Genomic DNA, 144,179 nt, shown 5'->3' with positions numbered 1-144,179 from the left:
CCAATTATTTTACAGAATTCACTCAATTTGGTTTTGTCTGGTGTTCCTCAGGGGCAGAAATACCCTCAAAATGATGTTATGTTCTTATCATTACATCCTATCAGATGGTACACAATTTCATCTTCTCCCTTTATTAATGATGTTCATTTTGATCAGCTAATTAAGATGCTATCTGTCAAAATTCTTGACTATAAAGTTACTCTTTTCCCTTTTGTAATCAAAAAGTATTTTGTGGGAAGGGTTTTTAAAACTATGTATATATATGTCTCACTCCTCATTGAACTTTCAATTCATTATTTTTTAATAAAGTAGGGGCACTAGTGGCACAGTGATTAAGCATTCGGCTGCTAACCAAAAGGTGGGCAGTTTGAGTCCACCAGCTGCTCCATGGAAACCCTGTGGGGCAGTTCAACTCTGTCCTTTATAAGATCAGTATGAGTTGAAGTCAACTCAAAGGCAATGGTTTTGGTTTTGAGTTCATGGGATCATTATTTTCTATTTTGTTGAATGGGATATAACCTGGTACTATCATTATTTATTTTGATGCTCTAATTGTTTCATATTTTGGCCAATGGGAACATGAAAAAATATGCATTGTTATTCCTCATTTGACCGAAGTCACACATCTAGTAAAAATAGATTTTTTAATTTTAACCTAGGCTTGCTAATTACAAAACCCAACTTTATATTATAAAAGACTAATTATCAAGGATATTGGATAATTGTCTTTTAGGATGTTACCAAAAAAGGTGTTTTTTGCAAAATTGTCTTTAAAATCTCTTTCAAAGGGAAGAGGTTCCGGATAAGTAAAGTATTACTGACGAAGAAGAATAAAGTGGAGGCCTCACATTAACTGAGTTTAGAATCTTCTATACTGCCACAGTAGTCAGAACAGGCTGGTACTGGTACAACAACAGACACATGCATCAATGGAACCGAATTGAGAACTCAGACGTAAATTCATCCACCTACAAGCAGCTGATATTTGACAAAGGCCCAAAGTCCATTAAATGGTGTAAAGACAGTCTCTTTAATAAATGGTGCTAACATAACTGGATATCCACCTGCAGAAAAATAGAACAAGATCCATATCTCACACCATGTACAAAAACTAACTCAAAATGGATCAGAGACCTAAATATGAAATCCAAAATCATAGATATCATGCAGAAAATATAGCAACAATGCTAGGAGCCCTATATATGGCATGAACAGAATATAAGCCATAACTAACAATGCACAAACACCAGAAGAAAAACTAGATAAATGGGAGCTCCTAAAAATCACACACTTATGCTCAGCAAAAGACTTCACCAAAAGAGTAAAATGAGAACCTGCAGACTAGGAAAAATTTTGGGCTATGACATATCCTCTAAGGGTCTAATATCCAAAATCTACAAGATACTGCAACACCTAAACAACAAAAAGACAAACAACCCAATTAAAAAGTGGACAAAGGATATGAACAGACACTGCACCAAAGAAGACATTCAGCGGGCTAACAGATACTTGAGGAAATGCCCACAATCATTAGCCATTAGAGAAATGCAAATCAAAACTACAGTGAGATACCATCTCACCCCAATAAGACTGGCACTAATCAAAAAAAAACACAAAATAATAAATGTTGGAGAGGTTATGGAGACACTTGAACACTTATGTACTACTGGTTGGAATGTAAAATGGTACAACAACTTGAGAAATCGATTCGGCACTTCCTTAAAAAGCTAGAAATAGAAATTTCTTACAATCCAGCAATCCTACTCCTTGGAATACATAGTAGAGAAATAAGAGCAGTCACACAAATAGATACATCCATACCCATGTCCATTGCAGCACCATTCACAATAGCAAAAAGATGGAAACAACCTAGGTGCCCATCAACACCTAAGTTGTTTAAACCTAGGTTTAAACAGAAAAAAACAGCTTTTGATGGCAATGATGGTGGGGGAGGGATGGAGATGGGAATTTACTAACTAGATAGTAAGCAAGAATCATCTTAGGTGAAGGGAAGGACAACGTATAATACAGGGGAAAGTCAGCAAAACTGGACTAAACCAAAAGCTAAGAAGTTTCCTAAACACAACCAAATATTTTGAGCGGCTGAGTAGCTGGGGCTGGGGTCTGGGGACCATGGTCTCGAGGGACATCTAGGTCATTTGGCATAACTAAGTTTATTAAGAAAATGTACTGCATCCCACTTTTGTGAGTGGTATCTGCAGTCTTAAAAGCTTCCGAGTGGCCATCTAAGATGCGTCAATTGATCCCATCCCACTTGCAGCAACAGAGAACGAAGAACACCAAAACCAAAAATCCATCGCCATCGAGTCGATTCCGACTCACAGCGACCCTATAGGACAGAGTAGAACTGCCCCATAGAGTTTCCAAGGAGCACCTCATGGATTTGAACTGCCGACTTTTTGGTTAGCAGCCGTAGCTTTTAACCACTATGCCACTAGGGTTTCCAAGAACACTGAAGACATATGGAAAAATATTAGCCCAAGAGACAAAAGGGCCACATAAACCAGAGACTCCATCAGCCTGAGACCAGAAGAACTAGACTGTGCCCGGCTACCATCAGTGAGTGCTCTGACAGGGAACACAATGGAGACTGTGGTGCAGAACCCAAATTCACATAAAAAAGATCAGACTTAATGGTCTGACTGAGACTGGAGGAACCCCCAAAGCCATGGTCCCCAGATGCTCTGTTAACCCAGAACTAAAACCATTCCCGAAGCCCACTCTTCAGACGAAGATTAGACTGGACTATAAAACATAAAATAATACTTGTGAAGAATGTGCTTCTTAATTCAAGCAGATACATGACACCAAATGGGTGGCTTCTGTCTGTAGGTAGGATGAGAAAGCAGGAACGGACAGGAACTGATTGAATGGACACAAGAAACCTGGGGTGGAAAAGCGGAGTGAACTGTCACATTATAAGGATTGCAAATAACGTCACATAACAATGTGTGTATAAATTTTTGTATGAGAAATTAATTTGAGCTGTAAAATTTCACCTAAAGCACAATTTAAAAAAGAAATAAAAAAGAGACCCTTTTCAAATTCAAGACTGTGGTTTCTTAGAACTATAATAAGAGTATTTAAAATTTTTACCAAAAAAGGGAATGGAATTCATGTAGCGGCTGGTGACAGTTGGAAAGGAATGAGGGTCCCCAGCCCCACTACTGCTGATTATTCTTCTTACACAAGCCCCATGCAACTAAACGTAGGTTGTGGCAACCTATCATTGGTTGAGAGACACTCCTCCTGCCAAGGAGATGTTACAGAATCCGCCCCTGACAGTCTCCCTACTGAATAACTCCAGCCTGACCTTCAAGCCCCATATGTTAAGCGCATCTTTGCCAAACAGCAAGCTAAGTAGGCTGTAGCTTACATTTTGGGAACTGGACTAACAACTGAATACTTCGTTGCCACTAAACGTAAAGACAAAATGTTTTGAGAACAACCTTTTGAAAGCATTTTTTAAAAAATGTGTTAACCTTTTCACTAGACACACAGGGCCGTCCAAACAATACCTCTATATATATATATATTATATTTTCCCTAGAAGATGCTAAAAACCCACTGCCGTCCAGTTGATTCTAACCCATAGCAACCCTATAGGACAGAGTAGAATTTCCCCAGAGGGTTTCGAAGGAGAGGCTGGTGGGTTGGACCGGCCGACATTTTGGTTACCAGCCTGAACCCTTAACCACACCATCACCAGGGCTCCTAGAAGATACTGGTTAGATAAAAATCTGATTAATTTCCACCATAATATGTGTAAGATCCTGAACATGGGCTAACCAAAAATCAAACCCTTTGCCGTGGAGTCAATTATGACTTATAACGACCCCACGGGACAGAGTAGAACTGCCCCATAGAGCTTCCAAGGAGCATCTGGTGGATTTCAACTGCCAACAATTTGGTTAGCAGCTGTAGCACTTAACCACTACACCACCAGGGTTTCCAAGCATAAATTAGCATAATTTATTTCTCCTCGCTATTTTTTATGCCACCCTTAAATTATAACTGGTAACTCTTCAAAAATTACTCATGTGCTCTGGTTGAGGAGTTGGTAAACATGAGTAGCATGACAAGGCTTATAGGTCAGTACAGATGACTAAGAAAAAATGAAGGAACCCTATACTTAATCTAACTACATAGCTTTTAATAAAATGCAGCACTGAAATGAGTAACAATAACAGGGTTTCCATCAATAACAGTATTAATTAATTTCATCGCCTTAAGTCATCCTTAGTTTGGAACAAATACATTTCAAAAAATTAGTCAGGTTCTTGTCACATTATTATGTCAAAAGCAATAGTTGAGACTTTGGAGTAGGCAAAAGTTTCTTAGATATGACACCAGAAACATAATCCAGAAAAGAAAAAAATGGATAAATTGAATTTCATTAAAATTCAAAATTTTGCTCTTCAAAAACATCCTTTTAAAAGTGAAAAACACACCACACACTTTGAAAAAATATTTGCAAATCATTTATATGGTAAATGATTTGAATCCTCAATACATAAAGAACGCTTACAACTCAGAAATTAAAAAAAAAGAAAAACCCAATTTAAGAATGGGCAAAATATTTGAGTGGACACTTTACCATAACCATAGAAGATATACAAATGACTAATAAGCCCATAAAAATATGTTCAGTTTGATTACTCATTGGGAAATGCAAATTAAAACCACAATGAGAAAAATTTTTCTGCATCAAAGGACTATCAACAAAGTGAAGAGACAACCTACAGACTAAGAAAAAAATATTTGGGAACCATATATCCGATAAGGATTTAATATCCAGAATACGTAAATAACTCAGCAACAAAAAGACAAACAACCCTCTCCCTCACTCTTGGGGAGGATAAATGGGACTCATGTTACAGTTCTTTCCAGAGAATCCTTCATAAAAATGCTCCCCGATCTCCACCAGCCCAATTCTCTTATCCACTTCAAATGGGTGAGAAGTTTAAGAGTCACGTAGAGATTTTCAGAAGTTTGTTTACACCCTACCAGATGTCTTGTGCCACATCTCATTTTGACATCTACTGTCTACCAACTTAGGGTCTTGGCCAAAACTTTCATTTTAATAACTTTTTTCCACACAGCTAAGGACAAGTGATAATAATTAAACCAAACCTCTAAGCCTCAATTTTGTACTCCTTCTACTTCAAAGCATCTTGTTTCATGAAGGACAGTCAACACTAGGGGCAATATCTGCAATTTATGTGACAGGCAAAGAGTTCCTTTCCTTAATATCTAAGATCACAAAATCATAGGAATAAGACCAATGAACCAATAGAAAAAAAAGCAAAATAAATGAACAAAGCAATTCACAAAAAAAAATAAAACGGCCACTGTATATTTGAAAATTTGGTCACCATCCTCCATGATTAAAATGATTGTACTTTTTTTCTCTTTTTTTAATTGTGTTTTAAGTGAAAGTTTACATTTCAAGGCAGTTTTTCATACAAAAACTTATACACACATTGTTATGCAACCCTAGTTGCTCTCCCTATTATGTGACAGCACACTGCTCCTCTCAATCCTGAATTTCCCATGTCCATTCAACCAACTCCTGTCCCCCTCTGCCTTCTCATCTCACCTCCGGACAGGAATTGCCTACACATGCTCATGGGTCGACTTGAGCTAAGAAGCACTCTCCTTACCAGTATCATTTCGTGTCTTATACTCCAGTCTAATCTTTATCTGAAAGTTGGCTTCAGAAATGATTTTAGTTTTGAGCTAACCGAAAGTTGGGGGGCCATGTCCTCTGTAGTCCCTCCAGTCTCAGTCAGACCATTATCTGGACTTTTTACTAGAATTTAAGATCTGTATCCCACATTTCTCCTGCTGCATCAGGAGCCCTCTGTTGTGTTCCGTTTCAGGGCAGTCAATAGTGGTAGGTAGCTGGGCACCATCTAATTCTTCCGGTCTCAGGCAGATGGAGTCTCTGGTTTATGAGGCTCTTTCTGTATCCTGGTCTCCTATTTTCCTTTTGTCTTTGGTGTTCTTTGTTCTCCTTTGCTCCAGGTGGGTTGAGACCAATTGATGAATCTTAGATGGCTGCTTGCTAGGTTTTAAGACCCCAGATGCCACTCACCAAAGTGGGATGCAGAATGTTTTCTTAATACACTTTGTTACACCAGTTAATCTAGATGTCCCCTGAAACCATGGTCCCCACACCCCTGCCACTGCTACTCTGTCCCTCAAAGTGTTTGGTTGTATTCAGGAAACTTCTTACCTTTTGGTTTAGCCCAGTTGTTCTGACTTCCCCTTAAATGATTATATTTTACATAACAGATTAGCAAAAAATTTAAATACCCATAAACCAGAAATCATAACGTATAATTTTTAAGAGCTATTTGGAAAACCCAATTACACTGCTAAATGCACATCCTGTGTAGCCCAGCATTCTGAGAAACTGCTGGATAAATACATTCTCACAAGCATGCATAGATAATGTACACATATATTTACAGCAATATTGTTTTGTAAACATAAAAACTGATTAAAACCTATTTGCCAAATAATAATAATAAAGGAATAAATAAATTATGCTATATCCACTACAATGCACTTGTTAAAAAAGAAAAAGGTGGCATCCTATGCAGCCGAAAATCGAGTGAGCCCACTACAGTCTATGTCTCCAGTTGATTAAAACTGAAAACCCTGGATAAAGTACAAAAAGCAATTATTTGAGGACTCTGAAAAGAAAGTAAAAGCAGGTAATTATGAAGGGGATTCAAACTTGGAGACATGCCCGGTAAGAGGATGATTCCCATTTTCTTGTCCTCTTTCCCCTCACAGCTGTGACTTGAGGGCAGGCCTCACTTGCAGAAATGCACAGCAGCAGCGCAGGAGAAACCCCATCACTGCGGCCAGAGGAAACAGGAAAAAGGGACCTTCTGGGCCAGAGACTGTGTGGAGAAGTCTGGGAGAAGAAAGAGCTTGAAGAAGGGAATTCTGTAATTCTCTGTAGAAAAAGTTAAAAGTCCCAGGTTCACCTCTAAGCTGCATATGTGTTAAGACAGGCTCAAAGCCGCACAGCAAAGCCTTTGAGAAGTGAACTAAGATTTAAACCACTGCCTAAGTCTCACATAAACACACATGTGTGGGACAGACTCAGAGCAGTAAAAAGGTTTGAAAACTGAGCTAACATTGGAGTCATCACCAAAGAAGTTAAGACAGAACTGAATTGATTGACTGCTAAAACAAAAAATTAATATTCTTTAAAGGATTTCAGTAGAACCCAAAACCTATACAGTATAATATTCAAGTATCTAGGATACAATCCAGAATTATTCAACATACAAAGAACCAGGAAAATGTGACCAAGCCTCAAGGATAAAGACAATCAACAACCTAAGATGATCCAGATGTTGACACTACCAGACTTTAAAGCATCTATTCTAACTATAGGAATCCCCGGGTGGTGTAAATGGTTAACAAACTTAACTGCTAACCAAAAGATTGAAGATTCTAGTCCACCCAGAGGAAGAAAGACCTAGAAATGTACTTCCGAAAAATCACCCATTGAAAACTCCATGGAGCACAATTCTATTCTCACACACATTGGGTCGCCATGAGTAAGAGTTGACTCAACAACAGCTGGTGGTGGTGGCAGTATTGGTGAAGAATCACTTTTCTAGCTTAACTCCCTCAATTATGGATTGACACCTGCCTCTGATACTGTAGTGTAAGCCTTTATTACTCCTCATTTCCTCCACTCTTATAAACTTCTAGGTAGTCGGCTTGCCTGATAGCTTTTTCCTTCCAATTCAGTTTACATGCTGCCACCAGAACAATCTTCCTTAAGCTCTGCTCATGCACCTAACACTCCTCATTGCCTTTAATGGTTCTCTTCAGCTTACAGAATAAAGTTCAAAGTACCATTGCATCTTCAACTCTCAGCCTTCCCTTTCACTCAAAATACACTCCAGAAAAGCAGAGTACTGGTCAAACACTGTAATCACCATGAACATTGAGTGCTTGCTAAAATTTCCTCTGCCTAGAATACCTTCCCTCCCATAATTGCCTGTTGAAATTCTTCCTATTGTATATGACTAGCTAAACTAATACTTGACAAGACATTTACTATCCTCCCAGTCTGAAAGATGATCTCCCTTATTTTCTTTCGATTGCTACTGAAATTCTCTCTCTTACTGTTTGTAAGCTCTTTGAAGAGAAGAACCATGTCTTCATTTTTTGTCCACTCACAGTACTTCACAAACACCTTTCTAGGTAGCGGATGTTCATTAAACACTTGTTGAATTCACAGCGCTTTCAGCAAAGAAAAACTAGAAATCAGCAAGTTGAGTGTTTTCCTTCTTTTACTCATTCTCATTTGGATTTTTCCTAGCTAAATGACTTCGGTCTTCACAATATGCTTTGTCATAGTTGCAGAAAACCTCATTCCTTGCTAAGAATCAGTCACAATATGAGAGGGCCAAGTAAGACGGGATGAAGATAAACTCTACTCTGGTACATAGACCCCATGACCTGAGAAAAGGAACACTAGGGATTGTGTAGCACAGATGCTGATAAATTTGGTAGCTTACTAACTGGCTAAAATTACATTGCACCTTGCTCATGTTTTTTTTAATCACTCTTTTCCTACCTTTAAAAAAAAAGACTATGATTTCCACTAACCTCTACATGGAGACAATACATATAGTTTGTGACTGTAGAACTCATTCTCAAGAGCTGCTCCTCAGACACATTTTCTTGTGAAAGAAAGGAATTATACTTACTTGTAGATCCTTGGTGGCATAGTGGTTAAGTGCTATGGCTGCTAACCAAAGGATTGGCAGTTCAAATCCACCAGGAGCTCCTTGGAAACTCTATGGGGCAGTTCTACCCTGTCCTATAGGGTCGCTATGAGTCGGAATTGACTCGGTGGCACTGGGTTTGGTTTTTTTTTTTTTTTTTGGTAGCTCCTTAAGGGGAATAAATAGGCTTCTAATGGCTTTCACAGCAATATTGTGGTCTGGCATTTTCTTCAAAATTTTGCCAGAGTTCTTCTTTCCAACTCCTTCTGAAAGATGTCAAGATATGGGGGTGGGTTTTTTTTTTTTAAAAAAAAGAGCTCTGGGATACTTGAGTTGCCTACATCTGAGCTATGGGTAAAATTGTCCAATGCGATCTCACATTCGGCCATATAAATCGAAGCATAGGGTCAACCCCTTGACTAAAAAACATAATGCATTAATACTCACCATAAGGTTGTTTCGGGTTTTTTTTTTTTTTTTCCATCATATGCTCCTGCCATTGCACTTATAATAGGAAAGAGAGAAGCATTTTGTGTGGATGCTGCATCTGGCTGCATACTAGCATAGGACCCCTAGAGGGCGTACTCCTATGAGCAACTCCAGCCGAATGGTAGGACATACTGCTCAGTCTTCTGGTGGCAGAAGCACTTAAAAAGTAACACATAATACATAAGTGAAATTTCATCTATGGAGTCTAAAAGTATACCCAGCCCAAAGTTTGTTGGGGATGCAGAAATAAAGCAGCTTCAGAAGGTAGAAAATAAGTTACAGAATATTTTTTTCAGACTTGAGTAGCTAAACGAATATTTGCAGAATAAACTTATTAATTATAATGACCCCGTCTTAGTCATCTAGTGCTACTATAACTGAAATACCACAAGTGGATGGCTGTAAAAAAGAGAAATTTATTCTCTCACAGTCTAGTAGGCTAGAAGGCCGAATTCAGGGTGCCAGCTCCCGGCAAAGGCTTTCTCTCTCTGTGGGATCTGGAGAAAGGTCCTTCTCATCATCAATCTTGCTCTGCACTAGGAGCTTCTCCTCGCAGAAACAGCAGGTCCAAAGGACAAACTCTACTCCCTGCACTGCTTTCTTGGTGATACGAGGTCCCCATGTCTCTCTGCTTGTTTCTCTCTTATATATCAAAAGAGATTGACTTAGAAAAAAATCTAATCTTGTCGATCTCATCAAAATAACTGCTGGTAATCCATCTGTTAACATCGTGGTGATAGGATTTACAATACATAGGAATATCACATCAGATGACAAAATGGTGGAAATCACACAATACTGGGAATCATGTCCTAGCCAAATTGATGAACATATTTTTGGGGACACGATTCATTCCATGACAATGCCCAACCCCACCCATAATAGATGATTAATGGGCAGTAAAGAGTAGTGCTCAGGAGCATGGAATTTGAAGGAGATAAACTATTGTTGCTATTGTTGGGTGCTGTGGAGTTGATTTCTGACTCATAGCAGCCCCATGAGAAATAATAGAACTGCCCCATCCGGTCCTCTTGGCTGCGCATTTTTTTTTTCATTGTGCTTTAAGTGAAAGTTTACAAATCAAGTCAGTCTCATATACAAAGATTTGTATCTACCTTGCTATATACTCCTAGTTGCTCTCCCCCTAAAGAGACAACACACTCCGTCTCTCCACCCTCTATATCTGTGCTCATTCAGCCAGCTTCTGTTCCCCTCTGTCTTCTCATCTCCCCTCCAGGAGCTGCCCACATAGTCTCATGCGTCTACTTGAGCCAAGAAGCCCACGCCTCACCAGTATCATTTTCTATGTTATATTCCAGTCCAACCCCTGTCTGAAGAGTTGGTTTGAGGAATGGTTCCTATCTTGGGCTAACAGAAGATCCAGGGACCATGACCTCTGGGGTCCTTCCAGTCTCAGTCAGACCGTTAAGGCTGGTCTTTTTAAGAGAAATTTGAGGTCTGCATCCCACTGTTCTCCTGCTCCTTCAGGGATTCTCTGTTGTGTTCCCTGTCAGGGCACTCATCGGTTGTAGCCAGGCACCATCTAGTTCTTCTGGCCTCAGGCTGGTGTAGTCTCTGACTTACGAGGTCCTTTCTGTCTCTTGGGCTCATAATTACCTTGTATCTTTGGTGTTTTTGATTCTCCTTTGCTCCAGGTGGGTTGAGATCAACTGATGCATCCTAGATGGCTCCTTGCGAACGTTTAAGACCCCAGATGCCACTCTCCAAAGTGGGATGCCGAATGTTTTCTGAATACAGTTTATTATGCCAGTTGACCTAGATAGCCCCTGAAACCATGGTCCCCAAATCCCCTTGGCTGTAATCTTTAAGAAACCAGATTGCAAGGTCTTTCTTCTGTGGAGCCACTGGGTGGGTTGCAATGGCCAACTTTTCTGTTACCAGCCAAGTACTTAACTGTTGCACCATCAGAACTCCTGGAGAAAGATTGCCTTGATAAAAAAAAAAAACCTCTCTCTGTCGTTTTTTGGCTTTGTGGCCTTGGACAAGTTGTTTAACCACAGGGTAGGGTCAGGCCCTCACTCTACCTACTGCATTTGTGAGCAAAGGAAGTTTGACGGGTTTGAGTGTTTGCAATGCTTTAACCTGAATCCTTCCCATACCTTTTATCAGTTCTTGAGGTCACATTTTATCACAATCAGGCCTCTAGTTGTTACTTAAAAGATCTAGCAAAGCTTGAATTCAACTGACTTTGTAATTTTCTAACCTATAGAGTCACATTTTGATTTTGGTTTTGGATTCAGCTTGCAGCTACAAGCAATGAAAGATTCTTCTCACATAGTCATAGAAAATCTGATTGTCAGGTTTTACCTGGAGCCAAGAATTCAGGACTTTGAGCTTGGCATTCTCTTTCTTAGGCTGTCCAGTGTCATAAGAAGCACCGTTCTACTCAACAGTCCTTGAATTGTCCTTTCCCTCACAGCCACTTCATCTCCTGTAGTCTTGTTGATAGGACCACTTACAATAATGTCCATGATATATTACTAAGTGAAGAAATTAAATTCGAGAACTATATATATATTTTCATCAATTTGTGTAGAAATAAAAGTTATATTCATATACCTTTGCATATGTATAAAAATTGTAGGGAAAGGTAGACATCAAATTTTAAAAAATAGCTTTATTTGGATATGTAGAAATAAGGATGGAGTAAACAGGGCAATTTATTTTTACTTTAAAGCTATTATACTGTTTGATATTTTGTGGGCATTTTTTTTAATAATAAAAAACATAAGAAGTCATTGCTTTTTTCTCATGAAAAGTTAATAAATCAATGTTCTTCTATCTGAAACCAATCAGTTATGTAACTTGAAAATTTCTATTTCAATAAAATCTTACTTGTTCATAGATCAAAACAGGTTGATTTTGCCAGTATAACCTAATCTCAAAATGTTTTCAAAACAGTTTCCTAGCAATGAAAAAACACAAATTCATAGAATGTTCGAGTGGAGGTACATGGATGGATACCAGTGCTTTTGTGTTTCTGGCTACAGCTCCAGCTGATTCAAAAAGAACAATATGAATAGTGTCATTAATAAAAAAATATATATTATTATTTTTTTTTTAATTCAGCGATAGAAAAAGAAGAAAGGGAATACTTAAATTTCAAAGTGAAGGCATATTTACATAACATTAATGGGCAAGTACAAGTTGTCCATAAGTCAGAGGTTCATAACCTGGGGACTGCCTGTATATAAAAAAATCCTAAAGAGTCCGCGAGAAAGTCACTAGGGCTAATAAATAAATTCAGCAAAGCTGCAGGGTATAAGCTCAACTCACAAAAATCAACAGGGTTTTTATACACCAGTAGTAAACAATCTAAAAAGGAAATTAAGAGAATCATTCATTTAGAATAGCACCTAAAATAGTAGAATATTTACAAGTAAATTTAACTAGGGAGGTGAAAGTCTTGTACACTGAAAACTATAAAACACTGCTGAAGGAAACTAAGATTTAAAGAAATGGAAAGACATTCTATGTTCATTGATTGGAAGGCTTAATAGGTCCTAAGATGTCAATGCTATCCAAAAAAAAAAAAAAAAATTTTTTTTTTAAGATTCTATAAATTCAGCAGCTTTCTTTGCATAAGTGGAAAACTCAATCCTCAGTTTCATATAAAATTGCAAGGGACCTGAATAGTCAAAGAAATATTGAAAAAGAAGAAAAAGTATGAGGATTCATGCTTCCCAATTTCAAAAACATAGTATAAAGATGCAGTAATCAAAACAGTCTGATACTTGTATATTAATAGGTACATAGAGCAATAGACTGCTTTTCTATTCAGAAATATAAACAGCGACTATACACATGGACCTCACCAGATGGAACACACAGGAATCAAATTGACTACATGTGTGGAAAGAGACAATGGAAAAGCTCAATATTGACAGTCAGAACAAGGCCAGGCACTGACTGTTGAATGAACCGTCAATTGTTCATATGCAAGTTCAAGCTGAAACTGAAGAAGATCAGAGCAAGTCCACGAGAGCCAAAATATGACCTTGAGTATATCCCACCTTAATTTAGAGACCATTTCAAGAATAGATCTGACACATTGAACACTAGTGACTGAAGACCAGACGAGTTGTGGAATGATATCAAGGACATCATATCTGAAGAAAGCAAGAGGTCATTGAAAAGACAGGAAAGAAAGAAAAGACCAAGGTGGATGTCAGAGGAGACGCTGAAGCTTGCTCACGACTGTCAAGCAGCTAAAGCAAAAGGAAGAAATGAAAAACTAAAAGAACTGAACAGAAGATTTCAAAGGGTGGCTCAAGAAGACAAAGTAAAGTATTATAACGACATGTGCAAAGAGATGGCGATAACAAACCAAAAGGAAAGAACACACTTCGCGTTTCTCAAGCTGAAAGAACTGAAGAAAAAATTTAAGCCTCGAGTTGCAATAGCAAAGGATTCTACAGGGAAAATATTAAATGACGCAGGAAGCTTCAAAAGAAGATGGAGGGGGCGGAGCCAAGACGGCGGACTAGGCAGACGCTACCTCGGATCCCTCTTACAACAAAGACATGGAAAAACAAGTGAATCGATCACATACACAACAATCTACGAACCCTGAACAACAAACACAGATTTAGAGACGGAGAACGAACTAATACAGGGAAGCAGCGATTGTTTCCAGAGCCTGGAGCCAGCGTACCAGTCAGGTACGGCACAAGCACAGAGAGCTGCTCCACCCCCCTGAACTAACCCCAGGAGGGGGACCAGCCGGTTCCACGGGCGGTGTGGGACGCAGCCGGTAGGAGAAGTCCCGGGAGGCAGTGACTGGTCTTGGAGCAGAAAGAGCAGCGTCCGAGCCGGGGAACCATCCCGCAGGGATTTGGACTGAACGCAGGTACGGCATAAACACAGAGAGTTGCTCCACCCCCCTGAACTAACCCCGGGAAGGGGCCCAGCCGGGTGGCGTGGGACGCAGCCGGTAGGAGAAGTCCCCGGGAGGCAGCGACTGGTATTGGAGCGGGGAGAACAGCGTCCCAGCCGGGACACTCGGTCACGACACAAGCACGGGGACCTGCTCCACCCATCTGAACTAACCCCGGGAGGAGGCCCAACTAGTTCTCGGGGGCGGCAGGGCCACATGGCTAGAGGGACGAGAAGTCCCCGGGAGGCAGCGACTGATTTTGGAGTCGAGAGTGCACCGTCCCAGTAGGGGAGCCTTGACGCTGGGCGTGGGGCTGGAAGCGGAGGATCTGACCGTGACTGCAGCAGGCCAGACCCCCCGGGGGCAATCTCCACACAGCCAGCACACATAGGCGACGAGCCCGCAGGAATCTCAGATATAATAGTCATTACAAGCAAGACAAGCAACTCTGGCTATATTCTGAGGTGCTACTCTCCTATCTCTCTGTTCCCTCCCCCACCCTCCCCAGGCGGCTTCATTAACATCTGAATAGCCTGAGCCAGAGGGAGAACTCTGATAGGGATCTGACTGCATTTTTTTTTAGCGGATTTTCTGGAAAAACTAGTTTCCCAGTGATGGCTCGGAGACAACAATCCATATCAAACCACTTAAAGAAACAGACCATGACAGCTTCTCCAACCCCCCAAACAAAAGAATCAAAATCTTTCCCAAATGAAGATACAATCTTGGAATTATCAGATACAGATTATAAAAAACTAATTTACAGAATGCTTAATGGTATCACAAATGAAATTAGGATAACTGCAGAAAAAGCCAAGGAAAACACTGATAAAACAGTTGAAGATCCCAAAAAGATTATTCAAGAACATACTGGAAAAATTAATAAGTTGCAAGAATCCATAGAGAGACAACATGTAGAAATCCAAAAGATTAACAATAAAATTACAGAATTAGACAATGCAATAGAAAGTCAGAGGAGCAGACTCGAGCAATTAGAATGCCGACTGGGACATCTGGAGGACCAGGGAATCAACATCAACATAGCTGAAAAAAAATCAGATAAAAGAATTAAAAAAATGAAGAAACCCTAAGAATTATGTGGGACTCTATCAAGAAGGATAACCTGCGGGTGATTGGAGTCCCAGAACAGGGAGGGGAGACAGAAAACACAGAGAAAATAGTTGAAGAACTCCTGACAGAAAACTTCCCTGACATCATGAAAGACGAAAGGATATCTATCCAAGATGCTCATCGAACCCCATTTAAGATTGATCCAAAAAGAAAAACACCAAGACATATTATCATCAAACTCACCAAAACCAAAGATAAACAGAAAATTTTAAAAGCAGCCAGGGAGAAAAGAAAGGTTTCCTTCAAGGGAGAATCAATAAGAATATGTTCTGACTACTCAGCAGAAACCATGCAGGCAAGAAGGGAATGGGACGACATATACAGAACACTGAAGGAGAAAAACTGCCAGCCAAGGATCATATATCCAGCAAAACTCTCTCTGAAATATGAAGGCGAAATTAAGATATTTACAGACAAACACAAGTTTAGAGAATTTGCAAAAACCAAACCAAAGCTACAAGAAATACTAAAGGATATTGTTTGGTCAGAGAACCAATAATATCAGATATCAGCACAACACAAGGTCACAAAACAGAACGTCCTGATATCAACTCAAATAGGGAAATCACAAAAACAAACAAATTAAGATTAATTTAAAAAAATAAATAAATACACATAACACAGAATCATGGAAGTCAATAGGTAAAAGATCACAATAATCAAAAAGAGGGACTAAATACAGGAGGCATTGAACTGCCATATGGAGAGTGATACAAGGCGATATAGAACAATACAAGTTAGGTTTTTACTTAGAAAACTAGGGGTAAATAATAAGGTAACCACAAAAAGGTATAACAACTCTATAACTCAAGATAAAAACCAAGAAAAACGTAACGACTCAACTAACATAAAGTCAAGCACTATGAAAATGAGGATCTCACAATTTACTAAGAAAAACGTCACAGCACAAAACAGTATGTGGAAAAATGAAATTGTCAACAACACACATAAAAAGGCATCAAAATGACAGCACTAAAAACTTATTTATCTATAATTACCCTGAATGTAAATGGACTAAATGCACCAATAAAGAGACAGAGAGTCACAGACTGGATAAAGAAACACGATCCATCTATATGCTGCTTACAAGAGACACACCTTAGACTTAGAGACACAAACAAACTAAAACTCAAAGGATGGAAAAAAGTATATCAAGCAAACAATAACCAAAAAAGAAGAGGAGTAGCAATATTAATTTCTGACAAAATAGACTTTAGACTTAAATCCACCACAAAGGATAAAGAAGGACACTATATAATGATAAAAGGGACAATTGATCAGGAAGACATAACCATATTAAATATTTATGCACCCAATAACAGGGCTGCAAGATACATAAATCAAATTTTAACAGAATTGAAAAGCGAGATAGATACCTCCACAATTATAGTGGGAGACTTCAACACACCACTTTCGGAGAAGGACAGGACATCCAGTAAAAAGCTCAACAGAGACACAGAAGATCTAATTACAACAATCAACCAACTTGACCTCATTGACTTAAACAGAACTCTCCACCCAACTGCTGCAAAATATACTTTTTTTTCTAGCGCACATGGAACATTCTCTAGAATAGACCACATATTAGGTCATAAAACAAACCTTTGCAGAGTCCAAAACATCGAAATATTTCAAAGCATCTTCTCAGACCACAAGGCAATAAAACTAGAGATCAATAACAGAAAAACTAGGGAAAAGAAATCAAATACTTGGAAAATGAACAATACCCTCCTGAAAAAAGACTGGGTTATAGAAGACATCAAGGAGGGAATAAGGAAATTCATAGAAAGCAACGAGAATGAAAATACTTCCTATCAAAACCTCTGGGACACAGCAAAAGCAGTGCTCAGAGGCCAATTTATATCAATAAATGCACACATACAAAAAGAAGAAAGAGCCAAAATCAGAGAACTGTCCCGACAACTTGAACAAATAGAAAGTGAGCAACAAAAGAATCCATCAGGCACCAGAAGAAAACAAATAATAAAAACTAGAGCTGAACTAAATGAATTAGAGAACAGAAAAACAATTGAAAGAATTAACAAAGCCAAAAGCTGGTTCTTTGAAAAAATTAACAAAATTGATAAACCATTGGCTAGACTGACTAAAGAAATACAGGAAAGGAAACAAATAACCCGAATAAGAAACGAGAAGGACCACATCACAACAGAACCAAATGAAATTAAAAGAATCATATCAGATTATTATGAAAAATTGTACTCTAACAAATTTGAAAACCTAGAAGAAATGGATGAATTCCTGGAAAAACACTACCTACCTAAACTAACACATTCAGAAGTAGAACAACTAAATAGACCCAGAACAAAAAAAGAGATTGAAACGGTAATCAAAAAACTCCCAACAAAAAAAAGCCCTGGCCCGGACGGCTTCACTGCAGAGTTCTACCAAACTTTCAGAGAAGAGTTAACACCACTACTACTAAAGGTATTCCAAAGCATAGAAAATGACGGAATACTACCCAACTCATTCTATGAAGCCACCATCTCCCTGATACCAAAACCAGGTAAAGACATTACAAAAAAAGAAAATTATAGACCTATCTCCCTCATGAACATTGATGCAAAAATCCTCAACAAAATTCTAGCCAATAGAATCCAACAACACATCAAAAAAATAATTCACCCTGATCAAGTGGGATTTATACCAGGTATGCAAGGCTGGTTTAATATCAGAAAAACCATTAATGTAATCCATCACATAAATAAAACAAAAGACAAAAACCACATGATCTTATCAATTGATGCAGAAAAGGCATTTGACAAAGTCCAACACCCATTTATGATAAAAACTCTTACCAAAATAGGAATTGAAGCAAAATTTCTCAACATAATAAAGGGCATCTATGCAAAGCCAACAGTCAATATCACTCTAAATGGAGAGAACCTGAAAGCATTTCCCTTGAGAACGGGAACCAGACAAGGATGCCCTTTATCACCGCTCTTATTCAACATTGTGCTAGAAGTCCTAGCCAGGGCAATTAGGCTAGACAAAGAAATAAAAGGTATCCGGATTGGCAAGGAAGAAGTAAAGTTATCACTATTTGCAGTTGACATGATTATATACACAGAAAACCCTAAGGAATCCTCCAGAAAACTACTGAAACTAATAGAAGAGTTTGGCAGAGTCTCAGGTTATAAAATAAACATACAAAAATCACTTGGATTCCTCTACATCAACAAAAAGAACACCGAAGAGGAAATAACCAAATCAATACCATTCACAGTAGCCCCCAAGAAGATAAGATACTTAGGAATAAATCTTACCAAGGATGTAAAAGACCTATACAAAGAAAACTACAAAGTACTACTACAAGAAATTCAAAAGGACATGCTTAAGTGGAAAAACATACCTTGCTCATGGATAGGAAGACTTAACATAGTAAAAATGTCTATTCTACCAAAAGCCATCTATACATTTAATGCACTTCCGATCCAAATTCCAACGTCATATTTTAAGGGGATAGAGAAACAAATCACCAATTTCATATGGAAGGGAAAGAAGCCCCGGATAAGCAAAGCACTACTGAAAAAGAAGAAGAAAGTGGGAGGCCTCACCTTACCTGACTTCAGAACCTATTATACAGCCACAGTAGTCAAAACAGCCTGGCATTGGTACAACAACAGACACATAGACCAATGGAACAGAATTGAGAACCCAGACATAGATCCATCCACATATGAGCAGCTGATATTTGACAAAGGACCAGTGTCAATTAACTGGGAAAAGATAGCCTTTTTAACAAATGGTGCTGGCATAACTGGATATCCATTTGCAAAAAAATGAAACAGGACCCATACCTCACACCATGCACAAAAACTAACTCCAAGTGGATCAAAGACCTAAACATAAAGACTAAAACGATAAAGATCATGGAAGAAAAAATTGGGACAACCCTAAGAGCCCTAATACAAGGTATAAACAGAATACAAAACATTACCAAAAATGATGAAGAGAAACCCGATAACTGGGAGCTCCTAAAAATCAAACACCTATGCTCATCTAAAGACTTCTCCAAAAGAGTAAAAAGACCACCTACAGACTGGGAAAGAATTTTCAGCTATGACATCTCCGACCAGCGCCTGATCTCTAAAATCTACATGATTCTGTCAAAACTCAACCACAAAAAGACAAACAACCCAATCAAGAAGTGGGCAAAGGATATGAACACACATTTCACTAAAGAAGATATTCAGGCAGCCAACAGATACATGAGAAAATGCTCTCGATCATTAGCCATTAGAGAAATGCAAATTAAAACTACGATGAGATTCCATCTCACACCAACAAGGCTGGCATTAATCCAAAAAACACAAAATAATAAATGTTGGAGAGGCTGCGGAGAGATTGGAACTCTCATTCACTGCTGGTGGGAATGTAAAATGGTACAACCACTTTGGAAATCCATCTGGCGTTATCTTAAACAGTTAGAAATAGAACTACCATACAACCCGGAAATCCCACTCCTGGGAATATACCCTAGAGATACAAGAGCCTTCATACAAACAGATATATGCACACCCATGTTTATTGCAGCTCTGTTTACAATAGCAAAAAGTTGGAAGCAACCAAGGTGTCCATCAACGGATGAATGGGTAAATAAATTGTGGTATATTCACACAATGGAATACTACGCATCAATAAAGAACAGTGACGAATCTCTGAAACATTTCATAACATGGAGAAACCTGGAAGGCATTATGCTGAGCGAAATGAGTCAGAGGCAAAAGGACAAATATTGTATAAGACCACTATTATAAGATCTTGAGAAATAGTAAACCTGAGAAGAACACATACTTTTGTGGTTACGAGGGGGGGAGGGAGGGAGGGTGGGAGAGGGTTTTTTATTGATTAATCAGTAGATAAGAACTGCTTTAGGTGAAGGGAAAGACAACACTCAATACATGGAAGGTCAGCTCAATTGGACTGGACCAAAAGCAAAGAAGTTTCTGGGATAAAATGAATGCTTCAAAGGTCAGCGGAGCAAGCGCGGGGGTCTGGGGAACATGGTTTGCGGGGACTTCTAAGTCAATTGGCAAAATAATTCTATTATGAAATCATTCTGCATCCCACTTTGAAATGTGGCGTCTGGGGTCTTAAATGCTAACAAGCGGCCATCTAAGATGCAGCAATTGGTCTCAACCCACCTGGAGCAAAGGAAAATGAAGAACACCAAGGCCACACGACAACTAAGAGCCCAAGAGACAGAAAGGGCCACATGAACCAGAGACCTACATCATCCTGAGACCAGAAGAACTAGTTGGTGCCCAGCCACAATCGATGACTGCCCTGACAGGGAGCACAGCAGAGGACCCCTGAGGGAGCAGGAGATCAGTGGGATACAGACCCCAAATTCTCATAAAAAGACCAAACTTAATGGTCTGACTGAGACTGGAGGAATCCCGGCGGCCATGCTCCCCAGACCTTCAGTTGACACAGGACAGGAACCATCCGCGAAGACAACTCATCAGAAATGAAAGGGACTGGTTAGCGGGTGGGAGAGAGACGCTGATGAAGAGTGAGCTAATGATATCAGGTGGACACTTGAGATTGTGTTGGCAACTCTTGTCTGGAGGGGGGATGGGAGGATAGAGAGAGAGGGGAGCCGGCAAAATTGTCAAGAAAGGAGAGACTGAAAGGGCTGACTCAAGAGGGGGAGAGCAAGTGGGAGTAGGGAGTGAGATGTATGTAAACTTATATGTGACAGACTGATTGGATTGTAAATGTTCACTTGAAGCTTAATAAAAGTTATTAAAAAAAAAAAGAAGATGGAAGTAATACACACAGTCATTATACCAAAAAGAATTAGTTGATGTTCAACCATTTCAAGTGGTAGCATATGATCAGGAACCGATGGTACTAAAGGAAGAAGTCCAAGCTGCTCTGAAGGCATTGGCACAAAACAAGGCTCCAGGAATTGGTGGAATATCAATTGAGATGTTTCAACAAATGGATGCAACGCTGGAGATGCTTATTCATCTATGCCAAGAAATATGGAAGACAGCCTTCTGGCCAACTGACTGGAAGAGATCCATATTCATGTCTATTCCCAAGAAAGGTGATCCAACCAAATATGCAAATTATAGAACAACATCATTAATATTACGTGTAAACAAAATTTTGCTGAAGATCGTTCAAAAGCAGCCGCAGCAGTATACTGACAGGAAACTGCCAGAAAGTCAGGCTGGATTCAGAAGAGGACGTGGAACCAGGGATGTCATTGCTGATGTCAGATGGATCCTGGCTTAAAGCAGAGAATGTTTACCTGTGTTTTATCGACTATGCAAAGGCATTCGACTGTGTGGATCATAACAAATTATGGATAACACTGTGAAGAATGGGAATTCCGGAACACTTAATTGTGCTCATGAGGAACCTTTACATAGATCAAGAGGCAGTTTTTCAGGCAGAACAAGGGGATACTGATTGGTTGAAAGTCAGGAAAGATGTGCATGAGAATCGTATCCTTTCGCCACACCTATTCAATCTGTATGCAGAGCAAATAATCAGAGAAGCTGGACTATACAAAGAAGAACAGAGCATCAGGATTGGAGGAAGACTCATTAACAACCTGCAATATCCAGATGACACAACCTCGCTGGCTAAAAGTGAAGAGGACTTGAAGCACTTACTAATGAAGATCGAAGGCCACAGCCTTCAGTATGGATTGCACCTCAACATAAAGAAAACAAAAACCCTCACAACTGGACCAATGAGCAATATCTCAATAAATGGAGAAAAGATTGAAGTTGTCAAGGATTTCATTTTACTTGGATCCACAATCAACAGCCACGGAAGCAGCAGTCAAGAAATCAAACAATGCATCACCTTGGGTAAATCTACTTCAAAGGACCTCTTTAAAGTGTTGAAGAGCAAGAGCAAAGATGTCACCTTGAAGACTAAGGTGCGCCTGACCCAAGCCATGATATTTTCAATTGCACCATATACATGAGAAAGCTGGACAATGAATAAGGAAGACCTTTGAATTGTGGTGTTGGCGAAGAATATTGAATATACCATGGACTGACAAAAGAACAAACAAGTCTGTCTGAGAAGAAGTACAGCCAGAATGCTCCGTAGAAGCAAGGATGGCGAGACTGTGTCTAACATACTTTGGGCATGTTGTCAGAAGGAATCAGTCCCTGGAGAAGGAATCATGCTTGGCAAAGTACAGGGTCAGTGGAAAAGAGGAAGACCCTCAACGAGGTGGATTGACACAGTGGCTGCAACAATGAGCTCAAGCATAACAACGATTGTAAGGATGGCTCAGGACTGGGCAGTGTTTCATTCTGTTGTACACAGTGTCACTGTGAGTTGAAACCGACTCGATGGCACCTAACAACAACAACAGAGCAATATACTAGAATTGAAAGCCCAGAAATAAACACATATATCTATGGCCAAATTGTATCAACAAGGGTGCTAAGTCCATCTGTTGGGGAAAGTGGCATCTTTTCAACAAATGGTGCTGGCACAACTGGATCTCCACATGCAAAAGAATGAAGCTGGAACCATACTTCACACCATATATGAAAATTAACTCAAAATGGATCAAAAGCCTAAGTGGAAGGTTTAAAACCATGAAACTCTTAGAATAAATGTTGGAGTGGTGCATCCAGTTTTCAACAGTGAATTTATAGATATGACACCAAAAACATAAGGAACAGAAGACAAAATAGATAAATGGGACTTCATCAAAATTTAAAACTTCTGTTCATCCAAGGTCTTTATCAACAACATAAAAAGACAACCTACAGGCTGAGAGAAAATAAATGAGAACCATAGATCTGATAAGGGTTTAATGTTCAAAATATGTCAAAGACCTTTACAACTCAACAACATAAGACCAACAACCCAATTAAAAAATAAGCAAAAGACTTGAGTAGACATTTTACCAAGATATATACAAATGGCCAATAAGCATATAAAAAGATGCTCAAGGTCATTAGTCCTTGTTGTTGTATCTGCAGTCAAATTGATGCTGACTCATGACCACCTGATGTACAGCAGAATGAAATACTGTTTGGTTCTGCATCATCCTCACAACCACCAGTATGTTCTTTCCATTGTTGCAGCTATTATGTAAATCCATCTCACAAAGGGTCTCCCATGCCCTCATTGGCCCTTTACTCCACCAAACATGATATCCTTCTCTAGTGATTGATCCCTCCTGATGATGGGTCCAAAGCAAAAGAATTGGGCAATGTAAGGTTTTCACTGGCAAATTCTTGGAGGTAGATTACCAGGCCTTTCTTCCTACTCTATCTTAGTCTGGATGCTCTGTAGAAACCTGTCCACCCTGGGTGAACCTACTAGTATTTGAAATACTGGCAGCATAGCTTTCAGCATCAAAGCAACACACAAGCCACCATAGTATGACAAACTGACAGACAGATGGTAGTATTAGTCATTAAACCCAAAACCAAACCCATTGCCGTCAAATTGATTCCGGCTCATAGCAACCCTATAGGACAGAGTAGAGCTACCCCATACAGTTTCCAAGGAGTTCCTGGTGGATTTGAACTGCTGACCTCTTGGTTAGCAGCTGTAGCTTTTAACCACTACGCCACCAGGGTTTCCAGTTAGGGAAATGCAAATCAAAATGACAAAAATGAGATACCACTTAGCACCCACTATAATGGCTATTATCATAAAAACAGAAAATAACTAGTTTTAGCAAGGATGTGGAGAAATTGGAACCCACACCCACTGTTGGCGGGTTTGTAAAATGGTGCAACCACAATGGAAAACCGATTGACAATACCTCTAAAAATTTAAACATAAAACTGCCTTAAGACCAAGGAATACCACTACAACACCAGTGTTTCCACTAGGTATATACCCCCCCAAATTAAAAGAGCAAACAGATACTTGAGCACCAATGTTCACTGCAACATTATTCACAATAGCCAAAAGGTGAAAAAGATGAACGGATAAATAAAATGTGGTGACACACTGGTATAGAACTAAGGTTGCTAATCAAAAGATCGGCAGTTCAAATCTACCAGCCACTCCTTGGAAACCCTATGGGGCAGTTCTACTCTGTCTTATACAACTGCTATGAGTCAGAATTGACTTGATGGCAACTGGTTTGTTTTTTTGGGTGTATCATACAATGGAATATTATTCAGCCAAAAAATAGAAACAACCCAAGTGTCCATCAACAGAAGAATGGATTAATAAAACATAGTATATAAATATGATGACATTTACACAAAAAGAAAAACAAACTTCTGATACATGCTTTGGTATGGATGAACTTTGAAAACATTATGCTGAGAGAACTAAGTCAGACACAAAAGGACAACTATGGTATGATCCCACTTACATGAGATACCCAGAATAGTCAGTGCACAGATACCGAAGTTTATTAGTGGTTACTCGGGCATGTGGGAGGGGGGAAAGGGAGAGCATTCCTTAAGGGGCACAGAGCTTTCATTAAGGGTGGTGAAAAAATTTGGAAATGGGTACTGGTGATTATTGCACAGCATGGTGAATGTAGTTGATATCACTGAATAGTACACATAAAAATGCTGGAAATATTTGTTGAAATGCTTCACCACAATAACAAAAAATTTTAAAGAGGTCACTTATCTCCTAAATTGTTCTGTACATTGAATTCAACCCCAATCAAAATCCCAGAACTTTTTGTAAAATTGATGACTTGATCCTTAAATGTATATGGAACATTAAACAACTGAAAATAGCAAAACAATCATGAAAAAGACAGAACAAAGTTTGAGAACCTTCACCACCTGATTACAAAGTTTACTGTATACAAAACTACAATAATCCAGAAAATGATCTATAAGAATATACGAATAGATCAATGGAACAAAGTCATGAGTCCAGAAACAGACTCATACTGACAAGCTCAACTGCTATTTTATAGAGGTATGAAGGTAATTCAGTGGGGAGTTCATAGTCGTTTCAAAAACTAGGTCCTGTTGTAACTGGATATTCATGTGGGAAATATAAACCTCAACTGCTGTCTCACACTATGTACAAAATTTAATTATTAAACACATTGTAGACCTTAACACAAAAGGCAAAAATATAAAACTTCTAGAAGAAAATGTAAAAGAAAATCTTAATGGGCTTGGTGTAGGTGAAATTTTCTTAGACAGGCCATAAAAGAAAAAGTGATAAGCTATGCCTTACCAAAAATTGAAAACCTTTGCTCTTCAAAACATACCACACAAAAGCAGCTTGAACACAACCTCGCCTAAAACCCACATATCTAATTCTCATGGATTTTGCATGATGTTGTTGCTGTTAAGTCCAGATAAATCATTTTTGACAGTGACCCCGTGCAACAGAATAGAACTGCCCCATAGGATTTCCGTGGCTGTAATCTTTGCAGTAGCAAGTTGCCGGGTCTTTTTCCTGAGGAGCTAGAGCCACTGGGCAGGTTCAAACTGTCAACCTTTTGGTTAACAGCCAAGTGCTTAACCATTTGCAAATTGGAAAGAACCAATAGGAGAGTAGATAAACAAATTAGAATATATTCATTCAACAGAACACAGCTCAAAATAAAATTAAAAGTATTCCTGAAATAATGGAAAAACAAAGATGAATCTCACAACCGTGTTTGAGTGAAAGAAGATAGAAACAAAAAATCATGCTTTATGACTCCATTTGCGTTAAATTTTGCCGTTGTTAGGTGCCATTGAGTTGGTTCTGACTCATAGCAACCCTATGTACAACAGAACAAAATGCTACCTGGACCTTAACAATGCTCACAATCATTGTTATGCTTCAGCTCATTGTTGCAGCCACTGTGTCAATCCATCTCACCGAGAGTCTTCCTATTTTTCGATGACCCTTTACCTTACCAAGCATGATATCCTTCTCCAGGGACTGATCGCACCTGATTACATGTCCAAAGCACATGAGATGAAATCTTCTCATTCTTGCTTCTAAAGAGTATTCTGGTTGTACTTCTGCCAAGACAGATTTGTTCATTCTTTTGGCAGCCCATGGTATATTCAATACTCTTCACCAACGCCACAATTCAAAGGCGTCAATTCTTCTTCGACCTTCTTTATTCATCATCCAGCTTTCACATGCGTATCATGGATTGGGTCAGGCACATCTTAGCCTTCAAGGTGACATCTTTGCTTTTCAACACTTTAAAGAGATCTTTTGCAGCAGATTTGCCCAATGCCATACGTCTTTTGATTTCTTGGCTTTTATTTCCATGGGTGTTGATTGTGGATCCAAGTAACATGAAATCCTTGACAACTTCAATCTTTTCTCCGTTTATCATGATGTTGCTCATTGGTCCAGTTGTGAGCATTTTTGTTTTCTTGATGTTGAGGTGCAGCCCATACTGAAGGCTGTGATCTTTGATCTTATCAGTAAGTATTTCAAGTCCTCCTCACTTTCAGCATGGAAGGTTGTGTCCTCTGTATAACTCAGGTTGTTAATGCCTTCTCTAATCTTGATGCCGTTTTTCTTCATATAATCCATCTTCTTGGCTTATTTACTCAGCATACAGATTGGATAGGTATGGTGAAAGCATACAACCCTGACACACACCTTTCCTGACTTTAAACCACGCAGTATCACCTTTTCTGTTCAAATGGCTGCCTCTTGATATACTTAGAGGTGCCACATGAGCACAATTAAGTGTTCTGGAATTCTCATTATTCACAAAGTTATCCATAATTTGTTATGATCCACACAGCCAAATGCATAGTCAAGCAAACACAGGTAAACATCTTTCTGGTATTCTTTGCTTTCAGCCAGATCCATCTGACATCAGCAATGATATCTCTGGTTTCAAGTCCTCTTCTGAATCTGCCTTGAATTTCTGGCAGTTCCCTGTCAACATACTGCTGCAGCTGCTTTCGAATGATCTTCATCAAAATTTTATTTGCTTGTGATATTAATGATATTATTGGATAATTTCCACATTCAGTTGGATCAACTTTCTTGGGAATAGTCATAAATATGGATCTCTTTCAGTCGCTTGGCCAGGTAGCTGTCTTCCAAATTTCTTGGCATAGACAAGTAAGCACTTCCAGAGCTGCATCCATTTGTTGAAACATCTCAATTGATATTCCTTCAATTCCTGGAGCCTTCTTTTTTCACCAATGACTTTAGTGCAGCTTGACCTTCTTCCTTCAGAACCATCAGTTCCTGTTCATATGCTACCTCCGAAAATGGTTGTACTTTGACCAATTCTTTTTGGTATAGTGGCTCTGTGTATTCCTTCCAACTTCTTTTGATGCCTCCTATGTCATTTAATACTTTTCCTGTAGAAGCCTTAACTATTGCAACTTGAGGCTTGAATTTTTTCTTCAGTTCTTTCAGCTTGAGAAATGCCAAGAGTGTTCTTCCCTTTTCATTTTCTATCACCAGCTCTTTGCACATGTCATTATAATACTGCTTCTCCTCAAGCTGCTCTTTGAAATGGTCTGTTCAACTCTTTTACTTTACCATTTTTCCTTTTGCTTTAGCTACTTCACATTCAATAGCAAGTTTCAGAGTCTCTTCTGACATCCATTTTGGCCTTTTCTTTCCGGTCTTTTTAATGACCTCTTGCTTTCTTAATGTATTATATGCTTGATGTCATTACACAACTCTTCTCGTCTTCGGTCATTAGTGTTCAAAGGGTCAAATCTATTCTTGAGGTGGTCTCTAAATTCAGGTGGGATACACTCAACCTCATACTTCAGCTCTGCTGGACTTGTTCTGATTTTCTTCAATTTCAACTTGAATTTGCATATGAGCAATTGATGTTCTCCTCCTCAATTGGCCCCCGGCTTTGTTCTGACTGATATTATTGAGGTTCTCTATTTTGTCTTTCTACAGATGTAGTCGATTTGATTCCTGCGTATTCCATCTGGTGACACCCGAGTGTAAAGTCACCGTTTATGTTGGTGAAAAATAGTATTTGCAATGAAGAACTGTTGGTCTTGCAAAGTTCTATCATGAGATGTCCGGCATCCTTTCTATCACCAAGGCGATATTTCCCAACTACTGATCCTTCTTTGTTTCCAACTTCCACATTCCAATCTCCAGTAATTATCAATGCATCCTGGTTGCATGTTTGATCAATTTCAAGCTGCAGAAGTCGGTAAAAATCTTCAATTTCTTCATCTTTGGCCTTACTAGTTGGCGTGTAAATTTGAATAATAGTTGTATTAACTGGTCTTCCTTGTAGGCATGTGGATATTATCCTATCACTGGCAGCTTTGTACTCCAGGACAGATTTTGAAACATTCTTTTCGATAATGAATGTGATGCCATTCCTCATCAAGTTGTCATTCCCAACATAGTAGACCATATGATTATCCGATTCAAAATGGTCATTATCAATCAATTTCAGGTTACTAAAAAAAAAAAAATTTTTTTTTAATGCCTAGGATATCAGCCCTGTGTTCCTTTTAATTTTGATGACTTCCAATTTTCCTAGATTCATGCGTCATACACTCCACATCCCAATTATTAATGTATGTTTGCAGCAGTTTCTTCTTATTTTGAGCCTTGCCACATCAGCAAATGAAGGTCTCAAAAACTTGACTCCATCCTTGTTATTAAGGTCGACTCTACTTTGAGGAGGCAGCTCTTCCCAAGTCATCTCTTGAGAGCCTTCCAACCTGAGGGGATCATCTTCCCACACTATATCAAATAATCTTCCTCTGCTATTCATAAGGTTTTCACTGCCTAAATCTCTTCAGAAGTAGACTGCCAGATCCTTCTTCCTCATCCGTCTTAGTCTGAAAGCTCAGCTGAAACCTGCCCATCATGGGTGATCCTTCTAGTGTTTGAATACTGGTAGCATAGCTTCCAGCATCACAGCAACATGCAAGTCCCCACTGTACGACAAACTGACGGACATATGAGGGAGAAAATGTATTATGTCTTACAATTAAAAATTCAGAATAGAGTGCGCTTCAGAGATAGTTGAACTAGTGGCTCAACAATACCCTTAAATACCAGGTTCTTTCCAGGGCTCTACTCTTGCTATCCATGGTGTTCATTTTATCCTAAATTTGGTTCTCCTCATGATCTTAGAAAGACCATCAATAACAAGAAGGACTACATGTTTCTTTGTTCCTGTTCATTGGTATTCACTCACAGATCCTGCTGAGAATAAGAAGGGAGAAGAAAATCATTGGATGACTTGCAGTTAATGCCTATTCCTAAACCATCTCCTGGGGAGGTGATTGTTTCAATTGCTTTGACCAAGTCAGGATCATTGTGTTGCTCAAATGGTTAAGTATTTGACTACAGGGAAAGGTTGGTAGTTCAAGCCCACCCACAAGCACCTTGGAAGACAGGTCTAGTGATCTGCTTCTGAAAAGGCAGAGCCTTGAAAACCCTATGGTGAAAGAAGTTCTACTCTGCACACATGAGATCGCCATGAGTCCGAATTTACTTGACTTGACCACAACTAACAATAGTAACCCACAGAGCTTAATGTGAGTTCAGCATCTCAAGTCACCTGGGCTGATAAAAGAAAGGTGACAAAAAACATTGGAGTTTTGTTCCTAAGGAAGAAGGGTTGAATAGACCAACAATATACACCAGTGTCCCAAACAATGGCTCTTCATTATAAAATTACATTTACAAAAATTTTAACATTTTGCAGAGCCTTTCATCATGCGGACATACTATGACTGATTTAATCGAACCCCTATACTAAACATTTGGTTGAATACAATTCTGTCACATTATTTCATCTGTCCATGAGTCACTGAGTTCATCTTTTTATTCTTCTAAATTTTATTTCTTGTTGTTGAGAATATACACAGCAAAGCATTCACCAATTCAACAGCTTCTGCATGTACTATTTAGTGACACTGATTACATTCTTTGAGTTCTGCAACCCTTCATACCTTCCTTTCTGAGTTGTTCCTCTGAGCCCATCTTTCACAAGGTGTGCACCATTGTTAAATGAGCCATGCTGGTGCAGTGGTTAAGTGCAGGGCTGCTATCCAAAAGGTCATCACTTCCAACCTACTAGCCACTCAGTGGGAGAAAGATGTGGCAGTCTGCTTCCCTAAAGATTTATAGAAGGACAGCCAACATGACACTATACACAGAAGCATCATGCAGCAAAGACCTGAAAAACTAAGTTGAACAGATACAAACATCAATCTTGGAATCCTAAGCATCACATGAAGGATTAAAGAACTCAGTCAAGCACAAAATGGAATAAGAAACTGACAGAGAACAGAGAACAAGGAGACCTACAGAGTGGAGGTCCCCTACAAGCTAATGTGGCACAGATTCACCATCTTGGACTACTGCCACCAGCACATGGCCTCAACAAGTCTGCCACACCACCACTCACCAAATTTTATTTATTTATTTACTTTTTTTTTTAATTCATCTTTGCTATTTTTATTGTTTCTCTGTCTTCTTTCTCTTCTTTCACTCACCCACATAGCTCCACATATAACATCCTGTCCTTTCCCTCCTGCCTATCTGCACTATGCACTGAGTGCCATGCCTTCAGGTGCAAGATGTGGTCCCCAGTTCCAAGATTTTCAACCTCAGTTTGTGTTGAAAACTGAGGTTGAACTGCCCCTTTGCTCCATGCCATAAGCCCCAGTTTGTGCTGCAAACCCCGCCTCCCTGCACCTCCACCCCTGCTGGACCTGCCCTGTGGCACCTTAGCAGACTAACTGCCCTGTCGAAGTGGACAAGGTGGTGAGAAGTATCATGCCCACAGGTGAGCAAGCAACAAAACAGATCCAGCCTGCCTGCCCACACATAACCAAATAAAACAAAAAAGCAGGATGAAACAATCAAATCTATAATCAGTAAACAAAGAAAATAATTCCTGAATGTCCTGGAGACAGTAGACAATAGGAAAACAGGAAAGGATGGCTCCAGAAAGCAACCAAAATAAAACATAGAACTTCTAGTATAAGAAAAGTCACTTGAACTACCTGGTAGGCAATTTGAAACACTAATATTCTGGGTTCTCCAACAGATGAAGGATAATGCAGACAAATATAAGGCAAACATAGACAAAATCAGGGAAAACACAAAGTAATGGAAGGATAAGGAAAATAATACAGGAACAAAATGTCAGAATAAATAACTAGAAATCATACAAAAACAGCAAATAGAAAATGAAAATAAAAAACAAAGTTTCAAAAGTGAACAGTGCAATAGAAGGTTTTAGGAGCAAGTTTGAAACAAGGGAAATAGAATCAGTGAAATTGAAGACAAATCCTTGGATACCACTTTCTTTGAGGAAAAGTCAGAGAAAAGAATGAAGAAAAATAAAGAAACTCTGAGAACGATGTGGCATACAATCAAAAGCAAAAAAAGTGCTTGTGATCAGAATTCCAGAACAGGAGAAAGCAGAAAACACAGGCAGGATCATTGAAGATTTGCTGAGAGAAAACTTCCATACCATGAAAGACAAAAAGCCAGTCATTCAAGAAGCTCAACGAAACCCGTACTGGATAGACCCCAAAAGAAAATCACCAAGGCTTATCATAACCACACTTGCTAAAACCAAAGACAAAGAATGAATCCTGAGAGCAGCTCAAGAAAAACAAAAAGTCACATAAAGCGGAAACATTAAGACTAAGCTCTGATTACTCAGCAGAAACCATGTAGGCAAAAAAGGCAATGGGAATACATATATAAAATCTTGAAAGAAGATGCCAACCAAGAATAATACATCCTGCAAAACTCTCACTCAAATATGATAGCAAAATGAGGATATTTCCAGATAAACAAAAATTAAGGGAATATGTAAAAAACAACCCAAACTTACAAGAATTATTAAAAGGAGTCCTTTGGTTAAAAAAATTGGTTAGAGAACAAAAAACACCAGACTACAATCTGAATCTGGACATAAGACAGCATCAGCCAGATACCAACTTAGATAATGAACTCTCAAGGATAAAACAAGTTAAAAATTTTACAACAAGAAACCAGAGAAGTCAATCTGTAAATGAAAACAATGTCAGAACAATAAAAGAGGAAATAAATGGTATGAGTACAGAAATTTCAAATAGAGAGGAAATCAAGGCAACATCACGTAATAAAAGACTGGTTTAAAATAAGGAAGATACTGGTAAATTTCAAGGAAAACACAAAGAAAATTACCAAACCTGTTCATCAAAACAAAGAAGAAAAGCGTAGAGTCTCAGTAAACACAAAATCTACGAAAATAAAAGAAACAATTTTTAAAAATCCACAAATAAATGAATTTGGCACAGAAGAGTAAGAGGAACAATGAAAATGTCAGCACCACAAAAAAGCAGTATAAAATAACAGCAATAAACTCACACTTATCAATAATCACACAGAATGTAAATTGCTTAAATGCACCCATAGACAGAGAGTGACAGAATGGATAAAAAACAAGACCCATCAATATGCTGTCTACAAGGGACACACTTTAGGAACAAACACATAAATATATTAAAAATCAAAGATGAAAAAAAGGTATCAAGCAAACAGCAACCAAAAAAGAGCAGGAGTGGCAATACTAATGTCAGATAAAATAGGTTGAAGAAAACATCCACCATAGAAACAAAGTTGGACACTTTATAATGATTACATTGACAATCCATCATGAAGATATAACTATAAAAATATCTACACACCCAATGATAGGGCTCTAAAATACATAAACTCTAACAGCACTGAAAAGAAAAATCAACAGTTCCACAATAATAGCAGGAGACTTCAACACACCACTCTCAGTAAAGGACAGAACATCTAGAAAGAAACTCAGCAAAGACACAGAAGATTTCAAGGCCACAGTCAACCAACTTGACCTCATAAACCTACATAGAACACTCTACCCGTCAGTGGCAAAGTACACAATCTTTCCCAATGTACCTGGAATGTTCTCCAAAATAGACTACATCTTAGGCCACAAAGCAACCCTCAACAAAATCCAAAATATTGAGATAATACAAAGCACATTCTCTGATCACAGCACCATAAAAGTAGAAATTAATAACAGGAATAGCAAGGAAAAAAGTCAAATACATGGAAACTGAATAACACCTTGCTTAAAAACCACTGGGTAATAAAAGAAATCAAAGGTAGAATCAGAAAATTCCTAGAATCAGACAAGAATAAAAACACATCATAATAAAACCTCTGGGACACAGCAAAGGCAGTGCTCAGAGGTCAATTTACAGCAATAGATACCCACATCAAAAAATTAGAAAGGACAACATCAAAACATTAGCTATAAAAATTGAACAAATAGAAATGGAAAAGCAAAAGAAGCCCACAGCCACCAGAAGAAAGGAAATAATATAGATCAGAGCAGAATAAATGAAATAGAGACTAGAAAAACAATAGAAAGAATCAACAAAACCAAAAGTTGGTTCTTTGAAGGGCTGACAAACCACTGGCCAAACTGACAAAAGAAAAACAAGAGTGGAAGCAAATAACACAAGAAATGGGGGACATTACAACAGACCCACATGAAATAAAAATTGTCATAACAGAGTACTATGAAAAACAATACTCTGACAAGTCAAAAAACCTAAAGAAAATGGACATTATTTCTAGAAACACACAACCTTACTAAATCAACACAAACTGAGGTTGAAAATCTGAACAGACCCATAACAAGATAAGAGATTGAAAAGGCAATTAAAAAAAAACTCCCAATGCAAAAAAAGTCCTGGACCAGATGGTTTTATGGAGAATTCTACCAAACATTCAGAAAACAGTTGGCACCAATACTACTCAAAATACTTCAGAACATAGAAAAGGAAGGGACACTTACAAATCCATTTTACGAAGCCAGCATAACCCTGATACCAAAACCAGGGAAAGACACCAGAAACAAATAAAATTTACAGACCAATATCTCTCATGAATATAGATGTAAAAATTTTTAACAATATTCTAGCCAATAGAATTCAGCATCATATCAAAAAAATAATACACCACAACCAAGTGGGACTCATAATAGTTATGCAAAGATGGTTCAACATTAGAAAATCAATTAATGTAATCCACCACACAAAACAAAAGAATCATATGATCATCTCAACTGATGCAGAAAAAGCACTTGATGAATTCCAGCACAAATTCCTGACAAGAACTCTCAATAAAATAGGTATAGAAGGGAAATTCCTCAACATAATAAAAGGCACCTATATAATTTTTTTTTTTTTTTTATATGATACCAACAGCCAACATCCTTCTTAGTGGAAAGAGGCTGAAAACAATCCCCCTGAGAACAGGAACAAGACAAGGATGCCCTTTATCACCATTCCTATTTAACATTGTACTAGAAGTCCTAGCTAAAGCAATAAGGCAAGAAAAAGAAATAAAAGGCATACAAATTTGAAAGGAATAAGGAAAACCATCCTTATTTACAGATGATATGATAGTGCATAGAGAACCCAAAGGACTCTACAAGAAAACTACTGTAACTAACAGATTCAGCAGATTAGCAGGATTCAAGCTAAGCATACAAAAATCTGTCGGATTCCTATACACCAATAAAGAGAACTATGAAAAGCAAATCAGGAAAGCAGTGACATTTATAATAGCCCCTAAAAAAAATAAAATACTTAGGAATAAATCTAACCAGGGATGTAAAAGACCTATCAAAGAAAACTAAAAAACAGTACTGCAAGAAAACAAGACACCTACGTAAATGGAAAAACATACCATGATCCTAGATAGGTAGACCCAACATTGTGAAAATATCAATTCTACCCTAAGCAATCTAAAAATACAACTCAATCCCAATCCCAACACCAACAGCATTCTTTAACAAGATGGAAAAATTAATCATTAACTTTACATGGAAAGAAAGAGGACCTGAGCAAGCAAAGCACTAGTGAAGAAAAGGAATGAAGGGGGATTCACACTACCTGACCTCAGAACCTGTTATACAGTTATGGTAGTCAAAACAGCCTGGTATTGGAATGACAGACACATTGACCAAAGGAACAGAATCGAGAAACCAGACGTAAATCCATCCACCTACAGTCATCTGATCTTTGACAAAAGACCAAAGTCCATCAAATGGGAAAAAGACAGTATTTTTAACAAATGGTACTGGCAAAACTGAATGTCCATCTGCAAAAAAAAAAAATTAAACAGGGCATATACCCACACTATACAAAAAAACTCATTCAAAATGGATGAAAGACTTAGGTATGAAACCAAAAACTACAAAGATCATAGAAGAAAACTAGGGTCGACACTAGGGGCCATAACACAGGACATGAATAGCATATAAACCATAACCAAACACACAAACACCAGAAGATAAGCGAGATAACTGGAATCTTCTAAACATTAAACATTTATACTTATCAAAAGACTTCACCAAAAGAGTAAAAACAGAACCTACAGACTGGGGGAAAAAAAATTGATCATGACAAATCCAACAAAGGTCTAATCTCTAAAGTCATAGGAAAATCCAACACCTCTACAACAAAAAGACAAATAATCCAATTAAAAAATGGGCAAAGGATATGAACAGACACTTCACCAAAGAAAACATTCAGGCAGCTAACAGACATATGAGGAAATGCTTGAGATGACTATCTATTAGAGAAATGCAAATCAAAACTACAATGAAATACCATCTCATCCAGACATTACTGGCATAAATTTAAAAAAAAGAAAAAAATAATAAATGTTGGAAAGGCCATGGGGAGACTGAAATTCTTATGCATTGCTGGTGGAAATGTAAAATGGTGCAACCATTTTGGAAAACAACATAGTGCTTCCTTAAAAAAAAAAAAAAGTTTTTTTTTTTTTAAAAAAAAGCTAGAAATAGAAATACCATATGATCCAGCAATCCCACTTCTAGGAATATATCCTAGAGAAATAAGAGCCATCACATGAATAGACAGATGCAAACCCGTGTTCACTGCAGTACTATTCACAATAGCAAAAAACTGGAAACAATCTAAATGCCCATCAACAGATAAGTAGATAAACTATGGTCCATACATGCAATGGAATACTATGCAACAATAAAGAACAATGAGGAATCTGTGAAACATGTCACAACATCTGGAGGGCATTATGCTGAGTGTAATATGTAAATCACAAAAGGACAATTACTGTATGACACCACTATTATAAAAACTCATGAAAAGTTTTACCCACAAAAGAAATAATCTTTCATGATTACAAGGGAGGGGAGGAGTGGGCAGGGAAAACCATTAACTAGACAACAGATAAGTAGTAACTTTGATGAAGGGTAAGACAGTACACAATACTGGAGAATTCAGCACAACTTGACCAAGACAAGGTCATGGAAGCTTCATGGACCCATCCAAACGCACTGAGGGACCGATTTACTGGGCTGAAGGCTGGGGACCATGATCTCGGGGGACAACTATCTCAACTACCATAACATAGCTATAAAGAAACTGTTCTACATCCTACTTTGTTAAGTAGTATCTGGGGTCTTAAAAGCTTGTCAGTAGCCATCTAAGATACTGGTTCCACCTTGTCTGCAGCAAGGGAGAATGAAGAAAACCAAAGACAAAATGGAAACATTAGTCCAAAAGTCTAATTGGACCACAACTACCACAGCCTCCACCAGACTGAGTCCAGCACAACTAGATGGTTCCCGGCTACCACCACTGACTGCTCTCACAGAAACCACAATAGAAGGTCCTGGACAGAGCTGGAGAAAAATATACAACAAAATTCTAACTCACAAAAAAAGACTTTTACTGGCTGGACAGAGACTGATGATACCCTGTGAGTATGGCTCCCGGACACCCTTTAGCTCAGTAATGAAGTCACTCCCGAGGTTCACCCTTCAGCCAAAGATTAGACAGGCCCATAAAACAAAATGAGACAAAATGGGCATACCGGCCCAGGGGCAAGGACTAGAATGCAGGAGCTGAACAGGAAAGCTGGTAATGAGGAACCCAAGGTCAAGAAGTGAGAATGTTAGTGTGTTGTGGGGTTGGTAATCAACATCACAAAACAATATGTGTACTAATTGTTTAATGAGAAGCTAGTTTCTTCTGTAACCTTCATCTAAAGTACAAAAAAAAAAAAAAAATTAATTAATTTTAAAAAAGAGCCCTGAAATGTTTTCAGGTACCAGCAGATCCCCACCTTCAGAGAAATCATCAAGATTGGTCAGTTTTATCCCAACGAGCAAAAGTATTTCCCCTAGTACTAGACATTCCACGGAATTGTCTGCCTCCTTCTCCATTTACTAAGCAGCAGCTAGGCCAGAAGTGTCTGAAGAAGTGTTGGTATGTTTATTTGTTTCTATGTTCATTTGTGGGATTTATTATTCTATTGTGATAAAATACATTTTTAATTGCCATTTAGCCATTTTTAAGTATAAAGTTCAGTGACATTAATTGTATTAGTTTCCATGCTGTGCAACCACCGTCACTATCCATTTCCAAATGTTTTACATCACCCTGAGTAGCTATAGCTCTTAACCACTACGTCACTAGGGTTTCCAACAGAAACTCAGTACCACTTAATAACACCCATTTTCCCCTCCCCTCATTCCCTGGCAAACAGTAATAAACATTGGTCTCTACGCATTTGCCTTTTCTAGACATTTCACATAAATGGGACCATATAATATTTGTCCTTTTGTGTCTCACATATTTTACTCACCTTAATGTTTCAAGGTTCATCCATATTGTAGCAGGTATGAGAACTTCATTTCTCTTTAAGGCCGAATGATATTCCATTGTATGGATATACCACATTTTGTTTATCCATGTATCTGTTGATGGATAGATATTTCCACCTTTTGGATATTATGAATAATGATGCAATGAACATTGGTATACAAATATCTTAAGTCCCTTCTTTCAATTCTTTTGGGAATATACCTAGGAGTGGAATTCCTGGGTTATATGGTAATTCTACGTGTTGCTTTTTGAGGAACCATCAAACTGTTTTTACAAAGATTGCATTATTTTACTTTCCTACCAGGAATGGAAGAAGATTCTAATTTTCCATATCCTTTCCAAGACTTGGTATTTTCCATTTTTCTGATAACAGCTATCCTAATGGATGTTATTTGCTTTTAATAGACACTACACAGGTGAATATAGAGCCTAAAATTCTAAGATACTCTCATAATAGTGTTTCCTTATTTTGCAGAATATTGGTTCCAAAGATATCCGTTATATATTGTTGCTTAATAAACCACACTGTTACGGAATGAATTGTGTGCCTCCAAAAGATATGTTTAACCCTAATTCCCAGGTCTTAAATGGAAATAAAGTCCTTGTAGATGTAATTAGTTAAGATGAGTTCATACCAAATTAGGGTGAGCCCTAAATCCAATGAGAAGAGGAGAGAAGACACAGAAGACAGATACACAGGGAAGAGGCCACGTGAAGACAGAGACAGAGATTGCAGTGATGCAGCTGCAAGCCAAGGAACATGAGCAATTTCCAGCAATCCCCATAAGCTAGGAAGAGGCAATGAAGCATTCATTCTTGCCTAAGACCTTCAGCCAGAGCATGGCCCTGCCAGCATCTTGATTTTGGGCTCTAGCCACCATAACTGTGAGAAAATAAATCTCTATTGTTTTAAACCACCCAGCTTTTGGTACTTTGTTACAGCAGACCTAGAAATCAATGTTGTTGTTGTTGTTGTTAGGTGTTGTTGAGTACATTCTAACTCATGGTGGCCCTATGTAGCAGAGAAGAACTGCCCACCAGGGTTTCCTAGGCTGTACTCTTTACAGAAAAACACTGCCACACCTTTCTCCCCCGGAGCGACTGATGGGTTTAAACCACGGACCTCTTAACCACTGCACCAGCAGGGCTCCTTTAGAAAGCAATCCATACATATCTGAAAATTTAGTGACTTAAAAAAAAAATTATTTTATTGTTTCTCACAATTCTGTTCATTGATTACGGCTCAGTTTAATGATTCATCACTTTCATTTCACTCTATAAACACAAATCTTACATAACACCTGTTACACACAACTTTGACATAATGGTTCTGGAAGAGAAATTAAAGAGGCTTTGAAATGCATTTGTAAAATGTGAGATAGAGGGAAGCAAAGCACTGATTGATATCACCATTCTCCATGACACTCAAGTTCAAGTATACCTTCTGTTCTGTCAGTCAAAGGTATGTAGAAAAAAAAGTGCTTTTTGCCCATCTCCAACATCCACCCCCATATTATTGAAATAATAGTGAGAAAATTTCATTAAAAGTAAAATGAGGGGGGCCAAGATGGCGGACTAGGTGGACGCTCCCGCGGATCCCTCTTGCAACAAAGACTCGGAAAAACAAGGGAATCGATCACATACATAACAATCTATGAACTCTGAACAACAAGCACAGACTTAGAGACGGAGGACGAACAAATACGGGCAGACAGCGACTGTTTTCAGAACTAGGAGCCAGCGCACCAGGCAGGTGACCTTCGGAGCTCGATCTGGGGCAGAGCCCAGGGGGGCAGACGGCACAGAAAGGGGGCCCACCCCTTCCCCCCCAAACCCATCCCGGGAGGAAGCCTAGCAGGTTGGCGCGGGCGGCGTAGGGGCGCAGCCGGAGGGAGAAACACCCGGGAGGCAGTGACTGATCTGAGAGGGGGGAGAACAGCGTCCCAGCTGGGGTGCCCTGCTGTCCGCCGGGAGTTAGGCGAGAAGCCGACGGGGCGCGCGCGGGGGGGGGGGGTCAGCTGTGTTTCCCTGGAGTGACCCCAGGGCGGGGCCCACGCGTTCGTGCGGGAGGACGCGCACCCAGTCCGCGCGTGTGGCACGGCACACCAGAGGGAGAAATCCCCGGAGGTGTCTGGTCTCAAAACAGGGAAAGCAGCATCCCAGACGGGGAGCCATTCCGCTGCGATCTGGGCACGCGCGCGCGCGCGCGGGCGGGGCATGAGCGCGGGGTCCATTTTTATTACCCTGAATTGACCCAGAGGGCGGGAACACCTGGTCGTGCGAGTGATGCCCTCCCAGTTTGCGCGAGAGGTGCGGCACACTGGAAGGAGAAGTCCCCGGGAGGAACTGATTGGTCCCAAAGCGCAGAAAGTAGCATCCCAGACAAAGTGCCGCCCTGCTGGGGCTTGGGCGCGCGCACGAGCGGGCCGTGAGCGCGGAGTCCATTTTTATTGCCCTGAATTGACCCAGGGGGCGGGCCCACCTGGCCGTGCGGAGGAACTGATTGGTCCCGAAGCGCAGAAACTAGCGTCCCAGACGGGGTTCCGTCCTGCTGGGGCTTGGGCGCGCGCACGAGCGGGGCGTGAGCACGGAGTCCATTTTTATTGCCCTGAATTGACCCAGGGGGCGGGCCCACCTGGCCGTGCAGGTGACGCAACCCAGTTCGCGCGAGAGGTGTGGCGCTCCGGAAGGAGAAGTCCCGGGGAGGAAGTGACTGGTTCCCGAACAGGGAAAGCAGCGTCTCAACCCGGAAGTCATCCCGCTGGGATTTGGGCGCGCGCACAGGCGGGGCGTGACCGCGGGATCTAATTATAATCGCCTGAATAGACCCTGGGGGCGGGCCCACCCGTTCGTGCGGGAAACGCCCACCCAGTGCCCACGAGCGGTGCCGCGCACCGGAGGAAGTCCCCAGGAGGAAGGGACTGGTTTTCGAGCAAGGAAAGCAGTGTCCTAGCCAGGGACCCGTCCAGCCCGGATTTTGGCAAACGGGGGCGGAGCGTGAACGTGGTGTTCAGCTCTATATTCTGTGGTGCTACACTCCTAGCTCTCAGATCCCTCCCCCACCCTCCCCAGGCGACCCCATTAACATCCGAATACCCGGAGCCAGAGAGAGAATTCAGATAGGGATCTGACTGCATTTTTTTTTAGCTGACTACTGGGAAAATCTAGTTTCCCAGTGATGGCTCGGAGACAGCAGTCCATATCAAACCACATAAAGAAACAGACCGTGACAGCTTCTCCAACCCCCCAAACAAAAGAATCAAAATCTTTCCCAAATGAAGATACAATCCTGGAATTATCAGATACAGAATATAAAAAACTAATTTACAAAATGCTTAAAGATATCACGAATGAAATTAGGATAACTGCAGAAAAAGCCAAGGAACACACTGATAAAACTGTTGAAGAACTCAAAAAGATTATTCAAGAACATAGTGGAAAAATTAACAAGTTGCAAGAATCCATAGAGAGACAGCATGTAGAAATCCAAAAGATTAACAATAAAATTACAGAATTTGACAACGCAATAGAAAGTCAGAGGAGCAGACTCGAGCAATTAGAATGTAGACTGGGACTTCTGGAGGACCAGGGAAACAACACCAACATAGCTGGAAAAAAATCAGATAAAAGAATTAAAAAAAATGAAGAAACCCTAAGAATCATGTGGGACTCTATCAAGAAGGATAACTTGCGAGTGATTGGAGTCCCAGAACAGGGAGGGGGGACAGAAAACACAGAGAAAATAGTTGAAGAACTCCTGACACAAAACTTCCCTGACATCATGAAAGAAGAAAGGATATCTATCCAAGATGCTCATCGAACCCCATTTAAGATTGATCCAAAAAGAAAAACACCAAGACATATCATCATCAAACTTGCCAAAACCAAAGACAAACAGAAAATTTTAAAAGCAGCCAGGGAGAAAAGAAAGGTTTCCTTCAAGGGAGAATCAATAAGAATAAGTTCAGACTACTCAGCAGAAACCATGCAGGCAAGAAGGGAATGGGACGACATATACAGAGCACTAAACGAGAAAAACTGCCAACCAAGGATCATATATCCAGCAAAACTCTCTCTGAAATATGAAGGAGAAATTAAGATATTTACAGATAAACACAAGTTTAGAGAATTTGCAAAAACTAAACCAAGACTGCAAGAAATGCTAAAGGAGATTGTTTGGCCTGATGACCAATAATATCAGGTACCAGCACAATACAAGGACACAAAACAGAACGTCCTGATATCAACGCAACTCAAACAGGGAAAGCACAAAAACAAACAAATTAAGACTAATTCTAAAAAATAAATAAATAAACAAAATAATACATACAACAGGAAATCATGGAAATCAATAGCTAAACGATCAAAATAATCAAAAAGAGGGACTAAATATAGGAGGCATTGAACTGCCAGATGGAGAGTGATACAAGGCGAAATAGAAGGATACAAGTTAGGGTTTTACTTAGAAAAATAGGGGTAAATAAAAAGGTAACCACAAAAAGGAATATCAATTCCATAACTCAAGAAAAAAGCCAAGAAAAACGTAACGACTCAATAAACACAAAGTTAAACATTATGAAAATGAGGATCTCACAAGCTACTAAGAAAAACGTCTCAGCACAAAAAAGCATGTGGAAAAATGAAATGGCCAACAACACACATAAAAAGGCATCAAAATGACAGCACTAAAAACTTACTTATCTATAATTACGCTGAATGTAAATGGACTAAATGCACCAATAAAGAGACAGAGAGTCACGGACTGGATAAAAAAACACGATCCATCTATATGCTGCCTACAAGAGACACACCTTAGACTTAGAGACACAAACAAACTAAAACTCAAAGGATGGAAAAAAGTATATCAAGCAAACAATAAGCAAAAAAGAAGAGGAGTAGCAATATTAATTTCTGACAAAATAGACTTTAGACTTAAATCCGCCACAAAGGATAAAGAAGGACACTATATAATGATAAAAGGGACAATTGATCAGGAAGACATAACCATACTAAATATTTACGCACCTAATGACAGGGCTGCAAGATACATAAATCAAATTTTAACAGAATTGAAAAGTGAGATAGACACCTACACATATATAGTAGGAGACTTCAACACACCACTTTCGGAGAAGGACAGGACATCCAGTAAGAAGCTCAATAGAGACACGGAAGACCTACTTACAACAATCAACCAACTTGACCTCATTGACTTATACAGAACTCTCCACCCAACTGCTGCAAAATATACTTTTTTTTCTAGCGCACATGGAACATTCTCTAGAATAGACCACATATTAGGGCATAAAACAAATCTTTGCAGAATCCAAAACATCGAAATATTACAAAGCATCTTCTCAGACCACAAGGCAATGAAGCTAGAAATCAATAACAGAAAAACTAGGGAAAAGAAATCAAATACTTGGAAAATGAACAATACCCTCCTGAAAAAAGACTGGGTTATAGAAGACATCAAGGAGGGAATAAGGAAATTCTTAGAAAGCAACGAGAATGAAAATACTTCCTATCAAAACCTCTGGGACACAGCAAAAGCAGTGCTCAGAGGCCAATTTATATCGATAAATGCACACATACAAAAAGAAGAAAGAGCCAAAATCAGAGAACTGTCCCGACAACTTGAGCAAATAGAAAGTGAGCAACAAAAGAATCCATCAGGCACCCGAAGAAAACAAATAATAAAAATTAGAGCTGAACTAAATGAATTAGAGAACAGAAAAACAATTGAAAGAATTAACAAAGCCAAAAGCTGGTTCTTTGAAAAAATTAACAAAATTGATAAACCATTGGCTAGACTGACTAAAGAAAAACAGGAAAGGAAACAAATAACCCGAATAAGAAACGAGAAGGACCACATCACAACAGAACCAAATGAAATCAAAAGAATCATATCAGATTACTACATAAAATTGTACTCTAACAAATTTGAAAACCTAGAAGAAATGGATAAATTCTTGGAACAACACTACTTACCTAAACTAACACATACAGAAGTAGAACAACTAAATAGACCCATTACAAAAAAAGAGATTGAAATGGTAATCAAAAAACTCCCAACAAAAAAAAGTCCTGGCCCAGATGGCTTCACTGCAGAGTTCTACCAAACCTTCAGAGAAGACTTAACACCATTACTATTGAAGGTATTTCAAAGTATAGAAAAAGACGGAATACTACCCAACTCATTCTATGAAGCCACCATCTCCCTGATACCAAAACCAGGTAAAGACATTACAAAAAAAGAAAATTTTAGACCTATATCCCTCATGAACATAGATGCAAAAATCCTTAATAAAATTCTAGCCAATAGAATCCAACAACACATGAAAAAAATAATTCACCCTGATCAAGTGGGATTTATACCAGGTATGCAAGGCTGGTTTAATATCAGAAAAACCATTAATGTAATCCATCACATAAATAAAACAAAAGACAAAAACCACATGATCTTATCAATTGATGCAGAAAAGGCATTTGACAAAGTCCAACACCCATTTATGATAAAAACTCTCACCAAAATAGGAATTGAAGGAAAATTCCTCAACATAATAAAGTGCATATATGCAAAGCCAACGGCCAATATCACTCTAAATGGAGAGAACCTGAAAGCATTTCCCTTGAGAACGGGAACCAGACAAGGATGCCCTTTATCACCGCTCTTATTCAACATCGTACTTGAAGTCCTAGCCAGGGCAATTAGGCTAGACAAAGAAATAAAGGGTATTCAGATTGGTAAGGAGGAAGTAAAGCTATCACTATTTGCAGATGACATGATCGTATACATGGAAAACCCTAAGAAATCCTCCAGAAAACTACTGAAACTAATAGAAGAGTTTGGCAGAGTCTCAGGATATAAAATAAACATACAAAAATCACTTGGATTCCTCTACATCAACAAAAAGAACACCGAAGAGGAAATAACCAAATCAATACCATTCACAGTAGCCCCCAAGAAGATAAAATACTTAGGAATAAATCTTACCAAGGAAGTAAAAGACCTATACAAAGAAAACTATAAAACTCTGCTACAAGAAATTCAAAAGGACACGCTTAAATGGAAAAACATACCCTGCTCATGGATAGGAAGACTCAACATAGTAAAAATGTCTGTTCTACCAAAAGCCATTTATACATACAACGCACTTCCAATCCAAATACCAATGTCATACTTTAAGGGAATAGAGAAACAAATCACTAATTTCATATGGAAAGGAAAGAATCCCTGGATAAGCAAAACATTACTGAAAAAGAAGAAGAAAGTGGGAGGCCTCACCCTACCTGATTTCAGAACCTATTATATAGCTACAGTAGTCAAAACAGCCTGGTACTGGTACAACAACAGGCACATAGACCAATGGAACAGAATTGAGAATCCAGATATAAATCCATCCACGTATGAGCAGCTGATATTTGACAAAGGACCAGTGTCAGTCAATTGGGGAAATAATAGTCTTTTTAACAAATGGTGCTGGCATACCTGGATATCCATTTGCAAAAGAATGAAACAGGACCCATACCTCACACCATGCACAAAAACTAACTCCAAGTGGATCAAAGACCTAAACATAAAGACTAAAACGATAAAAATCTTGGAAGAAAAAATAGGATCTACCCTAGGAGCCCTAATACAGGGCATAAACAGAATACAAAACATTACCAAAAATGATGAAGAGAAACCCGATAACTGGGAGCTCCTAAAAATCAAACACCTATGCTCATCTAAAGACTTCACCAAAAGAGTAAAAAGACCACCTACAGACTGGGAAAGAATATTCAGCTATGACATCTCAGACCAGCGCCTGATCTCTAAAATCTACATGATTCTGTCAAAACTCAACCACAAAAAGACAAACAACCCAATCAAGAAGTGGGCAAAGGATATGAACACACATTTCACTAAAGAAGATATTCAGGCAGCCAACAGATACATGAGAAAATGCTCTCGATCATTAGTCATTAGAGAAATGCAAATTAAAACTATGATGAGATTCCATCTGACACCAACTAGACTGGCATTAATTCAAAAATCACAAAATAATAAATGTTGGAGAGGCTGCGGAGAGACTGGAACTCTCATACACTGCTGGTGGGATTGTAAAATGGTACAACCACTGTGGAAATCCATCTGGCGTTATCTTAAACAGTTAGAAATAGAACTACCATACAAACCAGAAATCCCACTCCTCGGAATATACCCTAAAAATACAAGACCCTTCACACAAACAGATATATGCACACCCATGTTTATTGCAGCTCTGTTTACAATAGCAAAAAGCTGGAAGCAACCAAGATGTCCATCAACGGACGAATGGGTAAATAAATTGTGGTATATTCACACAATGGAATACTACGCATCGATAAAGAACAGTGACGAATCTCTGAAACATTTCATAACATGGAGGAATCTGGAAGGCATTATGCTGAGCGAAATGAGTCAGTTGCAAAAGGACAAATATTGTATAAGACCACTATTATAAGATCTTGAGGAATAGAAAAAATGGAAAAGAACACATACTTTTGTGGTTACAAAGGGGGGAGGGAGGGAGGGAGGGAGGGAGAGGGCTTTTTATTGATCAATCTGTAGATGGGAACTGCTTTGGGTGAAGGGAAAGACAACACTCAAAACAAGGAAGGTCAGCCTAATTGGACAGGATTAAAAGTAAAGAGGTTTCCGAGATAAAATGAAAGCTTCAAAGGATAGCGAAGCAGGGGCTGGGGTCTGGGGAACTTGGTTTGAGAGGACTTCTAAATCAATGGGCAAAATAATTCTATTATGAAAACACTCTGCATCCCACTTTGAATTGTGGCACCTGGGGTCCTAAATGCCAACAAGCAGCCATCTAAAATACATTAATTGGTCTCAACCCACCGGGAGCAAAGGCAAAGGAAGAACACCAAGGTCACACGACAACTAAGAACCCAAGAGACAGAAAGGGCCACTTGAACCAGAGACCTACAATATCCTGAGACCAGAAGAACAAGTTGGTGCCCGGCCACAATCGATGTCTGCCCTGTCAGGGAGCACAAGAGACAACTCCTGAGGGAGCAGGAGACCAATGGGATACAGACCCCAAATTCTCATTAAAAGACCACACCTAATGGTATGATTGCGACTAGAGGAATCCCAGAGACAATGCTCCCCAGAACTTCTGATGGCACAGGACAGGAACCAACCCCGAAGACAAATCATCAGGCATGAAAAGGACTGGTCAGTGGGGGGGAGAGAGATACTGATGAAGAGCGAGCTAATTAAATCAGGTGGACACGGGAGAGTGTGTTGGCAACTCTTGACTGGAGGGGGGATGGGAAGATAGAGAGAGATGGAAGAAGGTAAAATTGGCACGAAACGAGAGACTGTAAGGGCTGACTCAATAGGGGGAGAGCAAGTGGGAGAAGGGAGTAAGATGTATGTAAACCTACATGTGACAGACTGATTGGAAATGTAAATGTTCACTTGAAGCTTAATAAAAATTTAAAAAAAAAAAAAAAAAAGTAAAATGAAATTCCCCCAGAAATCTGTAAGTTGCTCTCCAAGAGTTAAACTGATAAATTCTACATATAATGAGTAAGATCAGACCTCTATAAAAATAACTATCATCCAGTACACTTAGGGGGAAAGTGGCAAATGAAAGACTCAGTTGCATCAACATGACCAGGGCATAATCTCAGGAGGTCACTTTAGGAACTGTATATGGGTATACAAGTACAGCCATGGTTGGGACCAACTTTGTCATAATCAATTATAATCGCTGGACAAAGACAATAAATTACAGGCTATGTTGTACATAAATTTTATATTTTAGGAGTAAGAAAATGATAGGTAAGAACTTTAGTAAAAAGGGGAACAAAAAAAACTAAGGGCCATTTTGAGTGGGAATCCATGGACAGAAACTATAGAACTGAACCAAAGAATTACCAGAATATTGGAAGAATGTAATTCTATAGATCAACTCATCAGCAGTGACCTCTAGTTCTCTAATGTTCAATCTCTAATTTTCCTTTGTCTGCGCTTGATGTTAAATGCCAAGACCGAATAGAGAATGTTAAGAAGCCCAAAGAGTCTCCTGGGCCAAAGCTGGAACTTACCCTAAATTGATGTGTATTGTATTCCTCCTGTTACATAATATGCTTATAGTTAAAAGCAATAAATCTGCCCGAGAGAAGCTAAAAGTAATGACTAGTTTTCTTTTGCTTTTGACCAGTTCATTAAAAAAAAAAGCTACCCAGGAAGAGGAATCAGATCAAATTATATCTGTAACTAATCCCTTAGCAGTCAGACAGAAATTAGGAAAGGAAGCTCATGCTCCCTCCACGTGTCCATAAAAGGGGTCTCTAGTAAAGCCTCTGAAACATGGAAAATGCTCAATAGATGGATGTTTTATGGATGAATGAATGTGTGAACTGATTCTAGCTTAAGTGGAATAGGTGACAGCCTTCTGAAAAATTCTGTGGACATCCCTCACACAAGATTTACACACGCATGAACAAAAAGAGAAAATTAGATATTCCTTTCATGGTAGATGCCAATCCAACCACATGTCCATGGAGAATGTTCCATTCATAAGTAGATCTTCATCATCTCACAAATTGACTTTTGAGGCATATCACAAGAGGCAGCATTCCAGCCCCATTTTCCATTAAGAAAACTTATAAAAACACAATGCTCTTTATGATTATTGGATTCACCAGGATGCCAGAATCTGAAAGAGAGAAAAACAATGAGGCTACTTCTTCAAACTATGCTTTGATGGCTTAGAGACTAAAGGGGCTAGGGTGGAATAGTGTGAGGTTCAAGTCAGATACATCCAATCTCACATTTAAAATGCCTTTATTCACTTATATGGTAAACATTGTTTTCTACTGGAAAACAATGACATTTGTCTTTCAATCTGTCAAACTTAGCTAAAAAATTCATGTCTCTTTTCTGTATCATGTACTGACATGATATAGGATATAGGAAGTCAATTTAATAGACATTATTAAATAATTACACACATGTGTAGAATCTTGGAGATATGGTTAAAAATATAGATGAACAATAAGTGTGGGCACATAGATATTCCGTGTAAGACAATGGGTTTAATAGAAGATGCTGCCTCCTTTTGCAAAACCCTCAAGTTTAAGCAACTTCTCCTTCATCTATGTCACTGACATTGCTCTTGAAAACTGTGCTCACATCACCCAGTATTCTGCCACCTTAAGCAATTCAGAACACATTAAACATCCTTCTACCAGCTATCCCAGAGGCTCTCATCTACTTGTTTATCCTTCTGTCCTGTTCCCGTGGGTCTACCAGTCCCATAGGGCTTCCTTAAGTAATTAAAAGATTTCCCTCTGGTTCCAAGTATCAATACACTTTGTTCTTTATGCATTGCTTTTGAAGTCTGCAGAACTAGTTAAGATCTCTGTATCTGTTCCTTCCTCCCGATTATCATGGACAAGTAATTTAATTTCCCTGAGTCTCAGGTTTCCTATCTAAAAAATGGAGATTGAGTACCGTGCATATGTATTTTACACAGGTGATATGAAGACCAAAGGTGGTAATATATTCTAATGTACTTTAAAATTCTTTAAAAAACTACATAAATAGTTGTAATAAGATTATCAGAATTTAATATTTTTGCTTTATGACAAATATTAAATCTTATTAATTAATTATGATCTTAAATGACATGAATTTTTTGTTTTATTTAGACATATAAAGTGGTTAAAAGCACAGATACCGGTATCAAATGGACCTTGGTTTAGAAAAAAAATAAAGTTGTTTTTTGTTGCTGTTGCTGTTTAATAGTAGCTGAGAGATGGAATAGCCCAGTATGGCTCAGGATTCAGGGTTCTTTATTGAATTCTATACTCACGTGATATTTATTTTGTATGATGACTGATCTACCCACTGCCACTGGTACATCCATTTGGGTTCTGACAGCCCCATGTAGTAAGCAGACTTTCTATCCAGCTTCTGAGTTATGAATAGCTGAGAGAAGAAAAGAAAGGACTCAGAGACTGTAGAGTACTTACGCTGTACTGAGTTTCTCACGGCCTTTGAGAAAAGAGAAGAAAAGAACAGAAACCAGGAAAAATCATATGGCCTCTGACCATGAACACAGGACTTCTATGACTGAGCAGGGCAGGATCAAATACATCACTTATAAACCCAAGGGAGAGTCCTAACCATGATCAGACTGAATTCTAATCTCATACCCACTTTCATGCTTTTCTTCTCTAAGAAATGGTGTTCTTCAAAGTTGTGCATGAGACAATGTTCACAGATTTAATAACTTTTTCTTTCATAACTTCAGAGATGCTTTAACTTCATTTCTGTCAATTGTGATTCTCAAGGTTCAACTTTATTTCTCTATTCCACTTAATACCCCTTCTTTGTTAAGTAGTGAATGAAGTATAAGACATCTACTTGTTGAAAGAACAAACTGATATTTCAGACTGAAATTTTCTCATCCTTTCACTCACCTCCCACATGTTACATCTTAAATGCCCCAATTTCTTTTGAGGAAGGTTTTATTAAAGCAGGAAGAAGCTGTAGAGCATAAAGGCTTAGGAGACTCTCCTATTTGCTTTCCTAAAAGCCTTCTGCCACAGCACCAACATCCCAGAACAATAAAACCTCCTCTCAGCCAACCGAAATGGACAAACCCCAGGCAGGGCTCCTGCTTCATGGTCCATTAGAAAGTACCTGTTCCTCCTCGGTGTTGATCACCAGGAGATGAGCTCCCATCCCAGTGCAGTTCTTCTCACTCTCAGCCCAAGTTTTTGCTTCAGAAGAAATGAAGTAGCAGCTGGTATTAGATACCATCCAATTCTCTGGGCAGCAACCCCAACCGTTCCCTGTATTGGGAAGAGGGACATACAAGTGCAATGTAAGCAAAGTAATTTTTAAAGTGTTCATAGTATTAAAATAAAGCACCAAAGGAGACTGCTGCTTTTGGGAAAATGGAGTAGACATACTTTTCCCTACTCTTCTCACTAAGTACAACTAAACATTCTTGACATAAAATTTTAAAAAAAGGCTGTAAAAGACAGCAGACTTGCTAGGGACCTTGGGACCTGAGGAATGACACACTGGTGAGTTCCCAGCAGTTTCTCTTTGCCGCATAATCCCAGACTTTGAGCTGAAGATGCAGTGACCCAGGAACATCAACAGGGGCAGACAAAAAAAAAGCAGGGCACAAAAAGTGCCTTCTTACTGTATCCAAAGAACTATGAAAGGGGCAGTCTAGCAAGACATAAAACTTCTAGACAATAACCACTCTATTACCACCAAAGATCACAGAGGAGCAGGTGGGGGAGGGGGAGGAGGACTGTGACCTCCATTTCAGTAAAGGATAAATGTGAAGCCAGCCTTCCACCCTTGTGAGGCTGTAATAAGGTGCCCCCAGACCCCCACCAAGGTGGTGTCAGAGAAGGTCAAGTAGGGAGTGAGATATTTATTTCCATAGTCAGTTAGGAGACCTCCCTACCCTGCACTGTCACTTCAGATCATGTGGGGAACCTGGACTTCCACTCCAACCTGGCAGTAATGAGGCACCCCTCCAGTTACTCACTGAGTTGGTGTCAAAGAAGGCCTAGGGAAGAGTCAGGACTTTTGCCATGCCCAGAAGTAAAGTGAATACGCTCACAGCAATATCAGTGGAGGCCACATGGAGAGCAGAATTTCCACTCTCACCCAGCAGTAATAAGGATCCCTCACTCCTTAGATGTCAACACAGGCTGAGTGGGGAACCTGAAATTCTACCACCATCTGGCAACAACAAGGTAGAGGCCCTTTATCCCTGTCAGGTAGTGTCAGAAAAAGTCAGCTAAAAAAGACAGTTTAAATAAGATTTAGAGATTCATAACATAAACTTAAAATATCCAGATTTCAATAGAAAAGTGCTCATCAAACCAAGACCAAGAAGATCTCAAGCTAAATGAAAAAAGATAATCAATAGATGTCTTCTTAGTTATCCAGTGCTGCTATAACAGAAATACCACAAGTGAGTGACTTTAACAAACAAAAATTTATTTTCTCACAGGCCAGAATTGTCAATTCAGGGCATCATTTCTAGGGCAAGGCTTTCTCTCTCTGTCAGTTCTCGGGGAAGGTCTTCTATCTTCAGCTTCTGTTTCCTGGTTCCTTCCAGCTATCCTTGCAGCTTGGCATCAATCTTTCCCCATCTCTGCTTGCTTGTTTAATCTCTTTTATATCTCAAAAGATATTGACTTAAGAACAATCTACACTAATCCTGCCTCATTAACATAACAAAGACAACTCATGCCCAAATTGGATTATAACCACAGGCATAGAGGTTATGATTTATAACACATATTTTTCAGAGACACAATTGAATCCATAATAGATGCAAAGACCAAGATGACAAAAATGTAGAATTATCTGGCAAAGATTTAAATGCAATCATGATTAAAAAAAATTTTTTTTCAATAACAGAGTGTGAAAGAAACAGAAAGACTCAGCAAAGAAATAAAGACATAGATGATATAAAAAAGACCTAAATGAAATTTTAGAATGAAAAAATACAGTAACCTAAATAAGAAAAAAAAATTCAGTGGTTGGGCTCAACAACAGAATGGAGACAACACAGGAAAGCATTGGTGAAATGGAGGACAAAAGTATAGAAATTTTCTATCCAAACAGCAGAGAGGAAATGGAATGAAAAGAACAGAATCTCAGGGACCTGTAGGACTAACAAAAGATCTAACATTCACACTATCTGAGCCTCAAAAGGAGAGGAGAAAGAAGATGGGGCTGAAAAACACTCAAAGATATAATGGCTGAAAATGTCCTAAATTTGGAAATCAACATAGGCCTACAGATTCAAGATGCTGAGAGAACCCCAGAGAGAATAAGCCCAAAGAACTCCATGCCAAGATCACCATATTTAAACTTCTGAAACTTATAGCAACCATTTAATTTATCAGTAGCCTATCTTCTACCAAAAAGAATATGAGGTAAACTTGAATATCTAGCAAAACACTTGAACCCTATTAAAGCCATAGTCATGCAATTAACCCTGGGGTTTCCTTTATATGCTCATTGGCAAGTCCAACTTCCAGTATTCACTTCTCTTCCTGGAATCTATCCAGAATCATCAAGTAGAATTAAAAATAAAAGCATTTTTGTTGAAATTCCAAATTATTTTTAAAGGCTTTCTAAATTAACCAAGTTTTGCACAAGAGCCCTGTGAAAAAAACTTTGACAGCAGCCAGAGAAAAACAACACTTTATCTATAGGGAAAAAACAATTAGAATGATAGAAGATTTCCCATCAGAAACTATGGAGGCCAGAACAAAGTCGCACAATATTCTCCAAGGGCTAAAGAAAAGAAGAAAATCCAGTATTCTACACCTAGCAAAAATATCTGCCCTGAGTCTGCTTCCTGAGGATCAAAGTAATATATACAAGCACTTTGAAAACTGATGTGATATAAAATGTGAGAAACAGTTACCATAACTGTTATTATTATGTTTCCTCCTCACCATGAGATCATCTGCACAGGGAGAGAATTCAGTCCCAAAGGATGTCCAGAATGGTGGGAAAAAATCTCTTAACTAAGTAACCAGACTCTCAGAGGACACAGAAAATGCCATGAGGAAACCAGTAATTGGGCTGCTTCACACAGAGACTTTTGTGTGAAGGATGATTCTTGAGCTTCATAAGTGGCACTAAGTTGTCACAAGAGGGGTGAGAGTCCTTTGACAACCAGAAATTCCAGAGAAAGAGGATAAGAAGCAGCAAAAGCACTCACTCTCTTGACATAAGTCAGCTCAGAAAATAACCATGTAGATAAATCAAATTTGTAGGAAGAACTCTATGGCAAAACAATAACAGGAAGAGCAGCAAGATTTCTCAACAGATTAAAAAACTCACCAGAAAGATACTGCCATGGAGCCGATGGTAAATGGGAACAACAATTTCATTATGATTTTTAAAACAAGCAACTTATTGAGGCTTGAGGCTATCGCGTCTATGAAGGTCACAACATAGAAATAGAACTAGGGGAGATATAATAAGACAATAAAACCAAAAACCAAACCCATTGCTGTCAAGTCGATTCCAACTCATAACAACCCTATAGGACAGAGTAGAACTACCTCATAGGGTTTCCAAGTAGCACCTGGTAGATTTGAACTGCCAACTTTTGGTTACCAACTGAACTCTTAACCATTATGCCCCCAGGGAAAAAAATGTGAACAGACACAACTCAGGAAAGAAGTAAAAGCAAAACAAAACCATGACAGAAATGAAGATCAAATTGAAAGAAGCACAATGGTAAAAAGAAGCACTGTGAAAAAACACAATAAAGGATGCTAAGGCAATATTTGAAGAGATAATTAGCTGAAATTTTTTTCCGAAATGATGAACAACATTCATCTACAGATTCAAAAACATTAAATGGACTCCAAAAAAAGAATAAAAGAAACTACATCTCAATAAATTGTCTAGAAGTGGCAGAAAAACAAAAACAAAGAGATAATCTTAAAAGCAAACAAAGAAAAAGGCATACAGACTTGAACAACAAATAGATTGGCAGCTGACTTCTCAAAAACTAGAAAAAGCCAGAAGAAAGTAGAACGTTATCTTCAATACACTGAAAGAAAATAAATACCAATCTAGAATTAAATCCTAGGGGACAATGCCACTCGAGAAGAGGTCAAACTGAAGATATTATCAGATGAACAAAATAGAGTTTCCAAAAGGAGACATAAAGGATTTACTTCTGGCAAAAAGAAAATGAACTCAGTTGAAAGGCATGAGATGGAAAGAAGAAAGGAAGGAAGAAAAAAGAAAGGAAGGAAGAAGCCAATGAACAAACAAAGGTCAAAGAAAATGATAACTATATGGATCAATTTCAAAGAAAGTTGACTATAGTTTAAAATAACAAATGTCTTATGTTTGCACTCAATGAATGCAGAGGAGCACTTGTTTAAAATCCAACATTCATTCATGAGTTAAATTAAAAAATAGACTCTTAAGAGTCCCTGAGTGGTGCAAGTGGTTAACATGGTCAGCTGCTAACCAAAAGTCGGAGGTTCCAACCCACACAGAGGCACCTCAAATAAAGGCCTGTTGACCTACTTCCATAAAATTAGCTACTGAAAACCCTATGGAGCACAGTTCTACTTTGACACCATATGAAGTTGCTATGAGTCAGAATCAACTCATGGAAACTGGTTAACCAGCAATAGGGGAACTTCATTAATATGATAAAATGCATTTCCAAAAGATCTACACCAATCATTGTTATTAATGATAAAATATTGAAGCTTTTCTTTGGAAATCAGGAACAACATGAGGGTGCCTGCTATTATTTCCGTATCAATTTAACATTGTACTGAAGGTTCTGGAATCTCTGGGTGGTGCAAATGGTTAATGTGTTTGGCTGCTATCTGAAAGGTTGGACACTCAAGTCAGATTCCTATACATCAACAAAGGGAACTTCAAAAAGGATATCAGGGAAACAATATCATTTATGCTAGCCCCTAAAAACACAAAATATTTAAAAATAAACTTAACCAGGGATGTAAAAGACCTATACAAAGAAAACAACAAAACATATTACAGAGGCAGAGCCAAGATGGAGGAATGGACAGACACTTCCGGCGAGCCCTCTTTACAACAAAGACCCGAAAAAAACAAGTGAAATGAGTATATTTGTGACAGGCTGGGAGCCCTGAGCTTCAAAGGCAAGCATGACAATGAACTGAGGGGTAAGGGGAGGAAGAGACTGCTCAGAAGTGGAGAGGAGTTACTGGACCTGAATCGTGGGGAGCCCTGAGGCACCATTCCCGGGGGGGCGGCAGTGGCGGAGGTGGCTGGCTGATACTAGCGTTCGACCGCAGTTTCCTCAGGGAGAAGCAGCCCGCCACACACTCCACTGACACCTACAGAACCTGAGAAGAATGGCTCTCTCGGCAAAAGCTAAGTACTTGCGTATATTTTAACGCGCCCCCCCCCCCCCCCGACCCACAAATCGGCTTCAGCGGCTGAATTCCCTGAGCCTGAGATAGGCCCTGTTGAGCACCTAGAGCCATCCTCCTGGCCTTAGGAAAGGAAAAAATTTGCATTTGGGGGAAAAGATAATTTGCTAGCTCCACTATCCAGGGGAGCTCAGGACAGAAGCACATACTGTCCAGGCATAAACCGTCCATGGACATTGAGGACCTTTCCCTTCTGCATGGACATGTGTGGGCCTATTTCAGGAGAATAGGCCCTCATTAGCAGACTCCAACCATTTCAGCTATGTGGTGGAGAGGTGGGTGTTTGATGTTTGACATTGCTTTGCCTATTAAACAAGGTCCCCACCTACCGACATAAGGGACTGAGTGCTGGTAGCTCCACTCAGGTCACCCAGCCACCCACGTCACGAGTTCAAAGATAACTAGTACCTCCCAGTCCTTACAACCAAAAACATTGGGTGCCCATGGTCCATCTGCAGAACCTGCCCACCTGTACACTCTAGGGAACAGGGACACGCTTTCTTCAGAGACACTCGGAGGTTGGTTTTCAGCCCGCTACATTGTTCAGAGCATGACCCCCTGCTGCAATCAGATACTGGTATATAAATCAATCACCCCTGCCCCTCTGAGACTGTAGGACAGAGCCTGTACCACACACTTGATGATCAGCTACCTGGAAACCTGAGCTGAATTCATACAAGAAAACTGAAGGGACTCCTAGACTTATATACCTGATAACAGCTCTAGCCATCTGGGGACAGGATACCAGAGCTCCAAAGGTGAAAATAATCAAGCTAGCTCACTCAAGCAATCCATAGGGGTATATCAAAACAAAAAAAAAAGCAAGAAGCTATGACACAGCAAGCAAGCATAAATGAATACAATAACTTATAGATGGCTCAGAGACAACAGTCAGTATCAAGTCACATAAAGAAGCAGACCATGATCACCTCAGCAGGCTCTCAAAACAAAGAATCCAGGGATCTTTTGATGAAAGTACATTCCTGGAATTACCAGATGCAGAATACAAAACTTTAATATACAGAACCCTTCAAGACATCAGGAAGGAAATGAGACAATACACAGAACAAGCAAAGGAACACACAGATAAAGCAATTGAAGAAATTAGAAAGATTATTTAGGAACGTAATGAAAAGTTTAATAAACTGGAAAAATCCACAAACAGGCAGAAATCAGAAATTCAGAAGATTAACAATAAAATTACAGAAATAGACAACTCAGTAGAAAGCCAGAGGAGCAGAATTGAGCAAGTAGAAGCTAGAATTTTGGAACTCGAAGATAAATCACTTGGCACTAATATATTTCAAGAAAAATCAGATAAAAGAATTTTTAAAAAGGAGAGCCAATAAGAATAAGCTTGGACTACTCGGCAGAAACCATGCAGGCAAGAAGGCAATGGAATGACATATCTAAAAAATTGAAGGAAAAAAATTGCTTGCCAAGAATCATATATCCAGCAACCCTGTCTCTTAAATATGAAAGTGAAATTAAGACATTTCCAGATAAACACAAGTTTAGGGAATTCATAAAAACCAAACCAAAACTACAAGAAATACTAAAGGGAGTTCTTTGGTTAGAAAATCAATAACATCAGGTATCAACCCAAGGCTAGAACACTGGGTAGAGCAACCAGAACTCAAACCAAACAGAGAAATCCAAAAAAACAAAGCAAGATTATATTAAAAAAAAAAAAGCTCAAAACAGGGTAACAGCGATGTTATTACATAAAAGAAGACAACATTAGAATAATAAAGAGGGACTAAGAAATATAATCATACACCTTCCATATGGAGAGGAAGATACGGCATACAAAGAAATAAAAGTTATGTTTAAATTTAGAAAAATACGGGTGAATAATAAGGTAACCACAAAGGAAACAAACTACCTACTCATCAAAATAAAATACAAGAAAAAAAATAAAGACTCAGCAGAAACAAAATCAAAAACAACAAATATGTGGAAAGGACACTATACAAAGATAATCTACTCAGCAAATAAAATTAAGTGGGAAAAAGAAGCTGTCAACAACACACAAAAAAAGACATCAAAATGATAGCACTAAATTCATACCTATCCATAATTACCCTGAATGTAAATGGACGAAATGCACCAATAAACAGACAGAGAGTGGCAGAATGAATTAAAAAACAACATCTGTCTATATGCTGCCTACAAGAGACACACCTTAGACTTAGAGACACAAACAAACTAAAACTCAAAGGATGGAAAAAAATATATCAAGCAAACAACAATGAAAAAACGCAGAAGTGGCAATATTAATTTCTGACAAATAGACTTTAAAGTTAAATCCATCAGAAAAGAAAAGGAAGGACACTATATAATGACTAAAGGGACAACACACCAAGAAGATATAACCATATGAAATATTTATGCACCCAATGACAGGGCCGCAAGATACATAAAACAAACTCTATCAGCATTGAAAAGTGAGATACACAGCTCCACAGTAATAGCAGGAGACTTCAACACACCATTTTCGGTAAAGGACAGGACATCCAGAAAGAAGCTCAATAAAGACATGGAAGATCTAAATGCCACAATCAACCAACTTGACCTCATAGACATATACAGAACACTCCACCCAACAGCAACCAAGTATACTTTCTTTTCTAGTGCACATGGAACATTCTCTAGAATAGACCACATATTAGGTCATACAGCAAGCCTTAGCAGAATCCAAAGCATAGAAATATTACAAAGCATCTTCTCTGCCCATAGGGCCATAAAAGTGAAAATCAATATCAGGAAAAGCAGGGAAAAGAAATCAAACACTTGGAAGCTGAACAATACCCTGCTCAAAAAAAGACTGGATTATAGAAGGCATAAAGCATAGAATAAAGAAATTCAGAGTATCCAATGAGAATGAAAACACTTCCTATCAGAGCCTTTGGGACACAGCAAAAGCAGTGCTCAGAGGCCAATTTATATCAATAAATGCACACATCCAAAAAGAAGAAAGAGCCAAAATCGAAGAACTATCCCTACAACTAGAATAGAGCAACAAAAGAAACCCACAGGCACCAGAAGAAAACGAATAATAAAAATTAGAGCTGAACTAAATGAAATAGAACACAGAAAAACAATTGAAAGAATTAACAAGACCAAAAGCTGGTTTTTTGAAAAAATCAACAAAATTGATAAACCACTAGCCAAACTGACAAAAGAAAAACAGGAGAGGAAGCAAATAACCCAAAAAGAAATGAGATGGGCAATATTACAACAGATCCAACTGAAATAAAAAGAATCATATCAGATTACTATGAAAAACTGTACTCAAACAAATTTGAAAACCTAGAAGAAATGGATGAATTCCTAGAAACACACTACCTACCTAAACTAACACAAACAGATGTAGAACAACTAAATAGACCCATAACAAAAGAAGAGATTGAAAAGGTCATCAAAAAACTCCCAACAAAAACAGCCCTGGTCCGGACGGCTTGACTGCAGAGTTCTACCAAACTTTCAGGGAACACTTAACACCACTACTACTAAAGGTATTTCAGAGCATAGAAAAGGACAGAATACTACCAAACTCATTCTATGAAGCCACCATATCCCTGATACCAAAACCAGGTAAAGACACCTCAAGAAAAGAAAATTATAGACCTATTCCTCATGAATGTAGATGCAAAAATCCTTAACAAAATTCTAGCCAATAGAACTCAACAACATATCAAAAAAATTATTCACCATGACCAAGTAAGATTCATACCAGGTATGCATAAAAAAAAATTTTTTTTATGCACGGATGGTTCAACATTAGAAAAACAATTAATGCAATCCACCACATAAATAGAACAAAAGACAATAATCACATGGTTTTATCAATTGATGCAGGAAAGGCATTTGACAAAGTTCAACAACCATTCATAATAAAAACCCTAAGCAAAATAGGAATAGAAGGAAAATTCCTCAACATAATAAAGGGCATTTATACAAAGCCAACAGCCAACATCATCCTAAATGGAGAGAGCCTAAAAACATTCCCGTTGAGATTGGGAACCAGACAAGGATGCCTTTTATCACCGCTCTTATTCAACATTGTTTTGGAGGTCCTACACAGAACAATTAGGCTAGATAAAGAAATAAAGGGCATCCAGATTGGCAAGGAAGAAGTAAAAGTATCTCTATTTGCAGCTGACATGATCTTATGCACAGAAAACCCTAAGGAATCCTCAAGAAAACTATCGAAACTAATACAAGAGTTCAGCAGAGTATCGGGATACAAGATAAACATATGAAGAAGAGGAAATCACCAAATCAATCCCATTTTCAGTAGCCCCCGAGAAGATAAAATACTTAGGAATAAATCTTACCAGAGATGTAAAAGACTTATACAAAGAAAACTACAGTACGCTTCTGCAAGAAACCAAAACAGACTTACATAAGTGGAAAAGCATACCTTGCTTGTGGAAAGGAAGACTTAACGTTATAAAATGTCTATTCTATCAAAAGCGATCTATACCTCTCATGCAATTCCGATCCAAATACCAATGAAATTCTTTAATGAGATGGAGAAACAAATCACCAACTTCATATGGAAGGGAAAGAGGCCCTGGATAAATAAGGCATTACTGAAAAAGAAGAACAAAGTGGGAGGCCTTAATTACCCGATTTTAGAACCTATTATACTGCCACAGTAGTGAAAACAGCCTGGTACTGGTACAACAACAGATACCTAGACAAATGGAACAGAATTGAGAATCCAGACATAAATTAATCTACATATGAGCAGTTGATATTTGGCAAAGGCCCCAAAACAGTTAAATGGGGAAAAGACAGTCTTTTTAACAAAAGGCATAACTGGATATCCATCTGCAAAAAAATGAAAAAAGACCCATACCTCACTCCATGCACAAAAACTAACTCAAAATGGATCAAAGACCTAAATATAAAATCTAAAATGATAAAGATCACGGAAGAAAAAATAGGGATGTTAGGAGCCCTAACACATGACATAAACAGTATACAAAACATTATTAAGAATGCAGAAAAAAAAACTAGATAACTGGGAGCTCCTAAAAATCAAACACCTATGCTCATCCAAAGACTTCACCAAAAGAGTAAAAAGACTACCTACAGACTGGGAAAAAGTTTTTAGGTATGACATTTCTGATCAGTGCCTGATCTCTAAAATCTACATGATACTGCAAAAACTCAAATACAAAAAGACAAATAACCCAATTAAAAAATGGGCAAAAGACACTTCACTAAAAAAGACATTCAGGTAGCTAACAGATATATGAGGAAATGTTCACGATCATTAGCCATTAGAGAAATGCAGATCAAAACTACAATGAGATTTCATCTTACTCCAACAAGGCTGGCATTAATCCAAAAAACACAAAATAATAAATGTTGGGGAGGCTGTGGAGAGATTGGAACACTTACACATTGCTGGTGGGAATGTACAATGGTACAACCACTTTCAAAATCGATTTGTCGCTTTTTTAAAGAGCTAGAAATAGAACTACCATACGATCCAGCAAATCCCAATCCTTGTAATAATATATCCTAGAGAAATGAGAGCCTTTACACGAACAGATACATGCACACCCATGTTTATTGCAGCACTGTTTACAATACCAAAAACATGGAAGCAACCAAGGTGCCCATCAACAGATGAATGGATACATTATGGTATATCCACACAATGGAATACTACCCATCGATAAAGAACAGTGAGGAATCTGTGAAACATTTCATAACATGGAGGAATCTTGAAGGCATTTTGCTGAGTGAAATTAGTCAGTTACAAAAGGACAAATATTGTATAAGACCACTATTACAAGAACTTGAGAAATAGTTTAAACTGAGAAGAAAACATTCTTTTGTGGTTACGAGAGGGGGGAGGGAGGGAGGTGGGAAAGGGGTACTCACTAATTAAATAGTAGATAAGAACTACTTTAGATGAAGGGAAAGACAACACACAATACAGGGGAGGTCAGCACAACTGGGCTAAACCAAAAGTAAAGAAGGTTCCTGAATAAACTTAATGCTCTGAAGGCCAGTGTAGCAGGGGAAGGGGCTTGGGGACCATGATTTCAGGGGACATCTAAGTCAATTGGCATAATAAAATCTATTAAGAAAACATTCTCCATCCCACTTTGGTGAGTGGCGTCTGGGGTCTTAAAAACTAGCAAGCAGCCATCTAAGATGCATCAATTGGTCTCAACCCACCTGGATCAAAGGAGAATGGAGAACACCAAGGTCACAAGGTAATTATGAGCCCAAGAGACAGAAAGGGCCACATGAACCAGAGACTACATCATCCTGAGACCAGAAGAACTAGATGGTGCTTGGCTACAACCAATGACTGCCCTGACAGGGAACACAACAGAGAACCCCTGAGGGAGCAGGAGAGCAGTGGGATGCAGATTCCAAATTCTCATAAGACCAGACTTAATGGTCTGACTGAGACTGGAAGGACCCCGGTGGTCATGGCCCCCAGGCCTTCTGTTGGCCCAGGACAAGAATCATTCCCAAAGCCAACTCTTCAGACATGGATTGGACTGGACAATGGGTTGGAGAGGGATGCCGGTGGGGAGTGAGCTTCTTGGATCAGGTGGACACTTGAGACTATGTTGGCATCTCCTGCCTGGAGAGGTGCTGAGAGGGTAGAGGGGGTTAGAAGCTGGCAAAATGAACACAAAAAGACAGAGTGGAGGGAGAGAGTGGGCTGTCTTATTAGGGGGCTGTCTCATTAAAAAAAAAAAGTCTCATTAGGGGGAGAGAAATTGGGAGTATGTAGCATGGTGTACATAATTTTTTATGGGAGAGACTGACTTGATCTGTAAGCTTTCACTTAAAGCACAATAAAAATTATTTTAAAAAATACACACTATTACAAGAAACCAAAAGATACCTGCATAAATGGGAAAACACACGATACTTATAGACAGGAAGACTCAATATTGTGAAAATGTCAATCCTACCCACAGCAATCTACGGAAATAATGCAATCTCGATCTAAATACCCACAGCAGTCTTTAACGAGACAGAAAAACTAATCACCAACTTTACATGGAAAGGAAAGAGACCCCAGATAAGCAAAGCAGTGTTGAAGATAAAGAACAAAATAGGAGGCCACACACTACCTGATCTCACAACCTATTCTACAGCCACAGTAGTGAAAACACCCTAGTACTGTTACAACGGACACATAAACCAATGGAACAGAATCAAAAACCCAAAGATAAATTCATCCACGTATGGTCAGCTGATCTTTGACAAAGGACTAAAGTCCATTAAATGGGGAAAAGACAGTCTTTTCAGCAAAAAGCCCTGGCAAAACAGGATGTTGATCTGTGAAAAAAAAAAAAAAAATGAAACAGGACCCATACCTCACACCAGACAATGAAGCTAACTGAAAATGGATAAAGACCTAAGTATAAAACATAAAATGATAAAGATCATAGAAAAAAAATAGAAACAATGCTACAGGTTTTAATACATGGCATTAATACAATGAAAACCATAACTAACCATGCACAAACACCAGAAGATAAACTAGACAACAGGGAACTCCTTAAAATTGACACGGTCATCAAAGAACTTCACCAAAGCAGTAAAATGAGAACCTACAGACTGGGGAAAAAAAAATGTGGCTACAATACATCCTACAAGGATTGATCTCTAAAATGTATAGGATACTTCAGCACCTCAACAACAACAACAAAAAAGCCAAATAATCTAATTAAAAAATGGGCAAAGGATATGAACAGACACTTCACCACAGAAAACATTCAGGCAGCTAAAAGACACAAGAGGAAATGCTGGTGATCATTAGCCATTAGAGAAATGCAAATCAAAACAACAATGGCATATCATCTCACCCTGACATTACTGACACTAATAAAAAAAAAAAATAAAACAGAAAATAACAAAGGTTGGAGAGGTTGCCAGGAGATTGGAACCCCTATGCACTACTGATAGGAATGGAAAATGATGTAACCACTATGGAAAACAATATGGTACCTCCTTATAAAGCTAGAAATAGAAATATCATAAGATCCAGCAATTCCACTCCTAGGTATGTATCCTACAGAAACCAGAGCCCTCACTCAAACAAACCTATGCGCACCCATGTTGTTTGCACATTACTCACAATGGCAAAAGGATGTAAACAACCTAAGTGCCCATCAACAGATGAATGGATAAACAATTATGGTACTTACACACAATGGAGTACCACCTAATGATAAAGAACAATGATGAATCTGTGAAACATCTCACAACATGGATGAATCTGGAGGGCATTACGCTGAATGAAATAAGTCAATCCCAGACAGATATTGTATGAGACCACTATTACAAAAACCCAAGAAAAGGATTACACACAGAAAAAAATCTTTGATGGTTATGAGGGAGGGGAAGGGTGGAGAGGAGAAATCACTAACTACATAGTAGACAAGTTAAGTTAGATGAAGGGAAGGAAAACAAACAATATACGGGAAGGCAGTAAAACTTGGCCAAGGCAAAGTCATAGAAGCCTCCTAGACACATCCAAACACCTTGAGAGACTGAGTTACTGAGGCTCAGGCTGGGGACCACGATTTCAAGAAATATCTAGGTCAATTCGCGTAACATACTTTATTAAAAAATGTTCTACATTCTACTTTGGTAAGTAGCGTCTGGGGTCTTAAAAGCCTGTAAGTGGCCATCTAACATACATCTATTGGTCCCATCATATTCGGAGCAAAGGAGAATGAAAAAAAAAAAACGAAGACACAAGGAAAATATTAATCCAAAGGACCAATGGACCACATGAACTACAGCCTACATCAACCCGAGCCCAAAAGAAATAGATGGTGCCTGGCTACCACCACTGACTACTCTGACAGAGATCACATTAGAGGGTCCTAGACAGAGCTGGAGAAAAATGTAGAAGAAAATTCAGATTCTCACACACACAAAAGAAGACCAGCTTACTGATCTGACAGTGACTGAAAGAACCACTGAGACTATAGCCCCCAGATACCCTATAACTCAGAGCTGAAGTTACTCCCAAAGTCTCCACCTTTCAGCCAAAGATTAGATAGACCTATAAAACAAATAACACACGTGAGAAATGTGCTTCTTAATTCAATCAAGTATGTGAGACCAAACGGGAAACACCTGCTCAAAAGCAAAGACAAGAAAGCTGGAAGGGACAGGAAAACTGGACATACGAACATGGAGAACCAACGGTGGAAAGGGAAAGGGGAAGAGTGCTGACACATTGTGGGGACTGCAACCAATGTCACAAAACAATTTGTGAATACATTTTTTAATGAGAAAGTAATTTGTGTAGTAAACTTTCACCTAAAACACAATAAAGTTAAAAAAAAAAAAAAAGAATCCCAAGACAGATTCAATTCCCCCAATTAAAGTTAAGTTAAAATATGAGATAATAATGGCTTGAAATTCATGTCGGCTACACCAAAAAATATAATGATCTGCTCTTTTTTTATAAAGCTTAAGGTGTTAAAAAAAAAATTCACATCCTTAATAAAATCATTATCCTCATCATAAAGCAAAACTAAATTGGTAAAAATGAGAAGTTTCTCTCTCTTCTCAATGTATTCAATTCCAGTTACCAGCGGTAAAACCCTATAAAAGCCATTTTATGCATTCTTCCATAAATGTTTTGTGAGCATTCAATAAGTTTCCTTAAAGTAGAAACAGATCAGATATTTTAGGAGAGAGTATTGTTTTAACTGATGTGTGCAGGACAGCAGGTGTAAACAGAAATTTCAGAAGGAAGGGAAGGCTGAAGAAATTCAGAAGTATTGCAATCTTTCACACTGAGGCTGTATTTTATTACACAAATTAAAGTTATACATATACAAATTTTAAGTCCCATATATTTTTATACTTGTAGCTTAAAATGATCATGAGACTCAACTTCTTAGGGTCATCTATCTGATTAGGGATACTTAAACAGTAAAGAAAGCAAATAAATTATACACATTAATTTTTACCTTCCACATTCAAATTTGTTTTCTCACATATCGAATTTTCAGGAAACACTTCTTTTAGATTCTTTATTTCTTTAAAAAACTGAGAATACCTTTGAAAGAAAACTGGAAAAGAGAATAAAGACCATTCACTTTCGTGGTAGTATCATGACTTTGCTCCTAATTGTTACTTTCTTACATTCTGTATAGAAATCAAAACCTACAAAGGCCCAGTTACTTGAGCAGAGGAACCCTGGCTGTGGAAAAAATTTCCCCTCACTCTACCATCAACATAATCCTAATCCTACTGATTTTAAAGCCATAGATTCCTCCAGGAATAGCTGAATGATCCATAGTTGAAAGAGCACATGACTGTTTTATGAGAATGGATCTGATTACATTTTAATACTAAGAGTACAATACAGGCAAAGGCTAAGCCTGGGGATGGGAGGGAAAGGAGGCAAAGAGAAAATGCTCAAAAAATATACCTATTTGAGGATACAAACTCCATGAGTCTTTGAGGGGAACAATTCATCTAATTCTGAGAAATTTTGAGTTAGCTTGAAGAATGGGGAATCAGAAAAGGATACATCAACACTGATCAGAAGAACATTATCCTCTTCCTCTCCTTTCCTCTCGCCATTCCAACAGGCTCTTATTTCCCAGCATACCAACATGCTCAAGTCTCTCCAATTAAAAACTCAATTACCTCCCCCTCTAGAAACTGACTTTTCTCTCTTCCAACCCTCCTAACCTTCCATTTGCGCTTTGACCCACCAAATTCTGACTTCTGCTTCCAGCATTCTACTAAAATCACCCTTGCAATGGTTTGTCAGTAATCCCTTAGAGGATGTGTCCAAAGGCCACTTACTAGTCTTCTTCCTACTTGACCTCCCTGAATACTTGATCCCGGTTCACTTCCCCCTTATCTCTTGGTGCACGACTCTTTTCTGGCAGGTTTATCTCTCTTGCTGTTGCTTCTTACATTCTTTTAAAAGCTCCTCTTCATCTATTCACCTCCATTAAAATGTAGCACTCCCCAGACTTCCAACCTTATCCCTCTACTCATTCTAAATCCTCTTCTTGAGTGATGTCCTATATTAATGTTGCTTCAACTGCTAACTATATGTAAATGACTTCTAAGCTCATGCCTCTCTCCTGAAATTCAGACAAATATGTCTCCCACTAGAAATGCCCATTTGAGTTTCCCACAGTTATAAAAACTCAACATGCCCTAAACTTAAATCACCATCTTCCACCTCAAACCTGCTACTCAACCTATACTGTCTACGTCTTTCAATAACATCATGATTTCTATGTTGACCAAGGCAGAAGCTGAGAGTTATACTTTACTTCTCTGGATCACTTATTCTCCAAATCTAAATATTCATCAAGCCTCTACTTCCTTCTCACCCCAGTCATCTTTTTCTTCACTAAGATCCTCTTCTTTCTCTTCACTGGTACTAGACTTAGGTCAAAAAGAAAAAAAGCTCTCACTATTTCTCCATTGGATTGATGAATTAGCATTATACTTGTTCTCTTTGCCTCCAATTTTATCCATATATTCATTTTCTTCTGCCAAAAGCTTATTTCTATAAGTCATGTTTGATTATATCACTTCGTTCCTTAAAATTCTTCACTGGGTCTACGTGGCTGTGACACACCGCAAAAATTGCTACAATTCTCTATCCTTCCTTGTAGCCACATCACTTTGCAATGTGACTTCACAGCTTTTCCCGTCAAGAAATGGGGTTTATTTCTACACAACTTGGATCTGGGCTGGCATTATGACTTCCTTTGGCCAATAGAACATAGAAATAAAAATGTGCCAGTTCCAAGCCTAGACTTTAAGAGGCTTAGTTTACTTCTACTTTCATTCTTGGGAGCCTGAAAGTTGCTATGTGAAGAAGCCCAGGCTAGCCTGGTGAATAATTGCCCTGCTATTCCAGCCAACATCTAGCTAAGCCTCAGAAGCTGAGTTGCCTAGGTGACTGGCACCTGACAATGTATGCATGAGTGAACTCAGCCCAGCCCAGAAGAGCCTCCAAGCTGAGCCCAGCCCAAATTGTCAACCCACAAAATCATGACTTAAAGAGTTGTTGTTTTAGTCCACTAAGATTTAGATTGGTTTATTAGGCAACAAAACATAAATGATATAATAACCTTCAGGAAAAAATCCAGACTTCTTAGAATGGTGCACAACACTCTACATTTTCTGAGCTTACTTATTTCTCCCATCTACAACTTCACCTCTAATAGTTCCTCCCTTAGCCCTATATGTTTCTTCCACCCGTATTTATATTCCCAAAAATATACACACAGCTTCTTTTATAATGTGCTCTACACTCCCTTCTTAACTAAGCCCAGATGTCAACTCCTTTAGGAAGCCTAGCCCAGCCTCCTGTAATTACTTCCAGTAAACACTTACCATATAACATTATAACCACTGGTTCATTTGACTACCTCTAGCACCATTCCCTGCAGTTCTTGAGACCCAGGGCTATGGCTATGGCTGGCCTCTCTGGCTGGCATAATGCGTGACATACAGTAGCTGCCCATCACTGCTTATTGAATGACAAAATATACTGGCTATTATATCTTTTAAAAAATTAGATAAACTCTTATAGCCAAAGATATGCAGAAATTCACCTATTTGCTAAATTATCTTTTAGAACTCACAAAAAAATAAATAGGCTGAAAATGCAATGGGGATTCAAACCACTGACCTTTCAGTTAGCACCTTTCCATTGTAACCACTGCACCACCAGGGCTCCTTAAAATTCCCAGTAAACTCCCACTAATTATGTATCCCTCAGAGAAAACTTCTCCACAGTTTTGGATAAACCCATCGTTAAATGTCAGTATCTAATTGACACCCTCTGTCCGTGTAAGGCAGACATTCCTTACTGATTCAGGCGGCATACTTACTGATAAAAGCAATAAAGGATGAGATTGCCAATAGCAGCAGAAGTATCAACAATGAGGCAAGAAGCTGCTTGGGAAAACCAGGATTACTTTGCTGAGGGCTGGTTTTCTCTTTGGGAGCTGCAGGAAAAATCAAATTAGATCCATCAGTTATAAATTCTGTTCCTGCTCCCTTTTCTTCCTTTTCTTGGATGACACGCAGTTACTAACTATATGACATTTGAAATAATAATAATATAAAAAGGAATGTGAAGGAAATAATAATGTTCACTGTAGAAACTTTAGAAAATACATAAAAGCCCAATTTCCTATTATTGACAGATAACTATTATACTTTGCTATCCATCCTTCCAGCAATTTTTAAAGCATATGTACCTATATGCACATTTTCCCACATAATTGACACACCATAAATACTGATATCTGGTCCACTGTTTTCCTTTACACTATACCATGAACATTTTTACCACCACATTTTCTTCTTTAACACTATTATGGTCACATGATATTTTGTTATATATTTAAATAACGCTCTAAACTGTTTACATTTTTAACCACCTTAAATAATGCTGTTGTTGTTGTTAGTTGCTGTTGAGTAGATTCCAACTCCTGAGGACCCCATGCATGCAGAGCAGTACTGCTCCATAGGGTTTTCATGGCTGTGACCTTTCAGAAACAGATTGCCAGGCCTGTCTTCCAACGTGCCACTGGGGTGGACTCAAACTGAAAACCTCTTGCCTAATAGTCAATCACTTAACTATTTACACCACCCAGGGACTCTGAGTAATGCTACAGGAGATAAATCTTTATAATCATTCCTGATCATTTCCTTACGATAAGGTCAGTTTGTTTTAGGTCTCACTTCGTAGTTAAGAATTACTTTCTGAAAGTTATATTGTCAAGTTGGGAGAGGAGGACCTCAGTATTGTATAATGTGATCTCATATTTAGAAAAAAATACATATACATATTTATGTATATTTATACCTGAAAGGATATACACGAAAATGTAAATGTTTATTTCTGGATGGTAAGATTAAGTATAATTTAAATTTTTGTGTACCTCTAGCTGATAATTTTTTCTATAGTGAACATTATTAAATGTATAATACAGAATGGACCAACAGAAGAACAAATCTGTCTTGGAAGAAGTACAGCCAGAATGTGCACTGGAAGAAGTATGGCGAGACTTCATCTTCGTATTCTTCGGACACGTTATCAGGAGGGACCAGTCCCTAGAGAAGGACATCACATTGCTAAAATAGAAGGTCAGCCAAAAAAAGGAAGACTCTCAAGATGGATTGACACAGTGGCTGTAACAATGGGCTCAAACATAGGAATAATTGTAAAGATGGTGCAACCTGGAAATTTTTCTTTCTGTTGTGCATAGGGTTGGTATGAGTTGGAACTGACTCCATGGCACCTAACAATAACAATAATAACAAAATAAAAAAATGATAAAAAGTCTTTAAAGAGGGAAAAAGAGTATCCCTTCACACTTGCTCATATCTCCAGAGAAATGTTTTTGAAAAGCCTGAGCAATCCTGACCCTCTCCCATAATTTCTTGTAGTATCTATGCATTTTTTTAAAATCTCTTTTGCTCTGTATCTAAGAAAATATACTTGCCACTCAAATTACATTTTATCAACTCCCAAGTCTAATTAATTGAGTCTGTCTTGGAGATACAATATGCAATGGATTTTCTGATTTAAGAAAATTTTCCCTGCAGATTTAACGCACTTGATTTCTTTGTTAGGCTTTCTAGTCGTTCATCTACAATGCTCTTTGTTTCCCTTCAGTCCAGAATTAAAAAGCACACCCTCAACATTCTTCACCCAAAGTGCACTAATACATCAATAACTCCTGTGTAGGCCGGACACGGTTCATGAACTGGACCCAGTGATTGGACCCCAGCGCCACTGAGCCTTGGAAGGCACAGAAGCACAATTCCTCAGAATCATTAGTGCTTTCATTAGCATGGGACTGTAGTTGATTTCTGACACCTTAGTTTTCTCATAGTTACCAGAGTTAAGGCTAAAGACAGGGTCATCTTATCTTTTCTTCCCCCATCATTTTACTGCACAACTCCTTAACGACTTACCTAGAGGCAATTCAGTCTTATAGGAATCCTCAGTGTTTCCAGTCATGGCCAGTCACAGAACCAGCAATTAACATCACTGTCTTAGTTACCTACCTAGTGCTGCTATAATAGAAATACCACAAGTGGATGGCTTTAATGAAGAATAATTTATTCTTTCACAGTCCCGGCAGTTACAAGACTGAATTCAAGTTGACAGATCCAGGTGTAGGCTTTCTCTGTTGGCGCTGGGTAAAGATCCTTGTCATCAATCTTCCAATGCTCTAGGAGCTTCTCAGTGCGGGGACCCCAGGTCCAAAAGACATGCCCTGCTGCCAGCTCTGCTTTCTTGGTGGTAGGAGGGCTCTCTGTTTGCTTCTCTCTTTTATATCTTAAAAGAGATTGACTTAAAATACAATCTAATCTTGTAGATTAAGTTCTGCCTCATTAACATAACTACCTCTAATCCTGCCTCATTAACATCATAGAGGTATCATTAACAACACATAGGAAAATCGCATCAGATGACAAAATGTTGGACAGTCACATGTATTGGGAATCATGACATAGCCAATTTAACACACATTTTGGGACACAATTCAAACCATAACAATCGTCTATGTCTCATTTATAATACCTTCTCTTCATTCTTCATCTCATCACCAACTCTGACCACCAGAAAACATTTCTTACCTGCAGGACGCTCTGTGTTGGCACCTGAGGTGTTGGATTCATTTTTGAACTTCACTTCAGCATAAGTGATGTTAGTAAAAGTGCTCTCCGAAGCCATATTGAGAAGAAGTCTTTTGCTTTCTTCAGAAAATTTGTTTCATCCCTTCCTTAAAATATCTTAAAAATGAGAACAAACATGATGCTAAATTGCAATACTTTCTATCACTCAACTACATGAGGGCAGAGGTCCCAAATGGGCAAGTACCCCTGAGAAGTATCCCGTGAAAACTAAAAACATCAATATGAAGACAGTCTACAGAGGCCCAATCCCCAGGAGCAGTACCCTGAGAACCACAGTCTTTACACATACTCTAGCAAATGTAAAAAGTGGGAAATCATAGGGTGGGGAAAAAAATAAAAACAGTTGCCGTCGAGTCGATTCCGACCCACAGCGACCCAATTGAAATAGGAAGAAAAAAAAAAAAAGAGGAACCAAGTGGTTAGAGAATCTTCCCTGAGAACTGCGTTCTCTGAATTAACCAGGAAGAATGAAATTCAAATAATTATGTTTGCATGTGGGTGCATATGGGTTCAAATAGCCCACTGGTGGCACAATGGTTAAGCTCTCAGCTGCTAACCCAAAGTTTGGCAGGTCGAACTCACTCAGCTGTTTGGTGGGACAAAAGATCTTATGGTCTGCTCCCTTAAAGACCGCAACCTAGGAAACCCTATACAACAACTCTACTCTGTCATATAGGGTTGCTATGAGTCAAAATAAACTCAACAGCACACAACAACAATATCAGTTAAGAGTAAGAAAATTCACCACCATCAATATCACCCAATACACTTCCCCAAGTCTGACTCTTGCAGTCTGAAGTAATATCCCAAGGCAGAGGGAACTTCAACAAGAAGATCAATGATAGCAGCTGACTTTCCAAGTCAGCAGAAAACCTTGGATAGTGGACATGGTTGCAAGGGAAACTGGACATTCAAAATATCCTGGTTGGATGGCTAATGTTGTGTGTCAACTTGGCTGGGCCATGATTCTCAGTGGTTTGGCAGTCCTATGATATTGTGACCACTTCCATGTTGAGATTTGATATTATGTGATCACCTCCATGATGGGATCTGTGGTGAGCAGCCAATGAGTTGAAAGGGAGTTTCCCTGGGTGTGTGGTCTGCACTGATTATAAGGAGATAGCCTAGCAAGGCATAGGGGTTTTCTGCTGCTACTGGATCCTGCAGGTGGTTGCTGTTCATCTGACCTCCAGTTCTTAGAATGTGAGCTAACAGCTTATCTGTGGTCTTGCCTACTGATCTTGGGATTCATCAAACTTATCAGCCTGTGAGCAAGACCTACTGATCTTTGGTTTGCCAGCCTCTGCGGCTAAGTGATTCAGAAGAATCCTCTATCCTGACCCATTGACTTGGGACATTCCAGCCTCTACAAGCTTGTGTGCCGTTTCCTTGATCTAAATCTTTCTCTCTCTCTCTCTCTCTCTCTCTCTCTGTGTGTGTGTTTGTGTGTGTGTATATATATATACACTTTACTAATTTTGTTTCTCTAGAGAAACCAGCCTGAGATATCCAGCATGGGCCACAGTGGACATGAGCACTCCAGGTTGAAACTCCTTCATGATCTCCTTCCAATGTGAGTTACAAGCACACCTATTTAACCTCACACAATTTTTGTTTGTTTCTTTGTTTGGAACAACCATAAACTTTGAAAAGTTACAAGTACCAAACTTTTTTCTTGAGCCATTTGAGAATAAGTTGCTGATCTGATACCCCATCACCTCCAAATACTTAATGTGTATTTTCTTCATTCGAGGAACTTCTCCTGCTTAACCAAAATATAATCTTCAAAATCAAGAAATTAACACTGATACATTAAGCCAGTTGCTGTAGAGTTGATTCCAACTCATGCATACCGCATGTGTGTCAAAGAACTGTGCTCCATGTGAGTTTCAATGGACCATTTTGGGAAAGCAAATTGCCAGGCTTTTCTTCCAGGGCACCTCTGGATGGGTTTGAACTGCCAATCTTTGGGTTAGTAGTTGAGCATTTAACCGTTTTTACCACCCAGTCGCCTTATTGATACATTACCTATTGCCATCAAGTCAATTCCAACTCATAGCAACCATATTGGACACAGTACAACTGTCCCACAGGGGCAGTACTAAAGATTACAATGCTGTAATCTTCCCAGAAACAGATTACAACATCTTTCTCTCATGGAGCGGCTGGTGGGTTTGAACTGCCCATCTTTTGGTTAGCAGCCAAGTACTTAACCACTGCGCAACTAAGGTTCCTATGCTGACACGTTACTATCATTTAATCCTCAGACCCTATTCCAGTTTTCCCAATTGTCTCAATAATATGTCTCATTAGTCTTCTTCAGACTGCAACTATACCTGTCTTCCCTGAACTTTCATGACTGACACTTGAGAAGTCCAATTATTTTGCAGAATTCATGGAAATTGGTTTTGTCTGGTGTTTTTCATAGGCAGGAATACCCCAAAAATGATGTTATTTTCTTATCATTACATCCTATCAAATGGTAGACAATTTCAACTTCTCCCTTTATTGATGTTTCCCTTTGATCAGCTAATTAAGGTGATATCCGCCAAACTTCTCCACTATAAAGTTACATTTTTCCCCTTTTGTCATCAAAACTATTTTGTGGGAAGGGTCTTTAAAACTATATATGTATCTCACTCCTCATCGGCTTACATTATTTTGTAATAAAGTATGGGCTTTGGTGGCCCAGTGGTTAAGCATTTGGCTGCTAACCAAAAGTTGGCAGTTTGAGTCCACTAGCTCCTCCTTGGAAACCCAATGGGGCACTTCAACTCTGTCCTATAGGGTCACTATGAGTCAGGATTGACTCGATGGCAATGGGTTTGGTTTTGAGTTTATGGGATGATTGTTATCTAGTTTATTGAATGGTATAAGACCACCCCCACCATCATTATTTATTTTTAATGCTCTAATTTCCTTATATTTGGCCAGTGAGAACCTGAAAAATATGTATAGTTATTCTTCATTTGGCCAAAGTCACATATCTAGTAAAAATAGATTTTTATGTTTTAACTCAGGCTTAATGATTCCAAAACCCAACTTTATATTATAAAAGGTCTATTTTCAAGGATATCATATAATTGTCATTTAGGGATGTTACTAAAAAAAGATGCTTTTTTGCAAAATTGTCATTAAGATCTCTTTCAAATTCAAGACTCTGTGGTTCCTTAGAACTATAAGAATATTAAAGGTTTTTTACCAAAAAAAGGAATTGAATTCATGTAGTGGCTGGTGACAAATGAAAACGTATGAGGGTGCCCAGCCCCACTACTACTGATTATTCTTTTTACACGAGTCTCATACAATTAACCCACTTGTCTGTCAGTTTGTCGTACTGCGATGGCTTGAGTGTTGCTGTGATACTGGAAGCTATGCCACAAGTATCCAAACACCAGCAGGGTCATTTGTGGTGGACAGGTTTCAGCTGAGGTTTCAGACTAAGACAGACTAGGAAGAAGGACCCAGCAGGCTACTTCTGAAAAGAATTAGCCAGTGGAAACCTTATGAATAGCAGCAAAACATTGTCTGATATAGTACAAGATGAGCCCTCTGGTTGGAAGACACTCAAAATACTACTGGGGAAGAGTTGCCTCCTCAAAGTAGAGTTGATCTTAATGACATCAAGCTTTCGAGACCTTCATTTGCTGACGTGGCACAACTCAAAATGAGAAGAAACAGCTGCAAACATCCACTAATAATCAGGACACGGAATGTACGAAGTATGACTCTAGAAAAATTGGAAATCGTCAGATATGAAATGCATAAACATCAATATCCTAGGCATTGATGAGCTGAAATAGACTGGTATTGGCCATTTTGAAACAGACAATCATGTGGTCTACTATGCTGAGAATGACAACTTGAAGAGGAATGGCGCTGCATTTACCATGAAAAAGAACATCTCGAGATCTATCCTGAAGTACAATGCTGTCAGCGATAGGGTAATAGCCAAACGTTTACAAGGAAGACCAGTTAATACAACTATTATTCAACTTACACACCAACCAGTAAAGCCAAAGATGAAGAAATCGAAGATTTTTACCAACTTCTGCAGTCTGAAATTGATGGAACATGCGATCAGGATGCATTGATAATTACTGGTAGTTGGAATGGGAAAGTTGGAACCACTGCCTCTTGATCTACGTACAGGTTCCTCATGAGCACAGTTAAGTGTTCTGGAATTCCCATTCTTCCCAATGTTATCCATAATTTGTTATAATCCACATAGTCAAATGCCTTTGTATAGTCAATAAAATACAGATAAACATCTTTCCGGATTTCTCTTCTTTTACCCAGGATCCATTTGACATCAGCAATGATATCCCTGGTTCTATGTCCTCTTCTGAATCTGGCTTGAATTTCTGGCAGTTATCTGTCGATATACTGCTCCACTCCCTTTTGAATGATCTTCAGCAAAATTTTACTCGCATGTGATATTAGTGATATTATTGGAAAATTTCGACATTCAGTTGGATCACTTTTCTTGGGAATAGGCATAAATATGGATCTCTTCCAGTTGGTTGACCACGTTGCTGTTTGCCAAATTTCTTAGCATAGACAAGCGATCACTTCCAGTGCTACATTCATTGGTTGAAATATCTCAATTGGTATTCGATCAACTCCTGAAGCCTTATTTTTTGCCAATGCCTTCAATGCAGTACTACTGGTTCCTGATCATATTCTACCTCCTGAAATAGTTGAATGTCGACCAATTCTTTTTGGTATAGTGACTCTGTGTATTCCTTTCATCTTCTTCTGATGCATCCTACATCATTTAATATATTCCCCATAGAATCCCTCAGTATTGTAACTTGAGGTAAAGCACATCCTTGGCAAACAGCAAGCTAAGTAGGCTATAGCTTACATTTTGGGAACTGAACTCACAATTGAATATTTGGTTACCACTAAATGTAAAGACAAAATGTTTTGAGAACAACTTTTTAAATACATTTTTAAGAATGTGTTAATCTTTTCACTAGAGACACAGGCCAGTCCAAACATTACTTTTACATACATATACATTATATTTTCCTTAGACGATACTAAAAACCCATTGATGTCAAGTCAATTCCAACTCATAGCGACCCTATAGGACAGAGTAGAACTACACCATAGGGTTTCCAAGGAGAGGCTGGTGGATTTGAATGGCTGACCTTTTGGTTTGCTGCCTGAGCTCTTAATCACTGGAGTACCAGAGCACCTAGAAGATACTAGTTATATAAAGATCTGACTAATTTTCACCAAAACGTATGTAAGATCCTGAGCATGGATTAGCATAATCATTCACCTTTATTTGTACTTGATATTTTTGATGCCACCTTTAAGTTATAACTTTACACTTCAGAAATTACTCGTGTCCTCTAGTTGAGGAGTCAGTAAACACCAGTAGCATGAGAAGGCTTATAAGTCAGTGCAGATGACTAAGAAAAAAATGAAAGAATTCTATACTTAATCTAACTACAGAGCCTTTAATAAAATGCAGCCTTGAAATGAGTAACATTAACAGTACTAATTAATTTTATCACTTTAAATAAGTCATCCTCATTAGTTCTTTCCCTCACTGGTTAAATATCCCTGACTAGTTCGGAACGAATATGTTTCAAAAACTTAGAAATCTAAGTCCAGGTTCTTGTCACATTATTATTTCTAAAAGCAATAGTTGAGACTTTTGGCTAGGCAAAGATTTTTTAGATATGACACCAGAAACACAACTCAGAAAAGAAAAAAATTGATAAATTGAATTTCCTTAAAATTCAAAATTTCACCCTTCAAAATATATAATTCACAAAGCGAAAAACACACTACACACTGTGAGAAAATATTTACAAATCATTTATATTATAAATGATTTGAATCCAGAATATGTAAAAAAAATACGACTCAGAAATAATTTGAGAATGGGCAAAATATTTGAGTTGACATTTTACCAAAGAAGACATAAATGGCTAATAATCATATAAAAAGACTTTCAATGTCATTACTCATTTGAGAAATGTAAATTAAAACCACAATGAGAAAAGCTTTTATGCATCGAAGGACTTTATCAACAAAGTGAAGAGACAACCTAGGGACTAAGAGAAAATATTTGGAAACTATATATTTAATTATTAAGTACATTGTAGACTCAAACACAAAAGGCAAAAATATAAAACTTCTAGAAGAAAACATAGAAAATCTTTATGAACTTGGTGTAGGTGCAGGTTTCTTAGAAAACGCCATAAAAGAAAAAATGATAAGCTACACATCACCAAAAATTTAAAACCTTTGCTCTTCAAAACATTCCATACAAAAGCAACTTGAACACAATCTCATCTAAATTCCAGGTTTCTAATTTTCATGGATTTTGTGATGCCGTTGTTGTTGTTAAGTGCAGATAAATCATTTTTGACACATAGTGACCCCACGGGAAAGTGAAGAACTGCCCCATATGATTTTCTTGGCTGTAATCTTTGCAGAAGCAGGTTGCCAGGTCTTTTTCCCCAAGGAGGTAAAGCCACTGGGAGGGTTCATAAATATCAGCCTTTCAGTTAACAGCCAACCGTTTAACCATTTGCAGATTGGAAAGAATCCAAAGGTTAACAATAGGAGAGTAGATAAACAAATTACATTCATACAATAAAATATAGCTCATAATGAAATTAAATGTATTGCTGAAATAATGCAAAAAGAAAGATGAGTCTCACAGCCGTGTTGAGTAAAAGAAGGTAGAAGCAAAAGAGCATGCTTCATGACTCCATATATGTGAAACATTAGAGCTCACAAAATAAATATATGTTGGTAGAAATCAGATTACTGCTTGTCAAAGGTAGGGGCACAAGGGAACATTCTTCAGTGATGGCAATGTTCTTTATACTAACTGGTGTAGTGGTTATAGAGTTGTATACATTTGTTAAAATCATTGAACTATACTATAAAAATGTTAGAATTTTACTATATATGTGATATCCTAACAAAGTTTGTGCAATAAAAATAATATGCTTTCTTGTATCAGTCAGAATTCAAATACACTTAAATAATTAGAAAATGTATTAGTTCTTACAATTAAAAATTCAGAGTAGAGGAGGCTTCAGAGATAATTGAACCAGTGGCTCAACAATACCCTTAAACACCCAGCTCTTTCCAGGGTTCCACTCTGGTTTGCCGGTGCTCATGTCATCCTAAAGTTGGTTCCCCTCATGATCATAGAATGACTATCAGCAGGAAGCAGGACTAAAGGTTTCTTTGTTCATGTTCATTGGAAGAGATTCATTCACAGATTCCAAGGAGAACGAGTTGTTGTTGTTATTGTTGCTGTTGTCGTTGTTAGGTGCCGTCAAGTAGGTTCCGACTCATAGTGGCCCTATGCACAACAGAATGAAACACTGCCTGGTTCTGCGCCATCCTTACAATCGTTGTTATGCTTGAGCTCAATGTTGCAGCCACTGTGTCAATCCACCTCGTTGAGGGTCTTCCTCTTTTCCACTGACCCTGTACTCTGCCAAGCATGATGTCCTTCTCCAGGGACTGATCCCTCCTGACAACATGTCCAAAGTATGTAAGATGTAGTCTCACCATCCTTGCTTCTAAGGAGCATTCTGGTTGTACTTCTAAGACAGATTTGTTTGTTCTTTTGGCAGTCCATGGTATATTCAATATTCTTCACCAATACCACAATTCAAAGGCGTCAATTCTTCTTTGGTCTTCCTTATTCATTGTCCAGCTTTCACATGCATATAATGCGATTGAAAATACCATGGCTTGGGTCAGGTGCACCTTAGTCTTCAAGGTGACATCTTTTCTCTTCAACACTTTAAAGAGGTCCTTTGAAGCAGATTTGCCCAATGCAATGCGTCTTTTGCTTTCTTGACTGCTGCTTGCATGGCTGTTAATTGTGGATCCAAGTAAAATGAAATCCTTGACAACTTCAATCTTTTCTCGGTTTATCATGATGTTGCTCATTGGTCCAGTTGTGAGGATTTTTGTTTTATATTGAGGTGCAATCCATACTGAAGGCTGTGGTCTTTGATCTTCATTAGTAAGAGCTTCAAGTCCTCTTAACTTTCAGCCAGCAAGATTGTGTCATCTGCATAACGCAGGTTGTTAATGAGTCTTCCTCCAATCCTGATGCTCCATTCTTCTTCATATAGTCCAGCTTCTCAGATTATTTGCTCAGCATACAGATTGAATAGGTATGGTGAAAGAATACAACCCAGGCACACACCTTTCCTGACTTTAAACCAATCAGTATCCCCTTGTTCTGTCCAAACAACTGCCTCTTGATCTATGTAAAGGTTCCTCATGAGCACAATTAAGTGTTCTGGAATTCCCATTCTTCACAATGTTATCCATAATTTGTTATGATCCACACAGTCGAAAGCCTGTGCATAGTCAATAAAACACAGGTAAACATCCTTCTGGTTGAGAACTAGTAAAAGGAAGAAATTCATTGGATGAATTGCAATTAATGCCTATTCCTAAACAAATCCATAGGAGAGGTGACTGTTTTGATTGCCTTGGATTAATCAGGGCCCCTGGATGACTCAAATGGTTAAGCATTTGACTACAGGGAAGGGTTGGCAGTTCAAACCCACACACAAGCGCCTGGAAGACAGGTCTGGTGCTCTGCTTCTGAAAAGCACAGCTTGAAAACCCTATTTAGAAGTTCTACTCTGCACACATGGAGTTGACATGAGTCAGAATTGAGCTGACTTGAGGACAACTAACAATAACAACACACAGAGCTTAATGTGAGGTCAGCATTCCAAGTCAACTCAGCTAACTGAAGAAAAATGACTCTAACACTGAAGTTTTGTTTCTAAGGAAGAAGGGCTGAATAAACCAACAATATACACCACAGTCCTAAACAGTGGTTCTTCATTATAAAATTACATTTGCAACAATTTTACCATTCATGTGGACATACTATGATTGATTTAACCAAACCCCTATACTAAACATTTGATTGAATACCGTTGAAATTGTGTCACATTATCTCATCTGTCCTTGAGTCATTGAGTTCGTCTTTTTTTCAAATTTTTTTCTTGTTGTTGAGAATATACACAGCAAAACATACACCAATTCAACAATTTCTATAAGTACTATTCAGTGACATTGATTACTTTCTTCGAGTTGTGAAGCCATTCTCACCCTCCCTTTCTGAATTGTTCCTCTGAGTTCATCTTTCACAAGGTGTGCACCATTGTTAGAAAGCCCTGGTGGTGCAGTGGTTAAGTGATGGGCTGCTATCCAAGAGGTCAGCAATTCCAACCTACTAGCTGCTCAAAGGGAGAAAGATGTGGCAGCTGCTTCCCTAAAGATTTATAGCCTTGGAAACTTCATGGGCAGTTCTGCCCTGCCCTATAGGGCCACTATGATTCAGAATCAACTTGATGGCAATGGCTTTAGATTTGGTGGGTTTTTTTGTTTGTTTTTGGGTTTTTTTGCTTCATTAATGATTTCTGTGTTGACAGAGATAGAACCATTAATCCATGCTTCAATATTAAGATTGTCTAAACAAAATCAATATCAAAAGAGCCCTGAAAGGTTGTCAGGTATCAACAGATTTCCACCTTCCAGGAAATCATCCGGATTGATCATTTTAATCCCAATGAGCAAAGTATTTCCCCTAGTACTGGACATTCCATGGAGTTGTCACCTCCTTCTCCATTTACTATGCAGTAGCTTGGCCAGAAAGTGTCTGAAGTGTTGGTAGGTTTGTTTGTATTTTTATTTGTGGGGTTTATTATTTTATTGTGATAAAATATATATATTTTTTTAATTTTCATTTAACCATATAGCTGTTGATGAATGGATGTTTCTACCTTCTGGCTATTATGAATAATGATACAATGAACACTGGTGTACAAATACCCATTTAAGTCCCTTCTTTCAATTTTTTGGGTATATACCTAGGAGGGGGATTTCTGGGTTATACGGTAATTCTGTGTGTAACTTTTTGAGGAATCAACAAACTATGTTCCACAAAGTTTGCATTATTTTAAAGTCCCACCAGTGGTGGATGAAGGTTCTAATTTTCTGTATCCAAAGACTTGGTACTTCGCATTGTTCTGAGAATAGCCATCCTAATGGGTGTTATTTGCTTTTAATAGCAAATATAAAGACAAATATAGAGCCTAAAATTCCAAGGTACATCTCATTCATAGGGTCAAATGTATCTGCCAAATAAAGCAATAAGCATTTTTTTTTTTTTATATAGTTCCATATGTAACCTCCATCACTTTGTCAGTTTGCTGTACTGTGGTAGCTTGCATGCTGCTGTGTTGTGATGCTGGAAGCTATGCTACAGGTCTGTCAAATTCTGGCAGGGTCACCCATGGTAGACAAGTTTCAGCAGAGCTTCCAGACTAACAGTCTAGGAAGAAGGATATGGCTGTCTACTTCTGAGAAAACTGACCATTGAAAACCTTATCAATAGCAGCAGGACATTATCTGATATAGGGCTGGAAGATGAGCCACTCAGGTTGGAAGGCACTCAAAATATGACTGGGGAAGAGCTGCCTCCTCAAAATAGAGTCGACCTTAATGATGTGGATGGAGTCAAGCTTTCAAGACCTTCATTTGCTGATGCGGCATGACTCAAAATGAGAAGAAACAGTTTTAAGTATCCATCAATAATCACAACATGGAATGTACAAATTATGAATCTAGGAAAATCGGAAGTCATCAAAAACAAAATGGAATTCATAAAGATCAATATCCTAGGTATCAATGAGCTGAATGAACTGATATTGGTATTCTGAATCAGACAATCATATGGTCTACCATGCTGGGAATGACAAATTGAAGAGCAATGGCATCCCATTCATCATCAAAAGAAAATTTCAAGATATATCTTAAAGTATAATACTGTCAGTGACAGAATAATATACACATGCCTACAGGGAAGATCGGTTAATATGACTATTATTCAAATTTTTGCACCAACCACTAATGCTAAAGATGAAAAAATTGAAGATTTTTGCCAACTTCTGCAGCTTGAAATTCATCAAACATGCAATCAAGATGCATTGGTAGTTTATAGTGATTGGAATGGGAAAGCTGGAACCAAAGAAGAAGGATCAGTAGTTGGAAAATATGGCCTTGGTGATAGAAACAATGCCAGAGATCACATGAAAGAATTTTGCAAGACCAGTGACTTTTCACTACAAATACCTTTTTTCAACAACATAAATGGTGACCTCATCAGATGTAATACATAGGAATTAAATTGACTACATCTATAGAAAGAGATGATGGAGGACCTCAGTATCATCAGTCAGAACAAGGCCAGGAACCAACTGTGGAACAGACAATCAATTGCTCATATGCAAGTTCAAGTTGAATGTGAAGAAAATTAAAACAAGTCCACAAAAGACAAAATATGACCTTGAGTATATTCCACCTGAATTTGGAGACCACCTCAAGAATGAATTTGACGCATTGAACACTAATGACCAAAGACCAGACAAGTTGTGGGAAGACAACAAGAATATTATACATGAAGAAATCAAAAGGTCATTAAAAAGTTGGGAAACAAAAGACCAAAATGGATGTCAGAAGAGATTCTGAAACTTGCTCTTAAACATAGAGTAGCTAAAGCAAACTGAAGAAATAATGTAATAAAATTGCTGAACAGAAAGTTTCAAAAGGCAGCACAAAAAGTCAAAATAGAGTATTATAATGAAATGTGCAAAGACCTGGAGTTAGAAAACCAAAAGTGAAGAAAATACTCAACATTTCTCAAGCTGAAAGAACTGAAGAAAGAATTCAAGCCTTGAGTTGCAATTTTGAAGGCTTCTATGGGTAAAATATTGAATGACGCAGGAAATATCAAAAGCAGGTGGAAGGAATACAAAGAATCACTGCACCAAAAAGCACTAGTCAACCTTCAAATGTTACAGGAGGTAGCAAATAATCAAGAATCGATGGTATTCAAGGAAGAAGTCCAAGCTGCACGGAAAGCATTGGCGAAAACAAGGCTACAAGAATGACGGGATACCAATTGAGATGTCCCAACAAACAGATGAAATGCTGGAGGTGCTCACTTGTCTATGCCAAGAAATTTGGAAGACAACTACCTGGTCAAATGACTGGACAAGATCCATATTTGCACCCATTCCAAAGAAACGTGATCCAACAGAATGTAAAAATTATTGAACAATGTCGTTAATATCACATACAGGTAAAATTTTGCTGAAGGTCATTCAAAAACAGTTGCAGCAATACATTGATACGGAACTGCCAGAAATTAAACCCAGATTCAGAAGAGGACACGGAACACGGGATATCTTTGCTGACATCACATGGATCATAGCTGAAAGCAGAGAATACCAGAAAGATGTTTACCTGTGTTTTACTGACTGTGTGGATTATAACAAAGTATGAATAACATTGGGAAGAATGGGAATTCCAGAACACTTAATTGTGCTCATGAGGAACCTGTACGTAGATCAAGAGGCAGTTGTTCGAACAGAACCAGGGGATGCTATATGGTTTAAAGTCAGGAAAGGTGTGAGTCAGAGTTGTATCATTTCACTGTAGTCATTCAATGTGTACGCTGAGCAAATAATCTGAAACACTGGACTATAAGAAGAACACAGCATAAAGATTGGAAGGAGACTCATTAACAACCTGCATTATGCAGATAACACAACCTTGTTTGCTGAAAGTGAAGAGGACTTGAAGCACTTCCTGGGGAAGATCAAAGACCACAGCCTTCAGTATGGTTACACCTCAACATAAAGAAAATACAAATCATCACAAGTGGATCAATAAGCAACAACATGATAAATGGAGAAAAGATTGAAGTTGTCAAGGATTCCATTTTGCTTGGATCCACAATCAACACCCATGGAAGTAGCAGTCAAGACATCAAATGATGGATTGCATTGGGCAAATCTGCTGCAAAAGACCCCTTAAATGTGTTAAAAAGCAAAGAGGCCACCTTGAAGACTAAGGTGTGCCTGACCCAAATCATGGCGTTTTCACTCCCCTCATATGCATGTGTCATGGATTGAATTGTGTCCCCCAAAAATATGTGTAGAGAAGCTTCTAATCCAGGGGAAGATTGATGAGAAGGACCTGTCTCCAGAGCTGACAGAGACAGAAAGCCTTCCCCTGGAGCTAATGCCCTGAATTTGGACTTCTAGCCTACTTTACTGTGAGAATATAAATTTCTCTTTGTTAGACCATCTACTTATGGTATTTCTGTTATAACAGCACTAGATAACTAAGACAGTGTGTGAAAGCCAGACAATGAATAAGGAAGGGCGAAAAAGAATTGATGCCTTTGAATTATGGTATTGGCAAAGAATATCGAATATGCCCTGGGCTGTCAGAAGAACAAACAAATCTGTCTTGGAGGAAGTACAGCCACAATGCTCCTTAGAAGCAAGGAAGGCAAGACTTCATCTCACCTACTTTGGACATGTTGTCAGGAGGGATCAGTCCCTGGAGAAGGACATCATACTTGGTAAAGTAGCAGGTCAGCAAAACAGAAGTAAGACACTCAATAAGATGGATTGACACAGTGGCTACAACAATAGGCTGAAGCATAAAAACAATTGTGAAGACAGTGCAGGACCGGGCAGTGTTTCATTCTGTTGTACATAGTGTCGCTATGAGTCAGAACCAGCTCAACGTCACCTAAAAACAACAACAACAAGGCAAAGAATTAGAGGCTTTGTTGTAAGTATATTTTATATTGTAGTAGAAAGAAAATGATGGGTAAGAACTTTAGTAAGAAGGGGAGCAAAAAAAACCAAGGACCATTTTGAGTGGCAATCCACGCAAAGAAACTGCAAAACTGAACCAAGGAAAAGAATTATAAAAATACCAGAAGAATGCAATTCTATAGGTCAACTCATCAGCAGTGAACTCTAGTTCTCTAATTCTAAATCTCTTAATGTTCAATCTCTAATTTCCCTTCGTCTGAACCTTATGTTCAAAGCCAAGACTGCATGGAAGATGTTAAGAAGCCCAAAGAGTCTACTGGGCCAAAGCTGGAACTTACCTTAAATTGATGTGTATTGTATGCCTGCTGTTGCATAATATGCTTTCAGTTAAAAGCAATAAATTGCAATAAATCTGTCTGAGAGAAATTAAAAGTAATGATTGAGATTTTTTGCTTTTGACCATTCCCTAAAAAGAGAAAGACAGGAGAAGGAATCACATCAAATTATAACACTACCTAATTATGGCAGTAACTAATCTGTTAGCAGTCAGGCAGAAATTAGGAAAGGAAGCTCAGGCTCCCTCCACGTGTCTACAAAAGGGCTCTCTAGTACAGCCTCTGAAACACGGAAAATGCTCAACAAATGTACATTTTATGGATGAATGAATGTGTGAACTGATGCTATCGTAAGTGGAATAGGTGACGGCCTATTGAAAAATTCTATGGTTATCCCTTACACAACACTTCCACAGAAACAAAAAGAGCAAAGTAGTCCTTTCACGGTGAATGCCATCAACCACACGTCCATGCAGAATGTTCCATTCATAAATAGATCATCATCTCCCAAATTGACTTTTGAATTACATCACAAGGTGTGTCATTCCAGCCCCAATTTCCATTACAAAAATTTGTGAAAAACAACAGTCTTTATATGGGTTCACCAGGATGCCAGAATCTGAAAGAAGAAACAAAAAAGATGAGGCTATTTCATCAAACTATGCTTTGAACGGCTTAGAGACTGGGGGCACTGGAGTCGAAGAGAGTGGAGCCCAGGTCAGATACGTCCAATTCTATGTTTAAAATGCCTTTATTTACTTAACATGGTAACTTTTGTTTTCTACTGGAAAACGATGGCATTTGTCTTTCAATCTGTCAAGCTTAGCTAAAATATTCATGTCTCTTTTCTACATTATGTACTGACATGATATAGGATGTAGGAAAAGTCAACTTAATGCATAGTACTAAATAATTATACACATATGTAGAATCTTGGAGAAATGGTTTTAAAATTACAGACAAACATTAAATTTGGGCACATAGATACTCCTTGTAAGACAATGGGTTTAATAGAAGATGCTGCCGCCTTTTGTAAAACCCTTAAGTTTAAGCAGCTTCTCCTCCATCTCTGTCACTGACATTTCCCTTGAAAACTGTGCCCATGTCACCTGGTAGTCTGCTACCAAGCAACTCAGGACACATTAAACATCCTCTCATCAGCTATCTCAGAGGCTCTCATCTACTTGTTCATTCTTCTCCCTGTTCCCATGGGATTGCCAGTTCCATAAAACCAAACCCACTGCCATAGAGTCAATTCTGGCTCATAGCGACCCTGTAGGGCTGAGTAGAACTGCCCCTTAGTGTTTTCAAGAGCAGCTGGTGGTTTCAAACTGCCAACTTTTTGATTACAAGCTAAGCTCTTAACCACTATGCTGTGAGGGCTCTGCCAATTCCATAGTGATGAAAGGGATTATGTGATGAAAAGAATTTTCCCTAGTCAAAAGCATCAATACAGTTTGTTTTTTACACACTGATTTTGAAGTCTACAGAACTAGTTAAGATCTCTGGATCTGCTACTCATGCCTTGTTATCTTGGGCAAGTAACATAATATCCCTGAATCTCAGGTTTCCTATCTAAAAAATGGGGATTGAGTACTGTCCACATATATGTCACACAGTTGGTATGAGGATCAAAGGTGGTAATGTATTCTAAAGTATTTTAAAGTCCTTTAAAAACTATATAAATAGAAGTTATAATAAGATTATAAGAATTTAGTGTTTTTGCTTTAGGACAAATATTCAACCTTAGTAATTACTTATGATCTTGAATGACATGAATTTTTCTTTTATTTAGAGATATAAATGTTAAAATTACAAACTTCAGTGTCAAATGGACCTGGGCTTAAAAAGAGAAAAGTAGTTTTTCTTCTTCTTGTTTAGTAGCTGATAGCTAGAATGGCTCAGTATGGTGCAGGATCCAGGATTCTTTTACTAAATTCTATACTTATGTGACACTTTTGTTGTATGGTGACTGATCTATCTACCCATTGCCACTGGCGTGTCCCTTCTGGGTCTGACAGCCTCGCATAGCAAGTAGACTGTCTATCCAGCTTCTGAGTTATATTAATAGCTGAGAGAAGAAAAGAAAGAACTCACAGATTGTAGAGTACTTAGGTTGTACTGAGCCTCTTAAGGTCTTAGAGAAAAGGGAAGAAAAGAACAGGAACCAGGGAAAACCACACGGGCCATGGCCACGATCACAGGACTTCCGCGGCTAAGCAGGGCAGGATCACTTATGAACACATGGGAACATATGATCAGACTGAATTCTAATCTCATACTCACTTTCCCTCTTTCTTCTCTAAAAAAATGGTATTCTTCAAAGTTGTACATGAGACAGTGTTCTCGGATTTCATAACTTTTGCTTTCATAACTTCAGAGATACTTTAACTTCATTTCTGATTGTCAACTGTGATTCTCAAGATTCAACTCTATTTGTCTATTACACTTAATAGCCCTTCTTTGTTACACAGTGAATGACGTATAAAACATTTACATGTTGAATGAACAAACTGATATTTCAGACTGAAATTTTCTCATCCTTCCACTCAAGTCCCACGTTATATTTTAAATGCTCCTTTTTTTTTTTTTTTTTTGAGGGCAGAGGTTTTATTAATGCAGAAGGAAGGTGTAGAATGTAAAGCCTTAGGAGACTCTCCTATTTGCTTTCCTAAAAGCCTTCTGCCACAGCACCAACATCCCAGAACAATAAAACCTCCTCTCAGCCAACGGAAGTGAACAAACCCCAGGCAGGGCTTCTGCTCCATGGTCCATTAGAAAGTACCTGCTCCTCCTCGGTGTTGATCACCAACAGATGAGCTCCCATCCCAGCGCAGGTCTTCTTACTCTCAGTCTAAGTTTTTGCTTTGGAAGAAATTAAGTAGCAGCTGGTATTAGATACTGTCCAATTCTCTGGGCAGCAGCCCCAAACTTTCCCTGTGTTAGGAAGAGGGACATATAAGGGCAACATAGGAAAAAAAGCAAAGTAATTTTTAAAGTGTTCACAGTATTAAAATAAAGCACCAAAGGAGACTTCTGCTTATGGGAAGATGGAGTAGACATACTTTTCCCTATTTCTCTCACTAAGTACAATTAAACATTCTTGACATTAAATATAAAAGAAACGTAAGAAGACTCTAAAAGGTAGCAGACTTGCTAGGGGTGTTGGACCCAAGGAATAACACAGTGCTGAGTTCCCAGGGTTTCTCTTTGCCCTATAATCCCAGGCTTGAAATTCGACATGTAGTGACCCAGGAATATCAACGGTGGCAGACCAAAAAATGAGGGCCCAACAAGAACCTTTTTACTCTATCCAAAGAACCAGGAAACGGGCAGCATAACAAGACATAAAACTTTTGGACACAAATCACTTTACTAACACCAAAGAAAACGGGTGGAGGGGGGGAGGAATCTGTGGCCTCCATTCAATCAAAGGATGAATGTGTACATAGACTTCCACTCTTGCAAGGTTGTAATAAGGTGCCCCCACACCTCCACAGGGTGGTGTCAGAGAAGGTCAAGTAGGGAATGGTAATTTTAATTCCATAGTCAGTTAGGATACTTCCCCACCCTGCAGCATTAGTAAGAGATCATGTGGAGAGCCTGGACTTCCATTCCAACCCGGCAGTAATGAGGCACCCCTCCAGCTTTTCACTGGGTTAGTGTCAAAGAAATCCTACTGGTGAGTCAGAACTTTTTCCATGCCCAGCAGTAAAGATAACACCCTCCATACATTATCTGTGGAGACCACATGGAGAGCACAATTCCTACTCCCACTCAGCAGTAACAAGGAACCCCCATTCCTCCGATGTCAACATAGGCTGAGTGGAGAACCTGAAATTCTACTTCCATCTTGCAGCAACAAAATAGAGCCTCTTTATCTGTGTCAGATTGGTGTCAGAAAAAGCCAGCTACAGAAGATGGTTTAAATAAGATTTAAAGTCTCGTAATATAAATTTAGAATATCCAGATTTCAATAGAAATGTACTCATCATACAAAGAACCTCCTCAAGCTCAATGAAAAAAGGCCATTAATAGACACTGTCTTCGTTATCTCGTACTACTTTAAGAGAAATACCATAAGTGGATAGCTTTAACAAAGATAAATTTAGTTTCTCACAGTTTAGGAGGCTAGAAGTTTGAATTCAGGGCACTGTCTCTAGGGGAAACCTTTCTCTCTCTGTCAGCTCTTGGGGTGGGTCTTTGTCTCTTCAGCTTCTGTTCCAGGTTCCTTACAGCTATCCATGTAACTTGGCATTGATCTTTCTTCATTTCTCTTGCTTATTTAATCTCTTTTTTATCTCAAAAGAGATTGACTAAAGGACACTCTATACTAATCCTGCCTCATTAACATAACAGAGACAACACATTCTCAAATAGGATTATTACCACAGACATAGAAGTTACAATTTGCAACACATATGTTTGGTAGACAGAATTCAATCCATACCACGTGCCAACACCAAGATGACAAAAATGTTAGAATTATGCGACAAAGATTTATAAGCAGTCATGATAAAAAATATTTCAATGAGAGTATGAACACTCTAGAAACAAATGAAAATTAGGAAGTTTTGCCAAAGAAATAGAAAGACTTGGCAAAGAAATAAAGACATAGAAGATATGTATATTAAAAAAAAATAAAAAGACCAAACAAAATTTTACAATGGAAAACTACAATGACTAAATAAAAAACATTCAATGGATGGACTCAACAGCAAAATGGTGGCAACTTAGTAAAGAATCAGTGAAATGGAAGAGAAAATAATAGAAATTGCCCTCTCTGAACAACAGAGAAAATAGAATGAAAAGTAGAAGAAGAAGAAGAACAGAACCTCAGGAACCTGTGGGACTAGAACAAAAGATCTAACATTTATGTTATCTGAGTCTCAAAAGGAGACATGAAAGATGGGGGCTGAAAAAATACTCGGAGAAATAATGGCTGAAATGTCCTAAATTTGGAAATCAATGTAAACCCATAGATTCAAGAAGCTGAGAGAACTCTGAACAGAATAAGCTCAAGGAAATCCATGCCAAGATGCAATATAATTAAACTTCCACAAACTACAAAGAAAAAACCTTGAATGCAGCTAGAGAAAAACACCTTATCTATAGGGGAAAAACAATTAGACTGATAGAAGATTTTCCATCAGAAACCGTGGAGACCAAAACAAAGTGGCACAACATTTTCAAAGTGCTGAAAGAAAAGAAGTCAACCCAGGATTTTATACCCAGCAAAAGTATCTGCTCTATCTGCTTCCTGAGGACCAAAAGTGATAAAATGCATAGAACCACTTTGAAAACTGATGGGGTATAAGCTGCGAGGCATTGTTATCATAACTGTTATTATTATGTTTCCTCATTACCGTGAGATCATCCACCCCAAGAGAGAATTAAGTACCAAAGGATGGTCAGTCTGGTGGGAAGAAAATCTCTTAACCAACCAGCCAAACTCTCAAAGGACACAGAAAATCTCATGGAGACCTCCGTCATTGGGCTACTTCACACAGAGACTGAAATGACCTGGGGGGAGTGAGGATGATTCTTGAGTTTCATAAGTGACACTAAGTTGTCACAAGAGAGGTGAGAGTTCTTTGACAACCAGCAATTTCAGAGAAAGAGGATGCAGTGAACAGACTGGTTATTCGGTTTTGAGAAGGAAAAATTCTTTCCTTGCCCTCAGGTATTGTCAGGATGATTTTGCTCCTGTGGAGCAACCCAAAGTAACAAACTGAAAAGAGAACAGAGGCAGTATGGTGCCAGCCAACCTAAGGCGGAAAATAAGAAACCTTGAAAGAAATAAGTTTGAGAGTGCCAACAGGATGAAGATGAGTGAGAAAGAGATATTGTCAGAATGTCTGGCCCCAGAATAAGCAATGAAGAGATATAAGATCAGAGAAAACAAAGCAAATGAGGACTTAGTGCACTATATTAACACTGTATAATAAGTATGTGCAGTAATCCCCGGTATAACTGAATCATGATTTTTTTCAAGAAATAAAATCAAGTATCACTTACATAATGATCTTGGAATGTCACAGATTGAATTATGTCCCCCCGAAAATGTGTGTATCAACTTGGTTAGGCCTCGATTCCCAGTATTGTGTGCTTGTCCTCCATTTTGTGATCCTAATTTTATGTTGAGAGAATTAGGGTGGGGTTTAAAACCACCCTTACTCAGGTCACCTCCCTGATCCAAGATAAAGGGAGTTTCCCTGGGGTTTGGCCTGCACCACCTTTTATCTCTAAGAGATGAAAGAAAAGGGAAGCAAGCAAAGAGTTGGGAAATTCATACCAACAAGAAAGCAGCACCAGGAGTAGAGCACATCCTTTGGACCTGGGGTCCTTGCACCTGATAAATTCCTAGACCAGGGGAAGATTGATGACAAGGAATCTTCCTCCAGAGCCGACAGAGAGAGAAAGCCTTCCCCTGGAGCTGACACCCTGAATTTGGACTTGTAACTCACTAGAGTGTGAGAGAATAAATTTCTTTGTTAAAGGCATCCACTTGTGGTATTTCTGTTATAGCAGCACTAGATGACTAGGACACTTTTAAATGAAAATTAGTAAAGTAATCAGTAGTTTGTATCATAAGTAATAAGAAAAGACAAACTGCCAGTAAAGTATTCCCTTCCCTCCTGGAATCTATCCAAAATCATCAAGTAGAATGAAAAGTAAAAAAAATAAAAAAATAAACCCATTTTTATTGACATTCCAAATGGGGACATTACAACAGACCTAACTGAAATAAAAATGATCATAACAGAGTACTATGAAAAACTATATTCTGACAAGTTTGAAAACTCAGAGGAAACAGACATTATTTCTAGAAACACACTACCTTCCTAAACTAACACAAACTGAGGTTAAAAATCTGAACAGACCTATAACAAGAGAAGAGACTGAAAAGGTAAGGAAAAAAAAAAAAGATCCTAGACCTAGACCAAATGACTTCAAGAATTCTACCAAACATTCAGAAAAGAGTTTGCACCAGTACTACTCAAAATATTTCAGAACATAGAAAAGGAAGGGATACTTACAAATTCATCGTATGAAGTCAGCATAACTCTGACACCAAAACCAGGCAAAGACGCCACTAGAAATACAGACCAATATCTCTCATGAATATAGATGTAAAAATTCTCAACAAAATTCTAGCCAACAGAATTTAGCATTAGATCAAACAAATAATATACCACGAACAAGTGGGATTCATACCAGATATGCAAAGATGGTTCAACATTAGAAAATCAATTAATGTAATCCACCACTTAAAACAAAAGAATCACATAATTATCTCAATCGATGCAAAAAAGACATTCAATGAATTCCAACATCCATTCCTGAGAAAAACTCTCAATAAAATAGGTATAGAAGGGTACCTATACAAAACCAACAGCCAACATTATTCTTAACGGAGAGAGAGACTGAAAATAATCCCCCTGAGAACAGGAACAAGACAAGGATGCCCTTTACCACAGTTACTATTTAACATTGTTCCGGAAGTCCTAGCTAAAGCAATAAGGCAAGAAAAAGAAATAAAGGGCATCCAAATTAGTAAGGATAACAGAAAGATTCAGTGAAGGAGTGGGGTACAAGACAAATATACAAAAATCAGTTGGATTCCTATACACCAGTAATGAAAATGATGACTAGGAAATCAGGAAAACAATACTATTTATAATAGCCCCTAAAAAAATAAAATACTTGGGAACAAATTTAACCAGAGATGTAAAAGACCTATACAAAGAAAACTACAAAGCACCACTGCAAGAAACCAAAACAGATCTACATAAATGAAAAAAACATATCATGCTCATGGATAGGTACACTTAACATTGTCAAAATGACAGTTCTACCCAAAGAGCTTTACAAATACAATGCAATCCTGATCCAAATACCAACAACATTCTTTAAAGAGATGGAAAACTTATCATTAACTTTATATGAAAAGGGAAGAAGCCCCAGATAAGTAAAGCACTACTGAAGAAGAAGAATAAAGTAGGAGGACTCGCACTACCTGACCTCAGAACCTACTATACAGCTACAGTAGTCAAAACAACCTGATACTGGTACAACAACACATACATTGACCAATGGAACAAAATCGAGAACCCAGATGTAAATCCATCCCCCTATGGTCACCTGATCTTTGACAACGGCCCAAAGTCCATCAAATGGGGAAAAGACAGTCTTTTTAACAAATGGTACTGGCAAAACTGGGTGTCCATCTGCAAAAAAATGAAACAGGACCCATACCTCACACCACATACAAAAATTAATTCAAAATGTTTCAAAGACCTAAATACAAAGCCAAAAACTATGAAGTTCATAGAAGAAAAAATAGGATCAATGGTAGAGGCCCTAATACACAGCATTAACAGGATACAAACCACAACCAACAACACACAAGCTCTGGAAGATAAGATGGATAACTGGGATTTTCTAAAAATTAAACACTTATGCTCATCAAAAGACTTCACCAAAAGAGTAAGAAGACAACCTACAGACTGGGGGAAAAAAAAATGGCTATTAGAAATCGGACAAAGGTCTAATCTCTAAAATCTACAAGAAAATCCAACACTTCTTCAACAAAAAGACAAATAATCCATTTAAAAAATGGGCAAAAGAAATGAACAGACACTTCACCAAAGAAGACATTCAAGCGGCTAACAGATACACTGTGGAAATGCTCATGATCACTAGCTATTAGAGAAATACAAATCAAAACCACAATGAGATACCATCTCATCCCGGCATTACTGGCACAAATCAATAAGACAGGAAATAACAATTGTTGGAGAGGCTGCAGGGAGACTGGAACTCTTATGCACTGCTGGTGGGAATGCAAAATGATATAACCATTTTGGAAAACGATATGGTGCTGCCTTAGAAAGCTAGAAATAGAATTGCCACATGATCCAGCAATCCCACTCCTAGAATATATCTGAGAGAAAGAAGAGCCGCCACATGAATAGACATATGCACACCCATGTTCATTGCAGCATTATTCACAATAGCAAAAAGATGGAAACAACCTAGATGATCATCAACATATGAATGGATAAACTATGATACATACACACAATGGAGTACTACACAACAATAAAGAACAATGATGAATCTGAAAATCTTCTCATAACACAGATGAATCTGGAGGGCATTATGCTGAGTGAAATAAGACAATCACAAAAGGACAAATATTATATGAAACCACTACTGTAAAAACTCATGAAAAGGTATATACACAAAAAGAAACAATCTTTGGTGGTTTTGAGGGAGGGGACGGGTGGGGATAGAAAAATACTAAAAAAGACAATACGTAAGTGGTAATTTTGATAAAGGGTAAGACAGTACACAATACTGGGGAATCCAGCACAACTTATACAAGGCAAAGCCATGGAAGCTTCATAGACACATTCAAACTCCCTGAAGGAACGAATTGCTGGGCTGATGGCTGTGGGGACCGTGGTCTTGGGGAACATCCAGCTCAAATGGCATAATATACTTTATAAAGAAATGTTCTACATTCTACTTTGGTGAATAGTGTCTGGGGTCTTAAAAGTCTGTAATCAGCTATCTAATATGCTCCACTGGTCTCACCCTTTTGGGAGTAAGGAAGAATGAACAAAACTAAACATACAAGGGAAAGATTAGTCCAAAGGACTAATGGACCACATCTACCACGGCCACCACCAAACTGAGTCTAGTAACTAGACAGTGCCCAGCTACCACCACCGACTGCTCTGACAGGGATCACAATAGAGCGTCTCGGACAGAGCTGGAGAAAAATATAGAACAAAATTCTAACTCACAAAAAAAAGACTGGACTTACTGGCTCGACAGAGGCTGGAGGAACCCTGAAAGTATGGCCCCCAGACACCCTTTAAACTCAGTAATGAAGTCATTCCTGAGGTTCACCCTTCAGCCAAAGGTTAGACAGCCCCATAAAACAAAATGAGACTAAAGGAACACAACAGCCCAGGGTAAAGGACTAGAAGGCAGATGGGTACAGGAAAGCTGGTAATAGGGAACATAAGGTCAAGAAGAGAGAGTGTTGACATGTTGTGTGGTTGTTAACCAGTGTCATAAAACAATATGTGTGCTAACTGTTTAATGAGAAACTAGTTTGTTCTGTAAACCTCCATCTAAAGTACAATAAAAAAAAAAAAAAACTAAAATGAGATGCCACCTCACCCACACATAACTGACAAATATTAAAAAGAAAATAACAAATACTGGAGAGGCTGCGGGGGGATTGGAATCTTCTGCACTGCTGGTGGAATGCAAAATGGTACAATCATTTTGGAAAACAATACATCACTACCTTAAAAAGCTAGAAATAGAAATACCACAAGATCCAGCAATCTCACTCCTAGGAATATATCCTAGAGAAATAAGAGCCATTACACGAATAGACATATGCACACCCATGTTCATTGCAGCATTATGCACAATAGCAAAAAGAAACAACCTAAGTGGCCAAGAACAGATGAATGGATAAACAAACTATGGTACACATACACAATGGAATACTATGCAACAATAAAGAACAATGATGAATCTGCAAAATATCTTACAACATGGATGATTCTGGAGGGCATTATCCTGAGTGTAATAGGTCAATCACAAAAAGACAAATACTGTATGACACCACTATTATAAAAATTCATGAAAAGATTGACTCACAGAAAGAAACAATCTTTGATGGTTACGAGGTAGGGAAGGGGTAGGGAGGGAAAACCACTAACTAGACAATAGATAAGTAGTAACTTTGGTGAAGGGTAAGAGAGTACACAATACTGGAGAATTCAGCACAATGTGACCAAGGCAAGGCCATGGACGCTTCATAGACACATCCATACTCACTGAGGGACTGATTTACTGGGCTGAGGGCTGAGGACTATGGTCTCGGCAGACAACTAGCTCAATTGGCATAAAAAAAATTGGCTTAACATAGTTTAAAAAGAAAATGTTCTATATTCTACTTTGGTGAGCATTGTCCGAGGTCTTAAAAGTTTGTGAGCAGCCATCTAAGATACTCCACAGGTCCTACCCCATCTGGAGCAAGAGGGAATGAAGAAAACCAAAGACACAGGGAAAGATTAGTCCAAAGGACTAATGGACCATAACTACCACAGCCTTCACCAGACTGAGTCCAGCACAACTAGATGGTGCCTGGCTACCACCACTGATTGCTCTGACAGGGACCACAATAAAGGGTTCCAGACAGAGCTGGAGAAAAATGTAGAACAAAATTCTAATTAAAAAAAAAAGACCAGGTTTACTGGCCTGATAGAGACTGAAGAAAACCCGAGAGTTTGGCCCTGGACACGCTTTAAGCTCAGTAATGAAGTCACTCCTGATGTTCACCCTTCACCCAAGGATTAGACAGGCCCATAAAACAAAACGAGACTAAAGGGGCACACCAGCCCAGGGACAAGGACTAAAAGGCAGGAGGGGACAGGAAAGCTAGTAATAGGGAACCCAAGGTCAAGAAGGGGAGAGTGTTGACATGTCAGGGGGTTGGTAACCAGTGTCAGAAAACAGTATGTGTATTAATTATTTAATGAGAAGCTAGTTTGTTTTGTAAACCTTCATCTGAAGTACAATAATAGAAGATAAAAATTTAAAAATGAAGTCATACAGAGGTACAATGGCCAAGAATATGCATTATCAAAAACCAAGATTTTTTTAAACCTATATTTAGGCACACTGGTATTGGTGTAGTGATAGGTAAATAGATCAATGGAATGGAATAGAAAATCCAGAAAGAGACCCAGACAAATAAAGGTGCTTGAATTTTGACATAGATGGCACTACATATCATTAGGAAAAGGAAGGTCTTTTCAATAAATGTGCTGGGAAAAAAACGATTTTCCATATAGAAAAAAAACAAAACAATTAAATTAGACTCACACTTCACAGTATATCCAAAAATCAATTTCAAGTTCATTATACACCTACATGTGAAAGGAAAAAGTATAAAACTTTTCGAAGATAGCATAGAAGAATATGTTATGGGTGGCAGAACTGTTTACTCTCACATAATGAACAAAGGACTCATAGCCAGAATGTATAATTTTTTTAAACTCCAACAGTAAACTAAGAGTAGAAAATCCAATAGAAAAATGGGTAAGAGGCTTGAATATACACTTTACAAAAGACCAGTAAACTTAAAAATTAAAGTTTTATTAGTAAAAAGAAAAATGCACATTGAAACCACAGTGAGATACGAGAGGATAGGCAATATCATTTAAAGTTTGACAATTCCAACTATGGTGAGGATGTGGAACAATAAAATCTTTTATAAACTGCTGATAGAGTATAGACTAGTATAGCTATACTTGAAAAATAGTTGGGCAGTTTGTAGTAGAGTTGAATATACACACTCTAGGACCCAGCAAATTCACTTCTAGATATATGCCCCTGGACTTCCAGCCAATATGGCACCATGGACAGAAGCACCACGCTGTCACTCCACAGCAAAGACCTGAAAAACTAAGTAAAAGAGAGACAAAACATCATTCCTTGAACCTGAAGTGTCAAATGAAGAGATAAAGAACTCAGCCAAACGCTGAATGGAATAAGAAACTGACAGAGGATCGAGAGTGAGGAGAGATATGTGAGGAGGGCCCTATCAGCTAACAGAGCACGGATCAGCCATCTTGGACTCCTGTCTAGGAATGGTAAACAGGGAGCACAGGAAAACAGCTTCACGGAGTTCCCAGCAGGGTACAGAGCACCTGGTAACCAGCAATATACGCTTTCCCACCCCACCCCCATCCTCTCCCCTCTGCTCTACCTCCGAGCTTCCTGGCTGGCTGCGGTGGTTCAGCTGGCCAGGAAGTGCAGTGTCCATGCCACTTGGATTCACCCCACCCGCACAGGACATCAGCAGACAGGGAGTATGGGAAAGCAGCTTCATGAAGTTCCCAGCAGGAGACAGAGCGCCCTGTAACGAGCCATGTATGCTTTCCTAACTCCCACCCTTCTTCCCCTCCTCCTTCAGCCTCCTCTGCTTCCCGCCAACCACAGTCTCTTGGCCAGTAGGCAACTGCTTTGGCCTCAGGCTGCTTGGATTCGCCCCATCCATACTACCCAGCCCCCTGAGCTGCAGTTGCTTCTTTCCATTTCCATTTCCTCCCCCTCCTTTCTCTTGAACACCTGGCTCTGTGTGCCATCTTTGCTTCTTCTTGAAAGGCTGTGAAGCCACACTAACTGGGGAACAACTCCCCTGGCCTGCTACACCATGCTGGTGGGATCCCTGGGGCTTTTTTTCCCTTGCTTTGCTTGGCTCTGTTTTGTTTGTTTTCTTTCCTTTTCACAGCTTGGGAGCCCCTTATAGCTGGGCTGCACTGCATGCCTTAGGAGCCACTCCCCCAAACCTGAGCAGCCACATAGGTAGGATATCTGGGTGCATTTCCTTTTTTTTTTTTTCTTTCTTTTTTTCTTTCTTTCCTTTCCTTTCTTCCCTTTTCTTTCTTCCTTTCTTCCTTCATTCTTCCTTCTTTCTCTCCCCCTCTCCCCCCCCCTTTCCTCCCTTCCTCCCTTCCTCCCTCCTTCTTTCTTTCCTTCCTTTCTTTTTTTCTTTTCTCTCTCTTTTTCCCTTTCTGGCATTCTTCATTTCCCAGTTTTCATCTCTCTACACTTATATTCTTTTCCTTTCTCTGGAATATCTGGTGCAGTGTGACATCTATACCCCCTCTTGTGCAGCATGAGCCAATTCCCTGGTCCTCATGGCCCCACCTGTGGGACTCCTGGAGGCTTTTCTTTTCTTTCTTTTCCAAATTTTTATTAATTTTTTTTCCTTTTTCCTTCTTGCTTTTCTCCATTTCTTGGTTTCTCATCTCTCCACTCCAACAGCAAGCTCCCTTAGCATTCTTTTTTTTTTTTCCTTTATTTGTTTGTTTGTTTATGGCTCCTGTTTCTCTCTCCTGTCTCTCCCCTCCCTATACCCCTACTGACTCTACATATCACAAACTGTCCGCTCTTTCCTGCCTACCTGCACCATGCACTGAACATCACACCCCCGAACAGCAAAGGCACGGCCTACCAGAGCCTGCCCAGCACTGATTCCTGGCCCACCCTGTCAGCCATAGTACTTGCCACAAACAACCAATCCCTTCCCCTCCCCTTCTGCTGGACCTTCCCTGCCACACCATGGCTGAGTGACTGGCCCTGCCCATTGGACAAGGAGGTGAAAAGTATTGTAACTACAAATGAGCAAACAAAAAAGAACACACAGCCCACCTGCTCAGACATAGCCAAATAAAACAAAAAAACAGGACAAAACAAACAAATCTACAATCAAGAAATGAAGAAAATAAGTACTGAACATCCTAAAGACAGCAGACAATATCAACACATATTAAAAAAAAAAAAAAAAAAAACAGGACAGGATGGTTGCAATAGGTGTCCAAAATAAAACACCAGATGACTTGCCAGTAGAAGAAAGGCACTAGAACTACCTGACAAAGAATTCAAAGCTCTAATATTCAGAGCAATTCTAGAGTTGAAACAAAAAGCAGACAAAAATGAGGAAAAAATAGACAAATTTTTGGAAAAGGCAGACAAATTCATGCAAAATACAGGCAAAAAAAAATGGAAGAAATCAGGAAAATAACACAGGAACAAAATGCCAAAATAAATTCACAACTAGAAATCATACAAAAACAACTAGAAATCCAAAAGATAAACAACAAGATTTCAGATATGGACAGTGTTTCATAGAAGGGCTGAGGAGCAGGTTTGAAATGAAGGTAGACAGGATCAGTGAAATCGAAGACAAATACTTGCACACAGCTGTTTGAGGAAAAATCAGAAAAAAGAATGAAGAAAAATGAAGAAACCCTGAGAATTATGTGGAATACAATCAAAAGCAAAAATGTTCAAGTGACCAGATTTCCAGAACAGGGAGAGAAAACAGAAAATACAAAGAGGATCACTAAAGAATTGCTGACAGGAGAGGCAGAGCCAAGATGGAGGAATACACAGATGCTTCCAGCAAGCCCTCTTTACAAAAAAGACCAGAAAAAACAAGTGAAACGAGTATTATTTGTGATAAGCTAGGAGCTCTCAGCATCGAAGGGAAGCTTAGACAACAAACTGAGGGGCAGGGGGAAGAAGAGACAGTTCAGAAGTGGAGAGGAGTTACCAGCTCTGAATTGCAGGGAGCCCTCTGGCACCATTCCCGGAGCAGCAGCAGCAGCAGGCTGGTATTAGCATTTGGCCACAGTTTCCTCAGGGAGAAGCAGCCAGCCGCACAGCCCACTCACACCTCCGGGACCTGAGAAGAATGGCACTCTTGACAAAAGCTAAGTACTTGTGTATATTTTACCATGCCCCCCCACCCCCAAGCCGGCTTCAGCGGCTGAATCCCTGGGCCTGAGATAGGCACTGCTGAGCACCTAGAGCCATCCTCCCAGCCTTGATGAAGGAAAAAGTTTGCAATTCAGGGGAAGAGATAATTTGCTAGCTCCATTAACCGGGGGACCTCAGGACAGAAGCGACTCCTGTCCAGGCATAAACCACCCATGGACCTTGAGCACCTTTCCCTTCTGCATGGACTTGTGTGGTCCTATTTCAGGAGAATAGGCCCTTGTTGACAAACTCCAACCATTTCAGCTGTGAGGTGAGGTGGGTGTTTGATGTTTGACATTGCTTTGCCTATTAAACAAGGTCCTCACCTACCCACATCAGGGACCTAAGGACTGGTAGCTCCACTCAGGTCACCCAGCCACCTGCAACAGGGTTCCAAAGAAAACTGGTACCTCCCAGTCCTTACAACCAAAAACTTTGGGTGCCCATGGTCCATCTGCAGAACCCACCCACCTGCATGCTTTAGAGAACAGGGACACGTTTTCTTCAGAGACATTTGGGGGTCGGTTCTCAGCCCCATGCCTTGTTAGAAGCATGACCCCCTGCTGCAATCAGATACTGGTATATACACCAATCACCCCTGCACCTCTAAGACTGTAGGACAGATACTGTACCACACACTTCTTATCAGCTACCTGTAAACCTGAGCTGAATTCATACAAGAAAACTGAATGGACTCCTAGACTGATATACCTGATAACAGCTCTAGCTAGCTGGGGATGGGACATCAGAGCTCCAAAGGTGAAAATAATCAAGCTAGATCACTCAAGCGACCCATAGGGGTATACTAAACCAAAACAAACCAAGCAGCTACAACACAGTAAGAAGCATAAAATAATACAATAACTTATAGATGGCTCAGAGACAACAGTCAATATCAAGTCACAAAATGAAACAGACCATGATCACCTCGACAGGCTCTCAAAACAAAGAATCCAGGGATCTTCTAGATGAAAGTGCCTTCCTGGAATTACCAGAGCCAGAATACGAAAGTTTAATATACAGAACCCTTCAAGACATCAGGAAGGAAATGAGGCAATACTCAGAATGAGCCAAGGAACACACAGATAAAGCAATTGAAGAAATTAGAAAGATTATTCAGGAACATAATAAAAAAATTAATAAGCTGGAAACATCCATAGACAGAGAGCAATCAGAAATTCAGAAGATTAACAATAAAATTACAGAAGTAGACAACTCAAAATAAAGTCAGAGGAGCAGAACTGAGCAAGTAGAAGCTCAAATTTCAGAACTCGAAGATAAATCACTTGGCACTAATTATTTGAAGAAAAATCAGATAAAAGAATTTAAAAAAATGAAGAAACCTTAAGAATCATGTGGGACTCTATCAAGAGAAATAACCTACGAGTGATTGGAGTCCCAGAACAGGGAGGGATAACAGAAAAAACAGAGAGAATTATTGAAGATTTGTTGGCAGAAAACTTCCCTGATTTTGTGAAAGATGAGAAGATATCTATCCAAGATGCTCATTGAATTCCACATAAGGTAGATCTGAAAGAAAGTCACCAAGACATATAATAATCAAACTTGCCAAAACCAAAGAAAGAGAATTATAAGAGCACCGAGGGATAAACGAAAAGTCACCTACAAAGGAGAGCCAATAAGTTAAGCTCGGACTACTTAGCAGAAACCATGCAGGCAAGAAGGCAATTCAATGACATGTTTTAAAAACTGAAGGAAAAAAAAACTGCCTGCCAAGAATCATGTATCCAGCAAAACTGTCTCTTAAAAATGAAGGTGAAATTAAGACATTTCCAGATAAACACAAGTTTAGGGAATTTGTAAAAACCAAACCAAAACTACAAGAAATACTAAAGGGAGTTCTTTGGTTAGAAAATCAATAATATCAGGTATCAACCCAAGACTAGAATACTGGGCAGAGCAACCAGAAGTCAACTCAGACAGGGAAATCAAAAAAAAACAAAGTAAGATTATTAAAAAAAAAAAAAAAAGCTCAAAACAGGGTAACAGTGATGTTATTATATAAAAGACAACATTAAAATAATAAAGACAGACTAAGAAATGTAATCATACACCTTCCATATGGAGAGGAATACAGCGATACAAAGAAATAAAAGTTAGGTTTAAATTTAGAAAAATAGGAGTAAATAATAAGGTAACCACAAAGGAAACAAACTATCCTACTCATCAGAATAAAATACAGGAGAAAAATAGAGACTCAGCAGAAACAAAACAACAATAAATATGAGGAAAGGACAATATATAAAGAAAATCTACTCAGCACATAAAATTAAGTGGGAAAAAGAAACTGTCAACAACACACAAAAAAAAGACATCAAAATGATAGCACTAAATTCATGCCTATCCATAATTACCCTGAATGTAAATGGACGAAATTCAACAATAAAGAGACAGAGAGTGGCAGAATGGATTAAAAAACACAATTCGTCTATATGCTGCCTACAAGAGACAAACCTTAGACTTAGAGACACAAACAAACTAAAGCTCAAAGGATAGAAAAAAATATATCAAGCAAACAACAATCAAAAAAGAGCGGGAGTGGCAATATTAATTTCTGACAAATAGACTTTAAAGTTAAATCCATCAGAAAGGATAAGGAACGACACTATATAATGACTAAAGGGACAATACACCAAGAAGATATAACCATATGAAATATTTATGCACCCAATGACAGGGCCGCAAGATACATAAAACAAACTCTATCAGCATTGAAAAGTGAGATAGACAACTCCACAATAATAGTAGGAGACTTCAACACACCACTTTCGGTGAAGGACAGGACATCCAGAAAGAAACTCAATAAAGACACGGAAAATCAAAATGCCACAATCAAACAACTTGACCTCGCAGACATATACAGAACACTCCACCCAACAGCAACCAAGTATACTTTCTTTTCTAGTGCACATGGAACATTTTCTAGAATAGACCACATATTAGGTCATAAAGCAAGCCTTAGCAGAATCCAAAACATTGAAATATTACAAAGCCATCTTCTCTGACCATAAGGCCATAAAAGTGGAAATCAATAATAGGAAAAGCAGGGAAAAGAAGTCAAACACTTGGAAACTGAACAATACTCTGCTCAAAAAAGACTGGATTATAGAAGACATTAAGGATAATAAAAATAGAATAAAGAAGTTCAGAGAATCCAATGAGAATGAAAACACTTCCTATCAGAGCCTTTGGGACACAGCAAAAGCAGTGCTCAGAGGCCAATTTATATCAATAAATGCACACATCCAAAAAGAAGAAAGGGCCAAAATCAAAGAACTATCCCTACAACTAGAACAAATAGAGCAACAAAAGAAACCCACAGGCACCAGAAGAAAACGAATAATAAAAATTAGAGCTGAACTAAATGAAATAGAACACAGAAAAACAATTGAAAGAATTAACAAGACCAAAAGCTGGTTTTTTGAAAAAATCAACAAAATTGATAAACCACTAGCCAAACTGACAAAAGAAAAACAGGAGAGGAAGCATGTAACCTGAAAAAGAAATGAGATGTGCAATATTACAACAGACCCAACTGAAATTAAAAGAATCATATCAGATTACTATGAAAAACTGTACTCAAACAAATTTGAAAACCTAGAAGAAATGGATGAATTCCTAGAAACACACTACCTACCTAAACTAACACAAACAGAGGTAAAACAACTAAATAGACCCATAACAAAAGAAGAGATTGAAAAGGTAATCAAAAAACTCCCAACAAAAACAGCCCTGGTCCGGACAGCTTCACTGCAGAGTTCTACCAAACTTTCAGAGACGAATTAACACCACTACTACTAAAGGTATTTCAGAGCATAGAAAACGACAGAATACTACCAAACTCATTCTATGAAGCCACCATATCCCTGATATCAAAACCAGGCAAAGACACCACAAGAAAAGAAAATTAAACACCTATATCCCTCATGAATTTAGATGCAAAAATCCTCAATAAATTCTAGCCAATAGAATTCAACAACATATCAAAAAAATTATTCACCATGACCAAGTGGGATTCATACCGTGTATGCAGGAATGGTTCAACATTAGAAAAACAATTAATGTAATCCACCACATAAATAGAACAGAAGACAAGAATTACATGATATTGTCAATTGATGCAGAAAAGGCATTTGGCAAAGTTCAACACTCCGTCATGATAAAAACTCTCCCCAAAATAGGAATAGAAGAAAAATTCCTCAGCATAATAAAGGGCATTTATACAAAGCCAACAGCCAACATCCTCCTAAATGGAGAGAGTCTGAAAACATTTCCCTTGAGAGCGGGAACCAGACAAGGATGCCCTTTATCACCGCTCTTATTCAACATTGTGTTGGAGGTCCTAACCAGAGCAATTAGGCTAGATAAAGAAACAAAGGGCATCCAGATTGGCAAGGAAGAAGTAAAAGTATCTCTATTTGCAGATGACATGATCTTATACACAGAAAACCCTAAGGAGTCCTCAAGAAAACTACTGAAACTAATAGAAGAGCTCAGCACAGTATCGGGATAAAAGATAAACATACAAAAAGTTGGATTCCTCTACACCAACAAAAAGAACATCGAAGAAGAAATCACCAAATGAATGCCATTTTCAGTAGCCCCCAAGAGGATAAAATACTTATGAATAAATCTTACCAGAGATGTAAAAGACTTCTACAAAGAAAAGTACAGTACACATCTGCAAAAAACCAAAAGAGACTTAAATAAGTGGAAAAACATACCTCGCTCGTGGATAGAAAGACTTAACTTTATAAAAATGTCTATTCTACCAAAAGCAATCTATACATTTCATGCAATTCTGATCCAAATCCCAACGACAATCTTTAATGAGATGGAGAAACAAATCACCAACTTCATAAGGAAGGGAAAGAGGCCCCAGATAAATAAGGCATTACTGAAAAAAGAAGAACAAAGTGCGAAGCCTTACATTACCTGATTTTAGAACCTATTATACCACCACGGTAGTCAAAACAGCCTGGTACTGGTACAACAACAGATATATGGAACAATAGAACAGAATTGAGAATTGAGACATAAATCCATCCACATATGAGCAGTTGATATTTGACAAAGACCCCAAAACTGTTAAGTGGGGGAAAAGACAGTCTTTTTAACAAATGGTGCTGGCATAACTGGATATCCATCTGCAAAATAATGAAACAAGACCCATACCTCACTCCATGCACAAAATCTAACTCAAAATGAATCAAAGACTTAAATATAAAATCTAAAACAATAAAGATCATGGAAGAAAAAATAGAGACAATGTTAGGAGCCCTAATACATGGCATAAACAGTATACAAAACATTATTGAGAATGCAGGAAAAAAAAAACTAGATAACTGGGAGTTCCTAAAAATCAAACACCTATGCTCATCCAAAAACTTCACCAGAAGAGTAAAAAGACTACCTACAGACTGGGAAAAAGTTTTTAGCTGTGACATTTCTGATCGGCACCTGATCTCTAATATCTACATGATACTGCAAAAACTCAACTACAAAAAGACAAATAACCCAATCAAAAAATGGGAAAAAGATTATGAATAGACACTTCACTAAAGAAGACATTCAGGCAGCTAACAGATATGTGAGGAAATGTTCACGATCATTAGCCATTAGAGAAATGCAGATCAAAGCTACAATGAGATTTCATCTCACTACAACAAAGGTGGAATTAATCCAAAAAACTCATAATAATAAATGTTGGAGAGGCTGTGGAGAGATTGGAACACTTATACACTGCAGGTGGGAATGTAAAATGGTACAACCACTTTAAAAATTGATTTGGCACTTCCTTAAAAAGCTAGAAATAGAACTAGCATATGATTCAGCAATCCCACTCCATGGAATATATCCTAGAGAAATAAGAGCTTTTCCATGAACAGATATATGCACACCCATGTTTACTGTTTACAATAGCAAAAACATGGAAGCAAGATGCCCATCAATGAATGAATGGATAAATAAATTACGGTATAAATTACACAATGGAATACTACGCATCGATAAAGAACGGTGAGGAATCTGCAAAACATTTCATAACATGGAGGAACCTGGAAGGCATTATGCTGAGTGAAATTAGTCAGTTGCAAAAGGACAGTATAAGACCACTATTATAGGAACTTGAGAAATAGTTTAAACTGAGAAGAGAACATTCTTTTGTGGTTACTAGAGTGGGGAGGGAGGGAGGTGGGAGAGGCGCATTCACTAATTAGATAGTAGATAAGAACTACTTTAGGTGAAGGGAAAGACCGCACACAATACAGGGGAGGCCAGCACAATTGGAATAAGCCAAAAGCAAAGAAGTTTCCTGAATAAACTGAATGCTTCAAAGGCCAGCATAGCAGGGGCAGGGGTCTGGGGACCATGGTTTCAGGGGACATCTAAGTCAATTGGCATAATAAAATCTATTAAGAAAACATTCTACATCCCACTTTGAAGAGTGGCATCTGGGGTCTTAAACACTAGCAAGCAGCCATCTAAGATGCATCAATTGGTCTCAACCCACCTGGATCAAAGGAGAATGAAGAACACCAAGGACACAAGGTAATTATGAGCCCAAGAGACAGAAATGGCCACATGAACCAGAGACTACATCATCCTGAGACCAGAAGAACTAGATGGTGCCTGACTACAACCAGTGACTGCCCTGACAGGGAACACAACAGAGAACCCCTGAACGAGCAGGACAGCAGTGGGCTGGAGATCCCAAATTCTCATAAGACCAGACTTAACGGTCTGAGACTGGAAGGACCCCAGTGATCATGGCCCCCAGACCTTCTGTTGGCCCAGGACTGGAACCATTTCCAAAGCCAACTCTTCAGGCATGGATTGGACTGGACAATGGGTTGGACAGGGATGCTGGTGAGGAGTGAGCTTCTTGAATCAGGTGGACACTTGAGACTATGTTGGCATCTCCTGCCTGGAGGGGAGATGAGAGGGTGGAGGGGGTTAGAAGCTGGCGAAATGGACATGAAAAGAGAGAGTGGAGGGAGAGAGTGGGCTGACTTATTAGGGGGAGAGTAATTGGGAGTGTGTAGCAAGGTGTATATGGGTTTTTGAGTGAGAGGCTGACTTGATTTGTAAACTTCCACTTAAAGTACAATAAAAATTATAAAAAAAAAAAATCGCTGAGAGAAAACCCTAATATCATGAATGATGAAAAGCTGACCATCCAAGCAGCTCATCGAACCCCATATAGGATAGACCATAAAAAGAAAAAAAAAAAAAAACACAATCCATACCTCACACCATACAACAAAACTAACACAAAATGGATAAAGGCGTAAACATAAAATGATAAAGGTCATGGAATTAAAAAACAGAGACAATACTAAAATTGGGGCTCTAATATATGGCAGAAATACACTAAAAACTGTTACTAACAGTACACAAACAGCAGAAGATAAACTAGATAACTGGGAGCTCCTAAAAATTATGCTCATCAAAAAACTTCACCAAAACAGTAAAAAGAGAACCTACAGACTGGCAAAAATTTTGGCTGTTATATACCTACAAGGATCTAATCTCTAAAATCTGTAGTATACTTCAACACCTCAACAACAGGAAGCCAAATAATCCAATTAAAAAATGGGCAAAGGATATGAACAGACACTTCACCAAAGAAGATATTCAGGCAGTTAACAGACACATGAGGAAATGCTTGTAATCACTAGCCATTAGAGAAATGCAAATGAAAACTACAATGACATATCATCTCACCCAACATTACTGGCACTAATCCAAAGAACACAAAATAACAAAGGTTGGAGAGGTTGCCAGGAGATTGGAACCCTTATGCACTGCTAGTGAAAATGCAAAATGGTACAACCACTACAAAAACAATACGGCACCTCCTTAAAAACCTAGAAATAGAAATACCACATGATCCAGCAACCCCACTTCTAGGTCTATACCAAAAAAACCCAAATCCATTGCCCTCCAGTTGATTCCGACTCATAGCAACCCTACAGGACAAAGTAGAACTGTCCCATAGAGCTTCCAAGGAGCACCTGGTGGATTCAAACTGCCAACCTTCTTGGTTAGCAGCCATACCACTTAACCACTATGCCACCAGGGTTTCCTCCTAGGTATATATCCTAGAGAAATAAGAGCTGTCACATGAATAGACATATGCACACCCATGTTCATTGCAGCATTATTCACAATAGCAAAAGGATGGAAACAACCTGAGTGCTCATCAACAGAGGAATGGATAAACAAATTATTATACATACACAAAATGAACTACTATGCAATGATAAAGAACAATGATGAATCCACGAGACATCTCACAACATGGATGAATCTGGAGGGCATTATGCTGAGCGAAATAAGTCAATCACAAAAGGACAAATATTGTATGAGACCACTATTACAGAAACCCAAGAAAAGGCTTACACACAGAAAAAAATAATCTTTGATAGTTATGAAGGAGGGGAGAGATGAGGAGAAATCACTAACTAGATAGTAGGTAAGTTAACTTAGATGAAGGGAAAGACAACACATAATATATGGGAAGGCAGCACAACTTGGCCAACGCAAAGTCAAAGCAACTTCCTAGACACATCCAAACACCTTGAGGGACTGAGTTACTGAGGCTGAGGCTCAGGACCATGGCCTCAGGGGGCATCTAGGTCCATTGGCATAACATGCTTTATAAAGAAAATGTTCTACATTCTACTTTGGCGAGTACCATCTGCAGTCTTAAAAGCTTGTGAGTGGTCATCTAAGATACATCTATTGATCTCATCACATTTGGAGCAAAGAAGAATGAAGAAAACCAAAGACACAAGGAAAATATTAATACAAAGGACTAATGGGCCACATGAACTACAGCCCCCACCAACCTGAGCCCAGAACTAGATGGTGCCCAGCTGCCACCACTGACTGCACCACTGACCCTCTCACAATAGAAGATCCTGGACAGAGCTGGAGAAAAATGAAGAACAAAATTCATATTCACAAAAAAGACCAGACTCACTGGTCTGACAGAGACCAAAGGAATCCTCAAGACTATGGCCCCAGACATACTGGTAACTCAGAACTGAAGCCACTTTTGAAGTCCACCTTTCAGCCAAAGATTAGACAGTCCTGTAAAACAAACAATAACACATGTGAGAAAAGTGCTTCTTAGTTCAATCAAGTATGTAAGACCAAATGGGCAATACCTCCTCAAAATGAAAGAGGAGAAGGCAGGAGGGGACGGGAAAAGTGGAAGAATGGACACAGAGAACCGAGGGTGGACAGGGAAAGGAGGGAGCATTGACCAAATGCAAGGATCGCAACCAATGTCACAAAACAATGTCATTTTCACCTAAAACACAATAAAATTTAAAGAATAAGTAGATTCCATTCCCCAATAAAGTTAAAATATGAGGTAATAAGTGCTTGAAATCCATGTCGACTTCACCAAGAAATATGATGATCTGCTCTTTTATTTAAGAAAGATTCAGCTATTTAAAAAAATAAATAATTCACATCCATAATAAAATCATCATCCTCATCATAAAACAAAACTAAATTCATAAAAACTGAAAGTTTCTCTCTCTTCTCAACATCTTCAATTACAGTTTCCAGAGGCAAAACCCTATAAAAACCATTTTACATATTCTTCCAGAAATGTTTTATGGAACATTCAATATGTTTTCTTAAAACAGAAGCAGATCAGATCTTTTATGAGAGGGTACTGTTTCAACTGATGTATGGGAAAAAGACTGGTGTGCACAGAAATTTCAGAAGGAAGTGAAGGCTGAAGTACAAAAGTACGGTAATACTTTTTCACGTTAAGCCTCTATTTTATTGCACAGACAAATTAAAGTTACACATACACAAATTTTAGGTCCTATATGTTTTTACACTTGAAGCTTGAAATGATCATGAGGCTCAGCTTCTTAGGGTCATCTGCCTGATTAGGGACACTTACACAGTAAAGAAAGCAAATAAATTATACACATTAATTTTACCCTCCGCAGTCAAATTTGTTTTCTCACATATCAGTTTTTCATGAAACACTTCTTCTGTATTTTTTTTTTCTTTAGGAAGTTGAGAATATTTTTGAAACAAAACTGGAAAAGAGAATAAAGACCCATCACTTTCCTGGTAGTAGTATGACTTTGCTCCCAATTGTTATTTTCTTGCATTCTGTGTAGGAACAAAAGCTACACAGGCCCTTACTTGAGTAGAGGGATCCTGGCTGTGGAAAAAATTTCCCATCACTCCACCATCAACATAATCCTAATCCTACTGATTTTAAAAACCATAGATTCCTCCAGGAATACCTGAATGATCCATAGCTGAAAGAGCACATGACTGTTTTTAGAATGGATCTGATTACATTTCAATATTAAGTGTATGATACAGGCAACGGCTAAGACTTGGGAAGGAACGGAGAGGAGATGAAGAGAAAATACTTAAACATATGTGTGTATTTGAGGATATACACAGCATGAGTCTTTGAGAGAAAAAGTCCACCTATTTCTGAGGAATTCTGAGCTAGTTTGGAGAGTGGGGAATCAGAAAAGGACACATCAAAATTGATCAGAAGAACATTATCCTCTTCCTTTTCTTTTCTTTCCTTTCCTCTCTCCATCCCAACAGGCTCTTACTCCTCAGCATACCAATATGCTCAAGTGTCTCCAATTAAAAACGCAATTATCTCCCCTTCTAGAAGCTAACTTTTCTCTCTTCCATCCCTCCTTACCTTCCATTTGTTCCCTGACCCACCACCTTCTGACTTCTACTTCCCCATACCACTAAAATCACCCTTGCCATCGGTTGTCAGTAATCCCCTAGAGGATGTATCTAAAGGCCACTTTCCAGTCTTTCTACTTGACCTCCCTGAATACTGGATCCCAGTTCTCTTTCCCCTTATCTCTTGGGGCACTACTCTTCTGTATTTACTTAATCTCTGTTGCTGCTGCTCCTTACATTCTTTTAAAAGCTCCTCTTCTTCCATGCACCTCTTTTAAAATGTAGTATTCCCCAAAGTCCCATCCTTATCCATTTTCTCATACTAAATCCTCTTCCTGAGTGATGTCATGTATTCCTATAACTTTAACTACTACCTATATGTAAATGACTTCCAAAGTTAAGACCTCTCTCCTGAAATTCAGACAAATATGTCATCCACTAAACATGTCCATTTCAGATTTCCACAGTCACATAAAACTCAGCATGCCCAAAACTTAAATCACTTTCTTCCAACCCAAACCTGAAACTCATCCTATGTTGTCTATCACTTTGAATAACTTCATGATTTCTGTGTTGACCACAGCAGAAACTTAGAGTTATACTTTATTTCTCCAGATCAGTTATTCTCCAGATCTAAATATTCATCAAGCCTCTACCGCCTTGATTCTAGCCCTCCACCATCATCCTTTTCTTCACTAAGATCCTCTTCTTTTTCTTCACTATTACTAGCCTTAGATCAAGCTCTCACTATTTCTCAATTGGATTAATGAATTAGCCTTGTACTTGTTCTCTGTGCCTCCAATTTTATCCACGTATTCATTTTCTTCTGCCAAAAGCACAGTTCTATAAGTCATGCTTGATTATATCACTTCCCTACTTAAAATTCTTCAATGGCTTTACACGGCTGTGAGGCATTGCAAAAATTGCCACAATTCTCCATCCTTCCCCATGGGTACATCACTTTGCAATGTGACTTTGCAGCTTCTCCCATCAAGAAGTGGAGTTTAGGGGAGGCAGGGCAAGATGGCAAAGTAGTCAGACGCTTCCAGTGGTGCCTCTTACGACAAAGACCCAAGAAAACAAGTATATTGATTATACATGACAATCTAGGAGCTCTGAACATCAAAGGTAAAGCTGAGGAATTGAGCTCAGTGGCAGGGGGAGGGAGAGACAGTTCAGAACCAGCAAGGAGTTGCCAGACTTGACCCAGTGGAACCTGGACTCCACAGGCCAGATCGGCTGGCATGTGTAGTGAGGCAAGCAGTGGTGTTTGGGACTCATATTCCATGTCAGGAGAGACCAAGCAGTGGAGAGTCTACTCAAGCCTCCAGAACCAGTGAAAAGCAGCACTCAATTGGCAAGATAAGTACATGCAGCTAACCTACCACTCAGATCAGAAAACACCCTGCTTAGGAAGAACCTCTCTCCCTTTTATCTGCTCCCTCCCTGCTCTGCACCAGTCCTGGGCTGGCTTCAGTCACCGCTGCTTCCTCTGGGCTGAAAGTAGGACCCATCATGTGCCCTAAGCCATTCTCAAGGCCTTGAAGACGAAACAAATTAAAAAACAGGAAAAAATAATCTGCTAGTTTCCCTAAGCTGGAAAATCAGGGCAGGCACCACTCCTTTGCCTAGGCACAGGCTTGAGGGGTCCACAGACTTTGAATGACTTTCACCCCTGCACAGACCTGTATGAGCCCATTTCAACAGCATAGCACAGTACAACAGGATATATACCTGAAGCCTAACTTCACTGTATCAGCTATATGGTGGAGTGGCGGGTTTGAGACATTTGACACCGCTCTGCCCATGAAGCAGGGTCCTAACCTACCCACATCAGGGGCCTGAGGACTGGCGACTCCACACACGCCACCTTGCCACTGTGTCAGAGGTCCAAGAACAAGGGGTGCCTCCCAGTCCTTACAGCCAACAGCACTGGGTGCCCATAGTCCAGCTGCAAAACCCACCCACCTATGTACTCTAGGTAACAGAGACATGTTTTCCTACCAGACACTCAGAGGCAGCTATTAGTCCCTTGCCTTGCTCAGCTCATGATTCCCTACTGCAGCCAGATACCTGTACCTACTCCAATCATTCCTGCCCATTTAGGACTGTAGGTGAGAGCCTGCACCATGCACTTGGTGACCGACCACCTGGACACCTGAGCTGAATCTATACAAGAAAACTAAAAGGACTCCTGGGCTCACATACATACTAACAGATCTAACCACCTGGCGACAGGATGTTAGAGCTTCAAAGGTGCCAATAATCAAACTAGCCCACACAAGCACCCTATTTGAGCATATCAAAACAAAACAAAACAAGAAGCTAGGACACGGTAAGAAGACGTATATAAATATAATAACTTATTGATGGCTCAGAGAAAACAATCAACATCAAATCATATAAAGAGGCAGACCATGATGGCTTCACCAACTCCAAAAACAAAGATTCAAGAAATCTTCCAGAGGAAGATAACTTCTTGGAATTGCCAGAGGTAAAATACAAAAGATTAATATTCAAAACTCTTCAAGAAAGGAGATCAGGCAAAATGCAGAACAAGCCAAGGAACATACATATACAGCAATAGAGGAACTTAAGAAGATTATAGAAGAGCACAATGACAAACTTAACAGGCTTCACGAATCCATAGAGAGGCAGCAAACAGAAATTGAGGAGATTAACAATAAATTTTCAGAATTAGACAACTCAATAGAAAGTCATAGGAGCAGAATTGGGCAATGGAAGTCTGAATTAGTGAGATTGAAGACAAAGCACTTGACACCAACTAATTGAAGAAAAAATCAGATAAAAGAATTTTAAAAAATGAGGAAGTCCTAAGAATTATGTGGGACTCTATGCAAAAAAAAAAAAATTTTTTTTTTCTATCCAAAGGAATAACCTACGAGTGATTGGAGTACCAGAAGAGGCGGAGGATAACAAAAATTGCAGAGAGAATTGTTGAAGATTTGTTGGCAGAAAACTTCCCTGATATCATGAAAGATGACAAGCTATCTATCCAAGATGCTCACTGAAACCCACGCAAGGTAGATCCCAAAAGAAAGTCACTGAGACATGGTATAATCAAAAGTGCCAAAACCAAAGATAAAGAGAGAATTTTAAGAGTAGCTAGGGATGAATGAAAAGTCATCTACAAAGGAGAGTCAATAAGACTAAGCTTAGACTACTCAGCAGAAATCATGCAGGCAAGAAGGCAATGGGATGGCATATATAATGCTTTGAAGGAAAAAAATTGCCAGCCAAGAATTATATACCCAGTAAAACTGTCTCTCCAATATGGTGGCAAAATTAGGGCATTTCCAAATAAACAGAAGTTTAGGGAATTTGAAAAACCAAAACAAAATGGCAAGAAATACTAAAGGGAGCCCTCCAGTTAGAAAATCAATAGCATCAGATAACAACCCAGGACTAGAACACAGGACAGAGCAACCATATATAAACCCAGACAGTGAAGTCACAAAAATAAAAGTTAAAATGCTGAACATAGTGAAACAGAAATGTCAGTACATAAAAGATGACAACATTAAAACAAAAGAGAAGGACTACAAAATGTAGTCATAGATCTTTCATATGAAGAGGAAGTCAAGGCAATATAAAGAAATAAAAGATTGGTTTAAACTTAGAAAAATGAGGATAAATACTAAGGTAACCCAAAGGGAACTAACAATCCTATACATCAAAAAAAAAAAAAAAACAAAGAAGAAAAACATAAAGACAGCAAATACAAAATTAATAACAATGAAAAAGATATAAAGAAAAACGACTCGGCACAAAAAATTAACTAGAAGAAAGAAACTGCCAAAAACACACAAAAAAAAGACATCAAAATGACAGTACCAAACACATACCTATCCATAATTACGTTGACTGTAAATGGACTAAACACACCAATAAAGAGACCGTGAGTGGCAGAATGGATTTAAAAAAAAATGATCCATCTACAAGCTACCCGCAAGAAACACACCTTACACTTAAAGACCCAAACTAAAATTCAAAGGATGAAAAAATATATATCAAGCAAAAACCAATCAAAAAAGAGCAGGAGTGGCAATATTAATCTCTGACAAAATAGACTTTAAAGTAAAATCCACCACGAAGGATAAGGAAGGACACTATATAATGATTAATGGGTCAATAAACCAGGGGCACATAACCATAATAAATATTTACACACCCAATGACAGGGTTCCAAAATACATAAAATAAACTCTAACAGCATCAAAAAGACAGACAGCTCCACAATAATAGTATGAGGCTTCAACAAACCGCTTTCACTGAAGGACAGAACATCCAGAAAGAAGCTCAATAAAGACATGGAAGATCTAAACGCCACAATGAACCAACTTGATCTCATAGGCATATACAGAACACTTGCCCAGCAGCAGCCAAGTATACTTTTTTTCCCAAACCACATGGAACATTCTCCAGAACTGACCACACATTAAGCCGTAAAAGAAGTCTTAACAGAATCCAAAGCATCAAAATATTACAAAGCATTTTTCTGACCATAAAGCCATAAAAGCAGAAATCGATAACAGAAAAAGCAAGAAAAAAATCAAAAACATGGAAACTGAACAACACCTTGCTCAAAAACTACTGGGTTATAGAAGATATTAAGGACAGAATAAAGAAATTCACAGAATCAAATAAGAATGAAAACACAGCCTGCCAGAACCCTTGGGACACAGCAAAAGCAGTGCTCAGAGGTCAGTTTATAGCAATAAAAGCACACATCCAAAAAAGACGGCCCAAAATCAAAACATTAACCCTATAACTTGAACAAATAGAAAGAGAGCAGTAAAAGAAGCCCTTGGGCACCAGAAGAAAGCAAATAATAAAAATTAGAGCAGAATTAAACAAAATAGAAAAACAATTGAAAGAGTTAAGAAGACCAAAAGCTGCTTCTTCGAAAAGATTAAAAAAAATCGATAAAATGTTGGCCAAACTGACAAAAGAAAAATAGGAGAGGAAGAAAAAAACCTGAATAAGGAATGAGATGGGCAATATCACAACAGATCCAATTGAAATTAAAAGAATCATAACAGAATACTACGAAAAATCGTACTCTTAACAAATTTGAAAACCTAGAGAAAATGGACAAATTTCTAGAAACACACTACTACCTAAACTAACACAAACAGAGGTAGAAAACTAAATAAGCCTATAACAAAAGAAGATATTGAAAATGCAATTTAAAAACTCGTAAAAAAAAAAAAAATTCCTGGCCCCAATGGTTTCACTGGAGAATTCTACTAAACTTTCAGACAGGATTTAACACAACTACTAAAGTATTTCACAGCATAGAAAAGGATGGAATACTCTCAAACTCATTCTATGAAGCCAGCATAACCCTGATACCAAAACCAGGTAATGACACCACAAAAAAAATTACAGACCAATACCCTCATGATCTTAGATACAAAAATCCTCAACAAAATTCTAGCCAATAGAATTCAACAATGCATCAAAAAAATAATTCACCGTGACCAAGTGGGATTCATACCAGTTATGAAGGGATGATTTAATATTAGAAAAACAGTATAATCTATCACATAAACAAAACAAAAGACAATAACCACATGATCTTATCAATTGATGCAGAAAAGGCATTTGACAAAATCCAACGCCCATTCATGATAAAAACTCTCAGCAAAATAGGAATAGAAGGGAAATATCTCAACATAATAAAGGGCATTTATACAAAGCCAACAGCCAACATCATCCTAAATGGACAGTCTGAAAGCACTTCCCTTGAGAACGGGAACCAGACAAGGATGACCTTGATCACCACTCTTATTCAACGTTGTACTGGAGGTCCTAGCCAGAGCAATTAAGCTAGAAGAAGAAATAAAAGGCACCCAAATTGATAAGTAAGAAGTAAAAGTATCTCTAGTTGCAGACGATATGATCTTATACACAGAAAACCCCAAAGAACCCACAAGAAATCTACTGGAACTAATAAAAGAGTTCAGCAAAGTATCAGAACTTAAGATAAACATGCAAAAATTAGTTGGTTTCCTCTACACCTATGAAGAGAACATTGAAAAGAAAATCACCAAATCATTTACAGTAGCCCCCAAGAAGATAAAATACTTAGGAATAAATCTAACCAGAGATGTAAAAGACCTATACAAAGAAAACTACAAGACACTACTGCAAGAAACCAAAAGAGACCTACATAAGTGGAAAAACATACATTGCTCATGGATAGGAAGACTCAACATTGTGAAAATGTCTATTCTACCCAATCAATCAATGCAATCCCAATCCAAATTCCAACAGCATTTTTTAATAAGATGGAGAAACAAATCACCAACTTCATATGAAAAGGAAAGAAGGCCAGGATAAGTAAAGCATTACCGAAGAAGAACAAAGTGGGAGACTTCACGCTACCTGATTTTAGAACCTATTTTACCACCATGGTAGTCAAAACAGCCTAATACTGGTACAACAGTACATACATAGACCAATACAACAGAATTGAGAATCCAGACATAAATTCATCCACCTATGAGCAGCTGATATTTGATAAAGGCCCAAAGTCCATTAATTGAGGAAAAGACAGTCTCTTTTACAAATGGTCCTGGCATAACTGGCTGTCTATCTGTAAGAAAATCAAAGAAGAGCCATATCTCACACCATGCACAAAAACTAACTCAAAATGGATCAAAGACTCAAATATAAAATCTAAAACGATAAAGATCATGAAAGAAAAAACAGGGACAATGCTAGAAGCCCTAATACACGGCATAAACAGAATACAAAACGTTACTAACAATGCACAAATACCAGAAGAGAAACTAGATACCTGCAGCTCCTAAAAAGCAAAAACTTGTGCTCATCCAAAGGCTCCATGAAAGGAATAAAAAGACAACTTACAGACTGGGAAAAAAAACTTGGCTATGACAAATCCCATCAGCATCTAATCTCTAAAGTCTACACGACACTGCAAAACCTCAACAACAAAAAGACAAATAACCCAATTAAAAAAATGGGCAAAGGATACAAACAGGCATTTCACCAAAGAAGACATTCAGGCTACCAGACACATGAGGCAATGCTCATGATCATTAGCCATTAGAGAAATGCAAATCAAAACAACAATAAGATACCATCTCACCCCCACAATGCTAGCGTTAATCCAAAAAACACAACATAATAAATACTGGAGAGGTTGAGGAAAGACTGGAACACTAGAGAAATAAGAACCACCACACAAATAGATACATGCACACCCATGTTCATTGCAGCACTGTTTACGATAGCAAAAAGATGAAAACAACCTAAGTGCCCAACAACAGATGAATGGATAAACAAATTATGGTATGTATATTCACACAATGGAATACTGCGCAACAATAAAGAACAATGAATCTGCAAAACATCTCATAACATGGATGAATCTGAAAGGCATTACACTGAGTGAAATAAGTTAGTCACAGAAGGAAATACATTGTACGAGACCTCTATTATAAGAACTGGAGAAAAGCTTTAAACACAGTATAAAATACTCTTTGATGGTTATGAGGGTGGGGAGGGAGGGAGAGGGTTACTCACTAACTAGATAGTAGACAAGAATTATCTTAGGTGAAGGGAAGGGCAACTTACGATACAGGGGAAGTCAGCACAACTGGACTAAACCAAAAGCTAAGAAGTTTCCTGAATATAACCAAACACTTCAAGGCAAAGAGGAGCAGGGGTGGGGGTCTGGGGACCATGGTTTCAGGGGACATCTAGGTCAACTAGCATAACAAAATTTATTAAGAAAATGTTCTCAATCCCATTTTGGTGAGTGGCATCTAGGGTCTTAAAAGCTAGCGAGTGGCCATCTAAGATACATCAATTGGTTTCAACCCACCTAGAGCAAAGGAGAATGAAGAACACCAAAGACACGAGGAAAATATAAACCCAACAGACAGAAAGGGCCACATAAACCAGAGACTCCATCAGCCTGAGACGAGAAGAACTAGACGGTGCCTGGCTACCACCAATGACCACCCTGACAGGGAACACAACAGAAAGTCCCTGATGGAGCTGGAGAAAAGTGGGGTGCAGAACTCAAATTCTAGTAAAAGGACCAGACTTAATGGTCTGACTGAGGCTAGAGGGACCCTGGAAGACATAGCCCCCAAACTCTCTGTTAGCCCAGAGCTGAAACCATTCCCAAAGCCAATACTTCAGACCAGGTTAGACTGGACTATAAAACATAAATGACACTCATGAAGGAAGTGCTTCTTAGATCAAGAAGATACATGAGACTAACTGGGCAGCTCCTGTCTGGAGGCGAGATGAGAAGGCAAAAACGGACAGGAGCTGGTTGAATGGACACAGAAAATTCAGGGTAGGAAAGAAGAGTGTTCTGTCACATTACAGAGAGAGCAACTACAGTCACATAACAATGTGTGTATAAATTTTTATATGAGAAAGTAACCTGAACTGTAAACTTTCACTTAAAGCACAGTTTAAAAAAAAAAAAAAAGGAAAAAAAATTGGGCAGGAGGCTGGAGGCAGGGTATGAAAAGGAAAAAAGACCTTTCTGGGGCATGGTGGGGGAAGGTTCCTGATAATGTTCAATTTCTTGGTCTGAGTACAGGTTGCAAGGTATGTACAGTTGGTCAAAAGTTGGTGGGCTATACACTAAGGGTGTGTGCAGCTTCCTGTATGCACATCGTACTTGACTAAAAGGGATAATTGAAAAAAAAAAGTTGGTTTATTTCTTCACTAGTTGCATCCTGCTGGCCTTATGACTTCCTTTGGCCAATAGAACGTAGAAGTAACAACATGCCAGTTCCAAGCCTAGGCTTTAAGAGGCTTTGTTTACTTCTACTTTCATTCTTGGGAACCTAAAGAATCCCTGGCTAGTCTGGGGCATAATTGCCCTGTTGTTCCAGCCAACATCTAGCTAACCCTCAGAAGCTGAGTTGCCTAGGTGACTGGCACCTGACTGCATATGCATGAATAAGCTCAATTGGGACCAGAACAGCCTCCGAGCTGAGCCCAGCCCTAATTTCCAACCAACAGATCCATGGCTTGAATACAGTTGTTGTTTTAGTCCACTAAGATTTAGATCCATTTATTAAGTGCCAAAAGATAAATGATACAATAACCTTCAGGAAAACTTCATCTCTCACAGTTCCTTACTTAGCACCATGTTTCTTCCACACATATTTATATTCCCAAAATTTTACCAGGCTCTTTCACATCAGTGTGTACACACAGCTCCTTTCATAATTTGCTCTTCATTCCCTTCTTAACTAAGCCCAGATGTCAACTTCTTCAGGAAGCCTAGCCCAGCCTCCTGTGATTACTTCCAGTAAATACTTGCCATATAACATTATAACCACTGGTTCATTTGACTACCTCTGCCACCATTTTCTGCAGTTCTTGAGGCCCAGGGCTGTGGCTCTGGCTGGCCTCTCTAGCCGGCATAGTGCCTGACAAACAGTAGTTGCCCATCACTGCTTACTGAATGACCGAATGAATGAATAAAATCTATCCAAACATACACTGGCTGTTGAATCTTTTTAAAAATCTGATAAACTCTTATAGCAAAGACACACAGAAATTAACCTATTTGCTAAGCTACCTTTTAGAACTCACAGTATTGAGCAGGACAAAAGCACATACGCCGAAAATACAATGGGGAACTCTCCCTGTTATGTTTCCTCTTGTCCACCTACTCATCCCAAAATATAAGTTTTTGTGCACTCAGATAGGGTTGGCCTTAAAAATGCTACTAAGGAAATAAAGATTCAGTCTCACATAATCTATGGGCACTATGTCTAATATGGAGCCCTGGTGGTTCAGTGGTTTTTTGGTCATGTCTATGGTGGGTTATGTAGAGATAGTGTCCAAAGATTTTCCTCTGCAACACATGCCCACACATATGTTTTTCTGTTTCTTCAAAGGAGTGGATTCATTATTTTTAAGGAGAGTAACTAAATACAAATAAAGAGCAAAATTCCTTATTAAAAAGAAACAAACCAGTTGCCGCCTAGTCAATTCCAACTTATAGCGACCCTATAGGACAGAGGAGAACCATCCCGTGGGATTTCCAAGGCTGTAATCTTTACAGAAGCAGATTGCCACATATTTCTCCAGAGGAGCAGTTGGTGGGTTCAGATCACCAACCTTTCAGTTAGCAGCAGAGCACTTTAACCACTGCACCACCAGAGCTCCTTAAAATTCCCACCAATTATGTCTCCCCTAGAGAAAACTTCTCTGTAGTTTTGGATAAACCCATTTTTAAATGTCAGTATCTAATAGACACCCTTCTGTTCGTGTAAGGCAGACATTCCTTACTGATTCAGGCGGCATACTTACTGATAAAAGCAATAAAGGATGACATTGCCAATAGTAGCAGAAGTGTCAACAATGAGGCAAGAAGCTGCTTGGGAAAACCAGGATTACTTTGCCGAGGGCTGGTCTTCTCTTTGGGAGCTGGAGGAGAAACCAAATTAGATTCATCAGTTATAAATTCTGTCCTTGGTTCTTCTTCCTCCTCTTCCTTTTCTTGGATGACACACAATTACTAACTGTATCACACCTGAAATAATAACAGGAATAGAAAAAGGAATGTGAAAGAAATAATAATGTTCATTTTAGAAATTTTACAAAATACACAAAAGCCCAAATTCCTGTCATTGACAGATAACTATTACTAACATTTTGCTATCTATCCTTCCAGGAATTTTTAAAGTATATATACATATGTGCACATTTTCCCACATGACTGACATACCATAAGTACTGATTTCTAGTCCACTATTTTCTTTATACTATACCATGAACATTTTTACCACCATATTTTCTTCCTTAACACTATTATGGTCAGATGATATTGTGTTATATATTTAAATAATTCTCTAAATTATTTCCATCTTTAATGACCTTAAATAATGCTGCTGTTGTTAGTTGCTATTGAGTCGATTCCAACTCCTGATGACCCCACGTGTGCAGAGTAGAACTGCTCCATAGGGTTTTCAGAAACAGATCACCAGGCCTATCTTCCGAGGCCTCTGGGTGGGTTCAAACTGCCAATATTTTGCCTAGTAGTCAAGCACTTAACCCATGTACGCTACCCAAGGACTCTGAGTAATGCTATAGCAGATTAATCTTTATAATCATCCCTGATCATTTCCTTAGGATAAAGCCAGTTCCTTTTAGTTCCCACTTCATAGTTAAGAATTACTTTCTGAAACTTATCTTGTCAAGTAGGTCGTGGGGGAAAAACCTCAGTATTGGATAATGTGATCTCATATTTAGAAAACAATACATATACACGTTTATGTATATTTATACCTGAAAAGATATACACTAAATTCCAAATTATGCTTATTTCTGGATGGTAAGATTAGGTATAATTTAAATTTTTATGTACCTCTAGTTGATAATTTTTTCTAAAATGAACATTATTACTTGTATAATAATGAGTGGACTGGCAGAAGAACAAATATGTCTTAGAAGAAGTACAGCCAGAATGCTCATTAGAAGGAAAAATGGCAAGCCTTTATCTCACGCCCTCTGGATAAGTTATCAGGAGGGACCAGTCCCTGGAGAAGGACATAATGCTTGGTAAAGTAGAGAGTCAGCAAAAATGAGGAAGACACTCAACAACATGGACTGACACAGCGGCTGCAACAATGAATTCAAACATAGCAATGATTATGAGAACGGTGCACTGGCAAGTTTTTCGTCTGTTGTACACAGGGTCACTATCAGTTGGAATCAGCTCCACAGCACCTAATAACAGCAACATAATAAATAATATAAAGTTTTTCAAGAGGGCAAAAAAATCTCCCTTCATGCTTGTTCATATCTCCAGAGAAATGTTTTTGAAAAGCCTGAGCAATCCTGATCTTCTCCCATGACTTCTTGTAGTCTTGCATGCACTTTTTAAAATCTCTTTTGCTCTTTATCTAAGATGCCATACTTGCCACTCAAATTACCTTTTAACGAACTCCCAAGACTAATTAATTGAGTCCATCTTGGAGATACACTATGCAGTGGATTTTCTGATTTCAGAAAGTTTTCCCTGCAGATTTAAGGCGTTTGCTTTCTTTGTTAGACTTTCTAGCCTTTCATCTGCAATGTTCTTTTGTTCCAATTCAGTCCAAAACTAAAAAATACACCCTCAACACTGTTCACCCAAAGTGTACTAATACATCAACAACCCCTTTATGGGCCATACATGGTTCATGAGCTGGACCTAATAACTGGACCCCAGCCCCGCTGAGCCTCAGAGGGCGCAGGAGCACAACTTCTCAGAAGACAGGGTCATCATATTTTTCTCCCCCATCATTTAACTGTACTACTCCTTAATGCCTATCTACAGGGAACTCAGTCTTATAGGAATTCTCAGTGTTTCCAGTCATGGCCACTCACAGAACCAGCAACTAACATCACTAACTTAGTTAAACAGTGCTGCTATAACATAAATACCACAACTGGATGGCTTTAAAAAAGATAAATTTATTATCTCACAGTCTAGTAGGCTACAAGTCCAAATTCAAGGTGACAGCTCCAGGTGAAGGATTTCTCTTCGGCTCTAGGGGAAGGTCCTTGTCATCTATCTTCCCCTAGTCTAGGAGCATCTCAGTGTAGGGACTCCACGTTGAAAAGACATGCTCTGCTCTCAGCTCTGCTTTCTTGGTGGTATGAGGTCCCCTATCTCTCTGTTCACTTCTCTCTTTTATATCTCAAAAGAGACTGACTCAAGATACAACCTAATCTTGTAGATTGAGTCCTGCCTCATTAACATAACTGCTTCTAATCTTGCTTCATTAACATCATAGAAGTAGGATTAACAACACATAGGAAAATCACATCAGATGACAAAATGGTGGACAATCACACAATACTCGGAATCATGGCATATTCAAGCTGACACACATTTTGGGGGGACTCAATTCAAACCATAACAATCACCTATGTCTATGCCTTCGCTTCATTCTTCATCTCATCGCTAACTCTGACCACCAGATAATGTTTCCTACCTGCAGGAGGCTCTGAGTTGGAACCTGAGGTGTTGGATTCATTTTTGAACTTCATTTCTGCATACGTCAACTCTGAAGCCATATTGAGAAGAGGTCTTTTGCTTTCTTCAGAAAATTTGTTTCATCCCTTCCCTAAAATATCTTAAAAATGAGAACAAACATGGTGTTAAATAATGAAACTTCCTATCACTCAACTACATGACAGCAGAGGTCGAATTTGGGCAACTACCCCCAGAGAAGTATCAGTGAAAAATAAATCCTCAATATGAGGCCACTCAGTTCACAGACAGAGGCCCAACCCCCAGAAGCAGCACAATGAGAACCACAGCCTTTACACATACCCTAGCAAATATAATAAGTGGGAACTCAAAGGGTGGGCAAAGAAATAGGAAAGAAAAAAAAAAGAAAGAGGAACCAAATGGTTAGAGAATCTTTGCTGAGACCTGGGTTCTCTGAATTCACCAAGAAAACAAAATTCAAACAATTATGTTTGCATGTGGGCACATATGAATTTGAACAGCCCACCAGTGGCACAATGGTTAAGCCCTCAGTTGCCAATCCAAAGGTTGGCGGGTCAAACCCACCTGGCTGTTCTGAGTGACAAAAGACCTGGTGATCTGCTCCCATAAAGATTGTAGCCTAGGAAACCCTATAGAACAGTTCTACTCTGTCATATAGGGTCACTTTGAGTCGGAATAAACTCAACAGGACACAACAACATCAGGTAAGAGTAAGAAAATTCACCACCATCAATATCACCCAATATATTTCCCCAACTCTGACTCTTGCAGTCTGAATTCACACCCCAAGGCAGAAGGGACTTCAACAAGATCACTGATAGCAGCTGACTCCCCAAGTCCAGCAGAAAAGTCTTGGATAGTGGACATGGTTACAGGGGAAACTGGACATTCAAAATATCCCAGCATGGGCCACATTAGACATGAGCACTCTAAGGTGAAACTCCTTCATAATCTCCTTCCAATGTGAGTTATAAGCATACCTATTCAACCTCACAGAACTTTTTTTGCCTTTTTTTTTTTGCTTGCTTTGGAACAAAAACAAAATTGGAAAAGTTACAAGTACAAAACTTTTTTTCCTGAGCCACTTGAGAGTAAGTTGCTGATATGATACCCCATCAGCCCCAAATACTTTAGAGTGTATTTCCTACATTCAAGGATCTTCTCCTAAGTAACCAAAACATAATCATCAAAATCGAGAAATCAACACTGATACATTAGGCCAGTTGCTGTAGAGTTGATTCCACCTCATGGAGACCACATGTGTGTCACAGTAGATCTGTGCTCCACAGGGTTTTCAATGGCCTATTTTTGGGAAGTAGATTGCCAGGCTTTTCTTGCAGGGCTCCTCTTGATGGGTCTGAACTGCCAACCTTTTGATTAGCAGCCGAGTACTTACAGTTTTTGCCACCCAGACGCCTCATCGATACATTACCCATTACCATCTAAATTGTCATTTAGATCTCTTTTAAATTCAAGATTCTGTGGTTCCTTAGAACTATAAGAATATTAAAGATTTTTACCAAAAAAGCAAATGGAATTCACGTAGTGGCTGGTCACAGATGGAAAGGGATGAGAGTCCCCAGCTCCACTACTGTTGATTATTCTTTTTACACAAGCCACATGCAACTAAATGTAGGTTGTGGCAACCTGTCAATAGTTGAGAGACACTACTTCTGCCAAGGAGATGTCACAGAATCAGCCCCTGACAGTCTTCCTACTGAAATATTTTCAGTCTGACCTTTAAGCCTCTGTCTTAAGCACATCCTTGGCAAACAGCAAGCTAAGTAGGCTGTAGCTTCCATTAGAGAACTAAACTAACAGTTGAATACTTGGTTACCACTAAACGTAAAGACAAAATGTTTTGAGAACAACTCTTTAAACGCATCTTTTAAAAATGTGTTAATCTTTTCACTAGAGACACAGGCCACTCCAGACAATACCTTTATATTTATACATTATGTTTTCCGCTAGACGATAATAAAAAGCCGTTGCCTTAGAGTCGATTCCGACTAAAGCGACCTTATAGGACAGAGTGGAACTCCCCCATAGGGTTTCAAGGGGAGGCTGGTGGATTCAAAAGGCTGACCTTTTGGTTTGCAGCCTGAGCTCTTAACAACTGCACCACCAGGACTACTAGAAGATACTGGTTAGAAAAAAATCTAATTTTCACCAAAATACGTGTAAGCTCCTGAGCATGGATTGGCATAATTAATCACCTTTATTTGTACTCGATATTTTTGAGGCCACCTTTAAATTAAAACTGGTTACTCTCCAAAAATTTACTCTCGTGGCTGGTTGAGGAGTCAGTAAACCTGGGTAGCATGAGAAGGCTTATTAGTAAGTGCAGACAACTGAGAAAATATGAAGGAACCCTATACTTAATCTAACTACAGGGCCTTTAATAAAATGCAGCACTGAAACGAGTTAATAATAACAGTACTAATCTCATCACCTTAAATAAGTCATCCTCATTAGTTCTTTCCCTCACTGGTTAAATGTCCCTGAGTAGTTTGGAACAAATATGTTGTTGTCACATTATTATTTCAAAAGGAACAGTTGAGACTTTGGGTTAGGCAAAGATTTCTTGGCTATGACACCAGAAATACAATCAGAAAAGAAAAAAAATTGGTAAATTGAATTTCATTAAAATTCAAATTTTTACACTTCAAAAAACATCATTTACAAAGTGAAATTATTTGAATCCAGAATATATAAAGAACACTTACAATTCAGAAATAGACAACTCAATTTAAGAACGGGCAAAATATTTTAGTAGACATTTTACCAAAGAAGATATACAAATTACTATAGCACCAAAAAGATGCTCAACGCCATTACTCATTTGGGAAATGCAAATTAAAACTGCAATGAGAAAAACTTTTCTGCATCGAAGGATTTTATCGACAAAGTGAAGAGACAACCTACACCTGAGAAAAAGTATTTGGGAACCATATATCTGATAAGGATTTAAAGTCCAGAATACATAAATAACTCCTACAAGTCAGCAACAAAAGGACAAACAACCCTCTCCCTTATTCCTGGGGAGGATAAATAGGACGCATATTACAGCTCTCTGCAGAGAATCTTTCGTAAAAATGCTCCCCGATCTTCACCAACCTGATTCTCTTATCCACTTCAAATGGGTGAGATGTTTAATAGGCACGTAAGAGTTTGTTAACATCCTACAGGCTGTCCTGTGCCACATCTCGTTTTGATGCCTAATGTATGCCAACTTAGGATCTTGGCCAGAATTTCCATTTTAAGTAACTTCATTTTAATAACTTTTTTCACACAGCTAAGGACAAGTAGTGATAATTAAACTCAAACCAAACCTCTGACGCCAAATGTTATACTACTTTCACTTTAAAGCATCTTGTTTCATAAAGGACAGTCAACACTAGGGACAATATTTGCAATTTACATGACGAAGTGTTCTCTTCCTTAATACTCAAGGAGGTCACAAAATCATAGGAATAAGACCAACAAACCAATAGAAAATAAAGCAAAACAAATGAAGAAGCAATTCACAGAAAAAGATAAATCCAATGAACACTAAATATATGAAAAGTTGGTCACCATCCAGCAGGATTAAAATGATTACATTTTATCAATCAGATTAGCAAAAATTAAAAATATCCATAAGCCCAAATCAAAATGCACAGTTTTTAAGAGCTATTTGGAAAACCCTATTACACTGTTAAATGCACATGCTGTTTGACCCAGCATTCTATTTCTGAGAAACTACTGGATAAATACATTTTCACTAGCATGCACAGATAACGTACACAGATATTCACAGCAGTGCTGTTTTGTAAACGTAAAAACTGATTAAAACCTATTGCCAAACACTAATGACAAAGGGGTAAATAAATGATGCTGTATCTACTACAATGCATCTGCTAAAAAAGAATAAATAAGAATCCCAAAACGGACTAAGCCCACCATAGAGCCTATCTCTCCCACTGTTTAAAACCAAAAACTCTGAATAAACTTAAAAAGCAATTATTTGAGGACTCTGAAAAGAAAGTAAGAGCAGGGGAGTCAAAACTTGGAGACATGCCTGTAAGAGGATGATCTCCCATTTTCTTGTCCTCACAGCTGTGACTTGAGGGCAGGCCCAACACGCGGAAATGCACAGCAGCAGCGCAGGAGAAACTTCATCAATGTGGCCAGAGGAAACAGGAAAAGGGGACCTTCTGGGTCAGCGACTATGGAGAACTTTCGGCAAGAAAGAACTTGAAGAAGGGAATCCCCTAATTCTGTGTAGGAAACTTCACAAATTCCAGATTTGTTCCTAAACTGCATATGTGTAAGTCAGCCTCAAAGCAGCACACCAAAGTCTTTGAGAAGTGAGCTAAGATTTAAACCACTGCCCAAGTCTCAGACGAACGCACATATGTGGCGCAGACTCGGAGCAGTAAAAAGGTTTGAAAACTGAACTAACATTGGAGCCAGCATCAAAGATAAGACAGAACTGAACTGATTGACTGCTAAAACCAAAAATTAACATTAACATTCTTTAGAGGATTTCAGTAGAACCCAAAGTCTATACAGCATAACATTCAAGTATCCAGGATACAGTCCAAAATTATTCAACACACAAAGAACCAGGAAAATGTGACCAATTCTCAAGGTTAAATCAATCAACAACCCCAAAACCACCCAGATGTTGACACTATCAGACTTTGAAGCATCTATTCTAACTACAGGAATCCCTGAGGGGTGTAAATGGTTAACACACTTGGCAGCTAATCAAAAGATTGAGGATTTGAGTCCACCCAGAGGAAGAAAGCCCTGGCCATCTACTTCCGAAAAATCACCCACTGAAAATCCTGTGGAGCACAGTTCTGTTCTTACACGCATGGGGTCACCATGAGTCAGAGCTGACTCAACAACAGCTGGTGGTAGTGGTAGTATTGGTGGAGAATCACTTTTCTAGCTCAGCCCCCTCAATTATACATTAATATCTGCCTTCGATGGTGCAGTGTAAGCCTTTATTACTCCTCATTTCCTCCACTTTCATAACCTTCTAGCTAGTCAGCTTACCTATTGCTTTCCTCCTTCCAATTCAGCTTATATGTTCCCACCAGAACAGTGTCCTTAAAGCTCTCCGATGCACCTCATTCTCCTCATTGCCTTTAATGGTTCTCTTTGGCTTTTTTTTTTTTTTTTGGCTTACACAGAATAAAGTTCAAAGTACCATTCCATTCTCAAGTCTCAGTCTTCCCTTCCACTCAAAATATGCTCCAGCAAACCAAAGTACTAGTCAAACACTGTAATCACCTTGAGCATTGAGTGCTTGCTAAAATTCCCTCTGCCTAGTATACCTTCCCGCCTACTCCTGCCTGCTGAAATTCTTCCCATTGTACATGACTAGCTCAAATAATACTTGATAAGACGTGTACTATCCTCCCAGTCTGAAAGATGATCTCCCTTGTTTTCTTTGGGTTGCTACTGATATTCTCTCTCTTACTGTTTGTAAGCTCTTTGAATAGAAGAACGATGTGTTCATTTTTGTCCACTCACAAACACAAGACGCTCATTAAACACTTGCTGCATTAACAGTGCTTTCAGCAAAGACAGACTAGAAATCAGTAAGTTAGTTGTTTTCTTCTTTTCCTCACTCTCGTTTGTATTTTTCCTAGCTAAATGACTTCAGTCTTCACGATATGCTTTGCCATAGTTGCAGAAAATCTCATTCCTTGTTAAGAATCAGTCACAATATAAGAGGGCCAAGTAAGAAGGGATGAAGATAAATTGTACTCTGGTACATAGACCCCATGACCTGAGAAAAGGAACACTAGGGATTGTGTAGCACAAACGCTGATAAATTTGGTAGCTTACTATCTTATTGTAATAATCACAACTGGCTAAGATTACATTGCACTTTTCTCATGTTTTAGTTATTATTGTCCAAACTTAAAAAAAAAAAAGTCTATCATTTCCACTTGACTCTACATGAGGACAATACATATAGTTTGTGACTCTAGAACTCATACTCAAGAGCTGCTCCTCAGACACATTCCCTCGGTAAAGAACAGAAAAAGGAAGAGAATTACATTTACTTAAAAGTAGGTCCTTAAGGAGAATGAATAGGCTTGTGATGGTTTTCACAGCAATTTTACGATCTGGCATTTACTTCAAAATTTAGCCAGAATTCTTCTTTTCAGCCCTTTTTTGAAGCTGTCAAGATATGGTGGTGGGTTTTTTATTAAAAAAAAAAAAAAGCTCCGGCATACTCGGGTTGCCTGGATCTGAGCCAGGAATAATAATTGTCGCCTGTGATCTTACATTCGGCCATATAAATTGAAGGATAGTATCATCCTCTAACTAAAAAGAAATATGCATTGAGACTCACTGTAAGATTTTTGTTTGTTTGTTTCCTCTTCAATATTTTCTTTTTTCTACTCACCTACTCCTGCCATTGCGCTTATAATAGGAAAGAAATGTCATAGAAGCACTTTGCGTGGATGCTGCATCTGGCTGCATATCAGCATGCGACCAGTAGAGGGCGTGCTCCCGCGAGCAACTCCAGCACAACTGTAGGACATACTGCTCAGACTTCCTGGTGACAGAAGCACTTAAAAAGGAATAAATAAATGAAAATGAGCCAGTGAAATTTCATCTACAGAGTCTAAATCTGAATTCCAACCAAAGTTTCCTGGGAACGCAGAAAGACAGCAGCTACAGCTGACAGAAAATTAGGTACAGAATGATACTTCTTTCAGATATTAATAGGTAAATAAATATTTGAATGGAGAATATACTTATTATTTATACTGACCTCCCAACCCCACTCATAATAGATTATCAATGAGCAGTAAAGAGTAGTGGTCAGGGGCCTGGATTTTAAAGGAGACAGATTGTTGTTGTGGAGTGGTGTGGAGTTGATTTCTGACTCATAGCAGCCCCATGTGACGCAGTGGAACTGCCCCACCGGCTCTTCTTGGCTGCAATCTTTAAGAAGCAGATTGCCAGTTCTTTCTCCTGTGGAGCCACTGGGTGGGTTCCAATGGCCAACCTTTCAGTTAGCAGCCAAGTACTTAACTGTTGCACCACCAGGGCTCCTGGAGACAGATTACCTTGGCATGAAAACCTGTCGTTTTTTGGCTTTGTGACCTTGGACAAGTTATTTAACCACAGGGTGGAGTCAGGCCCTCACAATGCCTACTTCCTTTGTGGGCAAATGAAACGAAACTTACGAGCTTTGAATGTTTGCCGGGCGGGTGCTTTGGACTGAATCCTCCGTATTTTATGCAACTGCCACTTCTCTAAGTTCTTGAGGTCACATTTTATCACGATCAGGCCTCTAGTTGTTACTTAAACGATCTAGTAAAGCTTGAATTCGACTGGGTTTGTAATATTCTAACCTGTAGAATCAAATTTTGAGTTTGGTTTTGGCTTCAGCTTGCAGCTACAAGCAATAAAAGATTCTCACATAGATAGAAGATCGAAAATCTGATTGTCAGGTTTTACCTGGAGCCAAGAGTTCAGGACTTTGAGCTTGTCATTCTCTCTTTAGGCTGTCCAGTGCCATAAGAAGCACTCTTTTACTCAGCAGTCCTTGAATTGTCCTTTCCCTCGCAGCCACTTCATCTCCTGTAGCCTTGTTAATAGGACCACTTACAATAAGTTGCACAATGTATTGCTAAGTGAAGAAGTTAAATTACAGAATTATATATATTTTAGTCAATTTGTGTAGAAACAAAAGCTTATAAAAATTGTAGGGAAAAATATAATCAAACTGTTAAAAATAGCTTTCTCTGGATATATAAAAATAACAATGGAGTAAACAGGGCAATTCATGTTTACCTTAAAGCTGTTATAGTATTTGATATTTTATGGGCATGTATTTCTTAAAGAATAAAAAACATAACAAGCCAAAGATTTTTTTCTCACGAAAAGTTAATAAAGCAATGTTCTCTTATTAGAAACCAATCAGATATATCATTTGAATATTTCAATTTCAATCAAATTTTAGTTGTTCATAGACCAAAACAGGTTGATATTGCCAGCATAACCTTATCTCAAAGTGCTTGCATAAATAATTTTCTAGCAATGAAAGAGGATAAACTCATGGAATGTTTAAGTGGAGGTTAAGTGGATGGATACCAATGATTTCTGTTTCTGCCTACACTTCCAGCTGCTTCCAAAACAACAATACAAAAAAATAGTATCATTAATTAAAAAAAAAACTTTTTTAAACCGTTGCTGTCAAGTCAATTCATACTGATCCCATAAGACAGAGTGGAACTGCCCCAGAGGGTTTCCAAGGAGCAGCTGTTGGATTCGTACCACCTACCTTTTGGTTAGCAGCCATAGCTCTTAACCACTCTGCCACCAGGGCTCCATTATCATTAGTAGGCATCTTTAATTCAATGACAGAAAAAGAAAGAAGCAAAGAAGAAAGAGGAAATTTACATAGCACTTTGCAATTAACAAAATGATTTTATAGTCATTACTTTAACTTAAAAATAATCCTGAAAAATAAGTATTATTCTCATTTTACAGTTGAAGAAACCAAAAGTTAGATAGATTAAATAACTTGTCTAAGACCAAACAATAGTTATAAGTGGTGCAGATGAAACTCAAACCCATATCTCTGTATTTTATGCAACTTCCACTTCTGTAAACCAACTGATGTATTCATTTCCTTCTAGATGGTCACAAGTTGCCAGCTTTGTCATCTGAATGAGTCAGGGCTCAGACGCTAAGAAATTTGGAGAAATACAATTGACATCTATATCTGAAGAGAATGAGATAAACCTATTAGTGAGTTAAAATCCACTTCGTTTTCATGGAGCCTTCACCAAAAATGAGATTAAGACAGTCTGTACATCAGGGCTGTTAACTCAACAGAAAGAGTATTTTATTCACAGTAAGTGCTTGTTGGAAACCCTGGTGGTAAGCCCGAAACCACACCCGGTGCGGTCAAGTCGATTCCGACTCATGGCGACCCTATAGGACAGAGGTAGTACTGCCCCATAGAGTTTCCAAGAAGCGCCTGGCGGTTTCAAACCGCCGACTTTCGGTTAGCAGCCGTAGCACTTAACCACTACGCATAGTGGTTAAATGCTACCGCTGCTAATCAAAAGGATGGTAGTTTGAATCCACCAGGCACTCCTTGGAAATAAAAATTAATGAATATTTCCCCTAGGACCATGAAAAAACAAGTGATATTGATCTAAGCCTGTCAAACAGGGTGATGCTCACCAGGATGGCGCCAGTCACCCCCTGGGCTGATGGGATAATGGCAGGAAAAGACCAACGTGTTTGAAACGTGACCATCGAAACCACACAGAAAGAAAATGGACATTCCACAAGTTCCTAAAACCTTTTCCCTAAAAAACCCCAGGTGGCCTCCAGTTTCTTGAGACAGACAGATTTAGGAGGAGATCATTCTCCTCTGTCTCCATATCCCTGTTCCCCCGTCTCCATATATTGATATATTAATAAAGCTCTTGCTACCCACCTCACCCCTGTCTCAAGAGCTGGCTGTTTACAGCAGGAGGCTCCAACTCCTGAAACTGCGGTAACACCATCCTCACAATCCTTGCTACTTTTGAGCCCATTGCTGTAGCTACTGTGTCGATTTGTCTCATTGAGGCCCTTCCTGTTTTTCACTGTCCCTCTACTTCACCAAGTATGATGTTCTTCTCAGGGACTGGTCCCTCCTGATAACATGTCCACAGTACATAAGATGACGTCTTGCCATCCTCGCTTCCAAGGAGCACCCTGGCTGCATTTCTTCCAAGACAGACTTGTTTGTCCTTCTGGCAGCCCACTGTGTACTCAATATTCTTCACCAACACCATAATTCAACTGGCATCAATTCTTCTTCAGTCTCCCTTATTCATTGTCCAGCTTTCACATGTACCATGTACATGAGGCAGTTTAAAATACCATGGCTTGGGTCAGGTACACGTTAGTCCTCCAAGTGACATCTTCACTTTTTAACACTTTAAAGAAGGTCTTTTGCAACACATTTGCCCAATGCAATACATCATTCGATTTCTTGATGGCTGCTTCCATGGGCATTGATTGTGGATCCAAGTAATATGAAATCTTTTACAACTTCAGTCTTTTCTCATGATGTTACTTATTGGTCCCGTTGTGAGGATTTTTGTTTTCTTTATGTTGAGGTGTAAGCCATACTGTCGGCTGTAATCTTTGACCTTTATCGGTAAGTGCTTCAAGTCCTCTTTGCCTTCAGCAAGCAATATTGTGTCATCTGCATATCACAGTATATTAATGAGCCTTCCTCCAATCCTGGTGTTGCGTTCTTCCTCATATAACTCAGCTTCTCAGATTACTTGCCAGCATAGACTGAATAAGTATAGTGAAAGGATACAATCCTGACGCACACCCTTCCTGACTTTAAACCATGCAGTATCCCTTTGTCCTGTTCGAACAACTGCCTCTTGGTCTATGTACAGATTCAGCATGAGCACAATTAAGTGGAATTCCCATTCTTCAAATGTTATCCAAATTTGTTGTGATCCACACAGTCAAATGCCTTTGAATAGTCAATAAAACACAGGTAAACATCTTTCTGGTATTATCTGCTTTCAGCCACACTTCATCAATGACGATATCCATCCATCAGCAATGATATCCCTCATTCCACGTCTTCTTCTGAATTCGGCTTGAATTTCTGGCAGTTCCCTGTCGCTGTACTGCTGCAACTGTTTTTGAATGATCTTCAGCAAAATTTTGCTTGTGAGTGATATTAATGATACTGTTCAATAAATTTCACATTCTGTTGGATCATCTTTCTTTGAAATGGGCACAAATATGGATCTCTGCCAGTCAGTTGGTCAGGTAACTGTCCTCCAAATTCCTTGGCACAGACGAATTAGCACCTCCTGTGCTGCATCCATTTGCTGAAATATATCAACTGGTATTCTATCAATGGCTATAGCCTGTTTTTCACCAATGCCTTCAGGGCAGCTTGGACTTCTTTCTTCAATATCGTCATTTCTTGATCATATGCTACCTCCTGAAATGGATGAGTGTTGACCAATTCCTCTTGGTACAGTGTCTCTGTGTCTTTCCATCTTCTTTAGATGCTTCCTGCATCATTCACTATTTTGCCCAAGAAATCCTTCAGAACTGCAACTTGGGGCTTGAATGTTCTCTTCAGTTCATTCGGCTTGAGAAATTCCAAGTGTTCTGTTCCCTTTTGGTCCTCTAATTCCAGGTCTTTGCACATTTCATTATAATACTTTGTCTTCTCTAGCCACCCTTTGAAATCTTCTGTTCAGCTCTTTTACTTTACCATTTCTTCCATTTGCTTTAGCTACTCTACATTCTAGAACAAGCTTCAGAGTTTCTTCAGACATCCATTTTAGTCTTTTCTTTCTTTCCCATCTTCTTAATGACGTTTTGCTTTCTTCACGTATGATGTCCTTTATGTCATCCCACAACTCCTCTGGACTTTGTCATTAGTGTTCAATGCGTCAAATCTATTCTTGAGATGGTCTCTAAATTCAGGTGGGATTTACACAAGGTCATACTTTCACTCTTGTGGACTTGTTCTAGTTTTCTTCAGCTTCGGTTTGAACTTGCATACAAGCAATCGATGGTCTGTTCTGCAGTAGGCCACTAGCCTTGTTCTGACTGATGATATTGAGCTTCTCCTCATCTCTTTCCACAGATGTAGTTGATTTGATTCCTGTGTGCTCCATATGGCAAGGTCCACGTGTATAGTCACCGTTTATGTTATTAAAAAAAAAAGCATTTACAATGAGGAGGTCAATGGTCATGCAAAATTCTAACATGTGATCTCCAGTGTCGTTGTTATCACCAAGGCCATATTTTCCAACTACTGATCCTTCTTTGTTTCCACCTTTCACATTCCAGTCACCAGTAATTATCAATGCATCTTGATTGCATGTTTGATCATTTTCAGACTGCAGAAGTTGGTTAAAATCTTCAATTCCCTCTTCTTTGGCATTAGTGGTTGGTGTGTAAAATTGAATAATATTTGTGTTAACTGGTCTTCCTTATAGGTGTATCGATATTATCCTATCACCGACCATGTTGTACTTCAGGATAGATCTCGAAATGCTCTTTTTAATGACAAATGCAATGCCATTCCTCTTCAATTTGTCATTCCTGGGATAGTAGACCATATGATTGTCTGATTCAAAATGGCCAATAGCACTACATTTCAGTTCGCGAATGCCTAGGATATCGAGCTCTATGTGTTCCATGTCATTTTTTATGATTTCCAATTTTCTTAGATTCATACCTCGTACGTTCCATGTTCCGTTTATTCATGGATGTTTGCAGCTGTTTCTTCTCATTTTGAGTCGTGTCACATCAAAAGATGAAGGTCCCAAAAGCTTTATTCCATCCATATCATTAAGATCAATTCTACTTTGAGGAGGCACCGCTTCTCCAATCATATTTTGAGTACCTTCGAACCTGAGAGGCGCATCTTCTGGCACTATATCAATGTTCTGCTGCTATTCATAAGGTTTTCACTGGTCAATTTCTCAGAAGCAGACCACCAGATCCTTCTTCCTAGTCTGTCTTAGTTTGGAAGCTCACTAAAACCTGTCCACCATGGGTGACCTTGCTGGTATTTGAAATACCAGTGGCATAGCTTCCAGCATCACAGAAACATGCAAGCCACCACAGTATGACAAACTGACAGATGTGTGGTAGGTGTAAGTGCTTAAGAACTATTTATTAAATAAGCAATGTAAAAATGAACTGATTCCATCTGTATTACTTCACTAGACTGCTAATCTTAGAATTATTCACTGTTATGTTGGAACTCTAAACATGAATTATGACAGATATATCATAAATTTATAAACTTCCACTGATTTGAAATTTTGCACATTGTCACAAAGAGAGCACCAGCACAATAAAAGAATGAGAAGAACAAAAGGCCCACCTCAAAACAAATTACAGCCATCTAAGACACATCGACTGGTCCCACCCCATCTGAAGCAAAGGAGAATGAAGAAAACCAAAGACACAAAGGAAATATTAGTCCAATGGACCACAAGTACCACAGCTTCCACCAGCCTGAGCCCAGAACTAGAGGGTGCCCGGCTACCACCACCGATCACTCTGACAGGGATCACAGTAGAGGATCCTGGACAAAACAGGAGAAAAAATGTGGAACAAAACTCAAAATCATCAAAAAAGATAAGACTTACTGGTCTGACAGAGACTGGGGGAACCCACGAGGACTATGGCCCTGAGGTACCTTTTAACTGAGAACTGAAGTCACTCCTGAAGGTCACCTTTCAGCCAAAGATTACACAGGTCTATAAAACAAACAATAACACATATAAGGAACGTGCTTCATAGTTCAATCATGTGCATGCACCCAAATGGGCAACACCTGCCCAAACGCAAAGACGAGAAGGTAGGAAGGGACAGGAAAAGTGGACAAGCAGAAATGGGGAATTGGGGTGTGGAAGGGGTGAATATTGACACATCACAGGGATTGCAACCAATGTCAAAAAACAATTTGTGTATTAGGTGTTGAAAGAGAAACTAATTTGCTCTGTAAACTTTCATCTAAAGCACATTTTTTTTTAATTACAGTACAATTTCAAAAAAAAAAAGACAAAAGGAAGGTCCTAAACTCTGCCAAAGAGAAAGCAGGATCATATAAATAGACATTATGATCAAAGTTGCTGTTGTACTTCTCAACAAATATATTGGTTACTACAAGACAGTGAAGCAATGCCCTCAAAATTCCAAAAGAAGACAGTTTTTAACCAAAATTCTGTAATTAGAAAAAATATTAATTGTGAGAATAAAATAAGAGACATTTCAGAAAAGCCAGGGCTAAAAGTTTACCTCTCATTTTTCTCTTCTTAAGAAGCTACTAGAAGAGCAATCTCCAGCAAAATGAGAATGTAAATAAAGCAAGCTTGGGAATGAATTCCCTATAATTTCCCCCATAAAAGCACACAGAGCAACTACGATAGCAAAATCTAAAAGCCCATGGAAAACATCCACCAAAAATTGGGGAACAAGATATTCTCACGAACTCTAAAATACGAGTGAGTGGAGACAAACAATGGAGTGTTAGAAGAGCTACACATTACCAGCATTTGCACTGGAGAAAGCAGAGAGAAGCAACTGCCCTCAAAGGAGTTTAAAACTCAAAATAACCAACAAGTATTCACTTAAAAGGACAGTGGTGGTTCAGCCGTAGAATTCTCACCTTTCGTTCCGTGCCAATGCACCTCAGGTACAGTCACCACCTATCTGTCTTAGAGGCTTGATTGTTGCTGTGATACTGAACAGGTTTCAGTGGAGTTTCCAGACTAAGACAGACTAGGAAGAAAGGCCTGATGATCTACTCAGAAAAATCAGTCAATAAAAATTCTACGGATCGCAATGGTCCAATCAAGTCAGAGCACACTCGCAGCAGTAACAACATTCACTTAAAAACCTAGCAAGTCAAACTGGGTTTCATTTCCAATAGCTAATGAGTTCAAGGGTCGGAAGAGGTGGAGATGTTTGGACCTCATGAATATTCCAAATGAACAGCCGAAGCTTCCTTCCATAACAAACCCCACACTGAGAAGAAAACGCTGGCACAGAATTCAAATGGAGCAGGACAGGGGCAATAGAGACCAAGGAAAAAGAAAGTCTAAAAAAGTAGAAGAGGGAAATAGGGCCAGGAGACCTCACAAAACAAACTGCCACTTCACAAAAAAATGACAGAAGAGCAAGCCCTAGAGCTGTGCTAACCAATACGTAGCTATAAGCTAATATGACTCTTGAGCACCTGAAATATGGCTAGTCCAAAGTGTGCTGTGCTGTAAGTGTAAAATACACACCAAATTTCCTCAAAGACAGTACGAAAAAAAAAGTAAAACATCTCATTAGTAATTTTAGATTGATCACATGGTGAAATTATAATATTCTGGAATACTGAATTACAAATGTATTATTAATTTCACCTAAAGCACAATAAAAATTTTTTAATGCATATATTTTATTAAGATAAATTTCTGGGAGGCAGGGCCAAGATGGTGGAATAGTCAGACACTTTGTATTGTTCCCCCTTACAACAAAGACCAAGAAAAAAAGTGAATTGATTACATATGACAATCTAGGAGCCCTAGTCATCAAACACAAAGCTGAAGAATTGGACCGATCATTAGGTGGAAGAAGAGACAATTGAAAAATAGCAGAAACAGGGAAATACAGATTTGTGGGATCACCAGCAACCTGCTAGCTAAATTTGTACAGCACACATAGGCTGAGGCAGGCAGCAACATCCCAAGCTGAAACCCACCCCATCTGGTGCAGTTAAGCAGCAGCAAATCTGCACACACCTCCACAACCAAACAGGAGTGACACCAGACCTGCCAAAGTTGACTGCAAGCTCCCAACCCACTACATATGCTGACACCATAACTCTCCCTCCTGCCAGAGCCCCACGACCAAGGAGCACTTCCTTCCCCTCACACATCTCCCACCCTGCTGTGACACCATTCTCACGGCATTCAACAATGCCATGCTCTCTGAGCTGGGAGCTCATGGCAGGTCCAGAGATGCCCACCTCTTTGCCCAGTCACTGGCATAGGGAGTCCACAGACTTGCAGTACACTTCACCCCACCCTTCACCCCTGCCCCAGTGCTATGCAGACCAATAGAGCACTGCACACCCTCATTAGCACAAAATGGGCTGGGCATCCACCTGACGCCCATTTTCACCAGCATCAGCCAAGTGAGAGCTGCAGATTTGTGGCATTCGACACAACTCCACCCCTAAGAAAGGGCCTCGCCCACCTAGACTGATGGCCTGAGGGCCAGCGGTACCACCCCCTTCATCTAGGGGCCTCGGAATTAATGCTGCTTGCCAATCCCTCCAACCAATGGTACCAGGTGCTCAAAGACCAGCTGCACTATCCTTCCCACTATGCACTGTAGCATACAGGGACATGCTTTCCATCTGGGCACCTGGGGGCAGCCAAGAGCCCCCTCCTTGCCCCACACATCACCCCCGTTGCAACCAGAGACCTGTGCCTGCTCCGAACACATCCATGCAGCCCTACCCACCTAGGACTCTAGGTGAGTGTCTCCATACCACATAGTGACTGACACCCATTCACCTGCACCCTGAAAAACTGCACCCACGCAGGAACAGTGAACAGGCTTCCAGGCACACATGCCTAGTTGCTGCTCTGACCAGCTGGAGACAGAGAGGTGAGAACTTCAATAACACCAACAACCAGAGTAACACACACGCCCAGCCTACTTGAATATATCAAACAAAAAAAAACCAAAAATACAGGATGCAGTAAACAAAAAACCATAAATAAATATAATGAGTTATTGATTTCTCAGAGACAACAGTCAATATCAAATCACATAAAGAAGCAAGACAAGATGGCCATAGCAAGTGACGAAAATAAAGAGCCAGAAAACTCCAGAGGAAGATAAGGCGATGGAATTACCTGATAAAGAATTCAAAACTAATATACAGAGTTCTCCAAAGATCAGGAAGGAGATCAGGCAATACTCAGACCAAACAAAGGAACACACAGACAAAGCAACAGAAGAATTCAGAAAAACAATACAAGAACAAAATGACAGAATAAATGGGCTGCTAGAAACCACACAGAAACAGCAACCAGAAAGCCAAAAGATTAATAATAAAGTTTCAGACTTAGACAACTCAATAGAAGGTCATAGGAGCAGAATTGAGATAATGGAAGTCAGAATTAGTGAGATTGAAGATAAATCCCTTGACACCGATTTGTTTGAGGAAAAATCAGAATAGTGAAAAAAGTGTAAGAGTTTTGTGGGATACTATCATGAGAAAAACCTACTTGTGATCAGAGTACCAGAACAGGTAGGATAACAGAAAACACAGAGAGAATCGTTGAAGATTTGCTGTGAAAAAATATCCCTAATATCATGGAACATGAGAAGATAACTATCCAAGAAGCTCAATGAACCCCATACAGGATGGATCCCAAAAGAAAGCCATCAAGACGTAACCAATTTTGCCAAAACCAAAGACATCCTGAGAGCAGCTAAAGATAAATGAAAAGTCACCTACAAAGGAGAACCAATAAGACTAAGCTCAGGTGACTCAGCAGAAACCATGTGGGCAAGAAGGCAATGGGATGACACATACAGTCTTGAAGGAAAAAAAAATTGCCAACCAAGAATTATATAACCAGCAAAATTGTCTCTCAAAAAAAAAAAAAAAAAGACACCAAACCCATTGCCACTGAGTTAATCCCAACTCATAGTGACCCTACTGGACAGACTAGAATTGTCCCATAGGGTTTCCCAGGAGTGCGTGGTGGATTCCAACTGCCAACCTTTTGGTTAGCAGCCGTAACTCTTAACCACTACGCCACCAGGGTTTCTATCTCTCAAATACTATGGCAAAATTAGGTCATTTCCAGATAAACAGAAATAAAAGGAACTTGTAAAAACCAGACCAAAACTACAACAAATATTAAAGGAAGTCCTCTGTTTTTTTTTTTTTCTGGTTAGAGAACCAACAACATCAGAAAACAACCCAAGACTAGGACACAGAAAAGATCAACCAAGATAGGAAAGTCACAAAAACAAATCAAAGCTAAAAGATTGAAAATCGGGAACCAGAGACATCAATATGTAAATGACAACAACATCAAAACAAAAAAGAGGGAACAAATGGTATAGCCATAGAACTTCCATATGGAGAGGAAGTCAAGGTGATATCGAGAACTAAAACACTGGTTTAAACTTAGAAAAATAAAGGTAAATTTCAAGGTAACCACAAAGGAAACTTACAAACCTATCTATCAACTAAAAGAGAAGAAAAGCATAAATACTCAGCAGACACAAAATCAACAATAATGAGAGAGATGAAAAGAAAATACATAAACACAAAACAACTCAGAACAGAAATTAATCAGAACAGAGAAAATGTCAACATCACGATTATAAATAAATACATCAAAACAATGGCAGTGAACTCATACTTATTGATAATTACACTAAAAATAAATGGCCTAAATGCACCAGTAAAGAGACACTGACAGAATGGATTAAAAAACATGATCCATCTATATGCTGTCTACAAGAGACACACCTTAGACGCTGCCTTAGTCATCTAGTGGTGCTATAACAGAAATACCGCAAGTGGATGGCTTTAACAAAGAGAAGTTTATTTCCTTACAGTAAAGTAGGCTAAAAGTCCAAAGGGTGTCAGTTCCAAGGGAAGGCTTTCTCTCTCTGTCAGCCGTCTCATCAATCTTCCTCCTGACTAGGATCTTCTCCACACAGGGACTCCAGGTCCAAAAGACCACTCTGCTCCCGGCACTGTTTTCTTGGTGGTATGAGGTCCCCCTGGCTCTCTGCTCTCTTCTCTCTTTTATATCTCAAGAGATTGCCTCAAGACACAATCCAATCTTATAGATTGAGTCCTGCCTCACTAACACAACAGCCGCCCATCTTCCCTCATTAACATCATAGAGGCACAATTTACAACATATAGGAAAATCACAAAATGCCAGGAATCAAGGCCCAGCTAAATTGATACACACTTTTTTGGGGGGACAAAAGTCAATCCATGACAGATGCAGAGACATAAACTAAAATTTAAAGGATGGAAAAAAAATTTCAAGTAAACAATAACCAAAAAATAGCAGAAGTGACAGTATTAACCTCTGATAAAATAGACTTTATAGCAAAATTCATCATAAAGGATAAGGAAGGACAAATACTATATAATGATATAGGATCAATACACTAGGAGAACATGACCATAATAAATACATACGCACCCAATGACAGGACTCCAAAATACATAAAACAAACTCTAAAAACACTGAAAAGAGAAACAGACAGTTTCACAGTAATATTGGCAGACTTTAACACACCACTTTTGGTGAAGAACAGAACATCTAGAAAGAAACTCAGTAAAGATACAGAAGATCTAAATGAAACAGGCCACCAACTCGACCTCACAGACATATACAGAACACTCCACCCAACAGCAGCAAAGTATTCATTCTTTTCCAATGCACATGGAACATTCTCCAGAATAGACTACATTTTACTCCACAACGCAAGCCTTAACAAAATCCAAAACATTGAAATAATACAAAGAATCTTCTCTGATCATAATGCCATAAAAGTAGAAATTAATAACAGAAACAGCAAAGAAAAAAATCAAATACATGGACACTGAATATCACGATTAAAAACTACTGGGCAATAGAAGAAATCAAGGATGGAATAAAAAAATTAACAAAATCAAACAAGAATGAAAGCACATCTTACCAAAACCTTTGGGACACACCAAAAGCAGTGTTAGAGGTCAATTTTCAGCAGTAAATGCACACATCAAAAAAGAAGGGCCCAAATCAAAACATTAACACTATAATTCAAACAAACAGAAAAAGAGCAACAAAACAAGCCCTCAGACACCAGAAGAAAG

The 144,179-nt window shown here is 38.8% G+C and overlaps 1 protein-coding gene across 8 annotated transcripts; it reads right to left on the bottom strand.

The window, feature by feature from the left end:
* Positions 1-47,433: 47,433 nt before the first annotated feature.
* Positions 47,434-141,947, bottom strand: LOC100654125 (C-type lectin domain family 4 member A-like). 8 transcript variants are annotated; one of them, XM_010590917.3, is made up of 9 exons: positions 131,160-133,468; positions 124,728-124,868; positions 122,056-122,172; positions 88,421-88,572; positions 71,586-71,741; positions 68,819-68,935; positions 50,626-50,777; positions 49,793-49,908; positions 47,434-48,634 (listed from the first exon to the last, which is right to left on the bottom strand). In XM_010590917.3, the coding sequence occupies exons 5-9, from the start codon at positions 71,680-71,682 to the stop codon at positions 48,493-48,495; spliced, it is 624 nt and encodes a 207-aa protein (XP_010589219.1). In that variant the 5' UTR covers positions 71,683-71,741; positions 88,421-88,572; positions 122,056-122,172; positions 124,728-124,868; positions 131,160-133,468; the 3' UTR covers positions 47,434-48,492. The 8 variants fall into 8 exon arrangements, 1 of the variants encoding a protein (XP_010589219.1); XR_010321920.1 differs by lacking the exons at positions 47,434-48,634; positions 49,793-49,908; positions 50,626-50,777; positions 68,819-68,935; positions 71,586-71,741 and adding exons at positions 72,514-86,254; positions 138,945-141,946 and having other exon boundaries at positions 131,160-138,033; XR_010321921.1 differs by lacking the exons at positions 47,434-48,634; positions 49,793-49,908; positions 50,626-50,777; positions 68,819-68,935; positions 71,586-71,741 and adding exons at positions 72,514-80,005; positions 138,945-141,946 and having other exon boundaries at positions 131,160-138,033.
* Positions 141,948-144,179: the final 2,232 nt, after the last annotated feature.

The sequence above is a fragment of the Loxodonta africana genome, chromosome 4 (assembly GCF_030014295.1).
Source record: "Loxodonta africana isolate mLoxAfr1 chromosome 4, mLoxAfr1.hap2, whole genome shotgun sequence".
NCBI lineage: Eukaryota > Metazoa > Chordata > Mammalia > Proboscidea > Elephantidae > Loxodonta > Loxodonta africana.
This window is presented reverse-complemented; position numbering and strand designations above follow the sequence as displayed.

Excerpts from the sequence above, each read along its gene's own strand:
- LOC100654125 (XM_010590917.3), bottom strand. The coding sequence starts at position 71,682 with ATGGCTTCGGAGAGCACTTTTACTAACATCACTTATGCTGAAGTGAAG. Across the intron at positions 68,936-71,585 it reads CAACACAGAGCGTCCTGCAG|CTCCCAAAGAGAAAACCAGC; the intron begins GTAAGAAATGTT and ends TTTTTCCTGCAG. Across the intron at positions 49,909-50,625 it reads TCAACACCGAGGAGGAACAG|CTATTCATAACTCAGAAGCT; the intron begins GTACTTTCTAAT and ends TTCTTCTCTCAG.